Raw genomic sequence first — 119054 nt, 5'->3', positions numbered from 1 at the left:
AGATTATTCCTCCTAAAAGCGAGCAATCTTTCAGCTGATGGTTTAAAATAGCAACAGATCTGGCTTATGTGAGAAAAGCCCAGTTTTGGGGCCTTTCAGGCAGCTGGCCTCCACAGTCAGGCTGGTTAGGGCAGGCAGGCACCTCCAGGCTTCTCAGAGCTGGCCTGGAGAGCATAACCCTGCGAGGAACAGGCCAGCCCGAGGAAATACTGCCTTTACCCAGCACAAGGCTCACGTGACACTGGCATTATTTCGAGCAAGTAAAAGTGAAGCTGAAGGGAACTGCAGCTGGAGATGGCCCACGGGAAACGGGCCTGCGAATTACCTTACCCATTTAGCATAAATTCACCTCAGATAGGAGGAGGACAAGCTTCGAGCAGCTCAGTGCAGTCCCCCGTGCCTCCACTCTTGTAGGGGCGTCAGCGCAGTTACAGCAGTCGCCAGTCGCTGGATCAGGATCACATCACATATAGACGAGACAGACGTCGTGTGGATCACTGCCACCTTGGAATTAATCCCACGCTAATCTAAATCGTGTGAGTGCAAACCCAGCACAGAAGGAAAGGAGAATCGGGCTGTTTATCCCTATTAAGAGGGAGAAAGCTGCTTGGAGAGCTACGATGCTCCCTAGCCTCACGTAAACAACCTGCTGCCTCCGGCTGCTCTCTGAAGTGTTCTCATGTAGTGACGAAACCCTCGTGCTCGTGACCGAATGCTCGTTAATCACAGTCTCCTTTTTGCTGTTGGTTTCGGGTACCCGTTTTGCATCTAGCACCATATCTGAAATAGCCAAGCACACTACATTGGGATTTGCATTTAGACAAACTAGTTAAGGATCATAATTGTGCACTTCCTGTGATTTCTTTCCTGTGATTGGTAGAAAAGATCTGTGATGAAATGGTACACTTAATGCCTCACAAGGGTGGCCATTACAACAGTATTCCAAAGGTTGATGTTTTGCTAGTTTTGTTATACTGCTTGATATACATCTTGAATAAAGTCTTAATCTTTTCTTTAAAAAAAAAAAAAAAAAGGAAAAAGAAAAAAAAAAAAAACATCTTTAGTCTGTTCAATGTATCTGGCAGGCCAGAATAATTACTTTGATTGCTGTATTATTTTTATCTCAATTCTGGCTGACTGTATATAGATGTATTCACTAAGTGCTGCATGTCCTTCAGAACTTCTTTCTGTATTATGAACTGGAAAAAAAATACAGCTACTGAACACTCTGAGTAACTAGTGAATTCATTGAAACGTTACAGCCTTGTGTGGCAAGCCATCTCTAGCTATACAGGTGGCTCTGGAGCCGATAATCACAGAGTAACTGCTTAATAATGGGTTAATTATTTGAAGCAACTGCTTTTCATACACTTGCCAGAGTATCTGCTTTGTAGAGAAAAACCTCTGATCTAGCCCTTAGTGAAACCAGAGACACTGTACACTCCACAAGGACCCAGTGATAGATCCTTGGTTTTGTTCCATATATGTATGATCACAGATAGGCAACGTGGGGTATAATTAGGCTCAAAGCATAATTAGAACTGACTGCTTGAGCATGTAGTGTAGGACCCAAAGAACATAATCTACTATTCAAAAACCAACAGGGGACACAAAATATCAATCTTGTAATGAAATCCAGTGGCTAATACATTTTAAAATCAGTTATAAGAATTGCATGTAGCCATGAAACACTGGGTTTTTTCTATGTTTATTAGCATGGAGACACGGTAACAGTTTATGTGGTATCGTGACAGGCAACGCTACCGAGACAGACCCTTCTCCTCTTCCCCACGGAAAACTCCATTCACTGAGCTACCTCTAAGTGATGGACACAGCAAAATAGATGCTGGGGTTATTTAAACATGTTTATTTGAAACATTTTAAGATGAATTACGTTCAATTATTCACTTTTAGTGATGTTTTGACTGTATTCATCCATGTTACACACAGCCACAGGAAACCAACGTACAGGTGAACAGCTTGACCTCCGCTAAGTAAAATACAACTGCAGCTCAAGATAACCTTGAATATTACTTTATTTTGGGCACTGATACCCATAATTCTGATCAGATGATATGCGTATGTTTATTTAGAAAAGTAACAGGTATTACAGATTTATGTTCTGAAATTAAGACCATACCACATGTTTCCCACCTCTTCCCTAGGGAGATGCAAAAATGAAACCAAGATTTCTACAAACGAAGATTTGTGCGATCGTGATACTTCTGGTAGGGATCATCCACATACCAATTTCTTCTTTTCCAGAAAGAAGTGGTCATTTTATCAAGGAGTTTACATTGCGTTCTGGTGCACAACACCATCTCTCTCAAACGCTTCCTCTGGGCAGCTGATTTCTTCCACAGTTTCTTCTTATAACCAGACTGTCAGAAGAAAATACAGAAAAGACCTTCGAGTGGGTCGCTGCAAATACACATATACAGCAATATCGATAAGCAAATCACGACAAATTCCCTACCATCAGGAAGGCAGGAGTCTTTCTACAGAGCTTTTTTTAACTTCCATACTAGCTACTGCCCTCTAACGGAAGAAAAACAATTAGCCCACTGACAGTAAAAAACGCGCTTATGTTATCAGAAAATTCTTACCTTTCTCCTAACCCAAAGGCCATTGTGCAGCCGCAGAAACCTATCGAGGACAGCTTTCACACTTTTCCTCTTTCCCTTCCGTAAGCTACAGTAGGTGAGAGTCCTCACTGGCTGTTGAAGTATATTTGGAAGTAGAGATGTGACACTAAAAAACACCCCCAAAGCAGGGAAAAAAATAGAACAGGAACAAAGCACCTTTTTGTAAAAGTAATCACTGGGGTTTTCACAGAAATTGGAAGTAGCTATGAGTTGTCCGAAGGTTAACAAGAACTCATCTGTCATTACAGCACACCACTTAATGAGTGTCTGCATGAATGCTAACTACGGTGCTGAACTCAAGCCAAAATCCATCTCTAAGTCACCATCCCACACAGAACAGCTTATTTCATCTACTAAAAGCGGTTAAACACTCGAACAAACACTCAAATATTACTGGCATTCAGAAATTACTTTTAGAATATTAATCATCAGCAAGAGAAACAATGCCGATTATAACAAGGCTATTTGTAAAGCGATGTATATTCCGTTTTGCATCCTGCTTCAAGCATCATGCTTAAAAGAAGTGGGAGACTCAGGGCTGAAATAAAGACCCGTTTGCTAGAGTAAAAAGAAGATCCTCAGACAAATAGGCTTATTTAAACCTTTTCCTAAGCTTTCCCTCCCAGAAGCACCGCGCAGACCGTACCTGCTGAGGACCGAGGGGGTGCCTCCCCCGGGCAGGCTCCCCCCGTGCAGCCGCGGTTTCCACAGCGGGGCCGCCACTGGTACCGGCCCCTGCGTGAAGCAGCGGGCGGCGAGGCCGGAGAGGGCGCGCCCGGCGCCGGCCCAGGGGACCCAGCGCCCCAGGATCCCTGCGGAGAGCCAGACCCTCAGGAAACGCCCCGCAACACCGCCCCGCGCCGCCATTTCACAGCCAGCACCCCCCTCGCCTCCCGCCTTCCCCGGCGCCGACCCGACATGGCCGCCCGCCTCCCCTCAGCCGCCGCGCGCCACCGACCCGCCACAGCCCCGCGCGCCACCACCGCCGCCATTAGGATTGCTGGGAGTGGGGGGGGGTAATGTCCCTTTCTGCGCATGCGCCATCGGCGCGGCCTCGCACTGCCGGCGCTGGCGGCGGCGGAGGGATTGTGGTATTTGCATACGACCCTTCTGATTGGACGCGCTGCCCGCCACTCCCCGTGGGGAAGCGAGCACGCCCCTGGCGGAACGGAAGGCTACGGGGCCGTCGCGCATGCGCGCCGCGCTTTACTCGCGGTGTGTGGGGAGGCGAAGGGGGGGGTGGAGCCGTTACCGCGCACGGCGCCTTCCCGCAGCCTGCCCCCAGCTCCGTGGCTATGCTGCGGGCGTGTCACCGAGCGGGGGCCGCCGTGGCCGCGCAGGTGAGTAGGGCGCAGCCCGCGGGAGAGCCCTGTTTGCCCCTCCGGCCGGTGAAAGCCTGGCCGCACCCGCCCATCACGGGGCCCGAGCCGGGCTGGGCCTGCCGGCGGGGGTGACACGAAGGGGGGGGGGGGGGGGGGGGGGGGAAACGAGGCGCGGCGCGTCCTCAAACCGCGGCTCAGTCTTCTCTGAATGACTTCGGCAGCGCGGCCCACGATTGGTCGCCCGGCTGTTGAGGGGCGGCCGCGGTCGCCAACAGGGCGGCGGGGCGGGCGGGAGCTGGGAGAGGGCACGGCGGGTGCACTACAAGTCCCGGCGTGCCTTGTGGGCGGTGGCGCCCCCTTCGCCCCGCTGCCTGCTGCCGCGCGGCACGCCGGTACTTGTAGTCTGGCGTCGGGCGCGCCGCGCGGCCTGTCGGAGGTTGTAGTCCCCTCGGCCGGTCATTACCGGCGCCGGGCCCGCCGCCGCCGCCTCTCCCGCCCGTCCCGGCCTCGGGGCAGCGCCGGCCAGCAGTCCGGAGGGGCGGCGGGGCTCGGCGGCGGCACAACGGGCCGGCCGGCTTCCTGGATGGTGGGGCTGCCGAGCCCGGTCACCGGCGGGGAAGGACGTGACCTTGCCTTCCCCGCCGCGGCCTCAATGCCCTTTCCCCGTTTTGACCCCCGGTGGGTCCGGCCTCCTGCCCGTGTCTAAGGACCCGGCGCTCAGAGTGATGAGTAGCGGTAGCTTTCAGCTCTGAGGGGGCCCGTAGTCCCGAGGGGCTGTAACGGGGACCAATCAGTCCTCACGGTCAGACGTGAATAGGAGAATAGGCGATGCCAGGGGGGAGAGTGCCCGTTGGACATGTTTTCTGGACATTTGCCCTTCCTCATCAGCAGAGATTAACATATTAATATGCTACGGAGCCTTTTTAAAGTAGATGGCCAAGTTTAAAAAGCTACAAGGGTTTAAGGGTGAGGGTAAGGCCCCAACTTGTATTTCAGGTGTCTGCTTAACAGTAATTTAATTTAGTCTTATTAGATCACTTTTATATTCCCCTCTACATTCCAGTGGTCATTACTCTGTATTCATACATTCATAATAAGTCAGCAAAGAAAAAGCTGTGCATTCAGTCCCTGTGGGCTCTGTAGCTGAAAGATGCCCGCTTTAAAGCTCATAATTCCATGCCACAGCTGGCATTTCCTCTGCTGCTTTATAAGGCCAGTGAGTTCTCTGGGCCAGGTCATCCGATGCCCACTAAAATAAGGCTCTGGGTTTGTAGACCTGGGCAGAGTTTCAGCTGGGAGTTGAGTAGACAGAAAACAGGCTTTTGCAGATGTTTATCACTTAGGGCTATTTGCATCTATTCAGTCTTCACAAGAATGTGTCTAGAATGACTGTACAGCACTGGAAAAACCAGTGTTATGGTTTGTACCTCTGAAGTGTGTCTTTGGTCTAGAAACATTCAGTGCAGGAATCATGCAAACAGAGGTGCCACAGCGCTCGGTGAAGTTTGTTGTCTGTATCTTTGCTGTTTGTTTCCTTACTTCAAAAAACATTTTTTTTTTTTTTTTTCATTTATGTCTACTTGCTCTTCCTAATGAGATCAAATACAACAGAGACTTTGGACAGCAAAAGTGGGTATGCAATGAAATAGTTTTTTAATATGTTTTGCTGCTTCTTATTCATATTGAGGGGAAGCTTTGTGGCATACTGGAGTGTACATATGACGACAGTTGCTGGTCTCATGGACTTTCTGCAACTAAAGGTTGGTTCTTCTTGGGTGGCAAAAGAGCCAGAAACTTAAAGAAGCAAATTTTTTAATTATAGTGCTTGTTTTGCAAGAAGTGCAGAATTGCAGACTCTAATCAAGAAGTGCTGACCTGATCTGAGATGACAGCAGGTAATTTTTCCACAAGTGTCACAGCAGTAACACCTTTGGGCTGTTACGAGGTTGTCACACAGATGCTGATGTCGGGCCTGGAAGGGACACCAGCAAGGTGACACCAGGATGCTCCAGCCAGTCGTGCTGCTCGTTGCCTCGCTGACCACCTCCCCCTGCCTGGGGGAGCGCACTCAACAGGCACATTCTTGCAGAGCAGCAGCACTGGTTTATTCTCTGCTCCAGCAGCGGTGATCCCCAGGCAGCCACAATTACACAGGTTTTATGTCTTCTTATCCATCTTCAATTTTCTTGTCTTTACTACCCCTTCAGCCCTCTCATCCCTCTTTTTTTGACATGAGACGCGTGTCTCATGTCACGTTTAGGAGTTTCTCTCACCTTGTTCAGTTACCTAAAGCTCAGGCCAGAGCCTTGGTGTCTGCCTGCAGACCTGATGGTGGCATAATTAAAGAGAGTGACAGCACCTTGCTGTTCAGCTAGTGAAACTTGATTGTTTGGCTTTGATACAGCCCCAAGAGAGACATGTATATTTTTTTTAAATATTAGGAGTAGCAAGTTGTAACAATAATTGTAAAAAAAATGGAAATAAACCCTTTTTACATTTATGTTATATGGAAGGTGGTAGTGAGGCAAGTCTGCTTCTGTTTTGTGATGTTAAGATACTCCTTTGCAGGTTAAAAAATCCAGTTGTTGAAGGAGAGCTGGACCTGGTAAGGACTGTGGGGTAACGAGTCTTTGGTGATGCTCGGTTGCTTGAGCAGTCCAAGAGAGCTGGGGGGCAGAGCGTGGCTGGATGGGGATAGCAAAGCAACTGCTGCTCCCCAAAGCCAGAGCAGCATGAAGGTTTAAGTATGGAAAATCCCAGTAATACTCGTGGTGGAGACTGGGAACAATTTTATTCTTCTCTCTTACTGTGAGCTCTGTGCATGGAGGATCACTAAGCTTGTTAACAAGTAAAATGAAGTTGTGGCTTTGAGAGAAGTGGGTCTTAATCACAGCAATCTCATAAATGATTTCAGCTACATGTGCAGTGCTGCAGAGAGACTCTTCCCTTATTTGGAGTATTTCTGTAGTTTTATTTGAAAAGAAACAGAGGGCTGCTTGTAAAAAGCAATATCTGGCAGAAGTCTTGAATGATGGGAAATTAATTTGAGTTCTGTGGTCAGGTATCCTTGCTACACCTAACCTGTATCATAAAAAAGACAAAATTCCTCTGAAGTTTCTGATTTGCTCTTTCTGTTTAAGTACACAAATCCCATGTTGTAGAAAACTGTACATGTTCCTCAAGCTTCATTCTGTGCAAATTCTGAGTCTGGATGCTTGAGCCTGGTGACTAGGAGAGATGTAGCTGGGACTGCATGAATGCAGGGGATGGCATGTCCTGTGTCTGGTTATTTAAAATTACCTGTGAGGTATAAGCCTGCAAAGCAGATTTTAAATTTTTTTTATGATCTAATGATGCTGTACCTGTCCCGAGCGCTTTGCCACGGCGAGCTCCTGTGCATAGCATCAAATGCCAGATTCACCAGGGCTCTTAATGTTAACCAGAGTGAAGGTACAATGTGCCCTGCAAAGTGATTCTTGTGGTTCTCTGAATATAAAATAATAAGCATTTAAGAAGTTAGCTGAAACAAATAGCATGTAGAAGTGCTGGAGGAGGAAATAGCAACAGCTGCCCTGCAGTGCCCTGGCTATGGGCAACCATGCTGTCTGTGTGATGCCTTATCCAAAGGGTTTTCTCTTTCTGCTCTTCTGCAGGACAGCAAGTGGTTTATTTCTGCCTTTTGCAGAACATAGGGACTCACATGTGATTATTTCTTCCAAATCCTTCCAAATCCATTATTGTAAACAAATAACAGAGGTCTAAAAAATTACAAACTCCTGGAAATTATACAAAGGGGAGATGAGAAATTACCTGTAAATTTCCAAATTATGGTGATATAGCAAATGTAAGCGTGATTATTATGAAGTCTGAAAGAGAGCAATGCTTCTTTAAAGAAAATGTTTATTAAAACAATCAGTGATACTTGGATGCGAGGGTGGAAAATTAGACTTGGACTTATTGGTCCCTGAAGATTTTTGGTTGTTCCCCTGGGCAGCTATGGGAATTTCTGTTTGTTGCACCATCTTGAAAGAATGAGTTGGTGGGGACTTGTGTTGGGCTTAGGTTATCGCTCCCACTGCTACGTGTACACTAGTGTGAGAGTCTGACAGAGTAGGCTGAGCACCTGCATTCTGGTTTCTCTCATTTTGATGAACGATGAATAAAAATGAGGATTTGGCTAATCATAGAACAGCCCTGCATGGAAGGGACCTCAAGAGATCATCTGATCCAAAGAGCAAAATGAGGATTTGGCTAATCATAGAACAGCCCTGCATGGAAGGGACCTCAAGAGATCATCTGATCCAAAGAGCATCTGGACTAAAAACAATAACCCCACCAAACAAACCCTTCCTGGTGTACAGAACTTAAACACTGCACGGCAAGAAGCAAGTTTTCCCTTTGCCCTGCTAGCTCCCTAAGTGCAGGAGCAGATGTGTTTACTGAAGGTGGGAGAACTAAATGGATGAGGTGTTGATTGGCATCGCTGGGTGTGAGTAGGGGCTGTAGCCAATATGAAAATGGATGAACTGGGTCAGGTACCAAGGTTACAGTTGTGGCAGCCTCCAGGATCAAGGCAAGTCCAGCCTGAGCCATGGTGCGGGGTACGATAACTTTCAGAAAGCCTGATGTGGGGCTTGAGAGTGCCAGCTTATGTCCAGGTGAGCATTAGGCAAAATAATGTAAACCCAGAGTGCTGAAAGGGACTGAAGTTGAATGGATCAACAGAAAATAATTTCCCCCCGCTCCCTCCTCATTTTATTGGGTTGAGCTGTACACAGAATGCTCAAATATTTTGCTCATCCTATGCTGCATGATGTAATAGGGTCCTATCAAGACTCAGAAGTATGTCCAGCAGTCGATTACGATATAATTTAAGAGACTTTTAGTAGTGAAATTCTCCTTGAGAAGGGGCCAATGAAACCTCAGTGTATGCTTCTGGGGCAATGAAGTCTAATAATCAAAAAAATTACAGAATATATTTATTATTTTGTCTCCTGTTTTGTCCATCATAAACCAGAAAGTCAGCCACAGAGCACAGCTAGGGCTAGTGAAGGTCTCAGGGGTAAGAAGAGCATGTTTCCTGTTGCTGTACACATGCTCCTGTTACTAATTAAAAAACATTGGCTGCTGTTCTGGAAAGAATAAGAATTCAGTGTTCCTGCCTTTCCTCACTACACTGTTGGACGAGGATGAGACCTAAACCACAAGATTTGTAATTGTTACTCATTGCCATATGGAAAAGGAAATAGAGCAACTTATGTTATGGGGGTTATGTTGTAGTGAGTCATCTCTCAGGTTTATTTTTTTCTGTTTGTTTGTTTTGGGGTTTTTTTTTAAAGAAAAATTTTCTAGTTGGCCAAAATACATCAACTGTGAGAAGTTCTTTATGCCTTTTACACTGATTTCCAGTGAGTCTCATATTTCTCTCTTAGCAATTCACAGTGGGGAAAAAAAACACCTAAGGGGGGCAGCATTTTTCCTTTTGTGGGCAGGAGTAGCTTAACCAGTCTTTCTGGTAATTCTTAATTTTCAGCTAAAATATAAAGATAAAGATCTTGGGTAATGAGGTTTTTGTTAAGTAGAATACAATGAAATATCACTCTTCATATAGTAATTTCATTTGTATTATAATATGATGTCTGTCTGGGAAGCGTATGTGTTAATTCTTTTAAAGAGGAAGTCTTGGTTTGGAAGCTCAAGGAGAACCATTTGTATGTCTTCCCAAATGAAAAGTTTTAGGTATTTAAACTTCTTGTTGCTGTTTTCTGCACTGCTCACAGCTGAGCTGTTATAGTGCATGAGATTGTTGAAGAGAATCTGAACCAACCCAGTTGTACTGCCCAAACTAGAGGTAGGGAACAGGAATAGGCAAAATAAATGCAGAAATAAACCGTGGTTGGGTTTTTTGGCTCATTTTTCAAAATGCCTAATTATTTATTAAAATGCCTTTAACCTGCAAAAGCTGCACGTGAGAAAAACTCTTCTTTGTTTAGGGAAAACAGAGTTCAACCTCACTGCTCTAGTGCTGGCTGCAGCCTTCCTTCGGAGGGTGCGCGAGAGGCGGTGATGGAGCAAACCAGACCGAAATTGCTGTCGGGGTGAAGGGATGTCTGAATGTGCTCACTGCTTAACTCTCGCCTCCTCCGCCCCTTGCAGAATAGCCGGTGTGGGAGAGCGTCACTCCGTCCCTTACGACTGTACCGTGGATATGCTACCCCCTCAGGAGAGTCTGGGTATGTAGAAGGTTTTGGAGGGTGGACTTAGTTCTTCTGCTGCGTTGACCAAGAGGGAATCTGCTCCTTAGTTTCACATGAGAGCACATTGGTAGTGGTAGGATTGGGCTTTTGTTGAGTAACTCTTATTCTCATGGTATTGTTTGTTCCTTCTTTGCTTCAGTCAGCTTTAAATGAAGCTAATCAAGATGATCAATATTTAGAAGGAAGGTTGTGGGTTGCTGTCTTATCTTTGGGTTAGTCATGAACCACTGTGGTACCAGGGATTTGCTGGTGCTGAGAGCGATTTAAAGTGGGCGCTGGGTTTGTTGGCAAGTTTCTGGAACAGAGTGGTTGCCCCCAGCTGTAAGCTAAAGACTCACAAACTGTTTGATGTTCATCATACAATACAATTTACATAACTTTCACTCTTCTTGCCCCCTCAGTGTTTCTGTAGGCAAAATCATTGGTGCAGGTGTCCTATTTGTGGGTGGAGGAGTAGGTGGAACCGTCCTGTATGCCAGCTATGATGCGCAATTCCGGGAGAGCGTAGAGAAGGCCATCCCCTACTCTGATAAACTCTTTGAGATGGCACTTGGTCCCACACCTTACAGCACACCGATGCCAAAGAAACCGGTAAGTGTTCTCCATTCACCCCTCCCTTTATTCTTCTTGGTTTTTAAAGAGAGCATCTGCTCTTAGTTTTCAAATTCTGATGAATTTTGCTGTGTGCTAAGAAGGTAAGAATTTTAAGAATTTTGAAGAATTCTTAAATTAAGGTTTAAGAATTATGAACTGAGGTACTACTTTGTGCTGCATAACAGTGATGCTTGTACATTTCCCATTATCATCTCGTGACTGTGGTCTGTTGGTTGTAAAATTATTATTTTTATTTACAGTTAAATAATCTAGTAGGATCTTAATTGAATAGCTGCTCTGCTTATACTCAGAAATAAATTGGGGGGAGAGAGGGGCAGGTGACGTGCTAGAATTTAACTATTTTACTAGAGGCTTAGCCTAGTTAGCAATGTAGTGGGATTAGAAAGCTGTTATTCCAAGCTGAACTTATTTCAAAGAGGACTGAGGACTTTTTTGAATGAATAAAGATTTGAGTGGTATAGAGCCATGCATAAGCATCATACTTTGAAATCTTAGTGCTGTGACCCTGCAGAAAGGAAGACCTGATACTGCCTTCAGCACAGCTGTGGATATCGAATCTGGAAGGTTCTCTGTTCCTGCATCTCAAAGCAAACACTTCCCAGTTTTCCAGGAATGCTGAAAAGCTGCTCAGGCTGTGGTTGTCCTGAGCTTTCAGAAGCTATTTGATCTTCAAGAAACCCAAAACATTTTTAATTGGCGTTTAAGCAAGATGTTCTTAAGGAATGGGACAACATCAGTTAACCAGAACTGTATCTCTTTCAGTTTTAACTATGCTTCACCTTATGATCATCCAAGCTCTTAATGCTTCCCAGGCACTAGTAAATTTTGCAAAACAGACTGGTCAGATAGCAAAGTTATGACCTATCCAGTCATGGCTCTAACTCAGATGCTTTAATTTTTACCTTGTGGCTTTGCACGATGGATATTAAAGGATTAATATAAAACCTCGGGATACTCTGCTTCAGTTAGTGTGAACACTAGCATCTGAATCCTTGCAAAGGGAAGTCAATAAAGTCATGCAGACCTGATACTTCCATGCCCGTCAAACACGTATCAAGCCTGTAATAGCTTCTGTTTAGTGATAATTGGATAAAATAGTGTTTGTTCTTTTTAAACATATCTTTAATTATGTAGTCATACGTCTTTAAAACAATTATATATATTTTCCATTACAACTTGAAAGGAATTTCTTAGAAGTTGGGCAGGGTGGGAGCGGGAACTCCCATTAGTGTTGGTGGACAAAAAATTACAAGTCAGGGAGCAAGCTGTTGGAGCACTTACCTGAAAAACTGAAGCTGGATAGGGAAGACTGATGGTCTAATTTTTTTTTGACAATAAATGCTCAAGAGGGATGAAATGAGAAGTGTCAACTGAGTTAATTTAAGCTACACCTGTATGGACTAAATAATATCCTAGGAGAAATGAAATCTGCTTTCTGGAGTTATTTCAGACTTTCATGTACTTGTGGCTTTTGTAATTTCTGCATTATCTGTAGTCTTTCAAAACAGTCAGAAGTGTTTGGAATGCTTTGGGCATGAAATTACTTGCTTTTTATGCATACCTTAATAAATATTTGTAGTGCAAACTGCCACTACTATGCCTTCAGTTTTGGGGTGGTAAAAATTGTAAAGATTACTTCTAAATTAAAAATCAAGGCAAGAAATTATATGGCCTTGTTACTGTTTTGATCTGTAACTTGAAGTTTAGATTTATGCTAGTTGCCTGGACTTGGAGATGTTCTTTTCCGTTATAACGGAATCAGTGAGACACAGGCTGTTTGGAAAACTGGTGATATTTATTTTGATTTTTCAAGGTACAGCAAGGTCCACTAAAGATCTCATCTGTAGCAGAAGTAATGAAAGAGTCTAAACAGCCCGTTACCAAATCCCAGATGAGCAAAACAGAAGCTGTTGCTCCTTTGGAGGAAAAAGAAGGTAACTTTACAGAATCTCATGTAGAGAGGAGCAAAAGACATAATGATCTCTTGCATCATACATCCTGGATAGTTAAAATAGTCCTTTGGAGTGGTTAAAGATGAGTATGTTATAATTTCTTAGAATTAATTTATTTTCAGTCATGAGAAAACTTGTCTAAAATGGCTTTAGCGGCTTTATTTTTTGCCCCCCCCCCCTTTTTTTTTTTAATATAAATTTACCCTATAGAATATTTGGAATTTAACACAAACAATGACTATCCTGCACAGTTGAGATATGAGACTCAGCAGGAAGAGCACTTTGGGTGCTACATTCTGAGGCCATTTACCTCTTCTTCATTCAAGTGCAAGAAGCTTAATTTTGGATAATTACTGGGGTACTGTAAAGCTAGATCAAATAGAAGCTGGTTTAGAAAGGAGCAGTTGTGACATCAGTTTTACATTTGTCTCTCGTGGCTCCATGTGTATGTATGTGTAGATAATACCTGCTTGCTGTTTGTCCAGGAAATTCTCTTTTTTCTGGAAATAGTAGTATCAGTGTTCAAATAATATGTTTCTACAGCAGAAGAAAATTAAGTCTTACATGCTTGTTCTTACATCCTTGTTCTTACATTGTAGCACATATATACTGACTGGTTTTGTTCTATAACCCTGTATATTTGACAGCAGGCAAGGCTGCGGCACAGATCATCTCTGCAACAGGTGTAGCCATGTCGGTGCCAGCCCCAGGGATACAGACTGAAGAAGGTGAAAAAAATCATGTGAACACAACAAAGAAAACCAAAATCCTGTAGCTTTGACTGCATAAATTCTTACTTCTCTGTTGCTATCTGTCATTTTTTAAAGGCACGATTCTTTGTGCCTTTTGCAGAAGAAACAACTTCCATCAGCTGCAAATAGATTTTTAACATACTAAGAAGCTGATATTCATACCAGGTACAGGTATGCATTCAGGACAGGTGCAGGCATGAACACAAGAGGAAAGCCTGTTGTTGTGCTGAACTGGAGCTTGTACAGTCCAGTTTGCTTCAGTTCTTTGCAGCTTTCTGACTGAGGTTCAGAAGAGTATGTCTGCCTGGGGCTAAGTGAAGAAACTGCTATTGTTTACCTCAACAAGAAACACTAGCTTCTATATGATATTTTCTTTCAGATGAGATTATATTAATATGTTTAAGTATGAGCACATTTCATTAAAAGTATGCCATCAGTAAGTAAATATATTCTTCAGAGTTAGCATCAACATTATTAAAAGGTAACCTGATGGTTTTTGTTGCAGCATGAGTCTGAGAGATCTGGGCTCTCTCCTCAGTTCACATGCAGACTTGCTGCTGGTCTTGAGAGAATGACTTAGGTCAGTGTTCACCATTAAGGCATTTTAAGTAACCTTAGGCTAGGGAGTAGAGTGTAATTGTGATTCACCATATAACCCTTTCACTAACCTTTCTTTATTTTGGCTGGACTCTCTAAGCATGCCATAGGAGAACCGAAAAAAAATAACAGATATTCACTTTAAGTTTAAACTTGGCTCCATAAGTGTTTTTTACTTCTTGTTTTGCCCTTCACTTCTGAATTTTGTGTATTTTTGTAACTAGACAGTGTAAAATCTATAGATACGTGTGATGTATCCATGCACCTTTAATTTTAAGATTATGTGAGACTGGCCTTTGTAACGATGGGTATAAAAATTCTTGAGGTAGTTTCAGCATGCCTTTGTGCAGAAGTCAGATTTGTAAAGAGATATTGACTATAAAAATAAGTTTTGAAAAGGAAAGTGACTTCCCTGCAAGTAATCCATATACTAATTTGGACTTTCCACTTAAACAACTTAAATTTTTTTTTTTTTTTTTAAAACTTCTGAATAGGTAAAGAACAGGAAGGTTCCCATGCTATAAAAGAACGGTCACCAGAAGAGGTTGCGGCCCGGCTTGCCCAGCAAGAGAAAGAGGAGCAAGAGAAGATAGCAGGTAAGTCCATACTGTTAGTTTTCTTGTACGTGTTGTACATGACACAAGATTTGTGGGACTATATTGGCTTTAGAATTCTGAGCTGCTTATGCACCTCTGTTGTTGTCTCTGTATTGTGTTGGCAGAGTCAGTGGGGGTGAAGCTGCTTCTCCCCACTGACAAGTAACTGATAGTCAAAGAATGATGGAAAATTTGGGGTTTGAAGGGACCTCCAAGGACTCGAATCTGTCCCCCTGCTTGGAGAGGTGAGACAGGTGAGAATAGACTAGACTATTTCCGATGGAAGGGACCTACAGTGATCATCTAGTCCAACTGCCTGGCTGATTCAGGGCTGACCAAGTTTAAAGCATGTTGTTAAGGGCATTGTCCAGATGTGTCTTAAGCACTGACAGGCTTGGGGCAACGACCAGCTCTCTAGGAAGCCTGTGCTGGCGTTTGACCACCCTCTGAAAGTATAAATAATGATCCTTCTGCAGGAAGGTTGCTCAAGGCCTTACAGCCACCAACCTTCGAGTGCCAGTTAGAGGGAGAGCATTCCTTCGCTTGACCTGGGGGAAGTGCTTTTGTTTGATGCAGCCCTGTTCTCGGTCAGGACTCGTTGCTGCCAGAGCACACTGTTGGCCTGCGTTCAGTTTGCCATCCTCTGGGGGCCTCAGGTCCTTGTCTGCAGAGCTGCTGCCTTCACTTGTTCAGTAGTGGTTCGGGGACAGGATGTCAGGGCTCTGGGAAGAGTTGCCTGTCAGTTCTGAGTTGGGAACTATGCCAGTCCCTTGCTTGGCTCTAACTCTGACAGACCTATTAATCCAGCTGTGTTACTGAGAGGTGGTCTGGCTTTTCCTGTGTCCCAAAACTCATGTCCTCCTTGTGTGTCATGCTCAAAACAATGAGTTTTGCTCCCCCCTCACCCCTCACTTCAGATTTTTTGTTTGTTAGATTTTAAATACTTCCAGGCTGTTGTTCGGTCTTAGTTTGGCTGCAGCATGATAGTTTAAATCATGAGGTCTGGGTCTTTTTCTGGTTTGCCTCAGGGGAAGCCAGAAAAATAGAGACTTTTTTTTTGTTACATGGTGTTTTGCTGTGTAGCATGTTCAGGCAATATGTAACCAGCTACCTTGTTACTTACCTTCTGAAAGCAAACCCAGCTCAAGCTGCAGATTGCTTGCAGTGTTAGAAAGCTCTTGCATTGTCCTTCAGCCAGTGCTGAGGAAGATGAGAGGAAGACCAGCCTCTCGGTGAAATGGGTGGGTGTTGAAGGGTGACTTTTTTGCAAGTGGAGAAGTTGAGATGTTACATTGGAAAAAATCCAGAGGAGTATTTACAGGAAAGGTTGATTTTACTTACCCTATTACTTAGAAATAAATGTCTGACTCCAGAAAGGCAGATGTTGTTCGCTCTCATTAACCATTCTGGTTTGACTTCTGCTTGAATAATTATTAGCCTATTTGTGCTTCTATACCAATAGGAATATAGTTGAGTCCACCACCTTCTTGGCGAGGAAGAATAACTCTGCATTTGGAATATGTCTTACTTGTGGAAGATAGGAAAAATTCCTTGTTTCCTCTAAATAACCACTGTAAAAAATGAAGATGGAAAATACCTATTGGTTTAAATGCGCCCCCCTGCAGAAACATGGTAAAGGTCTTCCACTGAGTAGCTTTATAGCTGTAAGCGCAGACCCGAATCTTAGAACCCTTTCTCTAACTAAGGAGTGTGTTCTGGCAACCTCTCTTCTTCCATAGGCTGCAAACACAGTTTCTGAACTGACCAAATCTTTTGGGTTAATAGAAAATAGCATAAGGAGACACAGAAGATACAACATATCATTTTACTAATTCTAAGGCTCTTTTCTTTGTAGTTTAATTTAGTTAATTCTTTTTTCTTTTCCAGCCCTGGCAGCAACTCTAGAAGGAGCCTTAAGTGCAACAGCTCGTATAACCCTTCAGGCGATTACTGCCCAAGAATCAGCTGTGCAAGCAGTGAACGCCCATTCCCAAATACTGAAGGAGGCCATGGACAATTCTGAGGTAAACTGGACAAATGGGGATAACTTTGGGTTTGGGTTTTTTTTTCTGTATTGTGTTCAGTAAAACTTTTCATTTCACAGTTAAAGTTGAAAGCTTTTCTTGCAATGTCTTTTATCAATGTTTTAACTAATCTTTCCACTTGTGAAATGTGGTGTAGTGGAATAATACAGTGGGCTTGCTTTTGAATCCCATCTCCCCCATCCCCGCCCCCCCCAACTCCTTTATTTCTCTTTTGCAATAAGAAAAGTTCAAGTTAATACATTGGTAGTCTTCAAGTTGCATTTTAATTCATTGTATTTTAATTCTTAATTCCATTTTTTTACCTAGACATAGTTAGGGTGTCATGCTGTCTACCCTGATAATTCCATTGAACAATTCCCTTTGCCAAAATCTTCTTTCTGGATTGTTCATTTCTTGTCTGGAAATGAGTAGGGGATGTGTGAGTGATACCACCCGGTGGCTCTGGTGTCCTAACGCTGGGGTTTGTGTGCATCCACTCTTTCCTCTTCAGTTCTGGAGCAGAGAATATAATTTACTGACTAATCAAACAGAGGCATACGGACAGCTAAACAAGCACTGGAAATTTAGTAGTTAGAAAAACAGTTCTCTTAAGAGTTTGCTTTTAAGCTTAAGTATTAAGCTTACTTTAAAATTAAGCAACTTTAATAAAGTACAGTAATACTTTAAGCTTAAAAGCAATTTTAAAGTATTGCAGTACTTTAATGCACGTAGAGATTTTCCCCCAAAACATTGTGGCACCATACAGTGATCCTCTCACAAGCTCTTCTGCGTGGACAAATGGCTGTTGCTCAGGTGGAAAAAAAACACTGAAAACCCATTTGTAAAGCTTCCAGCTGTGCTCTTGGTAAAAGACGAGAATGTTGCTCTGAGTGAAATGTGTAGCAGCGTGTGAATCTCTACAGGCTTTCATTTTTTTTTTTTGATAACTCTTTTATTTAGTGATTGTAATGACCCTAATTAGGAATCTGTGCTTCTTAGACTGCTGGGGAGAAAAAATCATCTCAGTGGCGCACTCTGGAGGAAGCGCTGAAGGATCGGAGGAGGGCAGTGGATGAAGCTGCTGATGCCCTTCTGAAAGCCAAGTGAGTTGCTTGTTTTAAGGCTTATTGAGTGGTGGGTTAACATCGCCCGTGCAAGGGCTGGCAGACACTAGATGAGTTTCTAGAAATTATGCAGCCACCTGTGTTCATATTAAACTGATGTGTTGGTGCCAAATAAAAAAAAGGTTTCATACACTAATAAATATTTTAATTTGCAGTGTATATACCTTATGTGCCTGTGTACATAGTCCTCACTGTACCAAGAGTCTGAAACAGTCCTATTCCTCTTTTTAAGAACTCGTTTATCTCCTTAGTACTTACAGTGTTGGTAAATTCAAATAAGATTAAAAAACCTCCATAATCCTTTTAGTATTATTTCTGGATAATTTTGTCAATATTAAACATATCATAAGGACTCCATGACTGCACTCTGTGTACCGAGTCAGCAACATCACTAGCTGGTTTTAGTCATAATGAAAAAATAAACCTTACAGCATTGTTTGGCAGTTCCATCTGTCAGCAGAATTGCTTTTAAGGTTAGATTTTTATTAAGCACATGTCTAAAAAAACTGGAATTCTGAAGTGGAGCACTGCTCATAACCCAAGGTTCTGTATGAACCGCGTTGATGTCCACTGAGTCTGGTGTGCAGATGTGTTGTGCAGGGATTATAGCAGCAAAAATAAGATGACAGACCAATATCTCCAAGTTGGCCTAGTGATGAGGATAGGAATAAATTTGGAAACTGTTTGATGCTTCTGAGGCTGAGGGGGCAACATCAGCCCAGAAGTTGCACGGTTGCTATTTGAATTATAAGCTTCTCTTATCTTTGAAGTTGCTGTGCTGACTGAAAATAGTTAGGAGGTGTAACTGAGGTTTCAAAGAGTAAAACGAAGCTAATGCAATCCCCAGATGAGCTAGCTTTCATTCTCTATTGCTCCACTGGATCCTCCGCTTTTATTTATTTGCTTATTTATTTTAAAGCTTGTTCCTTATTCCAGTGAGGGCATTAGAAACTTCTGTTGGTTTGAATGGATTTGGAAAAGGAATGCTTTTGCACTTTTCCCTCTATTTCCAATTATGCTAGAGGAAAGCAATTCTTTCATAATTACAAAAAAAATAAATCTATCTTTACAGAGCTCTTTAAATTTTCTCCCATCCTTCTTTATCTCCACCAGTCATCATGTCCAAAACACTTTTGCAAGAGTAAGCCATCTATATTAGAAATGTTTCCTTGATACTCTGTTATGTGATGGAAATGTCTGCTTTGTCATAGTAACTTAGTTTTACTAATAGTAACCCCTTTCATCTTCCCCCTCCAGCAAAGTCTTGAGTACTAATTGCACTATATAAGTAATTCTCACTTTACATGGAATAGACACACTGACATCTTCAGGTTTCAGGCTGTGGAAAAAAATAATCTGTAATCACGGCATCTTAGCTGTAGAGCTGGTAGATGGGGAAATGTCAGTAGAGTTATCCAGTAGTTCTTCCTATAAATACAGACAGCATAACGTAAACTTGTATTTGGGCTTATGTTGTAAGATCTGTATGTGTTATAATTAGCAGCTGCTTCTCTTTTCAGAGAAGAGTTAGAGAAGATGAAAGGTGTCATTGAGAATGCCAAGAAGTCTCAGATCGCAGGAGCCAAATCTCACATTATTGCTGCAGAAGAAAACCTTCATCATATGATAGTTGACTTGGACAATGTCGTGAAAAAGGTAATGCTTCCACAGACTGTTTATGATTGTTGTTAGGGTAAGGACTACTCAGCAGCTTGCACAGACCTTCCAATCCCAAATCCTCTGTAATAGATTCAATATTTTTTACAGTGTAAATTCTGTCCTTAGCTGTACTCCTTCTTTGAGCTGATTATGTGACCAGTAACCACACACAAGATGATCTTTGTGAGAACTTGAACTCCGTCCTCAAAGAGTCTTCAGCCAGCTTGATTGGTGTCTGTCCTTTCTGTGGGCAGCTTGTAATTCTTTCCGTTTGATTCCAAGAGGAATCTAGCATGAGGTTAGGGAGGCGCAGGAGCAATGTGTGCTAATGACTTGGTGAGTGAGTCACTTTACAGCTCAGAAGACTAGGGAAAAAATGTAAAACTGAAATTTATCTCCCTTTGCAGGCCAGTTCATAATTCATCAGGTGTGTTTGGATTGAACTTAGCCTAGCAGTGGGAACACCAGAGCTTGCTGAGAAGAGGGCAGCTGTCACAAGATTAGCTTGCTAGGCCTATATGATAGCTGTGAGCAAAGAGCTAGAGATCTTTCAAGATACAAATGGAATTTAAAATACTATTTTGGTCCTGTCTAGGCTACAGACTGGCTGTCTAGTTCCAGCATGTGTGTGAGACAAAACGGATTAATGGTAGTTCCAACAAGTAATTACTGTATACGAGGGGTTTGATATCACAGGGTGGGGTTCTTGTACTTCCCACAAATGAGTTCGCTTTGGTTGGGCTGGAGGGTAACGGTATCTGCAGGTAACTCGGGGCCTGGCTTTAAATTATGTATGCCTCCGTTTTCAAAACTTGCTCTGAAAAATAAACTGATCTCCTTTTTGTTTGTTACAGGTTCAGGCAGCACAATCTGAGGCCAAGATAGTAGCTCAGTATCACGAGCTTGTGGCTACAGCTAGAGAAGAGTTTCAGCGAGAGCTTGACAGTATCACCCCCGACGTGCAGCCTGGCTGGAAGGGGCTGAGTAAGTCTCGATTGCAGGGCTGCTTCAGGCTTAAACAGCAGGCACTTCAGTTTGTGGGGTTCTTGCAGCTACAGCCACCGAATTGAATGTCCAGCATCCTGTTTTCCATATTGGTTGGTTGGTTTGAGAGCGAAAATTAGTTCACAACTAAAATAAGTAATCTAAAGCAGGTGTTATGGAAAGGCTTAATTCTGGAAACTACCTGTGCTGTATTGGAAGTCTCCCAAAGCGTAGCTGTTGGATGATAAATACGATATAGTTGTTTAAACATCTCTTCCCTCCCCTGGCATTCCAGGAAGAGTGCCAGGTCACTCCGGCTTTGGATCACATCTGTGGTGCTCAGTGATCAAGTATTTGTCTGGTTGACTCTTGATTATAGGTATTGTAACACACCGTTATTACAGGGTGATAAAGAACTCCCTGAATTTCTCTAGATCATCACTGAACTGGTAGATATACTGAAAAAGGAGAATTCAGCGTTCATATGCTACCTACCCCAGTGAATATTATTTCTAAATTAAATTGACACAGTAACTTACCTTGAATAATAGCCGGTGCTGCACAAAAGCAGTGAATAGGTGTCCTACGTTTTTTTTTTTTATGCTATTACTACTACAGTTCTTTGCCTGAGATCTGAAATCTCATGAGCTAGGATTTACTTGAGGTGGTCGGATTTTTCAATTTGAGCTCTTTTCTGCTTTCCTTATAACAGAAAAAAAGTGTGAAATGTGATTCCAAAGCAGTTAGTGTGCGTGTCTCTTACTAGAGGAAGAAACGTATTGCCTTGAGCTGTTGCGAATGTTGGTGCACCACAGTTGCAGAAAGCAGCCAGGACAGGAGTCACACTCAGGATGAAGTTGTGACGCTTGCCAGCCAGCGCACCCCCAGTAATCCCTCTGCACACTCCCTGCTGGCTGGGACCGCTACTTACTTACCTTAACTACTTTCATTTTAAAGATAAGCAGAGCTGCAGGAGGGGGAGTGTGTGCCTACACCACTGTTGTGGATAAGAGGCTGCAGGAGCTCGTATGGTACATCCATGGAGCAATTACTGCCTGTTGTAGTTAAAAAAAAATAATTCCCTAAAAAACATTTCCCAGGTATTTCCAATCAGGGTTTTAACACAGAATGTACTAAGTGATCTCAGCCTTTTCTAGCCTCAGTGTTCAGAGGTAGCTGCCATGACTTTATTTTTGACTTACAATAGATTTTTTAGATGTGATACCTACTGGTTGAAAAAAAATATGGTGTTAATATTGCCTAATAGTTTTCTTGAAGTATATGATGAATTACAATGTACCCTTTCCTAATGCTACTTTGTTTTAGAAATGTGGGCTTTAGTCCACAAAAAAACATTTTCCTCGCTAAATGAATACACCAGATCTCTGGAATGGTCAGGTTTTGTTTAAAAAACAATCAACCAACCACTCGGTACGTGTGGGGAAGACATTTTAAATTACCGAATTGTTTTCGGAGTTGGTTTTGGGGTATTAGTCTTGAAGAAAAAAATATTTATTCAGGCACCCTGGAGATGGAGCTGCCTTTCCTTGTGCAGAATAAAGGGAGAAATCTTGGGGTTTGTGATCGCTGCCCTTTTGAGGGAGGAGAGGGAATCTCCTGGTAGTTTCCATGCCCTCGAATTCATACTGGTGTGACCTGCTGAAATATGCGGGACGGACTTGGTAGGGTCCGTGACTCTCACTGCAGCTTGGGAATTTGTTTCTTAACCAACTGCTTTTGATTTATAAGAGCCTAGAAAAGTCAGACTAAAATTTCCAATGTCCTGTTGCACTTTTCTACTTCAAACTTGATTTCCTTGCTTTGGCCGAACTCAAACACCAATCCCTGGGTTTCCAGAGGTGATCGTAGTGGTGGGGATGTCTTGGGCTACATCTTGCCTTGTAATATAGAGACACTTTTATACTTGACATACCGTTCTTCCTGAATTCCTAAAGACTTGGACTGATGTTTAAGTCACTGTAGATAAGAAGCTCTTAGTTTCCTATTTTACTTTTGCATGACTGACTTGCTGTGGTGAGTGTGCATTAACTTTTCCAACCTCTCCTCTTTCTGTTGCAGAGATAACTGACTTAGGTGAGTTACTGTAACTTGTTCTGGTCTTGTGAATATCACCTCTTTGTCCTTGTTCATGTTTGTGTGGTACATGACTTTAAATTACAGACAATATCAACAAAAGAGTGAAATGTTGCATTCCTAAAACATTTCAGGTTGAGGTGTGCTTTGGGATCCTTTCCGCTAATTTTGCATGTCTAGCTTAAACCACAAACTCTGCATAGCAGCACTTCCCAGGTCAGTGTCATTGCTGGCTTGTGGGAAGCCAGGTTTACATTTTCTTTGTGAATTTAAGCCAGTTGACGCATGCTGCTGAGATTCCAATGAGAAACAGAAGCTTTGACCGATTCCAGTTCAGCTGTGTGATGGTGCTTGCCCGCACTCGGGCCCACCTCGCAGCAGTCCTGGCTTGCGAGAGGCGCTGGATGCACCAGCTCCTGCTGCTGCCACTGAAACACCTGGGTACTTCATATGCTTGAAAATCCACGCAGGGCTGCTCCGAGCTGGGCCACCAAAACCAGATTGTTTAATTTGAAGTTGGCTTGGCTCTCTGAATTTAATCTTCACGATTGATTTTAGAAGCATTGATTAGCTCTTTGATTCTGAGGTTTATTATTATTTATTTTTTCCTCCTTTAGTCAAAGAAACGTAATTTGAAACTGGAGCACAGTAAAACCCCGTTCTGTTTGTAACGGTGTTCAGTTCCACAGCTGAGCTTAGCGCCGCTGCACACGAGCACTGCTGCCCCGAGCCCTCCTGCACCAGTCCTTTCTCCAGCAGAAGGGCTGAAGGACTGTGGAATTTCACTTGCTTTGGACCCTGCAGGATCTCCTTCCCGAGTAGTCCCCGGTTTCCCGTCCAGGCGATTGAGCTGCAGTACAAAATGAGCTGCAGCACTTTACAGAGCCTGTGCCAGTCTCAGGTCATCAAATCTACAAATGCTGCAGGCTAGCTTGTGTCCTCCTCCTCTTCCAGCAGAAAACCAGCAAACTTCTTAGCAGACACAGATGTAGTTGTGACCCCTGCTGCTCTCTGAGTAGCCAGACCTGAAAGGTACAAATTGGGGTAAGAAATCAGACTGGGAGCAGTTGGTCTAGAAGACTGTTGAAGAGAGAAGGTAATTCTGGCAGCCTCTCACAATGACTTCAGTGTCTTCAGGATCAAATTTCCATAAACTTGTACCTAGCTGGAGGTATCTGTGCTCCTGGTTTTACATATCCTGTGGCTCCGTGTGCTGTCACAGGGCAAAATACACAGGGGTGTAAAGACCAAGAAATGGGAGGAGTTGACAACAGTCTCCTCTGATTGTGTGTGACATAGACAAGTGAGTGTAAAAAATAGCTGTGAGTAATTTCAAAGCAACTAAGGCAATTTCTCTCCTAGACAGAAAGTACTTGGTTGTAGGGGTGGCTCAGAAAGCAGCATTGGGTGGGCATTAGCACAGGTCAAGGGCTCGAAGTGCTCAGAAACTTTTCGTAAAACAGGCAAGGCGGGCAAGCACCATGGTGGCAGGTTCCTTGGAGACCCTCCTAACGCCCTGTGTTTTCTCTAGCTGGCCAGTTATCGACAGACGACTTAAATTCTCTCATTGCACACGCCCATCGCCGCATCGACCAGCTAAACAAGGAGCTGGCGGAGCAGCGGGTGAGGGAGCAGCAGCACATCGAGTCAGCCCTGGAGAAACAGAAGCTTGAAGATAAAAAAGCGTTTGAGGCAGCTGTGGCCAAAGCGTTGGAGCATCACAAAAGCGAAATTGAAATAGAACAGGAGAAGAAGGTAAAGTGGTGTAACACACCTGGCTGAATCTCCGCCTCAAAAACAAAGCAGGGTGTTCGGAGTGATGGGAGACTTCAGGGAGGGTGTGACCCCCAGGCTACGTGTGGGAAGGAGATGCTGAGCAAGGAAACTTCTGCAAAGTCAGAATGGTCAAATCGTATCGTGAAACAGGGAGTGACTTTCACGTTCCTGTCTGCTGCCGGAGATGGGATTACTGGGTCAAAATAAATGTTTGAGCTGACCCAGTACGGCCATCTCCGGGCCAGGTCGCCCCCCTGTCCTGCCTCCAGCAGGCATCTCCATGTCCTTCCGCTCTTTGCCAGCGGTTTGGGATTTGATTTCTTTCAAAAAAACCCATGAAAACTCCTTAGAATTTTAATGCTGCTTTGGACATGAAGCAAGTGCAACTCGCAGATGTAGGAATCTGGGCACTGGAGGTTTTATTTTTTGAGATACTACATTGCAGGCAGATGCTTGTGGCAAATACTCCTGCTGTTTTCACATACCTGCCTCTAAACATGAGATTAAACACTGGCCATTAGTTGAAAAATTTGCATTGATATGAGGATTTCATCTGTAGCTTGTTAGTTGAACGCACTGCAGTAAGAGGTATTAATTTAGAGCTCTTTTTAAGGGTTGTTTGAACCGTCATCTTTGCATTTAATGGAAGGTTGGAAATCACACAATCCTTTCAAAAAAAACTCCACAGAAAGTCAAACTGTTTGCTACCAAATAAACCTGCACCATGCCCCCTTGTGCTGACCTGCGCTAAAGTGACTGTTTTATACAAGAGCAGGTAAAAGGGGTATTGCCATTTTATTAAACTGTGTCTATCTTGGACAGTATTACAGCACACAGGGAAGAGATAAAGTCTGTTTTGTTTGGAAGCTGGTTTCTAAACACTCCTTTAGTTTGACATGTTGCTGTATTTTTTTATATAGTATTTGTTAACTGCACCAAGTGCCTAGTGAGTAACCATCAGACACAGGCAGTGTGGACTGTGAAGCTCTTCTAACACCTTTAGTTATAAAAATGGACCTCAGCAGCTTTTTAAGATGAAACATGGGCTCTGGCAATGCCACTTCTATAAAATGTACCCTAGGTAATCATCGCTGGCTGATGTAATCATAGTGTGTGGCAAACAGTGAAAAAGAGCAGCGTAGTAACAGCCGCTTGGGTGTGTACAGGTCGAAGAAGTCCGCGAAGTGATGGAGACTGAAATGAGGACCCAGCTGCGGCGGCAGGCTGCTGCCCACACAGACCATCTGAGAGATGTTCTTAAGATCCAGGAGCAGGAACTAAAGGTGGAATTTGAGCAGGTAAGGGAGAGGGCTCCCCGAGGGAATCGGGGGATATTTGAACCCTTGCAAAGCAGACGCTTCGCAGTACCAGACTCCTGAACCATCTCTCAGGAGACTGAAATGTGGGCTGGGGTGGGAGGTCTGCTCACCTGGAAGAGATGAAATGGGGAGTGCCTGAACGTGGGGGTGTTATTCAGACTGGTCTTAAAAGCTTTTGCTGTAGGTGAGAAATCTTTGATGGTTACAAGTGCAGTAACTTAAATTCGCCCTAATAGGGCTTCTTACTGCCATAGTGTATTTACTACCTATATTGATCCTAGCAACAACATATTTATAGAAACATATCTTAAAAATAAGGGCAATATATCAGACCAGAAACAGCCGTTTAATTATACGTTATCTTGCTTTGTTTCAGAACTTATCGGAGAAACTGAGTGAACAAGAAATGCAATTCAGACGCCTTACTCAGGAACAGCTCGACAACTTCACGCTGGATATAAACACTGCCTATGCCAGGCTGAAGGGAATTGAGCAAGCAGTCGAGAGTGAGCACTGAAACCGCATTTCTTTAAGGGCTAAAGTCGCGATCCCTAAAGGCCTGTTACCCAAACTGGGGTGCTTAAACCCAGGCTTAGGCACGTAGCCTGTGGGCCTGGGTTTGCTACCCCGAGCACCCCGCAAATCCCCACTGTGTGAATCTGAACCTGTCGCCTTGTTCCAACCCTGGACGTGCTTTAAGATCAAGTGCCAGGCAGGCGGCTGCTTTTGAAAGCAGAGTGCTCCCAGGGGTGGTGTTTGCTGCTTGTGCTCAAAACCTCCTGTACGTGTGCCCCTAACCGAGAGTCCCTTTCTTGCCTGATTTTGCAGGTCACGCAGTAGCAGAGGAGGAAGCCAGAAAGGCCCATCAGCTGTGGCTTTCTGTTGAAGCACTCAAATATTGCCTGAAAACAGCCTCTGGGGATAGTCCCACCGAACCACTGGAGAGCGCGGTGAAGGCCATCAAAGCCAGCTCCAACAGCGCGTTTACAGAAACCCTGACAGCAGCTCTCCCTCAGGAGTCCCTGACGCGGGGAGTGTACAGCGAAGAGGCCCTCAGGGCACGGTTCTACACGGTCCAAAAACTGGCAAAAAGGGTGGCTATGATTGACGAAACGAGAAACAGCTTGTATCAATACTTCCTGTCTTACCTGCAGTCGCTGCTTGTGTTTCACCCTCAACAGCTGAAGCCGCCGGCTGAGCTCAGCCCTGACGACCTCGATACGTTTAAGTTACTGTCTTACGCTTCGTATTGCATTGAACGCGGAGATCTGGAGCTGGCAGCTAAATTTGTCAACCAGTTAAGAGGAGAGTCTAGGAGAGTGGCACATGACTGGCTGACCGAAGCTCGAATGACCCTAGAAACAAAACAAATCGTGGATATCTTGACGGCGTATGCCAGTGCCGTGGGGTTAGGAACAACTCAAGTGCAGTGAGCTGGGAGTGGAGTTGTGGAGGCAGCTCAGCACTCGGTTGTGCCGGAAAGAAACCCCCTGATCTCCCCAGGGTTGCAAACCAAGCTGCTGGCAGGGGCTGGAAGTGTTATTAAGTCAAAGCACGGGTACTGTCTTGGTTCCTTGCACTGTATTTAACTTCTTCCCCCCTCCTGTTGTATTTGTAGGGGTTTTGAGTTATGACAACCAAGTTCAGGAAGCTTCTCTACAATTTGTGTAACAGTTTTGTTTCCCCCATTTTACCAAGCAGGCTTGTGATCCAACCACCATAATGTTTGTAACCTATCATTAATGATTTGCCAGTTTGTCAGCTGAATAAAACAAGACTTCAACCACTTTCTCCCGCTGTTCAGTCTCCTATTTAGAAGTCAAATAAGAGATCAGTATTTCTCTATGACCTGAACACAAAATTTCTCTGTTTTACTCCTTTCAAGGGGCCAGAATTCACTGAGGTGATCACTGTCTACTCATTAATTTGTAGAGCTGTAAAAAAATCCAGGTTTAAGTAGACCTAACTTAAGCTGGTGTCAGAGCACATTCTGGGGGAACTGCTGCCCTTGCCTGCTGCTTCTCGCCAGACCTGCTCTTCTGCAGTTTTAGACCAGGTGTTTCTATCTCAAAGCCAGACTTTGGCTCAACCTTGAGAACTCGTATTAAGACAACGCTCTTTCCTCCTTTCTCTTACCTCTCCCTTAATTCTTGCCAACAGTGAAGAAATGAGTAACAAGGGGCTTTGGCTCCTTGCTGATCCAGTTTTAAATTGTTAAGCCCTTTATTTTTGATCTGCCCCTTAACCAGTCCCACAGCTGGGCACACCTGCTTTCCAGGGCAAGCCTTGCCTTCAGACCTGCTGCTGCTGCTCCTGGCATGGGAGGAGCACTTGACTTTGAGCCTTTCTGCTGTAGTTTCACCTCGAGCAGCTGCTGCTTCCCCACCTCAGTGCTGGATTAGCCTTAAACTGCTCCCCCAGCAGTGTGCTCTTACTTGGCCTGCAGCATCACACAGAGCAAGGTTTTATTTTTCACAAAGAGAATCAGCTCTTAACTACTTTTTACTGGAATAGGGTTCAATTAGAACAAGATCATTTATTGCCCGTTCAAGATAATTACCTCAAAAACCCCAGTCAAGCTCCCTGTACAAGCTGAGGCCAGCAGCACAACGCTGAGGGCCAGGTAACTGCAAGGTGGAGAACAAGAGCACAGCTGTCTGCTGCATTCTGTATGAACTCTGCTCAGTCTCACAGAGCAGCCCCCAACACTTCATCATCAACAGGTTTTGCTCAGCGATTATCAGAATACAGCTGTATTTAATGTCAGCTGTTTATGAGATGCAGACTCCAGCTGTACCATCGACAGTCCAAAGCACATCCCAAACCGATGAGGAATGACATCACGGGTGATGAGCAGTGCATTACTTTACAGTGTTTACATACAGAATAAACTTAAGTAGATCATTAAAGTTAGCTGGGAAGGAATTAAATCCAGTGCAGGTTTATGTTGCAGAAGGTCCAAGAGAAGCCTTGCTCTAGCAGTCAAGGTCTTGTATGTGGCTGCGCAGCCCGCAGGCAGCAGCACTTGGCTCACTGCTGCCTGGCCTGAGCCGGCTGGTGCAGGGAGGGGTGAGGAAGGGGTGGTGCAGCCCCCGCTGTGCTCCAAGTGACCAAGCAGATTAAACGGGGCAGCTTCCAGCCTGCTCCGGCGAGGACGACACGCTCGTGCCAAGCAGGTCCCGTAGGAGAATGCCCTGGAGTGCTCGGCCGTGCTGCAGCACCTCCCCGAGCCGTCCCGTCAGTAATTTCACTTCTCCCAGAAGCCTCCTGGCATCAAGGCAGCGGCTGCTCCCCGTTTTGTCGAGGGGAAGGCAGGAGGGACAGCTACTCACGGTCACTGTCACTGTCACTATCGCTGCTGTCGCTGTCTGACTTGATATTCTCCAGTGTCCTCCTGCAGATATAAAAGTGTGGTAATCAGTCACCTGTTGTGACTTTTGCTTGAAAAGAAATACCCAAGACACAGGGTAAACCCCCTCAGAGAACATTATGGGCTGTCTGATGCCCCTTATCCTCAAAGGACATAAGCACACCCACCTCCTTTTGGAAAAGCAGACTGCTTCAGTTACCCAGAAGACAGTGGGTCAGCTGTCACAGGGGCTGCAACTTCAATTTACTCACTCCCTTAGACCAGACCCGTGGTTCCAAACTGCGGCCCCTCAAAGTTAAGTCAAGTCCAGTGTCTGAGCTCGACTGCATCAGCCCAGAAACGAACCACGGTGGCTGGTGAGATGTACTGAAGGTTGACCATGAACCTCAGAAGCTGTGAGCCATGTGTCACCCTGTACCACTGCCCTGCCTTCACCAGCCTGAACTCAGCATCTCTAGGTGGCCAGACCCAGCTAGGAAAAGATTCTGGGAAAGAAAGGCGAAAGTGGATCTGAGCGGTGGACAAGGCTAAACCCCATCCTAGAAAGTTACTTTCCCTCCTAGGTGGGGTGGGTACAGCACAGGATCAAAAACCAAGGGGTTATTTTGGGGGTGTGAATCAACCAGAGTCACCACCAAGGCACATCATTCTGAAGCCAGTCGTGTGCTGCCTTGGCAGAGAAGCCTTTCACAGGAATTGCCTCTCCAATACGCAGTTTACTACACCCCCTTAGCAGCAACATCAAGTGCTCCAACTTACTTCTGCTTTTCAGAGAGTTCAAATTCCTCCTCCGTTCTGCTTTTAAGGTGTTGAGATGAAGGAAGGCCGAGGGACACTGTCAGCTTTACCAGCTTAATTGCCTCATCTGGGCAATTGGTTTTCTTAGCACAGTTCAAGAACTCGTCCATCACCTGGACACTGCAAAAGCAAAGGCAGAGTGACTGTTCATGGGCCCCAGGTGAGGTGGCCATTAACTTGCAGCAGGTGCTTAAGAGAGGGACAGGTGATTTTCTGATCAACCAGCCCAATTCCGCTCCTGCCAGAAATTCCACCACCCCAGCCTTCACCCCGTACCGGTGAGGTGCAGGTGGGAACTCCTATCCTAGCAGAAAGCAATACCTCTTCTTGCAGAAAACCAGAGGGCAGCAGCTGGCTGCTCAGCATACGGATGCCATTTTAGCAGCAGCCTAAATAACCTTCCCCTCTTTACAGTGCCCAGATCAGGCCCTCACCCTCCTTCACGTGGCTGGCAGAAGTAAAGCAACAGCATAACAGCACTTTAAATCGAAGGCAGGCGTCTCACTGCCAGAGCCTGCCATGCTGTCCGTGGGCACTGGGAGCTGCTGCCAGCTCCATCTCACACCCAAGTGCTGGCTCTGCTCCTGCAGCAGCTGGGGCAGCCACCTCTCCTGCCCTTCAGCAGGGAAACCAGTAAGTGGTGGCGGCTGGCGAACAGGAAGCTTGGCACATCAGCCAGAAGAGCCTCTGGTCCATTTGGTAAGAGCAGGGAAACCACCTTCTTTCTCTTCTCATTCATGACCCAAGGCAGCCACAAATCATCAGCTAAATCATGATTTCAGGAGAATTCTTGTCCTTTCCCTACTCCCCAAATTAAGACAGGCTCTGATGCAGCCTGGCAGTGTCAAGGCTTCCCTGGGCCATGCTAGCAGCAGTCTGCAGAAAAGGGGCAAGCCCAGAGTGCCACTGACAGCAGCCTTTGGTACCACACACCCCCACGGTGTTCACTTAGGTGAGCTCCAAGCATTTATTTTTATTCAACCCCTCCCCTAACAAAATGCCTTAATATTCCTTAGAAGTTGTTTTCTACTTCAAATAGAATTTCTCCCCAAATCCTGAGCATGTGCTCAGGAATGTATCATTCAGATAAACAAACACCCGTGCTCACAGGGACAGACACACACACACTTTGGAAGTAACAATAAGATGTGGACCACTCTTGTCAGTTGTAACTGGGGGTTGGACTGGATGACCTTTAAAGGTTGCTTCCAACCCAAACCATTCTGATTCTAGAACAGAAATGCAGGATTTCAGCCAAAAGGCAGACTCAGTACCTGTAGTCAGAACTTAAGAGTACTCACGTGGGAATCCTATTGATTTGCTGGAAACGCTCCATCATGTTCCTTTTCAAAACAAAATAATAGTTAAAAAAACCACAGGAACAGACAGATATGAAACCTCTTGGATGAGCCTCCACTGAAACACAGGTAAGCTCAATTTCATGAAACGATCTTCCCCACAGATCTGAAACAGATCCCGTGCCATATTCTCACAGATGCAATGTGGACCAGCTAACATCACCGATCAGTTTAGCACAAAATACCTTAACTAGTGCAGAAAAAATAAGAAGTATAGCTGGTGGTAAGTTTACTTTAAAATATTACATATTCTTAGAAGGGTACTTGCCACTTTGTTGTAAATGAATCAGTGTAAAGAGAAATTCTGTATTTAACAGAAAAGAGCTCAGAACCTTAAATTGGAGTCTAGATATTTTAACTAGTAATTCAAGTATGTAGGACAGTAATTCTAGCTACTGGAGAGTTCTAAAAATATTCTCTTTAGTTTTAATTAGGGTTAATTCTAACTAAAAGTTTAACTAAACTCTAATTAATTTCTTTAGCAGTTTGAATTCCAAAGAGTTCTAAGAATTAGAAAATGGGAAGCTGTAGAAATCAGCAGTGCTTAGTGAAGTGATCAAACCCTACCTTGCCATAAGCAGCTCTATGACGCTCTAAGTCAGTTACTACATTAACTTCTATACCATTTTTAAGATAGAAAACTAACTTGGTGCCAAGAACAAACAATAATATTACGACAAAAACCCATCACATTCCCAGCAGGATTTATCCCCTCCCTTTGCACTAGCACTCGAAGGCAATCAGTCGTTAGCTTTGGATTTTTTGTGATTAAGCTTTGAGTTAGTGTCAGCAAGCCAGGAGCTCCTGACAGCCACCCACGTACCAGGCGTCCCGGATTCTCCCAGCCCTGGAGAACAGCAGCACGAGACAGCCCAGCATGTGGCCGGTCCATTCCAGCGGGGCCTGCTCCCTCCCGGTTTGCTCGTGGACAGCTTTGATGTCTTCAGCGCACTTGGCAAACGCCACTTGAATCTGTGAAAAGATTGTGCTATTCGTCCCTAAACCTCGAGAATTAACATAACCTTTTCAGGGCAATTCCTCCTACAGATCCTGCAGCTCTGCCCCACATGTGATTTAAGTTTGTGAATTAACAGTAGTTACTCCTGGCAGAAAAATCTCTCACTTCTGTCAGGACAATTGTCCACAATAGGCAAGCTCCAAGGCAGCTCTGCAGGGACAGCTGTACTTAAGGCAAAGATCCCTGATTTCTGCCATGTGCTTCCCGCGAGACGTGGCTGCCTGGGCTGGATTACTCTTCCAAACCCTGGTAAGGAAGTGATCCTCTTCTTATGTTAATTCGAGGTTTCTCTATAGGTTGAAGATAATCTGAAGGCTTTAGCAGTCCTGGATAAACCCACATAAGATCTGGAAATTTGTAATAGCATATGCACTGGAACTGGACCTCTAAGACTGACCAGGGACAATAATACAGCACTTAAATATAGTCTGTGCTCTGCACACACAAATGGGGAGACACCTCTTCTCACTGAGCTTCTGTAGTGGTTGTTTTCACTAGGATAGAGTTAAATTTCTTCATAGTAGCTTGTCTGGTGCTATGTTTTGGGTTTGTGCTGAGAACAGTGTTGGTAACACAGGGATGTTTCAGTTACTGCTGAGCAGGGCTCACACAGAGCCGAGGCCTGTTCTGCCTCTCACCCCACCTGCGAGTGGCTGGGGGGCCCCAAGGAGCTGGGAGGGGGCACAGATGGGACAGCTGACCCCAACTGACCCCAGGGATATCCCAAACCGTGACATCATGCTCAGAAATAAAAATGGGGAGGAGGAGGAGGAAAGGGAGGATGTTCGGAGCGATGGTGTTTGTCTCCCCAAGTCACCGTTACGTGTGATGGATCCCGGCTGTCCTGGGGATGGCTGAGCCCCTGCCCGTGGGGCGTGGGGAATGAATCCCTTCTTTTGCTTTGCCTGTGTGCGCAGCTTTTGCTTTCCCTATTAAACTGTCTTTATCTCAGCTGATGAGCTTCTGCTCTTTTACTGTTCAGATTCTCCCCCCCATCCCACCAGGGGAGGAGTGAGCAAGCAGCTATGTGGGGCTGAGCTGCTTACCAGGGTTAACCCCTGACAGCTTCCTTACCTCATCAGGGTGCTGATCCCTGCTCATCAGAGACAAGAGCTCTTCCAACAGGTCTTGCCTCCTATTAAACCCCAGCTGTTTCATATCTGTTTAGAGAAAGGCAGTAGTTAGTAGGTGTGACCAGCACCCCCTCCTCCCAACTCCTGGTAATACGGTCAGCATACCCAATGCCATTTAATAAGGCAAACAGCCATTCTCTAGGACCAAGCAGGTCAAGCACTTATTCCCTTTCCCCACATTATCAGGCCCTGAAGGTCCTGTGCACCAAGTACGTGAACCAAACAGACTACTTCTTCCCCTCCCTGCTGGCCTCAGGTCAGCACCCGGCCAACTACTCCCCCTGTTAATGGCCTTCAGGGTCCCAGGCACCCGCCAACCCGTGCTGATGATGATCCTGTCACAGCACAGGGAAGGTTACAGCACACGGAGCACCATCTGTAAAATGAAGCAGTTACAGGTCCTAAGTGGGAACTTGGACCCGAACTGCTGCTGGACAGTGAGACCCCAGTGGACAGGGACACTTCCAGCACCTGCTTCCTCTGAGAACTGAGTGGTGACTTGTATTCTTTTATATGTTTTTCGAGGATAGGCTTATGTTGATACTGCAAACCAAGTATTAAGATTTGACCTGATCTGCATAGGGCCCAGGTGATTAGAAACCATAAACTAAGCAGTGCCATAAAATTCTGTACTATGCTACTTATAAAATTGTACTACACTGATTCTGCATACAGAAATTCTGTGCTATTCAGATTCTAAATTCTATGCTATGCTAATCATAAAATCCTGTTACGAAAATAAAGCTCTAATTGTAACTGAAAATCAGTTCTGTTATCATTCTGCCAAGGATCCCTAAAAGAACTTGCCTGTCCCCTCAGTGTTGGGTGACAGTAGGATATTTTCTGTGTGCTAAAGCCTGTATCTGCATTCTTGTCTCATCTTCTTAAGGGGCAAAGAACAGGCAAAGAATTCAAACGAGCTAAACCTGGGCTGTTGGTTAAGGTACTACTTTCTGGTAAGCATTCAGTATTCCAAGATGCTGACATTTAACTACGACACAGCCACGATCTCTCCAATAGTCTGTGCTATCAGTTCTGTCTTTTTCTAATGCAACAGCCCCACCACTGTGCTAAGGAATAATGTCCCTCAAGCCAAAGCACCTTATCAGAGCAATTCTAAGCACTGGGAAGTTTCCCAACTACCTCCCACTTTGAACTGCTCCTGACTTTTATCAAACAAAGCACCTACATAGCCATGTGGCTATCACCAACCTTCCCAGACTGAAGGGATTGCTTCCAAGTGGTTGGCTGTATCCAGTGCTTGAAGGAGGTCCAGTATATTTTTAGGAGTTGGAAAGAAAACCTGATGAAGGAAGAGAATTGTTTTAGTAAACTGCAACTGTTGCATTTCTCCATGCTAAAGCTTTGAAGCTTCCTTACCCTAATATGCACTTACCGAAGGGGACATTTCTTTGTACCATTTCAACACAACATCAATTTGTTCCATCATACACAACAATGAAAAGAATTTTGACCTACAGGAGGGAAAAAATGTTCTAATTCATTAATGAGAAGGTCAACCAAACCACACAGGAGCACCAGCAAATGATGGTGTTCTGGTCAGAGTCGTATTGCAGATCAGGGAAATTTCACTGTATGACTGCAATATTCCATACAATTAAAAAAGCAATAGCATTTTTCAGGATAACAGTGCTGACAGTAGGTAACTGGCAGAATTAATTAGAAGTTAGACCACTGCATTTTAAAATCTCAAAATAAATGCAATTTCCCTGCCTGACACCTGGTTTGAGGTACCTGAATCTCTCTCAAATGAAACCTCTGGTTAAGAACCACTTTAAGAAGTAAACTAAATTAACCTTGTTACTTGTACAAATTGGCAATACAAGCCTAGGACCTTGATCCAATGCACTGACTAGGAAAAATGTTCATACACCAATAAATTAATTTCCATTCATTTCCCTTGATTTATTTACAGGCTAAATAAAGCAAAATCATATGTCATCCCACCCCTAAAGCTGCATTTTGATGATAATTATTTTTCATTAATTTACTGAAGCATCTCTAGTTCCAGTGCCCAGAGGCTTTTCTTCAAATCAGCATGCTCCAAGTTCAGTGACTGCAGCGCTTAATGACATTGGTAAAGGTGTTTCAGATGCCATGATTAGTGTCAAATGGTCAAAAACTACATGGGATTTTGGTGCCTAAACACATGTGCTGCACTGCAACCTCTCTCTACAACACTATCCCAAGACCTGCATGCTACTTTGGTGCTACCTCTTAAACTGCCATCCTAAGTGGACAGTAGGATTGTAGAATCTGACTGATAGAGCTGTTGGACGAGTGTTACGCTAAACTGATGCTCCAAGACACTTTATTTCAGTTCGGTCAAGGCCACAAACTGAAAATAAATCCTAAGCTATCACTGTTCTTAAGAGGCACATACTGCACATAAACAACCAGCTGGTGTTCAACACAGCATCCTTTTGCACAACGTTCAAATCCTAGTTTGTATTCAAGTTGACAACAATACACAAGATGGTCAATGTAAGCTGCACGTCACTCACCAGTAGGCATTTAACTGATTCATGTCCAAGAATTTCCAGTTGTCTCCCTTCTCCATTGCCCTATTTAACCGATAGGCAAGCTTGATATCCTTAAGATCACAGCACTGCAATAAACCAGTCAGATTTTAAAGCTACCAAATATAACACTTAATACATCCACGTAAGACTGGCTTTCACAAAGGTGTGAAGAGTAATGAGCTGACAGCAAACATTTTTAACAGGATGCAATTCAGAGCAGTGCCTGCCTAGGTTTTGTTTAGTTGAGACAAATATGCAACTCTCCCAGTGGGCAAGAGCTTTCTAACCCAAACTGACACCTGCACCTGATGGTGCAGAGATCATCTGACTGCTGCAGTGTCACTAGGAGGAAGAGGTAGAGGACAGCAGACAGGGACTTACACATCTCTAGCAAGAGATGAACGTATCACAGGCATGCAAGTTACCAATTTAGGAGGCATTAAGCAAAGAACTGCAGAATTATGGAGGAAAGTTACAGGAGGTGACGACCACGGGTGAAAAAGGGAAAGATATTGAGAGCTAAACCTTGTATGACAGGTTGGAAAACTCAGGCAATTCTGAAACTGCTGGAGGGCTCAAAGGAATTCTGACTACAGGGAAGAGGTACTTACCGCTTGCATAGCAGTGGCAAAAAAGTTGCCTGGAAGGGAGAAAATAGAGTCTGTTAGCTTCAAACTTTCAAGGAGACATAGAGCAGCTCATTAAGCCAGCCTCCCAGAGGACAGATGAGGCAAGTTCAGTAAGAAAGCTAAATTTGTAGCTCAGTTTGACAGTGCAGCAGGGATCTTCACTTTATATGTAGACGCTTGGGTGTGTTATGAGTTTTGCTAGACAGTGATCTGGAGGCAACTATACTGCCATCCTTTTGGAAACAGATTTAAGTAGATGATCTGTTTGACTTCAGGCAGTTTTACAAAAGCTGCATTCTCTTGTTTGATGCAAGACAGTATTATTTGTCTAACAGGCAGGCTACAAAAAAAAGGCATCCACTCCACTCACCTGCTCTATTAACTCTAGTGGAGGAGAACACATGTAGCAGAGACAGCTGCTCAGTCAGGTTACCCACCCACTCAGTACACCCCAGAGCTGCCCAAGAACTCACAACTGCCTTCTGAAAATATCTCCTAGTTTTGTGAGGCTTTGACTCTGGTTTCTGTAACAGACACTTCAAAGCAGCATGGAGACTGATGCTGCCAGAGGAATGCAAAGAAAGCCACAGCGGGAGGAAAGACATAATCTATCCTGCTCAGTAGCTCGTTTCATCTGTGTGGCAAGAATACTGGATAGATGGTTTGGGTTTTTTGAAGGAAATGTAAGGGCACTGGATGCTATCGGAGACAATGGCTGGTTGCGGGTAGCAAAATGGTGGGAAGACCTGTAAGGCAGTTTACTTCAAACCATTAGGCACAATACACCTCCCTTTCCCTCGAAAGCCGTAATAAATCAAATACTTTTAAGTTGGAGAAGACATTTTTGTGTTACTTGGGTGTTTAGTATACGCTTCTGGCAGCAGCTTAGAGCAGAGCAAGAAACAGTATAACACACGTAGCAGGGCAGAAGCAAACAAAAGAGGTGTACAACATTCTGACTATTTCCAGGCTTCTTTCCAAGGACAAAAAAAAAATTGCTGGTAGGATAACCGATTATGTTACTCCAACATAATCTCATATAATGTACCTTTATCCTTTAAATGGTCAAAAAAAGTATCAACTCCTCACTGGTTTCCTGAAGCATGCATTGTAACGGCTTCTTCACCCTATCGTATCTAGGACTATCAGCTGCTGAAGAGTGGCTTCTGCCACCTTGTTAACATCATGTTGTACACACAGCCAGACACCACTTTGCCACACTCATCTTCAGACTGAAGCTGCATCTACTTCTGAGTGCACAGAAAGGCTATGAACATCCTAGGGCAAAGCTGTGTGCACATAGGTGGCAGAAAGAGCCAGTGAGATGTAGGAGGTTCAGAATCTAACCCTTCTACAGACCCAAGCTTCAGTTTTGCATCAAGTTTTATTTCAAACAATTTTGTGAAAAGGATTAGGAAGAACTAGAACAGGAACTGACACCATACTAGAACAAAAACCTGCCGTTCACCAGATGTGTATCATTTCATGAAGCTGCTAGCAGACATTCCTCCTTACACTAGTCTTGTAAATGGCCTCATGGTTTTTATTGCATGAGGTTCAAATGCTCATTCCCATGGGCTACGCTGCTACTTCCACACAGAAGCCAGTGCACCAATGCACAGCACAACTTCCTGGCACTGGAATTTGTCCTTTTCTGTCTCCAAAAAGTGTCAGAAGGGACTGATACAAGCAAGCTGCATGCATTCTTCCTAGCTGGGTAGAACTACCTGAAACTCATAGGTACCTTTTCACCCACACTTAATCAATGCAGATTGTCAGATATATTGAAGTCCATACCATCATCAGGATCCTGGGCAGTGAAACTCCTCTTTTCAACATCATCCAGCACCTCAAAGATGATGCCTGATGGGTAAAGATCAACTGTGGGACAAACAGACAAGCAACATCACATCTCAGTTGTGCTAAGCACTTAATTAGTGAAGAACGTCAGCCTGCAAATATAATATGGAAATGGAAACGAGCAACATGATTTCAAACAAGTGTCATGATTCTCCTATCTGTGCCCCTACTACTCACGGTGCTCCACACCAGCTGCAATGTTATTTGCTCTAAAATTTGCACTACTAGTGCCAGATTTCCATAGCACAACAAGGCAAATTCGGAAAGATAAAAACTACTTTCTAGCAAGGAATCTAACAGGCTTGGACATCTGTCCATAAGAAGGCTGCACTGGGAAAAGTAAGACATTTGATCAACAATTCAAAAATTTAAATAATAATTTAAAAAATTTAAAAAGGGGAAAAAAACAAGAAAAAAAAACCCCAGCAACTGAACCCAGAGACTCCGAAGCAGTTCTTCCACATTTGTTAAAACACAAGGACTGCAGCTATGACTACTGTGTCTCTCCCTGTGCCCACAGATTTTTGTCTAAAGGTTCTCCAGCAGTTGGGCTCCTTATAACACAGCGATGTTTCAAGACAGCTCCATTGCACAGAACTATTGTAGGAAAACAGAACCCCTGTGCAATTTCTTCCCTGTCAGTGGCAGTCTATGAAATCACATGGGCTGCAGTCAGATCCAGCCTCCACAGAGACTGCATAGCATTTGCTCTTTAGCTTTATCAACTTGTGGCCACACATGGAAAGGAGACAGGCTTTCTTTCCATTTCTGCCCATTCTCAAAACACAAGGACTCTTCCCTCCCTGTAAGAGGTTACGATACTCTGTACTTTTTCTGCACCCAAGTAGAATCAGACTGTGCAGGTAACATTAGGATTACACGCATAAGAGGTTGTTTTTTAGTCCATAAATCAACTGCCTTCACCCATCACATCTAGAAAGCTTTTAAAGAAGCTGTTAAACAGGACATGTTCATGGACAAGTTGATTTTGTACATACCATCTCTATAAAACATAAAGAGAAGATGATCATACGTTGCAAGGCTGGGCTCTGAAAAGCAAAACCAGTGAAGTTACTTTGACATTCTTGGCTGAGCTTTATGCTTGATCTCTAATACACAGTCTCCAGCCCTTCCAGTCAGGTAGCATACATAAATTTACCATTTCTCTCCCCGTCCACCATAATGCTGGACCAGACCTCACATACAACTGGGAGAGACAGTATCTGCAGGTGAATCACCAGCTGAAGAACTATATTTCTAAGGGGCAAACAGCCAAGCTTCCCCGCTCTAAATTAAAAGCAAAAATATTTCATAACTCGTTTTCCATTCTGCTCACGAACCTATCTTTAGTGTATCAGCAAGCATGTTACTGGGGCAAAGCACACTCTACAAGACGTCAAGTCAGCTATGCCAACATTCTCTGGTTTTGCAATGTTTACTTGACATCAAAAAACATCATCTAGATTAAAAGCATTTTTTTCTTGTAGAGATGCAGATATATAGACCTGAACTGGCTTGTGTGGCTTGTGAAGTCTATCTCCTTGATCTATGGGAAGCTAACAGACTCAGCTGACTTGCTGCAAGTTTATGTTCATATTATTCACTATTTCTACAGCAGTACTACAAGAAGGGCCCAGCTAAGAAAGACCCTATGGGCCAGGACACACTCTCCCACTGCGTACACACACCTGTCCTCGAGTAGCTAGAGGTAATTACAGGTAAAAATGTAATGATAAATATGCTCCTAGCCTAAAAGACTACAGCATCAAAATGCTTCATTATTTGACCTAAGGGGCTAAGTGCACCCACTACACTGTAATTAGTAAAACACTGAACGAAGACGAAAGATGATGATTCAGTTCGAAATCCACAGGCATTGGCTTGCCGACTGGCCACAGCTCAGTACTTACACATTTTTATTTCTCAAGTCTCTTGAAAAAGGAAACAAAGTCCCTGAAACTAGGAATCACTGTGTTGTTTGCTGCTGAGCTCTTAACTACACTATTCTGGAGGTGGCACTGGAATATAATAACCATTCTGGTTCTCTTACCTATATCAAGTGCTTCCATTTCTTTTATTACCAATAATGACATACTTCTGCCTACACCACCACATCTTCTCAGAGTCTTCAGTAAAGCATTAAAAGTTAGCAGATTTGGTTGCACTTTCTGTTGAGCCATGTGATCCAGGAAGACCTTAAACAAAATCTCCAAATCCTTAGTGCTTCACATGTTATGGATCACTGTTCAGCTTTCAGGTAGGTATACATGCATTTCCTCAATCTAATCCTTCTCAGTCCCTTCAAGTACTCTTCCTCAACTGACCTTTTATTAAGGGAGTACCATTCAATTTTTAATTATCTTGACCAAAAGAACAAGACTACAAAATTACATCAGATTAGATTTGGAGAATTGTATCTAGAACATCAAGGAAATTTTTAAATTTATGTACTAAACTTTCTTACTGATGTTACGTCATTAAAACTGGAGCCTCTAACATTACTGCTCAAAATTCCATTTCTATCAAACCACCATGAATTACAATTCAGAGAGCTATTATCTAAAATTGTTTGGTTTTTATCTCCAAGAATAACTTCCCAATTACTTTCTGTCTAGGCAGTTCTTGGACCAGACATGTTCTTACAAGGCAAACCATTCTGAAAGGGCAATGTTGGATTTAGTACGTTTTCCACTTCTCAACAGTTTGTATATTTAAACTAGTGTACTTTGCAGCAGATACTAGTATCTCCATATAAAGCTCTTGGTTTTAGTCTTCTAACAACTGAAAAATTCTACTGATAAAGCAGGCCCAGCCCCTACACTCTTACCCCTTCCCCACCTCTTCTGCTCTACCTCCTTACCTTGGCTAACTCCCATCTTTCTAAGAACCTCTCCTTTAGATACGGGACTGCTGTAATCAGTGCGTTGAAGGTGTGCACATCAGCTGGAAAATGTAAGATAATTCATTTTAACTGACATTGTATTCTACAGAAAACAAAACTTGGCTCAGTTTTTGGCAAAGTCTCATGCAAGCCTGTTTCCAGTGAGCCAGCCACATGCCAGCTGCACTGAAATAAACAGTTTGCATTCAGCTCCCATGATCTAGCTGAGGTCCGTACCCCTGCGCCAATCATCATTGCCATGAAACAAATATTCATGTACTCAACAATGGGTGTGTTACTTAGACCAAAAAGCAAGACCAGGAGACACTTACCCTTGTGTCTTTCATTTAGCAAGTCTAGATACATGTCATAAGCTTTAGCAGAAGCCCCATGCTGAAGAAAACAAAGAAAACACAACAAAAGTAAACACTTTCTATGAGTATGTGAGATTTCACAAGCTGAAAAAAGTCCTCCCAGCACTGAAGGATAGTTTTACCTTCACCATCCCACGGATCATTGTGCAATAGGAGTGTGCATTCCTCTCTGGCATTATCTTAAATATCCTTTCAGCATTGTTGTTCTCCCTAGAGACAATGAACAAGCTGAATGTTAAAAATCTCAATAAAAGATACCTTTAGGAAAAGGATGCAACATGCAGAACAAAATAATGAACTGACATTCAAATATATTACTTGTGATATTCTGAGCTATTCTACAATCATTTACTCAATTTCCACCGACAGTTTAAAATATCAGCAAATGCAGATGTACTTAGCAAGAAACACCTGTGAGTATGGGCTGCTAAAAAGTCTTGAAGTCTGTTTTATAAAAACGCACATGCACAAGCCACTGAATACGCAAATATTGTCAACATTTTCTGTACCTCCATCTAGAACCAACCGACTGTGAACCTCTTTGCAATTGTCTCTTTGGAACCTTCTGCTCTGAAGTGTTCACCTGGGGAGATTTTTGTAGAAATAAGTTTCTCAGAGTTCAAAGTTATGATTAAATATCAAATTATGTGATTTGGTAACAACACAGAAGGTCAGCAGCAATTTATATGCTACCAAAGGTGGTTTTCAATGGGTTACATTAGAATAATTGCTATTACAATGTTTAGGAAGCAATAACCAGACGAAGAATACTGTTTATGTTATTAGACACACTAACAAAGTAAATTATATGTATTTGTGGAGTTGGTGGGAATCATGAGACTCTGCAAATATTCTGTAAAACCCTTCCTCTCTCAACAGTCTTGCCAGGGACAGGTATTGTACAACATACCTATTACTGTACCCTGCGACCTGATACTCTGACACCACAGAAGGAGCCCTCAACTTCACTGAAATCTAGTTAGTATGGTCTAGACTGGAAGAAAATTATCTAGCTCATCTACACTAGAGGTGCTAGATGTCTTCTTTGCAGGCAACTATAAAAATAAGGCTGTCAGTGAGAAACACTGATAATTAAACACAGTTCAGTAGAACTAAGCCAAGGCAGGGTTCCAGCCACTAAGTTCAGCTTTATGGAAACTACTTTTGCTACTAGGTCAGACACAGGATTTTTATAACTGCCATATCTCTTGGCAGTGTTGACTGCCTCTGATCCACCCCCCACTATCTCTCAGGCAGGTAGTTACAGTACAATAATCTTGATGTCACCTTGACACACTCCCACTATGTATGAAAGAAGGAAAGAGAGATCAACAGGTTTTTCATACCTCTGGTTCTTCCAAATCTTCTTTTTCCTCTTTTTCTGGAGTAGATTCTCCATCTCCATAGAAGCATAACAAATCTAAAAGGCTGTTTGTGGTCTCCAGAGATACAGGGGTACCTACAGAGAATGAGGATGGACAAAAGTTGCAGCGAAATTAAGAACACACCATTCTACAGCTGTATCAGAAAACTTTCAAACACCCAGTTATGTCACTTTGTTCTCTTTCAATACAAAGACAATCTCTAGCAAGTCTGTAAAACCTGTTCCACAAACCCATTCATAGCAGGAGACAATTTTAACACTGAACTGGAGTATCTGTTTCTCTACTGAAGCCACCGAAAGGGTAGAGTTTTCCTGACCAAGTGGGAGAGGGAAGTGGCAGCTGGCAGCCAAAACTGTGAAGCAGCACAAGCCCAACACAACCTCTGAAATTTCTAGTGCTTTTCACAACTACTCCTAAGATACACCTTGTTGTGAAGACCACTGTGTGTTTTACTTACTACGAAACAGATTTAAAGCCAAACAAGAAAAGATATTTGATGGAATCACCTCCTTTCCATCTTATAGTGAATATGAGAAGGTCTCACGTTCCCAGTCAGTTTTCCTCCTTCAGAGGCTGTGGCAGTTACAGTTTTCTATTGCTTCCTCCTCAGTCACCCATGACAGAGATAAGGTCCAAACTGAGGAATAACTGAGAAAGACTCATTTATTGAGGGCAGGTCCACAGAAGGGGCACTGAGCTCATACGCTATACCAGTCCAACACAGCAGCAACGTGTTCAGCAGACAACGCTTATAACAACCAATATCCTACTGCACAAGGCCCTTTGTGGGCAGAATGGTATCGCTCAATCACTCAGAATTTGCCCACAACAGGCCTTACTCTCCTGCGTCACAGATTCTTTCACTTTGGAGGAGAAGGAAAAAAGCTCAACACCGTATCACCCACTTCTTGATCAAAAAATCACTTGCTCTCTGTATCACCAAACCTGTGTCAGACAAGGAGTGTATAAGGAGTGTCCAATAATACTGGAGAACCACTTCACCAGACCAGAGTCAGTAATGAAAGGCAGCAACATAGCTGTGACATTGCCTCTGTAGCCTGCACCAGCTAAAATACTTCTGCCACAATCTAAGTAGAGCTCCATCACAGAATCTGGCTAGTGGCCACATACCTGCTTGTACGAGCTGATCAAACAGGTCCACAGAATCTTTCACCCTTCTGAGGTGGATACGCTCTTTTAGAGCTTCCTCACTCACACCTTCAATCTGAGGTGTAAGGACCTCAGGCATCAAGCACTAAAATCAAAGAGTACAAGTTAGACACAAACTCAAACCTTCCCTAAGCCATTGCTAAAACACTAACCAAATACGCTTACTCTCCACCCAGTACCCTGCTTTGACAATCTCCTAACCCTCCCAGCCTAACAGCAGCAGTCCATTTGGTGATAAAGGACCACAAATCCTGATCTCCCACTTTCATGCTAGTAAGTCAACATCTAAACAACATTTCTTTTCTTACTTTTATCTAAAGAACCTGATATGATGTTGAATTCTTAAGGAAAAATGTTCACTTCAGAAACATAATGGAAATACAATACTGCTTTCATAGCTGTCTGCGAAAGTGTTAACAAGATTATCCTTTAATGCTAGTTTTGGACCAGTCTGACAGTTGATTTCAATACCTGACAAAGCACAAGTATGAAATGAAGCATAAAAATGAAAATGAAAAGCAAAAAGCTTACTGGTACGTTGGGCTCTGCAAAAGTCTTGTCAAAATACTGAGGAAATTGCTTAATAATGTATTTTGCAGCATTTCTCCCAGACTCCTTCGACAACGAAAACAGACGCTGCATAGGAATGAGAGAACAAGATGAAGAAACAAGCAATTAAAAGGCTGAGAGTGAGAAAAACGTTTTCCGTTACATTTAGCACTCTCATGGGATCAAATTAAAATCATGCTTCCTTTTCAACTCTTGGTAAACACACAGACAGGAGACAACACTCCAGATAAAACATTTTGGTATTTATATCAATATAAGAATGTCTATTCTTTAAATGATACTGTAATTCACTTTTCTGTTACTTGGTCAAAGGATAAAGTTCTGTACCAGACACATCTGAAATGCTGCACTACCACCTCAAGCTCAGAAATCATCTCTCTTTAGAGAGCACTTGGATGTTTCTCTCCCTGTTTGTCATTTCCAAGAGCATCACCTGAATCCCATCCACCTCTTCCTCAAATTCTAAAGTGAAATCCTCCTTTGATGTTTCTTTTAAAACTCTTCACATCTGACAGCTGCCTTCAGCCTTCTCAACGGCTTCACCGCAGGTACTCAGAACTGAAGTTCTCTTGTAGCCATATCACTGATCTGACACACCTCAGCTCCCACTCATCTCTTGCTATGCTCTAATTAACCTAGCAGTTCCTTCTTGCCTTCATTTTCAGTTCTGCTTTCTCCTGCCTCAGCTTCAGGCTCTTTAATCTTAAGCAAAGATAACATCAGGGGAAGACTCCCTTCTTCCTTTCCATTACCATCTCAACACTACTATTTCCATAAGCCTCAGTTACCAAATAGCTGATCTGTGATAAAATTAAAATTCCTGAGGCTTGGCCAGGACAGTTAACTGATAACATGTAGTCTACGTAGTAACACACACAGAAGTGACCTTATGAGCTTTAATTCATACATTTAATTCATATTTAACTAAACTGTAAGAACAAAATCTCAACACCTGCAATACCACAGTTTTAACAGGTTGAATACTTCACCTAAAGAATTACTGTCGGGAGTTAACTGATTAAGAACATGGAGAAACAGACAGTTCAGCAGGTAAGCCACTAACTTGCAGGAATGTTAACACAGCTCTGCCAGCTGTAAAGTCTCCACAGGAACACGAAGAAGAGGTATCTTTGTGTGTGCAGGGTGGATTTGTCCAGAGAAATGCTACAGTCATTATGCACTCAGAAATATACAGGGGAGAAAATTCTGAAATAAGTCTGATACTGCTTTTGTAATTGAAACTAGGCTCCAGTTAGATAGTTTTCATAGCATAGAAGAAGAAGGAAAAGGGGGAAGTTATCAAGGATTTGAAAGGAAATACTTACAGCATTGGCTGCATTTCTTGGCATAAGGAAAGGGTCATCCTGGAACATATAATGAGCAGCAGTAGGATCCTGTAGAAAGGAGAATCCAGGATTGAAATGTTTATAGTTACATACACAGGCATTCTGTTGCTGCATCACACTGCCTCATGGAATTTACAGCACAATGAACACTTCCATCATAACCACCGCCTGATGCCCATTTTACAAAAAGTCCTCTTGTTTGAAAGGGTTTAGCCTGTTTGGAGGTAGTTTAAAAAGCATTTCCATTATACACACACATGCAGGCTAACATAGTGACAACAAAAAGGTCCTCACTAGAACATGGCGGGCAGTAAGTGCCCTGCAAAGCAAGTAAGACCCCAACTGTAACAGTCTGGGGGGAGCTGAGGGGACTTGCAGGATCAGATTCAATTTCCAGAATTCAAGACAGACGGGATTAAAGAATGGTATCACAGCATTTACAGTTGTCATCTAGCAAGAGTAGACACTCATTGCTCTTTGCAAAATTTGCTTTCTGGACTGAGATTGGGAAGAGGCACTCTGCATTGGGAAGCTGAACTGGTAAAGGAACTTGCTCCTGATGTTAGCAAAAGCCTTATCAAATTATGACAGCTTTCACTGGTAACTGCAGCTCTTTGCGCTAGAATGAGGCTTTAAGGAGACAGAAAAACATGTTGAGCAAAAGTGAAAATCTTGTAAAAAAAGGATCTAAAGGTCCCATCTTTCAATTATGGCCAAAGTAGAAGGAAGAGCATCCAGAGCATAAGGCTACTGCATGAGATGGACAACCCGACCTATTTCCATGATCAACAGAACTACTTACCCTGTTCACAGTAGAAGCCAATGTTTGAAGAACCGCTAGCTTATTCCTAAACATAAAGGAGTTTTGATTAATACTCAACTGCAGACTCTGTATGTTACACATTACACTGTATGCGGAACAAGCAGAGAATTATCCTGGCCCATAAGAATTGTCAGTTCTAGGAAATAATGGTTTTGCTGCCCTTGGAAAATACCAGTTTTTCAAAGGGAGGGAAAAATTCAACTGCAATCGCTGTCTCAGTTGTGGAACAACCACAGGAAAAAGACTTTGAAGAAAGCCAGAAAAGCATGTCTATTTTCTGCTACCACTCCTGCCTTTATAATACATTATCAAAGAAATAAAATAGGGAAGTGTTGTGGTCTGAGCCTGGCTGGCAGCCAAACACCATACAGCCCCTTGCCCACCCACCCCCACCCAGGAATGGGGGAGGGAATCAGAGGGGCAAAGGGAGACTTGCAGGTTGAAACAGTTTAATAATGGTAATAAAATAAAACGGACACAGAAAGAATTCCCTGGAATGGTCCTCTCAGAGCTCCCATCTGAGGGATGGATACATGAGTCCACCTCCAAGACAAGTCTTGGGAGGAAAAAAAACAAACCAAAACAAAACTATATTTCTCAGGACTCCTGTGCCTGTGGATCCTTAAGACTTTGGTTGTGTTTCAAGCAAACAAGGAAAGGCCACTGAAAGTGTTTAGGTGAAGGTGGTCTTATTTTAGGTTTACATGCAGATATCATTTGGCTATAAAAACTTACATTTTTGCTGTGCAGTCATGGAATCTCACCTTAAGGGCTTCCAACAAAATAGCTTTTTTTCAGCTGCATCATTTCTAAACAGGATTTATTCAGCCACCTATCAGTAGCCCAACTTTATTTTGCTGGAACACACCCACTTGAAGACAGCCAAATGAACTGGACTTTAGAGATTTCTAGTGAATGTGATCTTTTACAAAGAGTCAAGAACTATGCTTAAAAATGCAGTCCTTATAACTGTTTTTACAAGAAAGGTCACGAATGGAGCATACATACTCTGCACAGAGAGTAAGAGTCAAGAATAGTTCCAGAGCTCCCAGTCAGCAGGAAAGCTACTAGTGGGACATTAAATTCAGGTATATAGCAACCTGTATCTTCTTTTTCAACTTTGGTGCACAGACTACATTTAACTGTCTAACAATGATTTTCTTCCAGGTCAAGAAATATTCCAACAGTAAACACTCACCAGGTTTTCCTTCGGGGGAGCACAATTTCTTCTTGAGTAACTATAAGAAACGATATTAAAATTGTTATTATAAACAAACGGATGCCCCCCAAAAAAACCCTGACCTCATGAAAATTGATGATTTAAGATGATTCATCAGAAAGTAGTAAAGCACAGATTTTAAAACCACAGTCTGATGTAGGCTGCAATGTACTGGAATAGTAATAGACAAGGCTGGCAGCGAACTTAAGTGTCTTGTGTTGAAAAAGGATCACAGCCTTACGGTAAACAAATGTCAAAAAGATTGTACCCATTTACCCATTCAAGCTTCTTCAGCCATCTTTATCCTGTATCTTCTTTTTCCCAGTCCCTTGGTTTCCCACTCTTAGTCCCACAGTTGAAAGTTTGCCATCTCTGCCCGTTTCTCCAGTCCAGCTTGCCTGAATACTGCAGCAAAATGCCTTCCCAAGTTCCTGTTCCGAGAGCCTGACACCAACCGTTCAGTTCCTTCCACCACACAGATCAACCCACCCAGCTTTCCCAGAAGAGAAAACAGAAAAATACCAAAACAGCTAGAGGTTGTCAGTAAAGCACCTTAGCAAATTAATTCACAGAGGAGTCTGTGGGACTTCCTGATTACAACCTCCAGAGCCAGAGTCTGCAGAGGCACTTTTCCCACTATCTCTGTATTGATGCTTCCATGAGCTCTTACTGACTGACAGGAACTTGTTCCCTTGTGCAGCAAGGCGCCTAGCATCCCAGATTACTTTGCTCACAAAAGTCATAGCAGAAATATGATAAGTAGTACAGAGGCAAAGCAAGAACATAAAGGAAACTGTCAGGATCAAGGGGGTAAACTATTTTTATTTTATAGTTTATTCAAAGAGCAACTGGACAGCTAATGAACTGGACAGCTCAGTTCATCCTCTCGGAGCAGAGAGGTGGTTGGTGGTGAGGGTGACCAATTTAAGCCAGTAAATCCCCACACAATGAAGATGGGGAAAAAAAAAATCCAAGAAGGGGAAAGAGGGTATTCATGTCTTCTTTATCTCCTGACACACTATGCTGTTTGGAGATTAAAAAAACATATACAAGAAAATAGTAATTAAGACATCATACCTTCTGAATTCTCCACAGTCTTCCCAAGAGCTGTACTACTAGAAGAGCACCTATAAATGAATCAGAGTTTTGAATTTCTGGTAGCCACATTAATATAGCAAAAGTAGATTAATGAAATTCTATAATACAGATCAGAATTAATTAAAACATTAGAGGGGAAAAGTAACTGGAAATGTTGCACTGTTACCGACTCCAAATTATTATCATGAAACTCATATGTGATACTTCTCTTACAGCCCTAATTTCAAGAGGCAAAAAGTTATACACAGAAAATTATATTACATAAAATTTGTAATTCTTTATTTTGGGGCATATCATGGCTTTAAAGTAGTTTTCATGAATTACTGCACCCTAGAAAGAAAATCCTTAACATAAATCAGAAAAGACACTTTATGTTTTAGAGGCAGGATCTAGCTGAAAACAGTACTTTTTAAAAAAATATTTTTGCCCTAAGTAGTTTACACAAGCAGAAGACCCTGAGTTGGGATGCAGGGCAATCAAACCTGTTTGGTTCCAGACATCCAGTCTCCACAGACCTACAGACAGCACATTCACATAACCACACCTGCAGAAGGCACATCCACATAAACTTGCATCTGATGTGCATCACAAAGCAGCAGCTTTGTGCTCAGTTCAGTCTTTCTTACAATTATTCACATTTTATTGCTTTTAACGCAAAGCTTACATTAAAATACTTTAACCTTTTTTTGCTCATGATGCAATCTAACACTAAAGCCTTACTGTAACTCTGGCATTTGCATGTGCTTCCACGCTGACCTTGACCACGAGGAAGATGCCGTTAACGTGCATCTATGCCTCTGTGCTTCACAGCGATATTGCATAATCCTATATATATGCTCCTATATGTCACATAAACTTATGAGGGGTGATTTTACCATCCCAGATACGAGTCGTACTTTGCCTGTAACGAGTACCCACTGGAGCGGGACCTTTTCACTTGACGCATAGCCTGAAAGCAACCTTTCCCCTTCACCTGCTTTTTCGTGAGGTTCAGCTCTAGGAATCATTTAACAACTCAAACTCCCTCCCGAGACAGCGCCAAGCCGCGGAGTCCCCCCAAAATAAGGAAAAACCCCAGAAGAGGCGCGCCCCCTTCCCCCGGTCAGACACCAGCGCGCATGCGCACAGCGCCCAGAGCCCGCACGAAGTGCAATACGCCTGCGCGGACTTTCGCGCCTCAAATCGCTCAGCCCACCCCCCCCCCCTCCCCTCTTCATCCCCCCACGGCACCACCGCCGCCAAGCCCTTCTCTTCCCTCCGCAAAGGGAACGGCAGAGTCTTACCAGTAGCGCTCCTGCCTCCCACCGGGCAAGCAGCACCGCCTGCTCAGCGATACCATTTGCTGCCAGGAGCCACCCCGCAACCGCCTCGCCGCCATGCCGGCGCTCGCGCAGCGCCCTCCGGGAAGGAGGGCGGTCCCACTCCCTCGGCGGGGAGGGGGGAGAGGCCGCCCCTTCGCGTCAGTGGTACCGCCCGGCCCCGCCTGCCCCTCGCCGCCGGGACCGCGTGGTTGCCGCCCGTGGTGCGGAGTCTTCGGCTGCGCAGGGGGGCGAAGCGTGGGCGGGGAGGACTGGCTCGCTCACCATGGGGCCGCCGAAAGTGGTGCCGTGGCGGCGGCTGGTTGGAGTCTCCTTCGGGATGTACACGGCCGAGGAGATCAGGTGAGGGTCCGCGGAAGGCTTCCCCCGCCTTGTGGGCGCTGCTAGGGACTACAACTCCCGGCGTGCCGTGCGCCGGAAGGCCGGCAGGCTTCGGCGGGCTTCGGGCGCGCGGCCTGCTGGGACGTGTAGTCCGGGTGCGCTGTGGCCCTCACCACCCACTGGGATGGCGACAACTGGGTGTTCCACACACACACACACACACACCCCCGGTTTTTCAGGGTTGGGGAGCTGCTGAGGCTCTCAAATCCATAACGTGGTCTGGGGGCGCTGGAGGTCTTGGAGGAGTGGGGAAGGGCAGTGGGGCGGGAGAGTGGATTCCTTGTACGGGGCTGAGGGGGGCTAGTGGAAAAGGTCTGTGAGGAGGGCGGCCCCGATCCTCTCAGGAGAGCCCTTCCGTGGCAGTGGAGTCGGGGGGAGTATGGCCATTTTCATGCCCTGCCAGAGGCAGAGGCTGCGGGGTGCAGCATAAACTTAAATTTGCGAGGGCAAAGGCTGTGCCTTTCTCGGGGAGCCTCCCCTAGGGGGTGTGTTGGCTCCCACCCCGGGAAAGCCTGTGCTGGTAAGGGTGGGCTTGTTCCTTGGGGGGCACACTGCTGGAAACCTGGCCTGGGGTCTGAACCTGAGTGTCGGGTATGGAACAGACCTTGTAGGTGTCAGCATGGGGAAAATATTCAGATATTTTAGCAGCAATGTAAGCATTGCAGGGCTGAGATCTTTGTTGCAGAGGGTTTTTTGCAGCTTTTTCCAGCAGGTCGTCTCTCTTGCGATTCCAGTGAAGTGTCAGTGTTTCTTTAGCATTGGTGTAATGTCAGCACTGTGTATAGTCAAGGACAAAGACTCTTGTTGTCCGGGTGTTTTTGTTGTTTTTATACCTCCCCCTCTGCTTGAGAGGACACATGCAAAATTACCTCACTTATTAATATAATGGCTGAAAATGTACTCTGTACTCTTGTATTCTGACAACGATGTTAATGATACAGAAATGCCTGTTGTGTGCACAAAGTACTCTCAAAAATATGTTTTCATCAATTAAAAAAATCATATATATACTAATTAATGTCAATGCTAATTGTACAATTCAAGTGCATATCATGTGGCTGGCTGCTGACACTGATTTTTGTTCTTTTAACTTCAGGAAACTGAGTGTAAAACCCATAACAAATCCTCAGTATTTGGATAATGTGGGGAATCCAGCCATTAATGGACTATATGACTTGGCTTTGGGACCTCCAGACTCCAGAGAAGTGTGTGCAACTTGCATGCAGAACTTCAGCAACTGCCCTGGTCATTTTGGCCATATAGAACTGCCTCTGACTGTTTATAACCCTCTGTTTTTTGATGTATGTATACTTAATCATTGTTTTTCTGGTAAAATAGGTGATGGTGCTCAAGCTGTCATGCAGTTTGTAGTCCTTAAAAATAGTAAAAGTGCTGAGATTGGTTTTCTCTTGAAGTTTAAGTGTAATAACAGCAAATATAGTAGTATAAATTTATTGTGTCATGGTAGTTCAATACAAATAGACTCCTTAGACTTTTACAAAATACACACTTTGTTGTAACTATTATTTTACTCAGTATTGATGAACAAGAGTGGAGGAATGTTGATCGCTAAACTATGTTTTGCTATAGGGTCTAATGCCTTAATTAAATGGATGGCACAGTAAAAATTATTAGTTGTTTCCTTTAAGTGAATACTACAAACTTAAATGAACAGCTACCTACTTTTATCCTAGGATCCCCAAGTGCTTCTTGGGCGTTCATGGCTTGTTTCTGCTCTGAATAGCTGTGTCATACATTCTGCCCAGTAGGTCCTCTAATTCCAGAGTATTTTACTTTAGAAACCTGGATCAATGTGGATAGAAGCCAACAACATATCCAGGAGTATGCTGTGTGGCATAGTGTGTGCCAAGTAAATGGAAGAATATAGCATTGTAAATTTAGTGGCAGCAGAGACTTGAAAAATGCTAAGCTATGTAGAAATCCATCAGTCTTTAATTAAAAAAGAAAAAGGATATCAAGAAGATTTTTTTGAATCTGGAAATCAGGCACATGGGCTTCTCATAGCTTTACAACTGTTGTATTTATGTGATCTGTGGGATGCCTAACGTAGAGCAGAGATTTGACTTGGTGTGCGTCTTTTGGAACAGGTGTTAAACTTGTTTCAAAAGCTACTGGTGACAGTCAAACTACACATTTCTCCTAAGTGTTCTGTGAGTGTGTTTTTTCAAAGTGTTATCTTTTAAATATAAAAGGATTCCTGACTGTTAGGGTAGGATTTATCTTATTTTAGTTTTCTGAAAATTAGATGCGTAATCTAAAAGTACCTTTTATCTTTCGGGAGTCTGAGGAGTGGGGCTATTTGCAGAGGAAGATTCATCTAGCCTGTAACAGGAACCTGAGCTGGGATGAATTTCTCTCCTGAAGTGCTGATCTCCCCATTTACAGTAGCTGGCTTCTGCATAGGCTATTAACTGTGACTAAAAACCTCACTTGCAGATGACTGAAGTTAGATGAGGTTCATCCCACTTCCAGTCTTGTCCCAGCTTTGAAGTAAAATACTTACATTTGACCAAGAAATAAAATCACACAGCAGCAATTCCTAGCCTTCAGGCTACTGGTGCTCTGTGCAGCTACAGTGAGTTGTGTGCAGAGCTATGCTGAATAATAAAAACCACCGATATTTTCCCAAAGGTTGAGGAGAATGTGGTTGCATGAAGAATCTTGAGGGCCACTGATTGTACTTGTGACCAGAATGTTCATAATGTGGAGTTTTGGGTACCACATTGTCCTTTATGGGACAATCTGTTAGAAGCTGTAATCACAGTGCTATGTAAGAGCAGCCTTGGTCCCAGAGTCTATACAGATATGACAGGCTTTTCCTGTGTCTGTTATGTAGACAGCCTACAGATAGTTTGTGAACAGATCATGCTTTGCGTATGAGTTTGTGTGGTTGAAAGAAATTTTTTTTTTCAGTCCAATTCTTTATTATTAAATTTAACAATTAGTCTAATTTCTCAATTATAGTAGCACTTCAAACAAATCTATCTTCTTGCTTATTGTGCAAGCTAGTAAATATACCAGGATAACTTTTTCCCTTTTCTTTCCAGAAATTATACCTTCTAATTCGAGGTTCTTGTTTAAATTGTCACATGCTGACATGTACTCGAGCTGTGGTTCACTTACTGTTAAGTCAGCTGAAGGTTCTGGAGAAAGGGTTGCTTCATGCTGTCCATGATCTTGAAGTCATTCTGAACAGGGCAAGTACTGTGTATTTCTCCATTCCTTTTTGAGTTGATAGTTCTGTAACTACAAAGCTATCCCAATTTCTCTTATTCTGTTTCTTTTAGTTTTTAGAGCAATGTGCAGATGCAACAGGTTCAGAAATTGAAGAAGAGTTAAATCGTCATGTTCAGGAAATGTTACAAAGCTATCAAATAAGAGATCAGTGTTCAAATGTAAGTACAATTGGTGCTGCTTCTGAGATCTCAGGTTTTTCCCTCTTAAAATAGTAATGTGCAGAGGAAAGTCTGTCTTTGACTGTGTAGATTCCAGATTTTGTCCTGGAGTTCTGAACTGTGTTATATTTAGAGGGCTTTTAGGGTGAAATGTCTGAAGTTAAGTTTAAAAACATTTTAGTCCCTGTTAGTATAACTATTGGATTTCTGGAAAATACATTTTGTGTAGGGAAATGTTTTGATAGTGTAAATATCATATGAAAATAATCTGATACTGCTGTCAGTACATTACCTACAGATGTTGATACTTCTCTGGATGATGCTCCAGCTGTTCTGAGCCACAGAACATTTTTTGAGAACTCATGCATCTAGCAAATTTTGCAGAATTACTTACAGTGAAATTTAGAGTTACATGATTGAATTCTCATTTCCATTTAAATGAAGTTTAATGTATATTATTAGTTAAAGGAAAATATTAGTGAAGAATGTATTTCGAAGTCTAACATCTTAGAGCAGATTTGTTTATAAGCCAGGTTTAATTCCTTAATCACTTGTTTTAAAACTAACCTTAAGCACTTTGTAAATCATACATTTATGAGCAGTCAAAAGTGATTTTTATCGATCTTCTACCTTCTTAAACCATTGTTAGAGAAAAACTGTAAAATTCAGTACTGACTGGAAAAATACAGACTATGGAATAAATTTAGAAAGGAGGGTGGTGAGCATTGACGGGGGTGTACGTTTCCAGCAAATATGGGAAGAGAGACAGTAGAGATCAAGGCATGCATTAAATCAGTACAAGTATGTGTGTACATTGATACTAATAATGTTTGTGTTGATAGTTAACATTAATTATGTAGTGTTTAATGAATTCTTCATATCAAATGTTTTAATTTATTTTTGTTATTTTCATTATTGTTAAGTCTTTTTTTTTTTTTTTTTTTTTTAACCAGGTCAAAAATGTATGTGAGTGTAGAAATACATTGATAGCGCAGTTCTGGAAAGCACATATGGGTTCAAAGAAATGCCCAAACTGCAAGTAAGTTTAACTACATAAGGGTATAAATAGCAGCTGTGAAGTTAAATATTGTGAGCATTGATACTAACTTTTATCTGCCTTTCCTTGTTTTCTTTTTTTTTCCTTTAAGATCTAGGAGATCACTAGTGCGAAAAGAGCATAACAGCAAGCTGACGGTAACCTATCCTTCTACAGTGTACCGTAAGTCAGGAGAGGAAGGAGTTCTGGATGATCCAGCAGGTAGAATATTTGTCTTCTGCTCAAATATGTTTGCACTTATTTTCCTGTATTTACAGTGCACAGATTCCTAGCAGTGACTATGCATTTGTGACTCATTTATAAAACATTTAAACAAAACAGTAAGCTCAGCAGTAGGGGAGTATCCAACTCCATTAAATTTCTCTAGTTGTGAGCCTTCTGTGCTTTTGCAGCTTTGAGTTTCTCTATGTCAAGAAAAGAAGTAAAAAAGCATAATCTATGTCATTTCTAATGTGGTTTTGGGACACTTATTTTTTGGCAGGTAGATTGTTTTCTGCTAGATTTTTAAAATAGAGATACTAGATAAAAAATTAAGTAGGAGGAAGATGACCAACCTTACTTCAGAAAGAAAATTAGGTAATCCTAATTCTTACGGAAGAATTTCCTCTTAAGGAGTAAAAGACAGAAAAGTAGGTGACACTTTCCAGACTTAATTAACTTAGTGTTTGAATCACTTTAAACTTACTTTTTTCCTCTTGTTGTATCCTTGTTCCTTTACTCAACCAGGTAGAATTGAAGCAGATTTGTGCATAAGTTATCTAACCCTTAGAAAAGATTTATATTCAGAGCTTATTCTGTTTGCTAGTCTGTGGTTTAAATACTAGATTAAATCTCTGGAGCTGTGGCTGAAGAATCACAATGTCAGCAACGGGTTTTAAAGCGGAAAGGTCAGATCTCTGCTTTAACATCCTGTCCATAACACATTTAACATCCTATCCATAACACATTCAACAAAGGCAGGAAAGTTTGCATATCCCTGTGTTACTACTTTTGAGTGACAATGATTTTATTACGTTAAACTGTAGGGTACTACTTTGGGCTTTTTATTTGAGCTTCTTTAGGACTGTCCAAAGTGTGAGGGCATGTTTTATTATGCTAGTGAAGAAAATAGTTGTTCTGGAAAGTCTGGTGAGTTGCCAGATTTAGAATACTTTGCATTACCACAGGAGACTTCAAAACTAGTCATATTCTCTCAGTCTCTGTTAACATTCACAGCTGAAGTACAGGTAAGAAATATCTTCCTCCTGGTGGTGTTCAAAGACCAAGGCTGTAACACCACTTGATGATGTTCACTACGGTGAGGTATTACATCATCTGAAATGGGATGGACTATACAGTTAGGTACATTCTGCGTAGCTTCTGTCACAGTTGCTTATTGTAGTGAATCCTGAAGAGAGTGTTTTTAACCTTGGCATCGATGCATTTGTGTTTAAGGGACAGGAAGGTTTTCTTTGTGAAGGAATGGGGAATTGGCGTTTCAGTGTGGAAAAATCTGTATTCCTGGACCTTAGTCAAAAGAAGAGTAGGAAACTTTATCTGAGGTCATGGGAGAATTGCTTTCTGTTGAGTCATGTACTCCGGCTTCCCTGGGACACAAGGGACTGGCCTGCAAGAGAAGTGGAAAATGAGACCTAAAATCTCTGCCTTTTTTAAAAAATATCTTTCTGCTTTTCAGTAGCAAACACACATGTTTTCCTTCCTCACTGAAATATAGCTAGCCTGGACTCTAACTTATGCTATAGATGGATTGCTGACTGTCGCTGTTGTCTCATCCAGTTGGGTGTTTCATGGGAACCTTGATCTCACTGGTAATACCTGAATCCTACTTTGGTGTTCCCCAGCTGCAGGCAGGCTCTTGATTTGTGTTTTGGCGAGTGGATGAGATCATTTAAAGAAGGGCTCCAGCTCACCATTAATCAAACAAAGCGCACACGATGTTAAAGTTGAGTTTTGTTTCAGTTACTTATGCTGATATCCATTAGTCACAGCAATGGCTTATTTTTTCCATACTGAGAAGGCTCTTTATTAACATTAGTTAATTTCATATCCCCAATGCAGATATTTTAATGTAGATGTCAGCCAGTATATTTTGTATGTATTTCCATTCCTTCTCTGAGCTGGAAGCATTTATCATTGTAAGCAAAAAAAAACCTTTCAAAGTAACCTCCTGTGATTACTTTTTTTTCCTTAATAAATCTTTTATTTTTAATTTTCAGCTATTGATGAAAGCCAGTTAGGGAAGAGAGGATACCTGACACCAATGACTGCCAAGGAATACATCCTGGCTCTGTGGAAGAACGAAGGTAATGGTTGTTAAGAGCAGCGTTACTCTTTCTGTATCATTTAGCAGACCAAAGTCTGCAAATGTTCCTGTATGAACTCCTTGTGAGATCTTTGCCTTTTGCCTTAAGGGCTCTTTGCTGCAGGATAAATTTTGGGACAGGAGGACTGGTAGCTAGTGAATGCAGAGAGCTGCATTTGATTAACAATTTGATGAGCTATTCTCCCTACAAATCATGATTGTTGTTTACAGAGAATTTGATGTTCATATGGTGCTGCACCTAATACTCCTCACAGTTAAATGGATTAAAGACCGAGAATGTACTTAGCTGTCTCTTCTTTTGAGTTCCCTGTGCTCTGAATCTGTCTGCAGTTGCCTGGAAAAACGAAAGCATTTACACATATTGGTCACAGCTAGTAGCTGGAAACTGTTCCTTCCTGGTATTTTGCTTTTTCCTTTTGCTATACTCACTATTTCTGTTCAGAGTTGTTTCTAAAAAATCAAGTATGTGACCAAAAAAAAACAATGGCAATTCTTTCCAAAGTATGCCTAAATGTTTTTATTTTAAACAATCTTGCTAGTATTTAACTGAGCAGATTCTTTTAACTTGATTGACCAAATGCATCTGGGGGTTTGGATTCCCAAGCAATGACAATGATAACGAGTTTGTCTTTTCTACTGTATCTTTTAAGGTTTCTTTTTGCGTTACCTGTTCTCTGGGATGGATCCCCATGACAGCTCAGGATTCAGTCCAGATATGTTTTTTTTAGATCTACTTGTGGTTCCACCTTCAAGGTAAAATTTCCCCCCAGAAAATTCTGTAGAAATCACGGGGTCTAGTTCATGCTTTTTGCAGCAGTCGGAGATGCAGACACCTATAGTACAGATATGGTACTGCTCTGGAAAAGTGTCAGCGGAGTGTTTAAAAAAAATGCATAGTAAAAATCACAGCAGGAACCGATGATAAGTTTTATTATAACTTCAAAGGAGTCTGTTAAAGGACTGAAATACTATTATGAAAAATATGTATTTTAATCTTAATATTTTAAAATATTACCACATATTGTAAGTGTATAGTACTGGTAAAATTTCTTGTTAAGGAATCATTCTTCTTTTATGACTGTCCCAGTATAATATATGAGTTTTTGAATGCTCACTGTTAGTTTATAGGGTTTTTTTCATGCATTGAAGACTTAGCTTAGAACATTTGAGGTTTATCATGCTACTTTTCAGTGGCTTTAGTCTTCTAAAGTAATATTGATCTGCTGTAGGTATCGTCCTGTAAATCGTGTTGGAGACCGACTGTTTACAAATGGTCAGACTGTGAACTTGCAAGCTGTCATGAAAGATGCCAAAATGATACGGAAACTGTTGGTTTTCATGGCAAAAGAACAATGTCCACCAATAAAAATTGCATCAGAAATCCAAACAGTAAGTGTTGATGGTTATCCTATTCTTTGCTTTTTTGGATGTGTGGGTTGAGTTCAGGTAGGCTCCTGTTTAAACTGTTCCAATAACAGTTATTGGGCTGCTGGAGTATGTGCCATTGGAGATGTTGTCCGTAGCCTTTTTTTTCCCTCATGCCTCTTTCTGCTCACCTGCCTGGTACAAAGGGAAAAACATTTTAAACAGACTCCTGTAGTCATGTTTTTTGTATTAGAGTACTGTATGCAAGACATAACAGAATGAAATATCTACAGCACAAACAGTTCACAATAAAACTCGTCCAGCATCTCATGAACTGAAAAATGACGGGGGGGGGGAAAAAGCCACTTTATCTTCTAAGCTTAGTAGAGTCAATTGTGGTGGTGGTTATTTTTGACCATTGATGTTTAAACAGAACCAAAAATTTCACAAATAACATTGATTAGTAACAATGCTTGTACGCTACTGACAAGTTCACATGTTCATATAACGGTAAATAATAATGCATGTCACTCTGCCTCTTTTCATATTTGTTCATGAATTGTGTTATTGAGGGTTCTTTGATACTGGATTTAGTTTAGCTGAACTCGATTTACATCTGAAGTGTAAAACGTTGAAAACCTTTTATTTACTCAGAATTTAGCCACTAGGTGGAGATACATTCTTAAATTGCTTGATGTGAATGAATGTTAATGCATTTCAGCTGAGAGTGGTGTGCCAAGCTTTAGACTGTGAAAACAAGGTGATGTAGGTGATAAAAGTTCTTGGATTTGCATTATTTTTATCTGAGAATAGGACTTTCTGGTAGCAAAGTAATTCCTAGAGTGGACTAACTAACCAGTAACATCTAATTTGGAAAGAGAACTGTCACTTACTGTGGGATGATTGATTAGTGATCATCTTTTAAAATCTCACTAGTGAATGTAGCTGCGATGTTTGGAGATCTCCCATCCAAATCAGTTACTAAGGCCTGACAGCAGACCTATCTGAGGTGCTTTGTTGTAATTTGAAAGTTAAGTTTATATCGGTAATGCTTTTTTAAAAATGTATTTATTTAGTGTCTTTAATGTGATGCAAAGTAGTGGTCAGTGCTTCATTTGCTATTTAATACTATAATCTCAGCCTAGTAAATGGAAGGTATTTTTTGTTAAGTTGAAGTTTCTAATTTCTATTTCTGTAGGAGACAGAAGAGAATAATGAACCTCTGGACCATTCTGTCCTGACAATGATTCCAGGACAGACCATTGCGGATAAGCTGTACAACGCTTGGATTCGTCTTCAGAGCCATGTCAACATTGTATTTGATAGTGACATGGACAAACTAATGACAGAAAAATACCCTGGTATTCGTCAGGTGGGTAGCAGGCAGAATCCTGGAGACTCTGGACTTTGTGTGTCACTGACAGTTAAAACAAGAAAAGTTGATGGAATAAGAAAAAAGCAAAATATTTGTGGTTAATATGTAGGCATTCTCATGATACTCATCACTGTAACATCTGGAGAATCTGTCTGATGTTGCATGCTTTCACGTTTTAATCATTAACTTACCTTCTGTTTTCGAAGCTATTAGAGAAAAAGGAAGGACTGTTCCGCAAGCACATGATGGGAAAGCGTGTGGATTTTGCTGCTCGATCAGTCATTTGCCCAGATATGTATATTGGTACCAATGAGATTGGCATTCCTATGGTAAGAGTAAATAAAGGAGTGGTTGGTTTTGGTGCAGCTGGGGAAATGAACTACACTGTAACATTTTCAGCTATGTAGCAAGCAGTTTAAAATTGAGAGATTTTTCTGACTCATCTGGACTCTTTCTTCCCGGGTATGTCAGAGCTGTATGTTACTACTGTGTGTTAATAAAGGAGGAGCACTGGGGAGTGGGGAAATTCTTACCATTATACTGAACACCACATCTTGGAAAGAGGATTAAAAAAAAAAGGAAAAAGCCGTACTTGCTCCCTGGGGTGCAAACTCTATAAGCAGATCCTGTTTCTCCTGTGGTTTTTGTACAGTGTAGTTTGTAACAGCTATGGCAGCTTTGAAGAAAAGGCCATAATAACATCACAAACTTCATTCATCCTTAATGATTTTTAACCACAGAGAGATGACAGCAAGCCTGAATTTGTGCATTTCATTACATCATCTTTTCTGCTTGCCTATCTGCAAATAGCAGACCTGGTGATAATGTGCTTTTTCTCTGTACTTGTTGGTTTGTTTGCAGAATTTAAAATCATGCTTTATTCTTTTTAATTGCTAAATGAGTTTTTACTTTTTGGACTGCAGTAGAATATCATAAAAAGGACATTGTTTCTATTCTTATGGTAGAATATTTTAAAACAGAAACTTATTTACTTGGCATGACAGTAGATTGAAGAGGAGATGCATCCAAGAGCTTAAAGTAATTTATGCTCACGTTGTAGGAGTTAACCTTTGACACTATTTTTACTACTGTTTTAAGCCAAACTTGAACAACTTGTTATTTCTCGCCTCTTTTCCCTCCTGTCCAGGTATTTGCTACCAAACTGACTTATCCACAGCCAGTCACTCCCTGGAATGTCAAAGAGCTGAGGCAGGCTGTCATAAATGGCCCAAAGGTTCACCCTGGGGCCTCCATGGTCATAAATGAAGATGGATCTCGTACAGCGCTGAGCGCGAGCAGCCTGACGCAGCGGGAAGCCTTAGCGAAGCAGCTCCTCACTCCTTCTTCAGGCGCGCCCCAGTCAGGACTGAAGATTGTGAGTATGATGGAGGGCTTGTTGGGGCCTTCCTACACCTATGGTGGGTTTTTTTAAAATATTAATACTACTGTCCTTGCTAGTGATTCCAATGGGCCCGTTCACAAAGACTCCCAGGGCAGGGTTATCTTGTCTTTTAGTAGGTGGCTGAGAAAAAGGTGGGGGAGGGAGGAAGGAAGAAAAGCTTCATACTTGATCAAATTCTAAAAAACATTTCTCTATCCTGATTTTTACTTTTCTCTTAATACGCAGTGTGTGGCATTCATCTTGGCAAGATGCTAAGTAGTCTTTCTTTTGCAGCTGACTATTCTAGGGAAGTCTTAGCAGTGTGGAAGATAAAATACTCCTTTTGTTTCATATTTTTATGTCTCCCTGCCTCCCCATCCTTCTCAGCAAATTCTATCGTTTTTTTCCCCTCTCCTTTTGAAATATTAAATAGCCTCTATATTTGGAGCAGTATTTTGGTGGTAGTTCTGAAAGCTAAAATTAGTGTGCTTGTAGAGTAGGTACAGCACAAGCAGTTGATGTGACATGTCTTCCAGGAGTGGGATGCCTGTGAGTATGTACAAAGTAGAGTTCTCCATTCCATGTCAGCTGTGCTGGTAGTGGCACCGACCAGGAGAGGAGTGTCTGTGTTTTAGTACTGACTGCTGTAACCTGGGATCCATCATCCCATCACCATCTCCTTTTACAGATGACAAAACAGGAAACAGCCACACTGATATCCATCTGTTTGTACAGACATTAACATTTGCGAAATGCTTAGTGCTTATATCAGTTGTTTCTTCAGACCTGCTGGAGGGTTTGAGTTTTCTGTGCTACAGCTCAATCAACCTTTGAAACTTCTTAATAACCATATCTCTGTTCTTGGAAACATTGAGACCTTATTATTTAGCTGCTAGGGCAAAAGTTTTGGTGACGAATAGTCTTTTCACAATGTCTATTAGGTATACCCCTGTCTCTTGTAGAAGTGTGGCAGAGATTTAATATTTAAGATTATTTCTGTGATGTCGGTTCTCTCAGAACCTGTCACAGAGGTAAACATAAACTGCGCAAACAGCTTATCATACTCCTGTTGATAATCACTTAAATGGATATATGAGAGTTACAGGTAGATAAATTAAAATGAGACTTTTAGAGACTGTCTAGATAAGAATACATTGTGTTGTATTCAAACCTGAAATTATAACTCAGAGATCCCCTGCCTCTGCTTCCACTACTGGGTTATATTATTACCTTATTCTATCTAGGATGTCCAGTGCTGGGTGTATGGTGACAGGTGTTACCAATTCAGCCCAGTGGGCTTTGGATAAGTAGTTAATTTTCTCATTTACAAATGGTGTAAGTTTCTTTCCTTTTCAGCCTTTGATTGCTATATTGTCAAGGGAGAGGAGGGACTGGTAGGTTGTGGCTTGTATGCTGTTAACTTGGTTTGGTCACTGTGGTTTGTGGGAGTTAATGGAGGATATGCAGCTTTAGAGTGTGGTTTGGTGGCAAGCAGAGGGTGTTCAGGGGCAAGTAGCCTTGATTCTCTTCCAAAGTTTTGCATAGAACATTAATACTAGAAAAAAAATGTTTTGGATGTGTGTATATTTTCAGATGCAGTCTTTTCAGAGGCACGCATGGAAATGCCCTATATGCAGCAACCATAATTCTCTTGCAGGTATGTCGACATATTAAAAATGGTGATGTCCTTTTACTGAACCGCCAGCCCACTCTTCACAGACCCTCCATACAAGCTCACCGGGCCCGAATCCTGCCTGGAGAAAAAGTGCTGAGGCTTCACTATGCCAACTGTAAGGCTTACAATGCTGATTTTGATGGTGATGAAATGAACGCCCATTTTCCACAGAGTGAGCTGGGTAGAGCAGAAGCCTACACTCTAGCCTTTACTGATGAACAGTACCTGGTTCCAAAGGTAAGTAAAACCGTCAAACAAATGTATTCCTATGTGAAAACACTTTGATTTTTTTGTTTGTTGATTTGGTTTGTCTAATGATAAATGGATTTTTAAATTTCTTTTTGAAATTTATTTCTGCTTTCTGCTCTGTCTTCACTTATGGTTCTCTTCGTCTAAAGAAGATCTAACACGTCCAAATAATCTCATTCCTTTTAATGTCAATGTCCAGAAGAGGTTTAGCAGAGAGGTGTACAAATGACTTTAGTGCTCTTCTCGAGCTGAAATAATTTTGGGAGCTGCTAGCACATGACTTATTTTTCCCTCCAACCTTTACCTCTTTAGGATGGGAAGCCACTTCCTGGCTTGATCCAGGATCACATGATTTCTGGAGTCAGCATGACAATCCGGGGCTGCTTTTTCACCAGAGAGCAATATATGGAGCTTGTTTACCGAGGACTAACAGACAAAAAAGGAAGAATTAAAATCTTTCCTCCTGCCATTATGAAACCACAGCAATTATGGACAGGAAAACAGGTAGTTTATGATTTATTGGGTTAAAGAATGCGGGTGTTTCCAGAGTAAGCAGAATGCTAATGTTAAAACCAGTGCTGCTGAGGGTTGCTGAAAAGCGAGATCCCGTCATCTAATCCACACCTTGGTGTGGGTTATTGAGCTATGAGCGTTGTCTTTCTTTTAGAACTACAGTATTAGAGTAGTACTTGCTGCTCTGAACAGTGTTGCAGATGTAAGTATAATGCTGCTGTTTACAGGTGTGAGAGCAGAGAAGGAATTTGTTGATCATAGTGAACTAATTTATGCCAGTCAGTGGTTTTAAATCTCTGAATTTAAAGGCTGTAGGTAAATATTCTGATATTTGACTTTTTGGTTGAGATCATTATTAGGTTGATGTAATATCCAGGAAATCCAAGTGAGTGCTCAATTTTGTAGTATTTAAGAGAGATTAACATTAAATTCAAGTATTATATCTCATAACAGAGTAGGGGAAATTATCTTCCAGTTTTTCCTGTAAAACCCAACAGTCAACTTTTTCCTTTTTTTTTTTTTTTTTTTTTAATTCTATCTAATTATTGGAAGAATCTTTGGTGCCATATGTTTCTGAATAATTGTGTCTCAGTTCATTGACCTTTCAAAGGCTACAGTAGCAAGAGGATATTCCTGCCTTAGAAGCTTCAGATTTCTGAAATTTTAACCCCTTGCTGTCCCTGAAAAAAAAAAATACATATAGGATGTTGCTTTTCTCCTCCATGCCAAATTCTTTACATTGAGAAGGGAATATAGGAAATAAATATTTCCTGCCTCTCTTCCTGCTTCTTCATAGGTTGTTTCTACATTGTTAATAAACATCATTCCAGAAAACCACATCCCGCTGAATTTGACTGGGAAAGCTAAGATTGGTGGAAGAGCCTGGGTAAAGGGACCTGCAAACAGATGTCTAAATCTTGATTCAATGTGTGAATCTCAGGTATGCTGGGGCAGCAACTCTGGAGTCTGGGCTGGGATATATTGCAATAAAATTGTGTAAACAGTAGAGGAATGGGAAGGGAGGCAGGCAGATGACAAGGTTAAAAACAGATACTCAGCAAGTTGCTGCCAGGTTAGAGGATAGGCCCTGGGGGTCAGGAAGAACTATTTCTGATCCTGACTGATAGAGATTCCATCTGGTTTTGTTAGACCACGTGTCTTCAGTGTTTGACTTTATAGGTGGAAAAATACAGATGGTGTTAGAAGTTTTATTTCTACTATAAATTCTGGAAGTACAGATACATACTTAACTGTTCACCAATAAGTGCGCTTTTAAAACTTAAATCTATCTTCATGTAGAGTACACAGAAAGACCTGTAAAGATCGTGAGTTCAAAATTTCTATTTTCCTGAATAGCTGTGTTTGATTTTTCAGGTTATTATTAGAAATGGGGAATTACTGTGTGGAGTCTTGGACAAAGCTCACTTTGGCAGCTCTGCCTATGGCCTGGTCCACTGTTGCTATGAAATCTATGGGGGTAAAACCAGTGGGAAAGTGCTAACATGTCTAGGACGTCTCTTTACTGCTTATCTGCAGCTGTACAGGGGATTTACAATGGGTGAGTAACACAAGGAATAATTCACCATTACTGTAGTGCAGCATCTCCTGAGCTATAAACCCATATATTGTTGGGCATAATACATGCCAAAAGTTCTGTAAATAAAATTTTGCAAGACTGTCCTTGAGTGGTATAGCTGTTTGCCAGCCTTTCTTCTGTTTTTTGATCTTTTTTGTTCTGGTAGGTGCATAGGTGGTCTTTCAAGCATAAGCAGAAAGTATAATCTTGAGTATGTCCATCAGGTTCTCTTCTGTCCTGCCTAGTCGAAGTGTACCCAGTCTAAATATCTTGCATTGAAATTCTGTTTAGATCAAAACCTAGGAGTCTGTTATTTTTACATCTCAGAAAAAAAACCTGTTGCGTAGAAACCAGAACAACTGATAAAGTGAGATGGAAGAACTTTGTATCTTTGAAGGACAAACACGGCTTTCAGCCTTCCATCATGTGCTTCAGCCATTTTAGTGACTTTCATAGGTCCCCTTACAGGAGTTAGGGTTCCAACCATTGATTTGTTCTAAACCATTGTTTTTCTGAAGCTGTCACCACAGGGGGCTGTATTTTTAGTTTACCTTTTTAGAAAAGCTAGGAAATGACAGATTCTGCAAAGTTCAACTAACAGGAACTTTGAAGTGGATGGAAAAGAAAAAATAGTTTGATGTGGCTGGACTGTAACACATTTGTTTGTGCAAGTGCACCGAATAAGGTTTTATAGAAACTGTTGAAGATAAGACTCCTTAAGTTAGGGAGCTGATTTTGCACCTTTAATGCTTAGCTTAGTTGATGTTGCATGGGTCCAAATGTGATTCCTTTCTCCATTTTTCAGTTTAGATCATTACGTGCTCTGTCTTCTTCTTTAATAGGGATTGAAGATTTGTTGGTTAAACCTGCAGCAGACCACAAAAGAAAAAAAATCATCAAAAAGTCAAGCCAGCATGGTATTGAAGTAAGTCTGTCTTGCAAAATTCTTTTTCTCCCCATAATTAAAAATTTTTAAAATTCTATCCTGTTTAATCATGCCTCCTCAGCACTTTAAAACCCCAGTATTTTTCTTTCAGGCTGTTAGAGCTGCTCTTAATTTGCCAGAAACAGCATCATGTGAGGAGGTCCAAGGGAAATGGCAGGATGCCCATCTCTGCAAAGACCAGAGGGATTTTAACATGGTTGATCTGAAATTCAAGGAGGAAGTAAACAATTACAACAATGAAGTTAACAAGGTTGGCATCGAGGCATCTGTGTATCCTAATCTTGTTTGGAGACTTTCTTATTAAGTTAATTTAATGTCCATGAGAGGTGCCTGACTGTTCTGGGAGCTGAAGCTTTCAATCTGTCCCCAGCATGAGGCTTCACATACTGCCTTGCCACGTCAACCTTGTCCTCCCTGAATGAGAAGATGACTTCATACTCAAGATGCTTTTAAAATTATAAATAGGAATGTTTGTGATTACTCATCCTTTCACTTTCTTAAAGCCTTCAACAGGAGTTGCTTTGGTTTATTATTTTATTAATAGTTTGGGTTTTTTGTTCCCTTCACCCCACCACAACTCTTTAGGTTTGTATGCCCCTTGGTCTCCACAGGAGCTTTCCAGAGAACAATTTGCAATTGATGGTACAGTCGGGAGCCAAAGGATCCACTGTAAATACAATGCAGGTAACAACAGCTGGAATACCTAGCAGTTATATGTGTTGTTGTGATTTTTCCCAGAACGTAAGCTATTAAAAAGGTCTTGTGTGGCTATCTTATACCAAAGCAAGATTTTTATTCTGGGCTTTAGGAATTAGAGGCCTTTGGCATGAAAAAAAATTAAAAGAATGTAATAAAGACCTCAGTGGGTGATGGAGGAGAGTCAGTGTTTATTATAAGCTTCTATTTTTGAATGAGTTCTCAGTACTTTAGGATTTATAGAAACAGCAGACTTTCTTTTTAGTAGGAATGCGGCAGATTATACAAACAAACCTACTGTAGGAGAAAGTCTCCAACAGATGCCAGGAAAAGTTCTAAGTCCTCTGTTTTGTTGTTCCACTACTGAGTAGCAACAACTAAATCTTACTTTGATTTTGTTAGAAATGGCCAGGATGCTTTTTCATTTTGCCTTCTGCAACACAGACACCGTCAAGAAACACTGCATTAAAAGACCATCTAAAATTCTGTCTCTGAGAGACAATCACCAAAGCTGAAGAGAGGGTGGTGTTTGGTTTTGGTTTTTTTTTTTTTATTCTGGTTTTAGTACACTGCTGAGAGGTGGTGAGGGTAATGTAGAGACCTAAAAAATATTTACAAAATAGCGTAAAAATATTTATAATATTTTTAGTTTTGCATCTCTTTGTATTAAAATAAACCTACAGGATGAGAATGGAAATGTTAAGGATGAGTCAGGGGGCTGGAATAACTTAAAAAGAACAAATGACATCTACATGCCTTTTCTGCTCATCAGTAGCAGGAACATTTAATGAACGTGTTGACATTTAGTTGAAGAACATTTAGTGAACTTTTTAACTTTTTTACTATGTTTTTCAAGAAAAATTGTTCAACTTATGCGAGCAAAAAGTTGGATGGAAAAGTGATACTTCTTTTCTTCCTGTCCACGTTTAGATTTCTTGTTTGTTGGGCCAGATTGAGTTGGAAGGTAGAAGACCTCCACTGATGGCATCTGGCAAATCACTGCCATGTTTCCAGCCTTACGATTTTTCCCCTAGCTCAGGAGGATTTGTGACAGGCAGATTTCTCACTGGGATCAAACCGTCTGTAAGTTTAACACTACTTGTGCTTATACTGAAGTTTATTTAAATCTTGGTAACTTAATACAGAGTATCTGTGATAAACTAACTTTGTTCACCCTACTTTCATACGTAGCATTAAGAAAAGACATAAATTGCCAGTCTTGGTGTACTTCTCAGCAGAATGGTGATGGTATTGTGCTTATGTTTAGGAATTCTTCTTTCATTGCATGGCTGGCAGGGAAGGTCTTGTGGATACAGCTGTTAAAACCAGCCGTTCTGGGTACCTACAAAGGTAAGAGGCTTGTCTTAGAATTTGAGCCTTTAAATGGTCTGTTTGTTTGGAGTTTTGGGGGGTTTTGTTGGTTAGTTGGTTTGGGTTTTTTGTAGAGTACTATAGACTGGAAGAAGTGCCTGTATTGCTTAGATTTACTTCAGTGTACTTGCTTTTTAGAAAAGTGTTTACTGTCTGAGTGTTGAATGTTTGTCCTAAGGCTGCCTTTCTAGAGGACTAGATCAAATGGAACTTTATTATCTCTGACTTACTTCTGGCACATAGCAGCAGCAACTTTTCTTTTTGGAGAAATCTTTTCCTTGGTACAAGTAAAGATGTACAAATTTCAGGCAACTCTAGTTTTTCATGGCCACATTTTGAGGCCTTTGTCTTCATTGAAGAAATACCTCCAGTATATAGAAGATGGAAATTTTAATTGTTTCAGAGGGTACTGAGGGTTTCTAAAGGAGGGATGCCCCTTCTTTTGGACAACCGTTGAAGAGTGACAGCAGAAATAGAGAGTAGTTTGTTATTTCACTGTAAGTCACTTCAGTCCAAGGAAACTGGAGGGAGCAACATGCAGAAAGCTTTATGGTATCTTTATGTGTTCCACCTGTGTGTTGTGTCTGTATGAATTTTGGCTTCCAGAATTCTTGATCAGCCCTTAAATGCACTTATATCTTACTGAAAAAAGTATTTTTCATGTTAATAGGTACATCATTCTTGTTGTTTTGTAGCCTCTTAAGTGTGAGGGGTTTTTTGTTTTCTTTTCCTCTGGAACAGGTGTATCATAAAACATTTGGAAGGACTGGTAATTCAGTATGACCTGACTGTACGAGATAGTGATGGTAGTGTGGTACAGTTTCTTTATGGAGAAGATGGACTTGATATCCCTAAAACTCAGTTCTTACAACGTGAGCAGTTTCCTTTCATTGCAGAAAACTATGAGGTAAAACACCTAAATCTTAACTATTTATATGGGGTAAAGGAGGAGACCGAAATGGACAGTTAACATCTGGCATCTCTTTTACGGATCCAGTGGCGTAGTTGTTTCTCCACAGTCATTCTCAGACCAACTTACATTTTTATTTGTCATTGTATTCAAAATATGGGAGCTAATCTTAAATCTGTGGCATAATTTAAGCAGCCTCAATTTCAACACAGCACCAAGCGCTCTCCCTATTCTCATCTATTCTAACTCTACACGTGGGTTCAACAGATGACTTTACTCTTCAGTCTGTCAAGTTTGGTTAATATCCTTTTACCAGTATCATCACTGCTTATTGAAGAACAGCAATAGTCACATAAAGATATAAGGAGTTTTATGTCAGTTGGGTTGCAAACCAATTTTGAAAATTGTTTTACAGCAGCAGAACATTTTGAGTGGCAGCAGATGACCGTTTCAGTTTGCTTTGCCTTTTCTGCTACAGTAAGCAGAGAGAGAAGAATAATCGTACAGGTAACTTTCTTGTAGGTAATCCAGAAGACAAATCATCTGGATGAAGCCTTAGCAAGGATGGAGTCTCACCAAGCTAAGCAGCAATTCAAAGCCATCAAAAAGTGGCAAGCCAGGCACCAAAACTCTGTGCAAAGAGAAGGAGGTTTTCTGTTGTTTTCCCAAAAGAAAATGGCAAGTGTAAAAGCACAGATTCCAGGAGGAGAAATCAAAAACGGAAGAGATCCTGCTACTTTACAGGTAACACAGAGGCAGTTGAATTGATGAAGCCCTCTGTGATTTTTTTTTTTTTCCCATAATGATTTTTTTCCATGATTTTTTTTTTTTAAATGGCTTTTTATGTCCCAAACTGTTTCGCAATCTACTTACACAAGTTACCTTTTGAAGGAATCATGTCAGCTGTGTGGGTGGTGAAGCTGAGATTCATTTATTAAAGTCTGTGGGCCCTAATGGTAGGGCAGAGGCCCAAACCTCTGAGGTAAAACTGGTTTTGGAAAACAGCCCATGTTTGTGGGTGGTTTTAGGGGATTGTTTTTGTTGATTTGTTTGGTGGGTTGGTTTGTTTTTTCTTTTCATGTACACAGAGTAGATCTCTCTGGGATGGACAGGTATCTGCTAGATGGATGAGAGCCTGTTTAAATACAAAGGTCAGAGGGCTGAGCCAGTCCTGCCTAATGTTTCAAAAAAGTACTCTTGTTTAAGCCTCTTGTACATCAGGGCACTAATCCGTTATGGCTTCTAATGAAGATTATATGTATGGACACAAAACGGAAACAGGTGCTGCTTCACAGCCTTGCTTTCACAAGGAATTCTACCCTAATAGAATGTGGACAGTTAGCATGAAACTCCAAGTTGAAGTTACTGAGATACACAACTCTTTGAGCTTGTCTGCAAATGTTATGCCTAATCACTGGTTCATTTAGTCAGCTATGCTGAATTTGTGTTGCTATTGGCACTTTTCATAACATTCAAAACAGTTTGGCCTGGGGATTCTTTTACTGTTTGTTAATTTTTTTCTTTCAGTCAATAGGTAGATATAGATACATGTTTATCTCTGTCTCAGTATATTATAAAGCTCAGTGGATAGACTTACATGTTACAAGCCAATTCTTCCTTTCATAAAACAGCAAGGCATGTAAAAGACAAGTTTAGCTCATTTTCTGTATTGATTTTTTTTTTAAGTCAGTATTAACTTTTTCCTTGATTAAATGCAACATTTGAAATGTTAGTTGAAAGACTAGCAAACTGAAGAATAGAAATAAAACCAATCAGCATGGATAAGATATCTGCTGGACTATTGGGCTTGAATGTCAACAACTGAAAATCAGAGAAGCTCCTTTATTATGCCAGCTTTAGACATGTGAGGTGGTAGTTGGCTAGAAGTAAGATTTAAGTATGTTGAGGGGGTTTACTCCCAGGTTAAAATCATTCTTAGAGGCTGTATTTCACTGATTTCTGGAGTAGTTACTATGGATAGATAAGTCCGACTATTTCAGGATTGTAAAGAATCTTGAAATAATTTGGGATCAAAAGTGTTAATTATCAGAAAATGGAGAACACAGTATTTGTAGCGGAGTTATTTGCTGTGTTAAGTACACCCTTAAATTTTATGCAGGTAATATTTTTCTCCTTCACTATTACTTGGTTGCTGGTGGAAACAGTGTTGTTTGGTTTTGGTCTTATTGTGGATAAACCAGTCTCCTTAAAAATCTCCTTATTTTCAGTTATTGAAGATGTGGTATGAACTAGATGAGAAGAAACGAAGGAAGTATTTGAAGAAGACAAATAAGTGTCCTGACCCAAGCCTTGGTATTTGGCGTCCAGATACTTATTTTGCATCTGTTTCAGAAACATTTGAAAATGGAGTTGAAGAGTATATCAAAAAATGGGAATCGGAGAACAGACTAAATTATATGCACCCGGCACTTTCTTCTGATAGGTAGTAACTTCTGTGTCTTTACTTCTTTGCATTCAGCCAAAAAACAAAATACCTATTTTTGGACTGAGTTTTCTAAAGATGAAAAGTCTTTAGCAACTCTTGTTTTTGTTGTGACCTTTGTGAAACGAAGTAATGGGATTCAGAATGGTTCCTGAAAGCTGAGTGGGCTCAGTGTGCAGTGGAGAGGCCCTGGTTATCTGTTTCTTCCAAACCTGAACTTTCCATACTGTTAAGGGCTTTGGCAAAGGCTTTGTGGAATAACAGCAACATATTGCTGTCCCCATATATATAAAATAATACTTTACAGTAACACTTTAAAAACAAAATATGCTCTTGCCACATGTTGGAGTTAGCAAGGCAGTTAAGGTGAGCAAGTGGGGAGTAAATGGACTATCTTTTGATATTCTGGGAATTAGCAGCAGAACTGAAATATGGTTTGGCCAAGGCCCCAGTTCTGTGTTAATGGGCCGTGTTTGTCAGATCAGATTGGGATAGATAATTCTACAGTTTCTGGAGTGTATTTATCTATAAGTTACCAGGAGAAATTGGCTGAAAGAGGTAACTATTGAACTGAACATTGTTCAAGTCTCTTCAGTGTTCCTTATTTTCTACTATATTGAGCGAAATCTCTTCTTTCGTGTCTTCAGATTAAAGGATTTGTTGTATTTAAAGTGGCAGCGATCTCTCTGTGATCCAGGAGAAGCTGTGGGACTTCTTGCAGCTCAGAGTATTGGGGAACCTTCCACACAGATGACTCTGAACACTTTCCACTTTGCTGGCAGAGGTGAAATGAATGTCACATTGGGTATTCCAAGGTGAGAAAGCTGTTCTCGGTGGGTCCTTTGCCATTTTTGGCATTTAAATAATAGTGCTTAATCTCACTGGCATGTACATGTAATCCTGAGGGCTAATGATCCTTCAGTTTAATTGTAAATTGTGCCTGTTCAGAACTATTTTAATCTTTTACAATTTTGCGGTTGTTTTGGTTAATTTTCCAGATACAAAATATCTGTGAAGGCCCGTTATTCTTATCTAATATATAGCAAATGGCTTCTTTGTTTCTGTGTTTTAGTTAGTACAGTATAAGCCTCAAGAAATGGTACTTTGTGGGTTTGCTCTCTGCTGACCTCTCTTCCCCCAACTAACTTTTAAACCTATTTCTTTCACACACAAAATTTCACCGCAACTATGAAGTCTGGTGTGTTGAGTGTTATTATCACCTATGTAGAAAGAGATCTGTTTAATAGCAGCCGGGTTTCCTCTGGCTCTTCTTTTTGGGGACAGTGACTTTATCAGTGCGCACGTGTTTACCAGCCAATCATCAGAAAGTATGAGGAAGCATACATTATGCATCTGTAGGAAACAGGCTTCATTATTTCTTACGTTCTTGATCAAAGATGATAATAAATTGTTCTTCTTCCCGTAACTGAGGTGATAATCTAATTGAGGCAGCAGAGCTACTGTTGTGCTGTGCCTGACGAGGAACCAAACAAATGAAAAGGAGCGGTGCAACGGTAACCACAGCTCTTGGTGCATATGGCTTTGGTAGAACTGGCTGCATGCTGCCTGATTAAATGAACTAGATATTTGATAGCATAGTGCTTTTATTGCTGAACTTGAAAGATCATTCTTTATTTAAAGGTTGCGGGAAATATTGATGGTGGCCAGTGCAAACATTAAAACACCAACGATGAGTGTTCCTGTGTTCAATACCAAGAAAGCTCTCAAGAAGGTGAAACAGCTTAAGAAACAGCTCACAAGAGTGTGTTTAGCTGAGGTGAGCCTCCTCTTCAGTGTATCCCTTAAGAGTCAGTAAAACAAAACTTCCTGTTTGAGCTCATCAGTTAGTCTGGCTTTGTAGCAGTTTCCATTTTTGAAGGCTTATCCATGGGCACAAGATGAGAGGATCCTTTCTTTTCACCTCTTGCATACTGAACCTGTGATACTTGCTAGGAAGTGGAGCATTGAAAGGAGTTGCAGTTGCTGTGACTGTATGAGACTTAAATTCGATTTAACCTTCATTGTTGCATTCTACAAACTATAGAACATAAAGGAAGGGTAATAGTTCAGACATAGCGGTAGTATAACAGCAGGGAGGATTTGTTTGCTGCTGTAACCTTGTTTAGCTTTTTCTCAAGCTCATTTTTGTCTGCCTCTAGAATTGGAGGATTTTTGTTTTGTCTTTGAAAGAACCTAATCTGGCTGTGACTGGCAGAGTAGAGACCTTTCTGTTTGTCCCCCACTCCTTCCTGATCTCATACAAGCGGCTGTGCTCAATAGAAGCAAAACATGTGGCTTCATGGAGACTCGATATATTGAAGTCTGATGCTCCCTGTGCTCCCTTTTCTTCCTAGGAGTGCAGTATTTTTTCTGCTCTCCTGCATGCCCTACCCTCTTCTGTCTTACTCCTTCAAGTTGAAAGCAGCAAGGATAGAGTTAAGACTCAGTTCTGTGCTGAAATACCGTCATGCTCAATGGACGTGGGTCAGTAAAATGAAGCTGTTGACCCACTAACAGGTGTCATCTCTTGTGAAGGAGTTAGGTGGGAGGTGAGGCTGTTCTCACAATATTGTCTAAGTTAGTTGTTAGGAGGAGTTTAAGCCAAAAAGAGTGGAATAGGGTAGAGTCCTTTTGCTCAGGAGCTGCCACAAAGCCTCCAGAAAAGTTTGCCAGTTAGTCTTGTGTAACTGTGATCTCCTGTGGAAAGCATTGGAATTGTAGGAAGTAAATGAAGTGTCTTCATCAAAGGAATAATGTTTGTGCTTGGGGCTTTTGTAGGTTTTGCAGAAAGTTGAGATAGAGGAATCCCTGCGCGTGAAGTGCAAACTGAACAAACATCGCCTCTACAAAATCAAATTCCATTTCTTGCCCCATGAGTACTACCGAGAGGAGAAGTGTGTGAAGCCCAGGGAGATCTTGCACTTCATGGAAACAAGGTGAGTTTGCTTTCAGATACTTTAATATTTGCTGCTCTTTTGCCTTTCCATGGGTCACTGCATGTTGTTTATTACTGCTGCCATGGCTTTCAGAGCAACAGCTCCCCACAAGTGTGCTTGCACAAGCATCTACACAGTTGCTTTTTATGTCTTGTATAAAACTGTGGAGCTGTGGCATAGTGACAGTGCAGAACTGTATCAAGGCAGATCTTGCACATCTCCGATATACTCGGAGAAGAGCCATATAAGCAACATCTCATTCCTTATCTTTGGATCCTTAAACATTTATTGCTAGCAGAAATGTTTGAATACTTTAGGTATCCCCTGGTGCTCTCATTGAACAGCACTAAACCTATTTATTTATTTATTTATTTATTTAATACAAATAAATAAATCAGAAAAGTCTGGCTTTTTTTATCCCTTTCTTTTTTTCCCCTGCTTCTTTCCCCAGATCTGGCCAAATGTGTGTAGTTAAAAGTAGAACATTTAATGATAAGGGTCTCCTGAAAGCTATTTTTGTTTTGCAAAAATGCTGCATTGATTTCTTCCTCCTTCAGGCCACATGAGTTCAAGCTGGGTTACATTACTTAAAGATTTCACATGTGCTTGTTGGTTTGAAAAACAGAGAAGCCCAGTAGTAAACCATCTTTTCTAAAGGTCAATTCGATATGCAGATTTTATGTCCAGATGAGTTTATAATTTTAAGCTTTGGATGCATGGCTCCATCTGTGATTGTAAGAGAGATGATACTAACCTTTTGATTCCTAGAGGAATGGGAAAGGAATGAGAAGAAAATATATTTTCCTTATCCTAGAAGTACTTTTGCATTCACCAGAGAATACGTCCTGTCATGAGTTGACTGGCTTCTTAAAAAAGAAATTTGATTTTCTGACAACTTGAAATTAACTGTGGTACTGCTGAGCTTTGACATTGTGTTGCTGCTTCTTTCAGGTTCTTTAAAATTTTTCTGGATGCAATTAAAAGGAAGAATGCAAAGCTGGCATCTTTTACTGAAGTCAGCGTCCGGAAGGCAACTCAAAAAGATTTAGATGGTGACCAAGACAAGGTACAGAAAAACATGACCTGAAAAATGCCTCACTTTCTTTACCTGTTTGAGAACCAGAATTTGGAAAAGTGTAGCATGTTTCACCATGAGCACGAAATATGTAAATACTAAATTGCATCTTAAATATTTTCCTTATCCATAAACTGTCTTTGCATTCTCATAAAATTAACAAGGAAATTAAAGTTATTGTGTATTAAATGCTAAATTACTTAAGACTATACTCTGAAAATGCCTGTTTATTTTCGCTTCAGTGAGATAAAAGCATTACTCTCAGTTTGCTCCTGGATCAATGTCCTGTTGTAGCAGTGGTTGTCAAAACTTGGGGGAAGATCCTTTTTTCATTGAAAGACTTTTTCATGTTCCTTCTCCCACTCCTGTCCCATCAAGGACTGTCATAAAAGCAGGCGGATAGCTTATCTGTCTTGTAGATGTTCATCTCCTTTAATGTTAAAGTTATCATGTGTGTAGGTTCATTATATCTTTATAGTAGTGGGCTTACAGAAGTTAATTTGTCCTTAAAGATAGAACATTGAACAAGGAATTGTTAAATTCCAAATGTTTGGCTAAAGCCTTTTGATGCAGTGGATGCTTCCTAGCAGTCAGCCTGATTATCTGGTCTGTCGTGGGTTTCTAGACACAGCAAAATGAGGAAGCTCAAGCAGAGGAAGAAGAGAACATTGTTGATGCAGAAGCTGATGAAGGGGATGGCGATGCTACAGAAGCAAAACGGAGGAAAAACCAGGAAGAAGAGGTAATGATTTTTGATGTGCTCAGCACTGCAATTTAATTCCCAGTTTCCTCTGGCTTGAGTTGGGAAGGAAAGCTTCCACTGAAACAAAATGCTAAAGAAAAAACAAGCCCCACTTGAAAGGAGATAGAAAAGTCTCTGCTTTGTGCTGATGAGTTTTGATTTGGATGGGGGGGAAGACTGTAGCAGATGATGTGAGCTGAGACTTGTGATGACCTTGGCTTTTGCCAAGAAAGGACTAGATGACCCTTGAGGTCCCTTCCAACCTGGTATTCTATCATTCTGTGATCATAGTTGAGTCTGGTCACTACTGTCCTTCAAGAGAAATATAGAGCCATGAAAGTTAAAGGTGGAAGGGATCTGCATTTTTCTGAAGCCTTGTTCTTTAGGGGTTGGGTAGGTATGTCTGGCAATCAGGTTGTCTGTGCTGTAGTTCACCTTAACTTTACCTCTTGATAATTTCATGCCATTAATTGTTTTTAAAACTTTATTGTGATTCTTAATAAACATTATCTCTGGCTCTGCATGTTTCTCCATGTTCATTATTTCATAATTACTGCTTAAAAGTTTGGTTACAGTAATTTCAGCAAGAGGGTAGAGTAACTGAAGGTCCTGAGGAAATCTCATCATCAGAGTTGGATTATGGAAAGAGTCTTTTTCAGGAAGGAAAAAATTAAATTCTGCTATGGTCCTGTAGCATCCCGGACTGTACTGAGGAATTATGGCAACATTATAAAGAAACAGACTGAACTGAATCTGTTATATTATTTTCTTTACAACAGAATTGCATTTTCATTGTGTCACAGGCAAGATACTTGCAACTTGCTGTCAAGAATATTCACGAATAAAACTGTTCGTGATGCACTTTGTTTCTGTGCATATTCTGGCTCAGATAAATACAACATTATTTCTATGCAGGTTGATTATGAGAGTGAAGAAGAGAACGGGGAAGAAAATGTTGATGAGACTATAGAAGATGAAGAGGCTGAATCAGAAAAAGAAGAAATGAGTCCTGGTGCTGAAGAAGATCAAAATAGAGCAGATGGTGATGAATCTCAACAGCCTTCATCTATGTCTCAGACTAAAAAAGGGAAAGATCGATCACTTCAGTCAGCAAAGTTGCGAGTAAATGCTGTTCTGAACAGCCACCCATCAATACAGGATTATATATTTGACACTGAAAATGAACTTTGGTGTGAGGTAAGATGGTGCTGCCTGGAAACATCAGTGTGTGGTTGTGCAATGGTTGCATGTAGCTCCCATAACAAATGGATCTTTTCAGTGCAGTGCTGCTGTTTTCTTTGATACAGAAAAGTTGCAGTACAAATGTACTTCTTGACTAAATTTTTAGTAACTTTCAGAACACCTGATGATACTTCTTAAAACTAGGTATTTGACAGGTTCATTGTGTTTTAATCTTTAAATATGTAATGCACTGCTGAGTAGCTCTTGATGAATAAAAGTGATGGCTGGACTGTTGAAAAAGTCTAAATATCTTAAAACCCAAACAAAACAAAAACCCCAACACATACCCTGCTGCACCCCCCAGAAAAAGCCACACAAAAAAACCTAATCAGTGTAAGTTCAGAGATCTATAAAGCAATGTGGTGAATGATTCTGGGATGAAGTGTTCATATTGGCATTGGTCAGCTGTAATTCTACTTAGATGGTTTTGTCCCTAAACACACAACTAGAATAATTCCAGTTGTCTGCTTTTTGCCTAAAAAGAAGTAGGCTGGTTATTGGACCTAGTGTTCAAACTTTCTTGCAGAAAAACACTGTGTTGTGTTTTTTTTTTTTTCCTCTTAGGTTTCCTTGACGCTTCCGTTGATGAAGGTGTACTTTGATCTCTCCTCCTTGCTCGTGTCTCTTGCACGAAGCACAGTCATTCATGAAGTGAAGGGGATCACACGTTGCTTGTTGAATGAAAGTACCAATAAGCAAGGAGAGAAGGAAATTGTTCTGCATACCGAAGGGATAAACCTTGTGGAGCTGTTCAGATATTCTGATGTATGTAATCTATTTATAATCCCAAACTGGAATGATCTTTTGTGTACAAATTGCATAGCAAAGACTTTGGGTAAAATACCCTGTCACGCAGCCAGGGCTGCTCTTAGCTTGGACTTTGGAGTTAAAACTCACCAGCTGTACTGAGCCAAGGCTGACCAAATTGAGGGTCACATCTTGCAGCAGCTCTTACAGGGTGCAGTGGAGGACCTAAGGGCCTTTTCAGCTCTTAAACCCTCTTCCTCCTTGTTTTTGCCCTCCAGATGTGTTCAGAGCTCAGCAGAGCCTTTTCTCAAGGGCAGCTTGCAAATCAGTTTTTGTGCCAGCAGCCCAGTGTCTAATGACAGATAATTTCACACCATGCTTCTAACTGTTTCTCTAAATGTTACTTGAGGGAGTTCTTCCATCTAATGAATTGTAGTACTTGGAGATGAATAGTTCTGCGATGCCATCTAGCCCGTAATTTCTACAAATACAGGACTGTTTTAAGCTACATCTTCTCTACTGCTTTAGCTAAAAGTTGTGGCTGGCAAAGACAGACAGGACATTGCTTGGAACGCTTTAACACGTTCCTCTGCTGCTTGGGATGGCTTGTTTAGTTTGCTTTTTCTAATTTCAGACCATTTTCTCCTCTGGTGAGTTTTGATTCCAGTACTGTTATTTGTCTATATAATGCTGTGATCACTGGCTTTAAACATAAATCCCCAGAATCATTTTTGTCTAGATTCATGGAATGGTTTGGGATGGAAGGGACCTTAAAGATCACTTAGTTTCAACCCCCCTGCCCCGGGCAGGGCCCGCTTCCCCCAGCCCAGGGTGCTCCCAGCCCCGTCCAACCTGGCCTTGAACCCTTCCAGGGAGGGGGCAGCCACAGCTGCTCTGGGCAACCTGTGCCAGTGTCTCATCACCCTCACAGGAAATAATTTCTTCCTGATATCTAATCTAAATCTACCCTCTCTCAGTTTAAAGCCATTACCTCTTATCCTATCCCTACACCACCTGATCCAGAGTCCCTCCCCACCTTTCCTGTCCCCCCTTTAAGCCCTGGGAGGCCGCTCGAAGGGCTCCCTGGAGCCTTCTCTTCTCCAGGCTGAACCCCTCCAACTCTCTCAGCCTGGCCTCCCAGGGGAGCTGCTCCAGCCCCCTGATCGTCCTCATGGCCCTTCTGAGATGCTTCCTAGTTGTTCTGTAACTGCTGGTGCTGCTTAAACTAATGAAAAATGGAGGAAAGCAAGCTATCTTAGCTTAGCTTAAGTTATTTGGAAATGCAGAGTAATTACTGTCCTAACTTGTATCTGGTTTTTGCTACTTTCAGATTCTGGACCTGAACAGACTTTATTCCAATGATATTCATGCCATGGCTAAGAATTATGGAATTGAGTCTGCCCTGAGCGTGATTATAAAGGAAATAAAAGATGTATTTGCTGTATATGGTATGATTCCTTCATATTTCTAAAGATAATCTTTATTATCAGTAACATGGGAAAATCCAGCCGCCATGCCTGCAAAACTGTGGTTTTGCATGATCTTTTCATTTATGTGTGTATTTTTATGTTGCACTTTTTCATCATTTTAATCGTTACAGTGCCTTCCGCTGAGACTTCATTAGTTAATTGTTAGGTTCCATTTAATCAGTAGATAATTCACTAGACAAGATTCGATTTATCCCCCCCTTCACATAGCTTTTCTATTCTGGTATATTTAGATTTTGCAAGCTGGAAGGTCCGGATGAATTAACTATTGACATCTGAGGAAGCTGTAACTGTTAGACTTTTATAGTGGCCCTGAGAGTTGGATTAATCTTGCCTTGCTCTAGCTTTTTAATGATGGGAGTCTGGGCTCTCTTTGAGTTTTTATATCATTCCTAAAATAGTTGCACTGCATTGACTGAATGTTCTTCTCTCTGCATAGATTATTCAGTGTCCAGGCAACTAGCTTAGGGAAGGTGCCTGATTTCATAGGCTGCTAAAGTTAAGCGTGTTCAGTTTGCCTTAAGTGAGCTAAGTCTTGCTATGAATTAAATTATTGAAAAGAGGGAAGGTTAATACAGTGAGAATTTTAGCAACCAGTTATATCAGGCAGATTTTCCAGATGGCAGCCCAGAATGGTCTAGCCTTCAAGTTGTCCAAGAACTGCTAGGTAAATGTTGACAGAGCTGTTAATGATCCCCCATTATACTGACTCCACGAGTGTTATTTAAAAATAAATGCTATTTCTTTTTAGCCTAAATTTAGCCGTTTGTTTGGGTTTCTTTTTTTTTTTTGTTTTTTTGTTTGGTTGGTTGGGTTTTTTTTGTGGATGCTTAATACCATGCACAGAAAATACCAGAATATTTCTGACTCTGGTGCCCAGCTAGCACAGGCCAGCAGATGAGGGCTGAGAGCTCTGTCCCATCACGAATGGATGGATGTGTGATGACCTTCTGTGTAAACAAAAGATGATGCAGGCCTTACTGATTTTATGTAGAGAAAGTCTGCTGCCTTACAGCATTCTTGACATTTTAGTTTCCCTGGAGAGATACTGTTTTGTATTACAGTGAGGTCTTGCCCCTCTTGGATATTTGAGGGGAGCAGTTAAGCCAGCTATGCACAAATTGGCGCAACTGCCAGAAGAATGTTAATAGCGATGTTCTCCATGTTGGTTAGATTCTGGGGGTTTAATTTAGACCTGATCTATTTAGAAAAAAAAAAAGGACCTTAGCCTTTGAAAGCTCTGATTGCTCATCATTGTGTTCTTAGGAATTGTGGTAGACCCTCGGCACCTTTCACTTGTGGCAGATTACATGTGTTTTGAAGGATTTTATAAACCGCTGAATCGTTTTGGAATTCAGTCCAACTCCTCCCCTCTGCAACAGATGACATTTGAAACCAGCTACAAATTCTTGAAGGAAGCAACAATGATGGGTAAATAGTTTAGTTTGAAATATATTGCTGCAGCATTTCACATACGCTTTGTTTTCATCATAACTTTCCACTATTTTGAGTAATGCATAATTGCATTAGAAAAAATGCCAGAGGCTAAAATTTTAATTAAGCCCTTGCCTAGGAAAATGTTCCAGATGTTTTTAATAAAATTCTGTCAGCTTAAATGAAGTCAGCTCCCACATGTAATTTGTGGGGTCTGTGACTCCTTTCTTTAAGAATTAGATAGGCATTTTTATAACAAACCTTAAGGTTGTTAAGATTTGTTATAGCAAAGCTTTATAACAGACTACTAAATCTGCCTTTTTCTGTCTCTACTACTGTTATCTCTGCTTTGTTTTCATGTCTGTCATAACTTCCATATTTTCATCTCTTCTCTATCCTTGCTATTCAGAATTTTAGTGTGAGAACAGTCGTCCTGGTTGATACTTCTATTCTGGTTTTCTTCTGCTTTGTAGCATTTTCCTATTTTTGCTTTTTTCCTCAAACACAGACAAAAAAAAAAAAAAAAAAACCAAACATCATTTGGCTAATGGTAGGTTTCTGGTACCATCTGAGATGCCCAAGAATATCCTTTCTGGCCTCTAGTTGCTACTCCGGAAGGTATAGAGATCACATGGCTGCATGGATCATTTAGAGCATTTGAAGTGGTACTAGACATCTGCCTTTGGGAGTTCTATACAAAAAACTTGTGCTTCAAGTCTGTCATTAGACAGTTTACTTGATCTTGTGCTTTGGATACTAATTACGTCTCCCTTTTGCAAATAGCCTTGGTTTCTGTCACTCGCCAGTTAGATACTCTCCTCCATGGACGCTCCTAAGTTGCTGCCTTTCCTACCTGCTATAAATGGGAAAAGCTCTCAACGTGATCCCTTCTCCTGGCATCTTAAACTGGCTTGCAGAGATGTCAGAGATACTTTTATCACTGAATTCCTTTTTGTTAATGCTGTTTTATACCTTTTCTGGAAAGGTAGTTTGGGTTGGTATTGTAATTTGGGAATAGTATTGGTTGTAATTGACTTTAATTTGAAAATCAGAAAGGAAAAGTGTAAATCTGGAGTGAAATTGAATAGAAGAGGATGTTTTGTGCACAGTTATGCTCGCTCTCTGGATTTATGTTATATATTGACTTTGTTTTTCACCTTATTTCTAAGGTGTGAGGTGAAACGTATTTATGGATAATATTGTGAATAAAGACATGAAATGCATACTGACAGAAGGGCACGGTGAATTGGCAGGAAAGTTACCCTGATTAGGGAGTTACTGATTTCACCACGATGGAAATCAAAGTCATAATGTGGCTTGCAGCAGTCTGGATCTAATTTGCTTTAACGTAACTGATAACATGACTGTACAGTTAAAGGGGTGCCTGCTTATGGCCCTGGTCAGTAAGAAGGAAAAAAGAAAGGTTGTGACCGCTGTGCACAGCTAAGGTAACAAGTGCTGTTGGAGTGGCAGTGTGACCCAGCAGGTCAGGGCTCAGTGTGCAGAGAGCACACTGCGTCAGAAGTGAGATCCCTTTGGCTCTTTGCTTGAAGAATAACTCTTTGTTAACATCACGTGAGCAAACAGGACAGTTCTGACTCTTTTGTTTAATGATCTAACAAAGGAGCTTTTTTTCTATTTTTGTCCTTCAGCTGACACACATTTAGGAGCAGCTATTGAATTATTCAGCTGTAGCTGAGATCAGAGCATCAAGCACATGCCAGACACTGTTCTGGGGTGCAGGTCCTCCCCCCCATCCTCTGTACGGGTAGAAAGTCCAGGACGTTTTTCTCAGTAGGATAAAGATGACCCAAACTTATCAAAAGTTTAACAGTTTTATTTCCAACCTTCCAACTGCTCTAATGTCAAAATTCCAGCTTGCTGTAGTTAGGATGAATGAAAAGCAGCTTGAATGCTTATGAAAACAGTGAAAGCAAAACAGTCCTAGCCAGACATATCATCTGGAGAGCTTCCAAATTTCTGTGACACTATTTCGCTACAGTGAATAACCACAAAATCAAAGGAATTCATGGAATGTCTCTCCAGTTAAAAGTTCTCTTCATATCTAGCCAGAAGGATTTAAAATCCACATCAAAGGATTTGCTTTAACAAAGGAAAAAGGCAGCAATGAAAAGGGAATCTTTTTACTTTTGCCTCACTGATGTATTTTTTTAGCGATCTATTTAATCAGCAAAATGTGTTCACTGGAAGGTCAAATCTGTGTTCTCTTAGAATTCAGAATGTGTTGTCTTTTCATGCTGAATAGGGTGAGTTTAATAATGTGTGGCCTAATTCTCTGCTTGCACAAAAAGATTGGGATGAGATAATAGTTGTAGAAAGGGTAGGAAGAGTTTTGGACTCCTGGTCTCAGAAATGCAAATTCCATCTGAACAGTAGGTGGCAGTGCCTTTCTGAAACCAGGCACAGCTGAACCAGATGACTTCTTGCATGTAAACCAAAATGTTTTCTTTTCAGCGCTAACCTTTGGAAATATCCTAATATGATTTTCTTTGAATTCTGTTCCAGGTGCCCATGATGAACTGCGATCCCCTTCTGCATGCCTAGTGGTTGGAAAAGTTGTTAGAGGAGGGACTGGTTTGTTTGACCTCAAGCAACCCCTTACATAGTGTTTTGGCTATAATTTAAGGATTCTAATTAAAACATTCATCGTGAGAGACACTCTACAGCTATGCAACGAGAGCATATACTGTGTCCCCAGTCATCTTCCCTGTGCCAATAGATTTGTTAATCTGGATCCCTGATGAGCCTAATCTATTTAATGAGAATGACTGCACCTATGGGAGCTATCATTTGATCCAAAGAAACATTTATTTGCTGTTCTTTTAATGTAAAAAATTAGATTATTGATTTACATAGAACAGAATAAAATTAAGGAGACTGTCTGGGTCTCAGACAGGCTGTGCAACAGCTGTGGCAGACGGAAGCGAAAGCAGAATCTATTTATGCTGTCTGATTTTTGTGGGGCAGAATCCCATCTGGATGGGTGGGTAGTGCCAGCTGCCCCACGGTTGTTACATGACAGATTTCCAGTACTGGAAACAGCATTTGGAACTCACAGGTGTAGCTGGGCAGTGCTGTACTGCAGCTTCAACGTTGTAGTGCAGTGTCTGTGCTTGAGGCATATCCTCTTCTTTTGCCGTATATGCGTGCATTGCCATGGCTTTTGTAAGCTGTAGAGGATGCATTTCCTATTCTGCTACTTCATTTATTAAGAATTATGTGTCTGTGTCACAACTGTTAAATTTCTTTATTAGCCAAAGACCGGAGTTCAGAGTTTTCATGGTTTCTATAGGTATTTTCCAATGCCTACTCTTAGAAATTGTTTCTGTGGAACAGATCTCTGCACAGAGAAACCTGACATTTGCTAAAGATTTATCCCTTAAATGGCAACATGAGCTGCTGTAACAGTGACTACACAAAAGACTTCTGTAAGAATTACCAAAACAGAGTTTTGAAACTATTTTTGCTTAAATATTCTGTATCTAAGAGGATATTTAATAAAGGACATTGCAAAGAAATACTCTGAATGCCCTATTATGTGGCTGCATTAGTGAGGGAATTTTGTCATGCGGCCAACAGCCACTGCTTTGACTTTGATGGCTGTTAAAAGTCACATAGCTGAGAGCTGTTAGCCACTCTCCAGAAATCATACTTTCTTGTTCATACATTTGATTTTAATCGGAATGTAATGCATACAAGTAGTAAAAAATCTTTGGAGTTTGCTCACTACTATCTAGGCAAGTTTTCTACCGGATTTCAACCCCGATCATTCTCAGCAGTACCTCTAAGCTAGAGGAAAAGTGCCAGAGCTCACTTAGCCAGCTGGGGAGCTCCTGCTTCCAGTGGAGCTGCGCTGAAGGAGATCAGATCAGATCAGGCAGCGGGAGCTGTCGGCTTGGGACTGTGAAAGAGCCTCTGTGGAGTATCTTGGTGGATTCTGTTCTGCCTCAGCCCCTTAAATCTGTGTCGAATGTACTGCAAATTGCACTGAAGCTTAACAAATGCATTAGCTTGGTTAGGTCTCCAGTTTCACTTTGCAAATCTTCCTAAAAGATTTCCTTGTGTCTTTTTCCAATCTTAGCACCTGCCATGTATTTTTCAAAAACACATCATTCTGCGAACAGACGGGAAAGAATTAGTTGGATACAGTTTTGCAAATGGTTAGATGGGAAAGAACAAGCCTGGTAACAAAAAGACTTTTAATTTCAAGCTACAGTCTGTACTGTTACAGACCATTTGCTGAGGAAAAATCCCCAAGAAGTATTCACAGTCCTGCAGTGAAGAGCATCTGTGCCACATTTTCTAGCTGGAGATGCAGCATCCTTTAGTTTTCTAAAAGAGTTTGACCTAAATAACTCATTCATCCAAGCATTCGTATCACTTCCCCGTGAAGCTGAAGAGGTCACTTTTGTTATGTCACAATAACAAATTGTCTTCAGAGTTATGGAGCCATGAAATACAAGAAACTTTACTAGTCTTGTATGTGGATCTGTTATGCCAAAATGTAAATTCTGCATATTTAAAATGTATGTGAAATTATGCTGTGCTGCGACTGAAAAGAGACTGAGTCTCCCGAGCAACTTGATGTCCTTTTCTAGACACTAGCTTGCTTTTCTGTTGCAGTCTGAAGCTCTCAGGCCAGTGTTGCCCGTAGCAATCCTGGCAGGCTTGCTCCCTGCTTCAGTGGTGAGAAGTGGTCCTGGGCGGGGGCCAGCCGTCAGCCAATATGCTGTAGGGGGGTAAGGGGTGTAGATGCTAAATGAGCAGAGCAGTAAAGCGCCTATAAATATTACACAGTCTTGTTTTGAGAAAAAAAGTGCTGAAGTGACTGTCCTTTATAACACATTGCGTGTCAAGTTGCTGTTCTTGCTCCCTGCAGAATCAGCTCTGCAGGAAATGGTGATGAGTTAAGTAGGTGGTCAGTCAGTCCTGCTCCCAGGTTATCTAATGCTGATGATCCTTCAGAGCTGTCTGGGAGATGTGCTCCGGCTGTGGCAGGATGAACCAACCTCCCCTTTCAGTTTTGAGTTGCCTTTAAAACTTAGGCACAGGCCAAGATCCAGAAGACGTTTGATCTGTGTTGAAAGAGCTGGCGCTGTAGGAAAGCCCCTAAAGTTACAATTCAGATCCTGCCTAATGATTGCTTAGGAAAATGAAGCAGGTGCCTGTTCCTGTTTATGGACAAAAGTGATAGGGGAGAGAGTATGGCAGGACCTCAGATGTGAGCCTGTGTCTCCAGGGCTGGAAAACAGTACGTATTTTGGCATATAAGCAGGCTTAATTTACACTGTGAAGGAGAGGCGGCTGAGGTGGCAATTACTCTTAATCTGTAGCATGAGCAGTTTGACATGGGAATCATCTAAACTGCTTTGAAACAGAGTTTTGGTTTGCTTCAAATTCACGTGTGTGCAGAAGACGGAGGTAGAAACACCCTGCTTCCCGTGGGTGGAAAACTTCTGTTTCTTTTCAGGCAACATCTGCCTCTACACAGCTATGTTTTAGTTTCTTTCTTGCTCCTTGCACCATCACTGTACAGTACTTTTTTGAGGAAGTGTGAGCTACCTACCCCCAAACACAGCCAGGGAGAAGGCTGCAATAATGGAGGGGGCTCTTGCTGCTTTGTGATTATGTAAAAAGGCAAACAGAGTCAGTTTTGGTATAAAGGACCCCAAAGATCTGGCAGTACATGTGGTTTCACGGAGAGAAAGAGATTGTGATTGAGAGGTCAGAAGAATGGGCTAGAAAGCCCCCTTGGAGTGAGAGAACAGAGCTTTGCAAATACTTAAATAAGATGGGAATTTGTAACTGGGGCTTTCTTTTTCATTTCTTCTCCAAGTATGTATCTTACTGCTCTGAGTCAGAATTCAGTGTTTTTTTTGCTGCTGAGGAAACCTGGTTCTCTCTGGTGGCAGACCAAGCTTGTCTAGTAAGAAGTGGTAAAGAAACACGTCAGATGTCACTGAAAACTCTTCCTGCTATTTTTGACTGTTTTCTGCAGGATCACTTTGAATGTGCTCTATTTACAAGCCTTTCTTCAAATACCTTTGACATTACTCTGACAGTTTTCAGAAATAATGCAAAACTAATACCGCACAGTCAAATCTTGTGGTGATTTCCTCTAGTTTGTATATGTATACTGCATTTGTCTGTGATTTAGAAGTCAGATGCAGTTCTGGCACTGACCACGCTCTTAGTGCTTCTTCCCTGGGAGCCATCCTTTCTCTTAATTCTCTGCTGCACTGTTGGGTGCTGGGATACCGTGAAACTGCGAAAACATGGGAGGAATGAGAGAAGAAAAGTAGCTTCCAAAACTGCTTGTTTTCTGTGTGTTGTTTCCGTTAATAATAGCACACGATCTGTCTGGAAAGGTAAAGGTTATAAACCTGACTGAATGTGCACTCCAGGGACAGGCTGGTTAGCATAGGCAGATGTGAAAGCTGGGAGAAGAGGCTTTTTTAATGCTGTAATAGAAGAACTTAGAGTTATTCAGCCAGAAAGGGAGGCAGTGATCCTCGTCTTCTGATCACGTGTGCTGTGGCAAGCCAGGCATATACTGTGGGTTTTATCCTACTTGTACAGTACAAAATACCCACTTGCTGATCCAGATTTGTTACCTGTAAGATAGGGATGACAAATCTTTTCAGTGTGGGTAACGGTGAATCAGCTTGTATTTATTTGCACAGCGGTTGGAAAGCATGCCATGTTCAAGCTTAATAAATCAGAAGAGAAGGCTTGTTCTTATCAGTAAACATTAAAAAAAATCCTAAGTCAGGCAGTGAGAATGGATACAAATAGGAATTAGTGCTTCTTTCATCTCAAAAGCAAAGCTAAATATTAGAAGACAAGGAGCAGAGAAGTTTGTTTTGCCAGATCCTTGGTTCCCATGTTGTTATGCTTGTGTTGGTCAGTAACCAAGTCATGGTAACGACGCAGCTCGAAGAGACCTTTCATCATTCTGAGCCTTTTTGGACAAACCACTTGAAGGTTCCCAGTAAGTACTGAAATCCAGGGCTGGGTCAGACAGGAGAACTTGTGAACGCGGCCCAGAAGGGCCGAGATCCAAAAAGCATTCTGCAGGTTTCAGTGCTGAACGTGGCAGTCCTGGTCTGTGGGGTGATGTGAGGGCTGGGGTCCGGAGCTGTGAAGACGACGGCTGTGGGGCAGGTGAGAATGAGCTGGCCCTTGCTGTTTCTATAGCGTGCTCAGCAGCACGGGTGATGCTTCACCCTCAGTTTTGTTTTGTAGATAAGTGCATAATAATAGAACTAAAAGAGAGCAAATGTGACTTCTTTCACAGCACGCCCAGGGAAGAGGAGGTGAACCATGTCCAGTTGTGCCCATAAGCCTGGTGTCAAGGGCAGATGCTGCGGCTGCAGGAGACCTGCTTTGGGCTCTCTGCAGTGCCCTGAGGGGCTTCAAACCCACCTCCTGAGTGCCCTAAGCACCAGCCCAGGACAGGGAAACTTCAGTTTTCCAGCTCTGAAACTCCTTCCTGCTGCTGGAAGCGATGTGCTGTTTGTAGGGATAAGGGAGAGAGGACATCAGCTCTGTTCCCAGGGGAAGGGAAGGGAAATCAGGGCTTTCTTGGAAGACCAGGGAAACCTTTCTCCTAGTGTTTGTGCAGCCTCATCCAGAAGGGTGGAGAGAAATCCTGCCTCAAAACAGGATTGCAACTCTGGTTTTCAGGATTTAAGGCGTTTTCTTGCGATGTGAAAGATAGGGGTTGTAAGACCCTTAGCCAAAAGAGGGTTATGAAACCCTGAGTCACGGATGAGCACTGTAACCACCCAGCTCCTTCGGTGTTGCCTTTCTGTATCATTTCCAATGTGCTCTGCGATGCGGGACGGGTTTGGTGAGCCCTGAGGTTGCTCCCGGTTGGGAGGTGGACACCAGTAGTGCAACACCCAAGCCTGGATGCTGAGCTGGAGGCGTACGGGGGGTAAAACGGGGTGCTCAGAGGGGTGAAGGGTGAGAAATCCGGGTACCTACAGAGCTCCGCTGGCTGCCGGCTCAAGAGGCAGCTAGGCAGCAGGTTTCTGGAATGCAAGGTTGATCAAGGGAGGCGTCAGCGCACCCTCCGCGGAGGCCTGCGCCGCTGAGCTGAGCTGTCAGGCAGAGCCGGCCCCGCAGCCCCTTCCCGCTCCTCTTACAGCGGGTGCTGCAGAGCCAGGATTAAGCAAGCCGCTCTTTAACGATGCTTTACAGTTTTCTGGCTCAGGTCCCTTGAACGAGCTGACTGTCCAAAGTTTAGGTCTGATGACGGAGCCGGAGAGGATGTAGAGCTGTTGCCATTTTCCTGGGCGCAAGCGCGCTCTGCCAGATTCGGGAAGATAAATGATCCCCCCTCTGCGGGGCTGCCTCGAGTCTGGGGGGGCTGCGGCTTGGTCTGTAGGAACACTGCTGCCCTTGATTGGGTTTTGGAGCCTTGCCTAGCAGTACAGCGAGAATAACGAGCGATCAAGAAGTAACAAAGGAACACTAACACAAACTGCAATAAATACAGAGATGCATTATTAATGGGACATTAAAACCGAAAGGGCGAGTAGAGCAAATCGTATGCTGACAGTACAACAGCTCTGCAGAAAAGTCCCAGAGCTGTACCTTGGGAAAAAAAAAATCAATGCTCTGTAAAACATTTCAATGCAGGGTTCTTCTGCTTTCCGTTATGCTGTATTTCCTCTGCCTGGGAGCCTGGATTATTTCTGGAAGATGCAGAATTTGAGATGGGTTTTAGACCCAATAGCCTGGTGAATGTGAATAATGCCACAAACCAGGGCAGTGCCCTCAGCCTCCTACAGGAATCAGCTGAGACTCAATGGACCTTCTTTAATTTTGGATAAAACTAAAGAACGGAATTTTGATGAGAGTGGAAAGACAGCGGAGTCTGAATTCCTGCTCTTGCAGGGATCAGGTAGGGCAGGAGTTAGGCTGGACCCAGACTGGTGCCAAGTGAGGGGCACCAGCAGGGAGTGCCCATTTCATCCCTTCTTTGCACAAACATCAGCGTTGGGGACAATGTTACATAATTTCACAGTAACTGAAGCACAGACAGCAGCTCTCATGCTTTGCCTAATAGGCTGGGGCCAGGCCAGGGCTCCAGGCACCAGTGTGTTGCTGAAACAGCTCTTTTAAGGTGCTGATGCATCTATCCCTCCACTCACCAGGCTGCAGGTCTGCTCACTTATCTCACTCCAAGCTCATCTTCATCCATCGGAGACGGAGCTAATGCCCGTGCACATGCTCCAGCTCAGCAGGTCGGCAGCGACTGGGTGACTCAAAGCACGTGGTGGGAGCAGGGAGAGGTTCTACCCCGTTAACTTTGACACATGGGTTCTCGATGACCCAAATCTTTGCTGCTGAGTGGCTTCAAGTCTCTGTGTTTGGCCCCTTGAAGCCAGGACCTTCCCAGGCAGTGCTTCTGCAGGCTCTCAGCTTTGCCCTTCACTTGCAGAGGTTTCATAGGCATGGCTTTGGCTCGCACAAACACCTCTTGCAGCTGAAGCTCCAGCAAAGCCAGACCTAGCTGTGTCCATCTTAACTGCATTCCCTTGCTGCACCCCCATCCCCACGACCCCAGTTTCCCAAGTGCCTCCCCCTTCCTTGGTGGTGATCATCCTTTCCAAAATCCCATGCTGGGGTTGCTGCTCGTCTTCCCCATGGTTAACATTGGTTTATCCAAGCTGCTGGTGGGGCTGGTGCTATGGGGAGGGTTGTGCCCCACACTGCTGCCAGGGAGGCAGCGGATGGGCACAGGCTGCTGCTGCCTTCCCCTCGTGCAGTGGAAGGGTGTGCCCTCTCTGCCCAAATTTCTCCTGCCTGGGATGTGTGTGTCTCCATCAATACTCAAACCAGTCCCTCCTTTCCTCGGCTGAGTGGCCTGTGACCACAGAAGGTCCCTGCTCAGTCTTGGCTGTGGGATGGTTACAAAAGCCAGAGCTGACAGCAGCTTCTTCTCCCTTATGTCCTGGGAAATTCCCCTGCTTCAGGTTCAAGGAACTGAAATGAATTGGGTTTGGTTTTGTTTTGTTTTGTTTTTTTTTTCTTTTCTGCCAACATCAGTCATCCCAAACTGTTTCCACCCTAAGCTATTTAAGGGAATAAGCCTCTGCTCGTTCATTTTGGGGGTGGGATGGGACACTGAGATGCAGAGCGTATGACCAAGGGCGCGTCCACCTGGTCAGGCCATGGAGCATAAAGCCAGGCTGGGAGCCATCCCCTGCAGCTAAACCCTGACATTACAGCTCAGGGGCTGTGCTGCAGGGATCTGCATTTCCCAGGGCCTCTCTGACTGTGAATTTAAGTCTGCAGCTGAGACTTCATTCCACACAGTCCTACAAAGCCATGCAAGGCAAATGTTTTCTCCTCCTGGGATTTGTGAGTATGTTTTCTTCCTGGAAATGCTGAGTTGTTCCAGGGAAGCAAAGCTCACTTTGCTGCAGTGAAAAGGATATGCAATAGGACTTGGACTCCTGAGTACTGCGTCATCTACTCAAGAAGAATTTAAAATAAGGTTTTATGGATGAGAAAGAAGAAATGTCGATGCAAAGAACACAGACGTCATGAAGAGTTGGTTTGACTTTGGCTTTTCATCTTGCTGGATCACCAAAAAACCCCCAAACAAACCCCAGAGCATGATATGTCAAATCAAGAGATTTCCTGGTATAATACAACCTAACATTGTTTGCAGTCAACCAAAAGATTTAATCTGAACTTCTGCTTAGGAGAGTTAAGATACCCACAATTTTTGAAGTGATTTTAGATGTGAAAAGATTTGTGCCAGAATAAAATAAACCAGCCACTTTTCAACATCTGCAGTTCTCTCTCATTTTTGTCCCAAAATTATTTTCTAAATCCTGCTTAAATTAGTGGGGGAGTCTTGTGGATAAGAGGGGGTGCATTCACTGTCTGATAAACCATTTGAAAAACGTCTGCCTCCAATTAAATAAGGAAAACTTGTGATGGGTGTACGCTCCTAGGGCTTAAGTTGCTTTGAAAAACACAGCTTGCCTGTCTTTAGACTGAGAGTCCCTCCTGGCAAATTGATACAAAACATTTTTGTCAGGATTAGTCAGAAATCCTGTGGTAAAGCCAAATACCCACCCAAGGCCACTGCCTCTTGCTAATGCCTCATTTGAACCACAGCCTCTGTATTTACTCAGGGACCATCTCAGATGAGCAAGGGTTTGGGGAACATGGAGACATGGAATGTGCTCCCAGCGCATCTTTTCCTTCCCAGAGTCAGTACTCATCTGAGAGTCACCACATCCTACATGTACCTGACACGCACAAAGCATCAGCCTTATGGCACGTCCCTGGTTTCCTAGAAAAACCTCACGTGGCTTAAAAAAAGAGTTGTTGGACCTAGTATGATCAGAACTGGTATGAATTTAGATGGGTCAAAGGGTGTATTTACAGTGCGTGTTTGGGACAACAGGCTGAGATATCCTGGATAAATACACTGAGTTAAACATCACCAAGGGGAGGAAGAGGAGGGGAAAAGACTAGTAAAGTCCTGTCATTCCCGTTAAAGCCAAGCCTGCTGGTTTTAATATCTTTAAGGTGGAGTGAAGGTTACTGTGTCACTGCCAAGCTTTTTCCACTATGTCAGAAAAATACATCAGCAGTTCACCTTTACATGCACTGGGGAAGAAAATTATTTCATAACTGTACATCTTTGAAGTGATACAGCTACCTGCCAGCCAACTAGTAATTAATCACATTGGTGCATGACCTAAAAATGCAACAGTCTGCAGCATCCAGGAGGCATCGGAGGCAATGCAGTGGGGAGCAGCCATAAGCCCTTTTGGGCGTTTTCGTGCTATGGTTTGCGCTGTCATTTTTTCACTCAGTAGCAGAAATGTCACCATTTTTCTTGCTGTTATTTAGTGGCTGCTTCTGGTTAGCTGAAGACCTGGCGTCACCTTGTCAGTGCCATAGCATCAGGTGAGGGCAGAGCATCTCAGTCTTCACTTCTATAGAATGGTTCGGGTGGGAAGGGACCTTTAAAGGTCATCTAGCCCAACCCCCCTGCAATGAACCTGGACCAGGTTGCTCAGAGCCCCGTCCAGCCTGACCTTGAAGGTTTCCAGGGATGGGGCATCTACCACCTCTCTGGGCAACCCATTCCACTCTGGTCTTGTTACAGGTTGATTTAATGCAGTGAAGCTGGAGGAACTCAAAGCTTCCACTAAGCAAAAGGGAAAAGCTGCGTGGTTAAAGCAAATGTTTTTAACGCTCACAAGATCTGGGCTCTGTTCCCAGCTAAAATGCAGATGTCTCATGATCTCAGACAAATCACATAATTCCTCCATGCATGAGGTAGGCTCATTGGCAATGCAGTTGATACTCTGTTAATACAGGCACTTTGCAGCACCCTGTGAGATTAGCCAGCAGAAGCCACCACTCCTAAATAAGGGCTCATAAACCCACTTCCTGACTGCATTTGCTGTCCGTTTCTGCTTCAATTCTGATTACCTTGAAGACATACAATGCTATTTTTATTAACTCTGAAAGCCCCATGCAGAACTTGCTGGCGCTTTTGACTTAGTCCTTGTTTTAGCACCTTGCAAACTACAGTAATTTTTTTTTTTTTTTTTTTTTTTTTTTTTTTTTTCCCTCAGCATGGCAAGAAAAGGATTAGGAAGTTAGGAAGCAGCCTGTACAAAATGTACTTACTATATTGTCCTATTAAAGACAGAAGAGACCATAAGCATTTCTGTTTTCATCACGCAAGAGTCCTCTGCTGTGCTAGTTTGAGGAAGTGAGAACATTTCTTAGCACAGAAGTTCTTTAGCCAGCTGTAAGCACAGCCTGTGCTTTTAGCATAAGGGTTCCCAGTCTACTTTCCTTCCTTCTGTCCATAGAGAATTGTCAAAATCCATCCAGACCTCAAGATGATGGATACAAGGTGGACCCAGAGCTTGGGGTCTTCCTGCCTCTTTGCTGCTTGCATTTGCCAATCAATTTTGGGTCATCTCAGAAAGCACCCGGGATGTGTGATGCTATTTCTGCAAACCTTAGGAGCGTGGTGGAGGACTTGGGCACTACATTTTTTTGGCACTACATATGTTAGTATCCTGCAGACTGCAATCATCTTCTGCTCTGGTGAGAAAAACTGTTTGAGAAGCAAGCAGTCTATCTGAATGGCAGTTTCCATCTGCTAGATAATCCCCTTTCAGGAGCGAGAGGTGCGATGATGCACTGAAGAGGTTTAACTCAATTCCCAGGCATCAATTAGACTTGGTCTCATTTGTATTTTACAGGCAATTACTTCTCACACTAAACCTTTCAAAAGGCAAAATACCCAGGAAGCAGTCAAGCCCCTGAGGGAGAGAACCAGGGGAATATTTTTAGGTTTCATCAGTCATGAGGTTAGATTTCTAGGAGACCCCCCAGCCCTATCTATACCCATCGCTGCATCACTGACAGCTCGACTTTGCGTAGTTGGCTTAGATGACTTCTCTATTTTTTCTCAGCTTTAGCTGGTGACTCCTGCACAGTGTGGAAAGCCCCGTGGCAAAAAGCACCTGCCCTCAGAAACCATACCCCATGGCAGGGGCACTTATTTTGAACTTGTGTGATGATTAGGAGCCAGGCTGCTTGCTCAGAGCTGATGCTTTCCTGGGTGGGCTCCAACGCAGACTGTGAGCACACGGACACGGTAACCATGTCCCCAGGAACAGGGTTTCCCAGCATCATCCGGGGAGATCCCTGAAGCAGACCCCCCCCCACATACTCTGCTAGATCACTGCCAGCAAATTCATCCCCCCACCATCAATCTGTAGGGCACAGCCTTGCCAAAACAGGGCTTTTTTTCTTCTCCCCTGTGACTTTTCCGGAGGTTTTGTTCTTGCTCTCACACCAGCACAGAAGCCTCTCTCGATTAGGGGAAGCAGCAGTCTCTGAGCCCAAGCATTTCCTGATAAATAGGACCAACCACTACCACGAGCCCAAACCATCTTGAGGTTTTTGCATGTGGTTTAGTGAAAGAGTTTTCAAGGCTTTTCAGCCAAACACACACGGGGCACGGTGGTGTTGCCTCCTGCACGGGCATGCAAGTGTCAAGTTACATCTGAAACACATCGGGGATCAAAGCGTGTTGGCTGGCCGGCTGTTTGATGTTCAGTAGGTGCTGAAAACTCGCCGCTCACCTTAAGTTTCCTTCTCTGCTGGGCTATTTTGGGGAGTAGGGTCCAGCAGATGATTTGCTGAGATGGTGGCACATGTTCCTTCAGGGCTGATGTGGACAAGCCATGGAAGTTCATGGTTTCTCCTAGTGCTGTCCCAGGAGCAACCTGGATGGTGGTTTTGGCTGTGCTGTGGTAGGGTGACCCTGAAGAGATCTTGTGTGGCACATCACAGGTCTCCAGTCCTCTGCCAAGCCATGGCCAGGTCCTGTGTCCTGCTGGGCTACGCTCAACGCCTGCTGACTGCTCTTCGTTCAGAGGTGTGTAAGGAGATGGATGGTTGTGGGCAGCCCCAGTGCTGCTTCACACCCTCCGTCTGAGAGGCTTGGGGATGGTTGCACACTGCAGTTGTGAAGATTGATGTCTGGAGGTCACCTGGAAACAAGATTTTTGGGGTTTTGATGTTTTCTATCAGGAGCATGCTGTGCCTAAGTGTGAATCAGCGCATATTTCGAGCACCTCTTCGATTACCCTAGGGAGAATTTGGATACAGATGTGAGGTGTGTGGTTTACCCATCAGTAGAGCAATTCCACAAGCCCTGTTTCCTTCATTGAGGAGATCTACGTGGCTGAGGCAGCCCTGTCATATCACAGCTAGCCCCAAATATCTGGGCGACGAAGGAATTGAAATTTTCTAAATCCGTGCAGAGTCTGTGTCTGATTTTCCAGCTACAACAGTTTCCCCCTTTTAAAAAACCACAGTGGTGATAGCTGTCATGGTTCTATGTCATGTGGTGATGAGTGGATTCTCTCAGAGGTTTCATTCATTGAAAAGATTTATCTTTTCAAAAGAGGAAGTTCTTACTGCTATGGTTACCATTAAGGACTTCAGCATATGAACTCAGATTATTAAAGGTAGAAACCAAAGTAACCTCCAAATGTGTTACCTTTAAGAAATCCTATGATAACAGGTAGCCTCAGATTATGAATATCTGGGATCATTAATACTAAAAATAAGGAAACACCTGATTTAATTAGTAGTAAAGAGTTTGGAATGTGGAAAAAGACACAGGTGAATGAACAGAAGGAAAGAATTAATGATCCAGGAATCTGATAAGCAAATCAGTGGATTGCTTTTCAATGGAAGGATAGAAATCTATTCCTGAGATACCACAGGCCTTCAAAAAACCAAAAAATTGAACCATCAAGCTGAATTGTAGCCATGGGTATATCAGAGGTATACCATGCCCTAAACCACTTTTGTGACCACCAAGCTCTTGCTGACAGTTTTGACCAAGAGGTTCTGGTACCCATTGCCTTCCCAAGCCACCCCACCCTGTCCACTGCCCTTCTGGCTTGGTGGGAGCTGCCAGGAAGGTGCCTTTCCCACATACGGCTTTTTTTTTTTTTTCCTGCTTGGAAAAATCTGTTGGTGTAGATTTGAATGGCAAATGCTGGCACAGTCCCAACACTTGAGCTCTGGGGTACACGACTGGGGGGAGGAGGTCAACATCCACCCTCCCCTGCACTTGCTGGGTGGGCACTGGGTCACCCGGCTCTCGGAGGTGGCCAGGCCTTTGTCCTCCGTGTGAGGTGAGAGAGCTAATGATTAATTTCTGGAACAAAACGCCGGACCCTGAGTTGAGGTTTTACTGTCTGGGAAAAATCAATACGTGGGATTTACTTTGGAAATACCTGAGAGGGATGGTGGTCAACATAGTTCTGTCATTGTTCTGCATTGGCCAGAGAGGGTGAAAGCGAGGTCCAGAGGACCCCAACTGAGATGTTTTTTATTCCCAATGTCCCCCAGCCCTGGTACCTCTGTGCCTTCTTTAGTCTCCACCTTGAAATGCCTCTGGCTCCATCCTTCCATGCCATCTCTCAACATGTTACCCATGACCCAGGCATCACACCTGATGGTGCCTGTCTCCTCTGTTTAACCTGCGAGTGTTACCACCCAGAGTGGGAGCCCAGGGAGCCATAAAGGTTCTGTGATCCTCTCAGGTTAAATTAAGGTGAAATGACATCGAATGACTGGTTAAAATGTTTTACGTGCAGTAGAAACAACTGAAACTTGGAAAAGGATATTAAGCAATGGGGTCTCTTATTGACAAATCCATAAGAAAAAAAAAAAAAAGTAAAGAAATGGAAGGGAGAGGAAGAGAGAGGAAAAGAGTCCAGTTCACCACCCAGGTTCCAGCATTGTGCCAAGTCTGCTTATCTTGGGTGGTGGGTGCACACGCAGTAAAGTTTTCTGTCATCTTTTAAGTTCATCTTATCAGCATACTAGCACAACTAGCATACTAAACAAAGAAAGGCAGGTATTCCAGGAACTTATTTCCATGAAAGACATGGTCTTGCTCCCTCCTACCACCTTTAATTCTTCCTCAGTTTTTTTCTTCTCGGGTAATTGTTCAGCTTTTAGCTTATCAGTCTTTTTACCTGAGGAATTTGGTACTACCGTAGCCAGGAAGTAGAGCCATGCATCCTTCAACACACTCCGCCCTTCCTTGGGCAGCATTCCTTAGACTAATCACAAAGGCCACAACTCCTCCTTAAGGCTTTCTGGGTCAAGAAATGTTTGAGGCATTGATTCTTTCAGTTTCTTACAGCCAAGTCAACATCTGCTGAGGATACCACAGATGTGCAGCTGATTCATCAGTTGCTGTTTTGGCCCTAGCTACTTTTCATGAATTTAAAATCCCCAGAACATGAGTCTTTCCACCCCTTTGTCAGAGCTGGCTGAAATCACCTCCTAGCCTTAAAACATGCCAGGGCTTGGGGCCAGGCCAGGGCTTGCAGAGACTGGTTTTGAAGCTGAACCAGGCTTCAAAATAAAAAAGAAGTGATGAGGATTTGATACTGGCCTAATGCAGGGCTTAAATGCCAGCACTGAGTGAGTGCACGGCATGGGTGGTGCTCAGCAGGGAGGGGGAAGGGGAAGATGGAGGGGAGGAAATTGCCTTTAGAAAGTGCTGCCTGCTCCCACCGCCCTGCTGCTGGGCTGGATCCTGACACAAGCAGCCACGTTAACTTTTTTACACATAAAATATATGTAATATTTATTTTTATGTATAGATATTTAAGTATATTATCCAATAATACCCTTTTGGATATGCTTTGGGCAGGATTTCATACTGCTAAACCCAGCTGCAATGAGCAGGGGGGTGATCAGAGCCAGCCCAAGCCCATCACCTTGCTTTGCAAGCAGCGTGCACCTGACAGAGCGGAGCAAAGGGTAGGAAGGCATAACGAGAGTCGCTTTTCCTCTTCCCCTCCATGAGTACATGTATGCAGGACAGCAGCACCCCAGTGCCACTCATGCCCTCGCAGCGGCCATGGGAGGCTGTTCCAGAGAGGGGCTCTGCAGTTTTAAATAAAATCTACCCCTTCCCAGCATGGCTCCTGAAATGGGGACACTGCAGCTAGCTGACGTACAATTCCATATTGTATGTAATGATGACAACAAACTACAGGCAGAATTTGGAGGAGTTCTTCTGAGAAGCAGTCCCTAGTTGCATAGAGCTAGGACTTTGCTTTCCCTTCCTATTCCAACCTGTTTACTTGCTCTCTGTCGTGCTGTGCTCCCACATTTTCCCCTGGGCTGCAGGCAGGGGTGATGGGGAGCAGTTGGGGATGTCTCTGGTGACAGTGCATGGTCAGCTTCTGCCAGGTGCCTGCCCTGAAACGTCAGGCAGTTTGCGCGTAGCTGAGGCTCTCGGCTCTCAGGCTTAGAAATATAGCAAGGATAATTACATGCTATTTGTATTACACCATGCTATTTTTAAAAGCCTTATCTCTAAGACAAGATACAAACCCTTTTTCCTTATGGCTATTAGAGAGACACACATTGCTTTCTCATGGATCTTTCCTTTTCAAATAAAGTAATTAATTTTAAATTCTTGATGTGGTTACCTTTCATTAGCAAAAGCATATCAGGCTATCTCCAAGCCACTATCTTGAATGTATGTATATATGTAATGATGTGTATGTATGGCAATATAAATATTTTTTGATGCATCACTTCAATTTTTCATGAAAGATTGAGATGCAAATGATATTCCTGATGAGCAAATCAGAATAGAAGTGTTGGACCCATTGATCCAGCTTTAAACAAAATATGCAGCTGTGAGCATGTATACAATTATGCATATAAATATAAATAAATAGAAATGAGTCCAGCCAGTAATCAAGAAGTAAATTGCTGTGATCTCTTTGCAGAGCAAGAATAACTATTCATGCAAATAATCTCCTTGAAATTTGCCTGAACACCTGCAAGTGCAGTTGCTTTGACACTATGTGCAACAAGACGGGTATTATTTATGGTGCCTTTGTAAGGTTGTGAATGAGCAGTTGTGAAGCACCTGAGACCAACGGCCCCACAGCACTGCACATGCAGTTGTCTTTACATCCAGCTTGACAAACAGGCAGAGCAGGGATTTCCTTGGAGAAACTAATGCTGTGGCTTTTGTGGCTCTTCTAAGGATGGAAAACCAGGGTCTTGAGTTGGAAAAGACACACCTCAGTGATGAAAAGCTATGGGAAATGTGATTTATGAAGAGATTTAAATGTTGCAGCTGGAAAGTTTGGAGGGGGGGAGGGAAGGGTGGAGAAAAAGTTGATCCAACCACCCAGAGAGGAAGAGATAAAAATCACACAGAAGCATTTTTCCCAAATACTTATTTGGCTGAGAATTCAAAACCACCACCGTTCTGGGTTAAACAAATTAATTATTGACTATTAGGAAAGAGTCCTCCTCCAGCGTATCTGCTTTCAGTGGAGAAACACACACCTGAAAAATCATGGAAAGTTTGACCTGGGAAATTCTGGCTTCCCCCCTCAAATCCAGCTTTGATGTGAAATGCCCGGCCAGAGAGGGATGGGTGCACCACGGCAGCGACCTCTCCCTTCCCCTGCAGCCTCTAACCCTCCTGCTCATCCACCCTCCGGCCCAGGAGCTGGATGAATCGATTCCCAAATTCTCATTCCTTTTCTGCCCGGGTTTTTTTTTAAATAGCTGCCGAGCATGTGGGACTCAATCCTTGCCCTTTGAGCACCCTCCACCCCCGTGACAGTGCTGCAGCTCTCACTCAGACAGTCCATGCTTTGCCTTTGGAGGAAGTTGGCAGGAAACAGCATTAAGCGCATAAAAGGAAATTATTTCATACCCAGCAGCTATTAAACCATGGGGCTCCTTGCCATGAGATGCGTTAGTGATGAAAAGTCTAAAGGGGTTTGAGAAGAGATTAGGCCAGTTCATAGAGGAGAGGGTCCTCCGCAGCTCTGGGGCATGCTGACTTATTTACAGCCTCTCCTTCAGGAAATCCTTACGTTGCTTATCGCCAAGATCTGAGAAATAATAACAGAGAAAGGATCACCCTCTACCTGTCCTTTTTTTTAATGGCAGTGTTGAAGAGTTATATTGAACTATGGAGATTTTTGACCTGACCCACTGTAGGTGCTTTATGGGGTCACCAATGAGACCCCCGTACCCTGTGACTAAGCTTGCCACATGTGGCTATTTGAATCCGTGGTTATGAGATATGAGGCCAATTTTAGCGGTGGTTTACAACTGCTTGATACAAGCATGGGTAACTAGTTCAGAGCAATACCAACTCATCCGATACATGCCAACAAGGATTTCCTTATATAATGCTTATATAACACTGCTCATCTGCACTACAGTGATACCAGGGAGGTGCTCCTGCCATACCCTGTTCAAACCAAAAAAACCCCCAAAAGCAGTTCCTGCCCCTTGCTCCGCCATGAAAACCCAAAATCTTTTAAGTCGGAGGTTGTTCCAGTATTTTCTTTCTTTTTCTTTTTTTTTTTTTTCTTTTTTTCCTTAGTACTTCAGCTGACACTGTGGGCAGTGTTGAAAGGCAAGGAACCAGATCTTTCTTCAGAGGTTTTCCTTCCCAAATCGCTACAGCTCTAGGGGAATGTGAGCTTTCAGAAGGATGTCTCTGTGCTGTGATGCACTGCCTTGGTTTCCCCTTCTAACTCTGGGGCATGTGACCATGTTATGGACCATTCTAGCCAGCAATGAGGTTTTCCTGGTTTGATGAGTCTTCCCCTTGATGCCCATTGCAGTTTTGCTTTGCCTCAAGGTTCAGTGCAGCCTGTTATTTTCCTGACTTCTTTGTCCAAACCACCAGGCTGGGGAAGAAAAGCCCCACAGAAAGCTGGGGAAGAAAAGCCCAGTGGCCCTCACAGCTTCCCCTCCCCATCACCCTCATCTCCTTCCTGGCAGGTTTACCTTTAGCCAGTCACCCTTGTTTCAGAAATGCCATTGCCATAGTCAGTCCTGACTTCATGCAGGAGGTGTAACAGATGATCTCTCTCTGTCTGTCAGCTTGATCTTCTATGATTCTTCCTATTTAGGTTTCGTGGTCCATGCACTGGGTTATCCCCAGAAGTGGAGAGTTGAATTTAGAGTGAGGTCTACCTGATGGTCCTCCCTGCCTCTGGATCCACCAAAGTCCCAGTGCAGTGCTGGGGAGGAGCTGCAGAAGCAGATGACTCTGGAAGTGCTTTCCTCTACGTCATGTTTTGGGGCCATAAGGGTGCTTTTGGCTTCAGGTCCAACCTTCACCAACTGTGCCATCAGGTTGTTGGCAATAAAACCATGTACAGTGTAGGGTGGTTCTTGCTTCAACAAGTGTCTGGGTGGAGAAAATCTCAGGCTTGGGTGTAGGCTGTGCAGAGTGTTACAGGTTAACGCCAAGGCTGCTGACTCTGTTGTAGCTAGCAACACCTCTAGCATGAAATGAATAGACCAAAACCAACCAGGCTTGAGTCTGAGGCAGCACTGTGGGATAAGCTGTTTTAAAATTCAGCTGTATTCTCCAGCAGAACTGGGCTTACCAAAAACATAAATTTAGGTCAAAGAGACCATCTGACATCTGGCCATAAAAAATGATGAATTGATGACTCAGTGAATTATTTTGCTTTTTCACCATATCTAGATTCTGATCTACATTAGCTAAAACAGACAGTGCAAGTTTTCTAAATTGATTTTAAATTGACCTAATTAAAGCAGTAAGAGCACATAATGGAGATGTACTTAACCCAATTTAACCCTTCCTTAAATTAATTACACTCGAATTTAGTAATTTGCAGGCAGAAACTAAACCAATTTAAGAAAGAGTTGAGACAGGTTAAGTACCCTTGTAGTGCAGGTGTGCATTACTTTAGACTAATTAAGCTCTATCTAGTGCATGCTGTAATGTCGCCAGACCATAGCCAATGTCACCCAGTAATACACACTTAATTGATTCACGTGCTCTAGCTAATAAGGCCAGAAGTGCCAATAACTGCCAGGCTATCACTAATCACAGACATCTCATTTTGTTCCATCTCTACTGCACCCAGTACTTCGTGTTCAAGTAAACTGGTCATGCTGAACACATCTTCTATAGGAACTTGAGGGTTTTCTGCCCTAGCTTGTGATTTGATGTGCTCCCATCCCATGTGGACACCACACATGGACTCCAGTTGAGTGATCTAACATGAATGGCCCACCGTGAGGATGTGACAGCGTGTTACAGATGTATGACAAGGCATGCGCTGTGGGAGAAGCCACTAGACCCCGGGGGAAAAGGGCTGCAGAAAGACACAGGTTGGATAATTTATTAAAACACTCATTTCAGACAGCATCTGTTTCAATTGGAAGACCTCAGAGGAACATTGGTGCAAACTACCCATGGCTGTCACTGCAAATAGCATCCAAGCTTCCCATTTGAATTAATCTAGCTTCAACTCACACTTACTGGCTCTTCCACTGCCTTTTCTTTATCATCGAAGTGCTCTTTAGCATTTTAATGAGGGGTTTGATTTTATTTTTTCCTCCCTGTGAAGGTATGTCAGCTTTTTCATCATTATAAGCAATGTTGCCACCCCTGACTAGTAATTGCTATTGTTAAAGATAATGAAGACCAACGTATCTGTATAGGGCAGTGAGTGGGCTGGATGAGTGAGTGCTCTCCAAGCCACTAAGACTTTAGTTAATTAGGGGTTGAGTACATTTTCTGAGGGATGCATCTGAGTTTTGAGAGATCAAGATGAAGGGATGGGGAAGTCCTTGCTGTGTCACTCCACCCCTCCAAAAATGGCAACTCCATCACTCATTGCCTCCTGGTTCCTTTGATGGACTGAATTCTCTCCCAACCGGTCCATAAAGGCACCACCTTCAGTTCCCTCCTGTACTCTCTCCAGCCAAGTATCATCTCGGTCTTCCAGAAAACAGGAAAAGAAACATAATTCCAAGTGAGGAGAAGTAGTAAAGCCAGCAATGACTCGCTAGGAGACCAAATATGTGGAGATAGAGCTGCAGGAGAAACAGAAGCAGGCAATGAGTGAGCAGGAGATGGGAGCAGGCACTAGGACACTCAAAACAGACACTAAACAGACACGTATCTGCTGCTGATCTTGGTAGGAAAGTACCTCGGCAAATAACCATGGCTGGCACAAGCCTGCAGACCATGCCCATGGTGATGAATCAGTGGTACATCAGGCAGAGCATTGCCAGGTGCGGAAGGGAAACCTCATCCTTGTGAATGGGATAGAAACCAGATGGGAAGAGGTGATCTGGGAGGCAGTGTCAAGGGAGGTTAAGAGTCAGCAGTGCCTTTTATAGATTGCAGCACTGCTGAGGAGATGAGGATAAGCACTGGTCTACTCTGCTACCAGAAGCAATGCCAGGTCACGATGTAGTCAGTTGAACAAGGTCCTGGTACAGAGAAAACAGGCTCTGGTGGAGCGTTGTTCTTGTTGGTGAACAAAATTAACTGGGGATGAGGAGGTGACAGTGAGTCACTCAGCTGCTTCAATAGTCCCAGAAATGCAGCCTGGGGAAGGGGGATTTAAGGAGCAAGACTGGTTGCTCAAGGCACCTGGTCTACAGCCAAAGCATGGAAGAAGAAAGTGAGCACCTTCTGCCTGGCATATGTTCTGCATCCGTTGTACTGCAGGACAAATAAAGCAGGCTGAAGGCTGACAGAAGGCACATCCAGAAAGCCACTGGAACCGGGGCCAGGCTTGCATGGTGGTCTGTGCAGAACAGAGCCAGTCACACTGTGCAGGCTGGGAAGCAGCGTGATTAATGCAGGAGACGTGAACACAGCAGGAAAACCAGAGGGATGCTGCCAAGCTGTGATGAGGAAGTAAATAGCAGCAGGAAGGTGAGATTTTTTTGTCTCAGTTGTATACTGAAATCACTGCATGCATTCTTCTAATGCTGCCAGAGACTTCAAAAATGGCTGTAGGCAAGCCAAAAATTAAACATCAGAGAACTGCATGTGCCCTATCTGGCAGGTCTGAACAAAGTGAATGCTTTCTTTAATGATAAAGATAAGTCTGATTATTTAATTATTTTTAGTATTGTTTTCATAGAAACCACAGTAACTGTTAAGGGGTAAAAGGAGCCAACTGTATTTCACAAGGAGCCCCACTGCCCCTAGGGATGCAATGTCTCACATGCCCTCAAAATGGGGAATAGAGAAGGATCTGGCCAGCTGTACACAGAGCATCAAGTAAAAGCAAGTGTAAAACAATGAAATGATCATTGGTATTAGATGTCAAGCTGGCCTCACAGCGAAGTCGTGTGGTTGCAAACATTTTTGGCAGTGTTATTTCAAGCAGACAGCTGGTGAAGCATGAAACCAGTTCTGTCACAATTTGCTACAGGATGGCTGAAGAAATGTCACTTAAAAGGACATGTGCAAACACCATTAAAGGGGCTTAAAATGGTTAAGGTTTTGACCAGGTTTTTTAAGATGACATTTGTCTGATGAAAAGCTATGGCAGATTTACAGCAAAAAAAACTGTAGGCATTTGGGGTTAAAAAAGAAAGTATTTCTTGCTCTCAAGTGCTAAAACAAGGCAAGTACCAACAATAGCTTTCTCTACCCAGCCTGTGTCTGGGTACACAGAGGGTTTATGAAGCTGATACTGAGAAGCTCCCATGGCCTGAGACTTCTAGGTCTTGTAGGCAAAAATCTCTTCATCCCACCTTCATCACCACACATGAAGAATGTCAAACTGCCGTTTCCAAAGACAGGAAGCACTAAGGGTTGGGTTAGATTACATCTTCAGCAGACCTTTTAGAAACTTTTCTGTTGCATTAAAAGCCTACTTTTTTGCTAGTGATAAGTAAAGGTGGCTGGGCAAGTAAAAAGAGTTCTGTCTTCTTACCACTAATTAAATAGTAGCAATATTGATTTAAAGAAAACAAAAGACCTCATTTTCCAATATAGTTATCCACCTTACTCTTCATATCTTTCATCAGAAGCAATAAAACACTTACCTTCCCCAGCACAGGGTAAAGGATCAGAGGAATATAGATATGAATATAATTACTAAAGAATACAATTACATTATCAGCAAAATTTATATCTCTGATTTGATTTAAATAGCTGTATTCTATGGCTCTTCTGTGTGGTTTGCAAACAGGCTACTCCCTAGGAACTCAGATTAATTTTTATACTTCTGCTTGCTGCTGCTGCTACTGAAAAAAAGCTGCAAATAGGTGACTCACAGCCATGCTCATGCATGAGCCATCTGAAACATCTCATTTTTTCATCTCCAGTTCTGCATATCCCTGTTACTATCCATCAAAGGCTATAATGCCTAATTAAATGAGCTTGTTTTGTTTTGTTTTCTTTTCTTTTCCACTCTAGTCTTTTAACACTGTTCGACCTTGCTTAAGGCAAGGTCTGTGTATATGCTTGCTTGAGCTGTTTATCTGAAATCTGACGCTGGTTTCCCCTGAGGTTCATCTGACCCAACCTCCAGGCCTCCCACAGCAATGTGGATATTTGAGCCAGACACTCTGGGCTTTCTTTTGCAGCAGCCAAGACAAATAGGTACATTTAAGGTAGGATTCACCCTCGTTCATGTAACAAGGTTTGCAGCAGGGTGAGGAGACCCCACACTATAAATAGGGGCCCTGCAATCATCCATGCCTCCATCAAACATCTCCTAAAATCAGGGGGGGACATTTGCAGTGAATTTTACAAGGGCTTTTCATTACAGGCTCTATTAGAAACATTTGTCAATATAACCGTAGCACATGCAGTTACCACTGGGAGAAGATACTCCAGCAAATGCTGTGAGAGAGTCATTCCACCCATCAATCTTTCATCCAAAATAAAAAAGTCACAGAAAACACCTTTTCACTATCAAAGCTTAAAGACTGAGCTTGGCCCCTATGGACACAGCAGTGGTGAATGTCCTTAGTGCTTCTTTTTCATTACCAAACAGAAAATGAGGATAATACACACACGCTGCATTTCCTCTGAAGCTACTTCATCCTCACACTTGTTAATACATTGCTGTCTGATGCTTTTAAACTAGTAAATTTGAAAGCAGTAAGTATGTAATAGTGATATAAGTGCATTCCCATTTGGGGAGGGAAATAAACTATAATGATGTGAGCATGTTTATACTAAAATATTTGTGGCTTTTGCTGGTAGGATGCCTCTGTGAGAAAAAAAAAAAAAAAAAAAACAACAGAAAAGTTCATACCCCTAATTAAAGCAGTTATAATCTTTATAAGGGCTTACAACATCAAAGGCCAGACTGACATCCCCAAAGTCCTACTGACAAAGCTTGCTGCCTGCTGCCTTGCTTTCAGCAGTGCCAGAAAACCTCCTAACAAGTGAATTGGAACCACTTTCAGAGGAAGAACCACAGTGTCATTCAGCTGCTCCGGCGCCTGTCGTGCTGCGGTATCGGCACCACCACCGCAGCGATGCTGCCATGCCTTGGCTCTGAGGCATTGGCTGCTCTGCTCGAATTTTTGAACGCTGCCCCAGATCTAAAAAGGGAATTATTTATAAAAACTAACTTCGGGGATAAGAAAGGGCTCACTGGTCTCTCATCAGAGGAGAGAGAAAAGTCTGTAAAGGGGCATTCAAGCAACCAGTCTCCAACCTTAATATTTCCCACAGGTTTTGGAAAGACCTCTCTTTTTGCTAGTGTTCCCAGTGCAGAGACTCCCAGTCAGTTAAAGTCTCAGCTAAAAATAAAAAAGGTTTGGGTTAACCTTGGGTTGCTTCCTAGAGAAGGACATGTCCTGGCTCGACAGATTGCCAGGGAAGGGAGTGCTGCAGGCACCGACAGAGGGATGGAAAATGCTGTTTGGATAGAGGGGATAATGGGCAAAAAGGGATCTGGCAGGACAACAGCAATGATGGTGAAGGGGATGATACGGCAGCACTGCTGGGGGAAAGGGAAAATTCAGGAAAAGCCCTGGTCCCTCTCAGGCTTGGTGTTGCAATGCAGGGCAGGAATGGGCAGCTTTTGTGGTGCGTTACAGGAGGCTCGGTGACATCTTATTCTATCTGCAAGGCAGAAGGCTCTTGGCAAAGCAAGGCAATGTGAACTGCTGCCACATTTGCACGCTCACAGAGTACATCAGTCCATCCTAAGTATTGACCATGTTCCTGTAGAACTAGTGGCCCATAGTTGTCAGCTCACGGAGATCACGCATGTTACTATGCAAGGCTTAAAAATAATATTCAAGCAAGGCGAATGATAGCTTTTTTTGATAAACATTGAAAAATAACAAAATATGTTTCTGATTGTGTTTTAAAACACAGCATCCTTCCCAGAAATAATTTTGGTGGTTCTTCATTCAACAATCCCTCTTGAAAGGAAAATCTAGACCAGCAGTATTTCCTCTTGATCTGGTTACAGAGTATTTATCCTTCTGGTTCACTACGGCTGCATCTGAACAGCAAGGAGCTTGAAGGTTTTAGCCACTGTCTCTCAGGAGCAAACCTTTCAGCAGAAAGAGATCGTTCAAAAACCAACACATTCCAAAGATGCTTTTTTTTTTTTTTTTTTCCCAATAGAAATAAAACAAAATGGAAACAAAAATAGAAAGGATAGGCATTGCAAATTTAAGTCAAAGTAAAGACATATCACAACGCACTGAGCATCCAAGGCATGGAGAAGGTCCAAAGATGCCTCCAAGCCATCCTGCACCTGGCTTTTCGCGTTACATGCTTTTGCAGGAAGAATTCTCTATCAATCTATTACAATGTCAAAACCACATTATTTATGCTTCTCAACCTGAAATGCCACATCTTAAGCAAGTCATTTGGCAGCAGTGAGGAGGGTAGAGATGGCATGCATTGTCTCAGGGCACTTGGTTTTGAACTGGCTCACCAGCCTAGCTGGCACATAATGCTCTTTGTTTTCAGTGTTGATTTATCTTGGCCCAGGCACCTCTTTTGTTCTCTGGCACAACTTCAGCAGTATTAGCGAGTGAGCATGATTTAACATTTGTACATTTCTAGGAAGAACAGTCCTATTTCTGCTGTCAGGATAACCCATCTTCCACACGCAGGAAGTGTTGGTGGTCTTACTGCAGTGGAGAGGCTGGCAGGTGAGTCCACCCTCCAAATGAGGGTCCTAGAAGCACTGCTGAGCCAACAGCCCTCAATGCATACCCCTGCCTTCTGCCTCTGTATTGTTAGGGCAAGACACGGGTGCCCACTGGCCCTTGTTGTAACATCTACCCAGATTTACAGAGAGAAAGTGAAGGGAAGCTCTTTTTCCCCAAGCTGTTGAACCAAAATAACCTGATTTAACAATAACTTGAAGTGGTCTGCTTTTGATGAGCACTCCTCAAAAGAAAACCTGACGCTGAGAATGGGAAGGAAAGAAAGAAAGAAGGAGGTGGTTTGGACCTGCTGAGAAGGTGCCCTGGTCAAGCGTGGGCTACACGTCTGACCACATGATGGCAGACAGAAGCACACAGACATCATGCGTGCTGGGTCCCAGACCACACTGCCCTGATGGGCTTGGCATGGGCAGGGGAACGGAGACATTTGCTGGGGTAAATCTTTGAGAAAACAACCATTTCTGGAGAGGAGGGATCAATTGTGGGATATCTATGCTCGGTATGTGAGATGTGTCAATGCTGCCCAGTGCAGTGTAGATAACCCCATGCTCTCAGAGTTTGTGTCCTTCCCCTTGGGGCACCAGTGAGCAGCCTCACATCTTCATGGTATGAAAACTGGACTGTTCTGATCTGTCCCTCACATGGCCTCCATCTTGGCTGTTCTTTTTCAAGCTTTTTAATTGTTTTGTCCCACTCTGATTCCTATTATGGCACAGTAAAACTGTGTGCTGCAGAGAGCATGCTTTATTTAATTTGTTATGCAGTTCAGAGAAGTGAAAGAAACTCTTCAATGACAGATCCTCGGCAGATCCTGAAAACCCTGCATAAACTCCTGACACGGCCAGGCACTATTTATTCACAGCATAACACAAAGCAGGACCCTGTCTGCCTGTGGCACATTGTCAAAATACGCTCTTCACGCTTTCTGCAGCTGAGAAAAGCCTTGATGGGTTCTGGTAATTGCTCTTGCGTCTGTCACCCAACACTAAATCAGCTCTTACCTCCTCCTCATTACTCCTTTGGGCTCACAGAAAACAGTGAAAATACAACACATGGCAACAGAAACAGAATGTTTGGGTGTGTTTGGTTGGTCGGAGGTCAACAGTCACCCTTCAATGTCTCCCATAAGTAAAAATCCCCCTCCTTCCAAAGGAAAGCCATAGACTTTGATTTCAGGGCAGCTCCCTGGGACCTGCCCTGCAGATGTGACTGCAACTCAGCAGCTGTAGCACTGCTGTCCAGTTATGAGTTATATATGTTATGCCCAGATAGAGTTAACTTAGAACTTAATATTAGCTAAAAAAACTTCTGGGAAAGCATACACTAAAGCAATCAACAGCTTGCATGTCTGCTCAGTTTCCCAGGCCTTACCACCACCTGAAAAGAAGCCCTCTCAGCCCTATAGCAGAGCTAATAAGCACTTTTCCTTGCTATAACAGCTTTACATCTTCTACATCAGCCTGACAGGGTTTGTGCCTGGCAGCTGTAGCCTTAGTGCAGTTCTGTATTTTATTCATTTACTATCTGCGGCAGTTTAGCCTTACTCATAGCAAGTTGCCATCCTGCTGCTCACACTAAGTAAGTATTTTTTGCCATGGCGCTCTGGCTCATCTTGAGTGTAGCCCCGGTACCAGAGGTGCTCCTGAAGGCTGCAGAAAAAAAGGGACAGAAAGTTTCTTTCAATCACAGCCTTGCTAGGCTCTTCTTTTTCACTGCTTTAATCGCTGCTTATCTGGTTTATCTAAAGCAGAGCTGCTGTGAAGATTGCAGTGATGTTTTCCTCAACAGCATGGTGCTTTTTTATCAGTTCACAGCAGGCTGAGTAAGCAAAGATACTAGTTCTGCTTTGCTAAGTTGGCACCCCAAACTGGTTGTATTTTGTGTGTCCAAGTATGGGCATGAACAAACGTATGCTTGCCATGATTTAGCTACAAAATACTAATGTATCTCATTTAAATGTATGCATGAGATAACATCCACAGCAACAGGTGAGGGTCAAGTCAAGGGATTGCTTGAGAGAACTTGACACATACAAGTCCATGGAACCTGACAGGCTGCATCTGTGGTGCTGAGAACTGGCTGATGTCCTTGCAAGGCCACTCTCTGTCATCTGGCACCAGCAACTGGAAAAGGGCAACTGCCAAACACATTTTCAAAAAAGGCCAAAAGTTCAACCTGTGGAAAACAGGTGGCACAGTCTCTCTTTGGACCCTGGGAAAATTGTGGAGCACGTCTTCTTGGAGCATGTGTCTGTGTACCTGAAGGAGAAGGTGATGGGGAAGAAGTTTGGATTTAATCAGGGTAAATCATGCCTGATAAACCTGATTCTCTTCTGTGACAAAATGACTGGATTTGTGGATGAGGGGAGAGCAGCGGATGCCACTTACTTCTACTTTAGCAAGCTTTCAACAATGTCTCCAACAATATTTTTGTATCCAAGTTAGGATGTTATGGTCTGGAGGGGTGGGCAATGAGTTGGATAAAAACTTGGTTGGTTGTTCAAGATCAGAGAGTAGCTAATGGGGTGTACTCCTGGAGGCTGCTAACAAGTGCAGTACTGCAGGAATCTATCCTGGGGCCTGTCCCGTTCAACATCTTTATCTATGACCTGGAAGGGGTGAGAGTACACTCTCATCAAGCCTGCAGGCGACACCAGGTTGGGAGAACCAGTGCATATGTTTCAGGGTGGAGCTGCCAATCAGAAAGACCTACACAGGCTGGAGGAATGGGATGACAGAAACCTTATGAAATTCAACAAGGACACATGGAAAGCCCTGGACCAGGGAAGGAAGAACCCCTGGCAACAACACAGGTTGGGGAAAGACTGGGTGGGGAGCAGCTCTGCTGAGAAGGACCTGTGGTCTTGGTAGACAGCAGGCTGCCCATGAGCCAGCAGTATGCCCTGGAAGCAAAGAATACCAAAAATCATCCTGGCATGTATTAACAGGATCATAGGCAATAGATTGATTATACTTCTCTACCTAGCAGTTTAAATGAGACATCTGGGGGGGGGTGGGGGAGGGCACCAAGATGGTTGAGGGCTAGAGCGCATGCCCCATGAGGAGAACCTGAGAAAACTGGAACCTTGTCCAGCCTGGAGAAGAGATTTGTAGGAGATCTGTTGCAGCCCCCCAGTACCTGTGAGCAGGTCATCAAGAAGATGAAGCCAGGCTCCTCACTGGGGTCCATGGTGGGAGGATGAAGAGACAACAGGCACCAGTTGAAACATGAGAGGTTCTGACTAGGTATAAGGAAAAATTTTTCCACTGTGACAACACCCAGTGGAGCAAGTTGCTCAGGGAGGTTGTGCAAACTCCATCCTTGGAGATTTTCAAGCTCCAACAGGACAACATCTGGAGCAACCTGGTCTGACCTCAGAGCTGACCCTGCTTTGAGGAGATTGGAGAACAGACCTCCTAAGGTCCATTCTAACCTGAATTGCCATATGATCCTAATGTGTGTCATTTAAAATTATCTGCAAAGTAGCTTATCTAAAAAATGGTAGACAAGGTGACTTGAAAGTTTGCTTAACGGATAAAGAATGGAGTATGGTCTGTCGTCTGTACGTACTTCCCATTAAACAACTCTTTAGGTTCCTGCTTCAGAGATATGCTAAAGGTTATAGCAGATATGCTAAGTAAACAGGCTGATCAAAACCACAGTGTTGGAATTTAAACCAGCAGGGGATAAGTGCATATACTGTACTCTGAAGACATCTACTAATCTGCCTAAACAAAATTAATGAGAAAAGTGACAAATTGTATCAGTGATTTTTATTGGATTTTAAAGATAACTGCTACAGGAGCTGCACAGAAATTAGCAATGTTCTAGAATATAAAAGGCAAAATTTACCTAAATTCAAAAGAAAGCTTGCTAAACAAACCTACAGACTTGTTCCTTTTGCTTGGTGTTTTAGATTGATGCAGTTTCCATTTTAACATGGAAATTTCCAGGAAGGGCTGAGGCAAGGGAAAAAGAAGGGGAAAAAAGAAGCCATAAAAGTTTTCCTTTTGGCTCAGGCTGATGTGATAGCATTTAATATCCCTGGGAGTGGCAGCCCACAGAGAGTCTTGTGGCCAAGGTATGCCTCCTGACCAGCAGAGCCGCAGAGAAAGAGCTTGTCACAATCTCCCAAGGCTGTTTGTCACAGCAGGCTGGATGCTTTTCTTCTCTCAGACCTCTTCACTCCACATTCTTTTCTCTCAGATTTTTTAGAAAAACTCTCAGACATCTACAATCTCGTAAAATGATTTAAGGTTATGCTTTCTCTGTTTTACTAATGCTTTGTGGCATTATGTAATCGCTTAATTGAGCATTTAGGAAAGCATTAATATATTTTTCTCTGCAAATGCATTATTAATATATACATTACAATCTCTGCTGTTAAGGCTTTGTACAATTATTAATAGACTTAAAACGATATGAAATGCATGAAAATTTTTTCTCCTAGGAAAAGGAAACTCAAAAGGTCACAAACTGTATCTGGTCCATCATCATTATAAATTACATATTTGTACTGATACTTCTTTACTCCAATAGTTCTAAGCCTCCCTGCACCAGTTAAAATGGGAAGTAGGACTATTTCTATCCTGCTTCCCCTTAATTCACAAAGTCAGCTTAGATGTTTGAAGAATAACAAACTGCTTCTCATCCACCCATTTTGACCACTGACTTCTCTGCAATACAATGTATTATTTTCCTCTAGAGCAGCACACCATGTATAACACCTTCCACCTAGGTTGTATTTAAAATTGCACTAACAACCTGTATTTCCCTGGAAGTGAGAAAGCCAGTATATGTATAAGCCTTAATTTGTTTTTAATGCTTCTGGCAAGAACACATTAAAGACTTTTAATGAGACTATTTTTTTTTTTTTTTACAAAAGTAGGCAGTGCCAAAAATGCATACAGGCTTAAACATAATACTAAGGTACACGAAACAGTGATGGAATTAAGGCAAAGACAAAAAGGAGGTGCAGAAACCCTACACAAGTACTTAATGATCTGAAATAGTTTGGAGAGATGATAACAGTTGGATGATCTGGGGTTGGAAGGTAATATTATCATAAAAATATGATAAAATAATCATAAGTACATAAAAACCAATACTGGGTCAGATAAAAGCTCCATCTAGTCCAGCAGTTTCTGACAACGGTTGACAGTATGTGAGTAGGAAGACAGCAAGAACAGGGCAAACACGTTCTGTGTTTCCCCAAAATACTTTCCCAGCTCCAGCAACTTGCAAGTCAGGAACTTGCCAAGCTAGATCAAGAATCTTTGATGATTCTTCTGTTGTTCGTTAAGGCCCTTGAAAAGTTTTGGTATCCACAATATCCTGAAGCAAAGACTTCTTGTAGCATAACTATAGACTGTACGAAGCATTATCTCCCTTCGTTTGTTCTCAGCCTTTCAAGTTCTACTTCCATTTGATGTACCTCAGCTCTTGTGTCTGATAAGTTAGTGAACAATCTTGATTCCTGTTCCTTATTTGGACCACTGATGATTTTATATAGACCATGATATTATCTCCCCTCCATTGCAGACTGAAGAGACCCAATTGAGTTAGTCATGCCCCATCTGGAAGCCTTCCTACTATTTCTGATAATTCTATTATATTTTTTAAATCTTTTGCAGTTCTACCATATTATTTCAGAGATGGGGATACTAGAACTGCACAGGGAATTCAAGATGCAGGTGCAACAGGGATTTATATAATGGCGCAAGTATTCTTTCTCTTTTGGTCTCTATTTCTCTCATAATAAATTTTAACAATAATCCTAACAGTTCTCAATTTCCATTTTGATTACTGCTGAGTCCTGATCCAATGTTTTTACAGAATCACCTCTCATAACCCCATGGCCTTTTTCCTCAGTGGTAAAGGTCAACTCAAAGTTCCTCAGTATATATGTAAAGTTAGGATTTTTTTTTTCCTTCTATGCTATCCTTTCATATTTATCTGACTTTAATCTCACCTGCCATTTTGTCAGTCTATTAGTGACATAAAGTCATTCACAGTTTTTCTCAGTTAGCTCCATGCTGAATAGCTTAGTATCATCAGCACATTTTGTAAATCACTATTCACCTCCATTTCTCTCTCTTATTTGTCCATGTTCCACATCCATTAGCAGCCTATTTTTTACTTTGGGGAGGAATATTACTGAGTGCTTTTGGAAATCATCATAAATGGTTAATTGAATCTTCTCTAGTCCATAAGATTTTTTACTTCTTCAAAGAAAGCTGATAGATTTGTGAGACACTATTTTGCTTTACAAAAGCCATAATGACTTTCCCTAATGTGTCATCTTCTCCATGTGCCCACTAAGTCTTTTCTGTTCCTTAGCATAATTTCTACTTATTTGTCTAGTAAGGATGTCAGGCATCTGGGTCTACAGCTTCCAAAATCTTCTTTGAAACCCTTTAAAAAACCTAGTGTCACATGAGCAACTTTCCAGACTCCTCTGATGCCAAGGTAGTTTTAAGGGAGAAGTTAAGAGAGAGCAGTTAGTACCTGAATTAATCTCTGAGCTGCTTGAAAATGCTTGGTTCAACACCAACTGGTCTCAGCAGTTGGCTACTGCTCATTTTGTTAACGTTTCTTCATCTTTTATACTTACACTTTAATCTGAGACATGTTTTCCCAATTACTCCCCTTAAAGAAACTTCCCAGTACTGGCATTTACCCAAGCTCATCCATTCCATTCACAAATGCAAAAATCCATTCAGTTTTTCTTTTATGGCTGTATCTTCTCCAGATGTTTCTTTTGCATTTTAAATAATCTACTTGCCTTACAGAGCAGTCAAACTCTGGCAGGCTCCCTGATTTGTTGCAGGAAAGACTTCCTATTATTTTTTGTATCTTTTGCAAGTTGACCCTGAAACATCCTGGCTGCTTATCACGATTTTGTATTTAACCCATCAGAGGTCCCTTCTCTTCCTTATCTGGGTAAAGCTTCTGCTTGTTGAAGGAAATGTTCCTTATCTAGTAATTTCCCTTACCATGCTATTTACTTTGTCTTCCTTTCAGAAATTGTCTTTTTTTTGGTGCAATGGTTCTGCCTCCAGAACAGCATCTTTAAACTGTCTTCATGTCACCCGAGAAGACTTAACTTTTTTAGATGTTTCTTTTAGGCCCCTTTTAATGAAAAGCATGTCTTGTTCTATATTGCTCCTGTTTTTTGAAAAGAAAGCAGAATACTACTGATTTTCTTTTCCTTGGTGCTACGAGGGTGTTGAATCCAAGGACATTACAGTTACTGCTACAGCGTGGTTCTTTGTCAATAATATTATGACAGTGTTTAGGACTAAACCAGGGATTGCTTTTCCTCTTCTGGCTTCCCAACCAGTGGTTGTGGACAGTTTCTAAACAGTTAGGTACAGCATGATCCCCTCCCATACATTTACTCAACCAACATTTGAGTTACTGAAGTCACTTATGATTGTGTTTCCTGCCTTGCAGACTCTCTGATCTCCCCCCCTTGTTAGGTAGACTGCTGATGCAGCCTTAGTACTGCATTTTTCCTATTTATTTCTGGGATTTCAATCCACTGAGACTCGATCTTATTGACAGATTTAACTGCTAATTGGAAGATACTAGAAGCTTCCTTTATAACATAGTGTCACTCATCCACTGGCATGCCTTGTCCTGCCTTTGTATTTTACATCTCAACAATACATAACAAATGTGATTGCTCACTCTTCCTATTAACTCTCAAAACCTGAGGCTATCTTCCCCCTGAGATTAAGAATGTTGTGGCTCCTGTCTCAGTCTGAAAGAAGACAGGCAGGTCATGATTTCAGATGCTGTTCATGGCAAAGGGCTATATGAATACTGCATATTTATTCCAGTAATTCATCCTCTATTAGCATATCTGGGGTGTTTGGATTTCTGCAGTGGAGTCCTATCTCCATTACTTTGTCCTTAACTGTTTCTAGAATGTATTTCTATTTCTTTGTGCTGGCACTAAGTATCTTTCATTGCCAGTAACAGAAGAAGTAATCTTCCAGGTAGGAGAGTGGGATTGTACACGAAGATGATAAATATTCATGTGGTTTTGCCTTTGCCCTCCATGAAAATTGGGCAGGTCCCACCTATACACACAACTAATGTCATTATATACAGTGTTCCAGGTGTACAATTTAGATCTAATCACAGGAGAAACCACTTTTTAAAATTACTGTGGAGAACAGCCTGTATTTTTAGCAACAAACACGTTGTTACAAAAACACTCTGTTGAGAAAATGCTTCTCCTATGAATGACAGCGGGACTGTCTAAGTATTGCTTCTCTAGTACAACAGCAGCGTCACTATTCTGTAATTCATTCATCAATCAGAATAAACATTAAAGGATAACACAGCTTAATAAAACCATTAGAGCTGTGCCACAGAAATAATTACAAAGACTGGTAATAAGAGAGAGCCATTTACTTAAATGGAGCATCCTCTTAAAGTGATGACTTACCTTACTCCGCCCATAGAAGCAGGACAGCTGGAACATGGGAAGCAGCAGTGTCCATGATTCAGACTCTTTCCTAGAAGGCAAAAGTGATGATTGAACCTGAAAACATTTTTCTTGTATGGACCTAATGGTGCTTAGAGCTGAGATCTCCAAGGAGCCAGCAGTGGCTCCTATTCACTGATAAAAGCTGAAAGGCATCCAGGGTCCCAGTTCTCCTACAGAAAAATAAAGTTTATGGAAACGGCTAGACACAAGCTCACGGTTAAAATAATAATACGGGTAAGAAGGTGTGCTGGGTTTGTGTGTGTGGTGGAGTTTTTTGGTAGCAGGGGAGGAGGCTACAGTGGTAGCCCCCTGTGAGAAGCTTCTCGAAGCTCTCCCGCCACCAAATCAGACCTGCCTCTGGCCAGGGCCGAGCCATTTAGTGATGGTGGTTGCACCTCTGCAATAACGTATTTAAGAAAGGAAACCTGAGAGGAGGAGGGGTAGTTGTGAGGAAAAGTTGCGAGGAGGACATCTGTGTGAATGCTGAGGTCAGGGGAAGGAAGAAGGAGGAAATGGGGAGGCTGTGCTGGAACAGGGACACCCCGCCCTGTATCCCATGGTGAGATGGCAGGGTCACCCTCCCTGCCACTTGTGGAGGTCTACAGCAGAGCAGAGGCTGACCTGCAGCCTGTGGAGGAGCCCATACCGGAGCAGGCGGCTGTGCCCAAAGGAGGCCGGGACTCTGAGGGAAGAAGCAGCCCCTTTGTTGTAGTTCGGTGCTGGGAAGACTGCAACATGCAGGGGTGACCCAAGCTGGAGCAGTTCGGGAATGGCTGTAGCCTGTGGGAAGGAATCAAGCCAGAGTTTGTGGAGGACTGTCTCCCATGAGAGGGGAACAATGCTGGAGCGGGGGAGAATGTGAGAAGTCCTACCCCTGAGGAGAAGAGTGGCGGACTGACCATAACTCCCATTCAATGCCCCCTGAGCTGCTGCGGGGGGGAAGGTTGAGAGATTGGGAACAAAAAGCCCAGGAAGAATGGAGGGGTGGGAGGGAGGTGTTTTTTAGGTACCTTCCAGAGACATCTTCCAGTTTTTAAGAGAAGGTA

At 42.6% G+C, this 119054-nt stretch overlaps 4 protein-coding genes and 1 non-coding gene across 10 annotated transcripts; 2 read left to right on the top strand and 3 right to left on the bottom strand.

Moving 5' to 3' along the window:
* Positions 1–1847: 1847 nt before the first annotated feature.
* On the bottom strand, positions 1848–3711 carry MRPL35 (mitochondrial ribosomal protein L35). Of its 2 annotated transcripts, none has more exons than XM_042808451.1 (4): positions 3604–3711; positions 3292–3457; positions 2607–2717; positions 1848–2381 (listed from the first exon to the last, which is right to left on the bottom strand). In XM_042808451.1, exons 1-4 carry the CDS (start codon positions 3687–3689, stop codon positions 2193–2195), a joined length of 552 nt encoding a protein of 183 aa, XP_042664385.1. In that variant the 5' UTR covers positions 3690–3711; the 3' UTR covers positions 1848–2192. The 2 variants fall into 2 exon arrangements, with proteins under 2 accessions (XP_042664385.1, XP_032843278.2); XM_032987387.2 differs by having other exon boundaries at positions 2607–2751; positions 3604–3708.
* A 116-nt stretch (positions 3712–3827) lies between these two features.
* Positions 3828–27507, top strand: IMMT (inner membrane mitochondrial protein). 5 transcript variants are annotated; one of them, XM_042807666.1, is made up of 15 exons: positions 3828–3985; positions 10124–10200; positions 10626–10815; positions 12653–12773; positions 13442–13519; positions 14635–14736; positions 16624–16760; positions 17760–17863; positions 19405–19540; positions 20398–20527; positions 22607–22621; positions 24153–24376; positions 25564–25695; positions 26093–26222; positions 26545–27507. In XM_042807666.1, the coding sequence occupies exons 1-15, from the start codon at positions 3941–3943 to the stop codon at positions 27147–27149; spliced, it is 2226 nt and encodes a 741-aa protein (XP_042663600.1). In that variant the 5' UTR covers positions 3828–3940; the 3' UTR covers positions 27150–27507. The 5 variants fall into 5 exon arrangements, with proteins under 5 accessions (XP_042663600.1, XP_042663599.1, XP_042663602.1 ...); XM_042807665.1 differs by having other exon boundaries at positions 13439–13519; XM_042807668.1 differs by lacking the exon at positions 13442–13519.
* Positions 27508–28215: 708 nt separating this feature from the next.
* Positions 28216–50687, bottom strand: PTCD3 (pentatricopeptide repeat domain 3). Its single transcript, XM_042807670.1, has 24 exons — positions 50575–50687; positions 49271–49320; positions 48173–48212; positions 46954–46999; positions 46131–46199; positions 44767–44871; positions 44197–44320; positions 43027–43139; positions 42190–42263; positions 41803–41890; positions 41639–41699; positions 41286–41368; positions 40476–40620; positions 39424–39474; positions 38363–38446; positions 36548–36576; positions 35919–36022; positions 34790–34868; positions 34606–34696; positions 33335–33420; positions 32066–32214; positions 31186–31227; positions 29846–30004; positions 28216–29110 (listed from the first exon to the last, which is right to left on the bottom strand). The coding sequence occupies exons 1-24, from the start codon at positions 50667–50669 to the stop codon at positions 29041–29043; spliced, it is 2037 nt and encodes a 678-aa protein (XP_042663604.1). The 5' UTR covers positions 50670–50687; the 3' UTR covers positions 28216–29040.
* Positions 41426–41567, bottom strand: LOC116960309. Its single transcript, XR_004406320.1, has one exon. It is a non-coding gene; the product is annotated as a small nucleolar RNA SNORD94 (small nucleolar RNA).
* An 81-nt stretch (positions 50688–50768) lies between the features above and the next one.
* On the top strand, positions 50769–85489 carry POLR1A (RNA polymerase I subunit A). Its single transcript, XM_032987395.2, has 34 exons — positions 50769–50952; positions 52088–52292; positions 54060–54209; positions 54300–54407; positions 55361–55446; positions 55556–55665; positions 57681–57767; positions 58438–58540; positions 59017–59176; positions 60351–60524; positions 60734–60856; positions 61675–61902; positions 63566–63820; positions 64145–64336; positions 65142–65285; positions 65720–65903; positions 66764–66846; positions 66959–67117; positions 67453–67551; positions 68494–68646; positions 68831–68913; positions 69676–69841; positions 70367–70588; positions 72073–72287; positions 72935–73102; positions 73929–74064; positions 75066–75223; positions 76175–76289; positions 76924–77040; positions 77956–78237; positions 78847–79047; positions 80360–80477; positions 81783–81947; positions 84477–85489. Exons 1-34 carry the CDS (start codon positions 50876–50878, stop codon positions 84575–84577), a joined length of 5127 nt encoding a protein of 1708 aa, XP_032843286.2. The 5' UTR covers positions 50769–50875; the 3' UTR covers positions 84578–85489.
* The last annotated feature ends 33565 nt before the right edge of the window (positions 85490–119054 follow it).

Source organism: Tyto alba, unplaced genomic scaffold, assembly GCF_018691265.1.
Source record: "Tyto alba isolate M040663 unplaced genomic scaffold, T.alba_DEE_v4.0 Super-Scaffold_6, whole genome shotgun sequence".
NCBI lineage: Eukaryota > Metazoa > Chordata > Aves > Strigiformes > Tytonidae > Tyto > Tyto alba.
This window is presented reverse-complemented; position numbering and strand designations above follow the sequence as displayed.

Bases quoted from the DNA above. Each gene is read 5' to 3' on its own strand.
- IMMT (XM_042807665.1), top strand. From the start codon at position 3,941: ATGCTGCGGGCGTGTCACCGAGCGGGGGCCGCCGTGGCCGCGCAG. The intron at 10,816-12,652 runs GTAAGTGTTCTC...TGATTTTTCAAG, and splicing joins CACCGATGCCAAAGAAACCG to GTACAGCAAGGTCCACTAAA. The intron at 13,520-14,634 runs GTGAAAAAAATC...ACTTCTGAATAG, and splicing joins AGGGATACAGACTGAAGAAG to GTAAAGAACAGGAAGGTTCC.
- POLR1A (XM_032987395.2), top strand. From the start codon at position 50,876: ATGGGGCCGCCGAAAGTGGTGCCGTGGCGGCGGCTGGTTGGAGTCTCC. The intron at 64,337-65,141 runs GTAGTTTATGAT...GCTTCTTCATAG, and splicing joins AATTATGGACAGGAAAACAG to GTTGTTTCTACATTGTTAAT. The intron at 67,552-68,493 runs GTAACAACAGCT...GTCCACGTTTAG, and splicing joins CCACTGTAAATACAATGCAG to ATTTCTTGTTTGTTGGGCCA.
- MRPL35 (XM_032987387.2), bottom strand. From the start codon at position 3,682: ATGCGCAGAAAGGGACATTACCCCCCCCCACTCCCAGCAATCCTAATG. The intron at 3,458-3,603 runs GTCGGTGGCGCG...GGCTCTCCGCAG, and splicing joins GGCGCGCGGGGCTGTGGCGG to GGATCCTGGGGCGCTGGGTC. The intron at 2,382-2,606 runs GTAAGAATTTTC...TTCTTCTGACAG, and splicing joins GCCTTTGGGTTAGGAGAAAG to TCTGGTTATAAGAAGAAACT.
- PTCD3 (XM_042807670.1), bottom strand. From the start codon at position 50,669: ATGGCGGCGAGGCGGTTGCGGGGTGGCTCCTGGCAGCAAATGGTATCG. The intron at 43,140-44,196 runs GTATGTGGCCAC...CATTCTCTGTAG, and splicing joins TGATCAGCTCGTACAAGCAG to GTACCCCTGTATCTCTGGAG. The intron at 36,577-38,362 runs GTATGGACTTCA...TCTCCCTTCCAG, and splicing joins TGCCCAGGATCCTGATGATG to GCAACTTTTTTGCCACTGCT.